Consider the following 144,179-nt stretch of genomic DNA (forward strand, 5'->3'; position numbering starts at 1 on the left):
ACACATATTAATCAAACTGTCAAAAATTAAACACAAAGAAATCATATTAAAAGCAGCAAGGCAAAAACAACAAATAACACACAAGGGAATCCCCATCAGGATAACAGCTGATCTCTCTGCAGAAACTCTACAAGCCAGAAGGGAGTGGCAGGACATACTTAAAGTGATGAAGGAGAAAAACCTGCAACCAAGATTACTCTACCCAGCAAGGATCTCATTCAGATTTGATGGAGAAATTAAAACGTTTACAGACAAGCAAAAGCTGAGAGAGTTCAGCATCACCAAACCAGCTTTACAACAAATGCTAAAGGAACTTCTCTAGGCAAGAAACACAACAGAAGGAAAAGACCTACAATAACGAACCCAAAACAATTAAGAAAATGGGAACAGGAACATACATATCGATAATTACCTTAAATGTAAATGGACTAAATGCTCCCACCAAAAGATACAGATTGGCTGAATGGATACAAAAACAAGACCCATATATATGCTGTCTACAAGAGACCCACTTCAGACCTAGAGACACATACAGACTGAAAGTAAGGGGATGGAAAAAGATATTCCATGCAAATGGAAACCAAAAGAAAGCTGGAGTAGCAATTCTCATATCAGACAAAATAGACTTTAAAATAAAGACTACTAGAAGAGACAAAGAAGGACACTACATAATGATCAAGGGATCGATCCAAGAAGAAGATGTAACAATTGTAAATATTTATGCACCCAACATAGGAGCACCTCAATACATAAGGCAAATACTAACAGCCATAAAAGGAGAAATCGACAGTAACACAATCATAGTAGGGGACTTTAACACCCCACTTTCACCAATGGACAGATCTTCCAAAATGAAAATAAATAAGGAAACACAAGCTTTAAATGATACATTAAACAAGATGGACTTAATTGATATTTATAGGACATTCCATCCAAAAACAACAGAATACACATTTTTCTCAAGTGCTCATGGAACATTCTCCAGGATAGATCATATCTTGGGTCACAAATCAAGCCTTGGTAAATTTAAGAAAATTGAAATTGTATCAAGTGTCTTTTCTGACCACAATGCTATGAGACTAGATATCAATTACAGGAAAAGAGCTGTAAAAAATACAAACACATGGAGGCTAAACAATACACTACTTAATAACGAAGTGATCACTGAAGAAATCAAAGAGGAAATTAAAAAATACCTAGAAACAAATGACAATGGAGACACGACGACCCAAAACCTATGGGATGCAGCAAAAGCAGTTCTAAGAGGGAAGTTTATAGCAATACAATCCCACCTTAAGAAACAGGAAACATCTCGAATAAACAACGTAACCTTGCACCTAAAGCAATTAGAGAAAGAAGAACAAAAACACCCCAAAGTTAGCAGAAGGAAAGAAATCATAAAGATCAGATCAGAAATAAATGAAAAAGAAATGAAGGAAACGATAGCAAAGATCAATAAAACTAAAAGCTGGTTCTTTGAGAAGATAAACAAAATTAATAAACCATTAGCCAGACTCATCAAGAAAAGAAGGGAGAAGACTCAAATCAATAGAATTAGAAATGAAAAAGGAGAAGTAACAACTGACACTGCAGAAATACAAAAGATCATGAGAGATGACTATAAGCAACTCTATGCCCATAAAATGGACAACCTGGAAGAGATGGACAAATTCTTAGAAATGCACAACCTGCCAAGACTGAATCAGGAAGAAATAGAAAATATGAACAGACCAATCACAAGCACTGAAATTGAAACAGTGATAAAAAATCTTCCAACAAACAAAAGCCCAGGACCAGATGGCTTCACAGGCGAATTCTATCAAGCATTTAGAGAAGAGCTAACACCCATCCTTCTCAAACTCTTCCAAACAATTTCAGAGGAAGGAACACTCCCAAACTCATTCTACGAGGCCACCATCACCTTGATACCAAAACCAGGCAAGGATGTCACAAAGAAAGAAAACTACAGGCCAATATCACTGATGAACATAGATGCAAAAATCCTCAACAAAATACTAGCAAACAGAATCCAACAGCACATTCAAAGGATCATACACCATGATCAAGTGGGGTTTATTCCAGGAATGCAAGGATTCTTCAATATACGCAAATCAATCAATGTGATACACCATATTAACAAGTTGAAGGAGAAAAACCATATGATCATCTCAATAGATGCTGAGAAAGCTTTCGACAAAATTCAACACCCATTTATGATAAAAACCCTGCAGAAAGTAGGCATAGAGGGAACTTTCCTCAACATAATAAAGGCCATATAGGACAAACCCACAGCCAACATTGTCCTCAATGGTGAAAAACTGAAACCATTTCCACTAAGATCAGGAACAAGACAAGGCTGCCCACTCTCACCACTCTTATTCAACCTAGTTTTGGAAGTTTTAGCCACAGCAATCAGAGAAGAAAAGGAAATAAAAGGAATCCAAATTGGAAAAGAAGAAGTAAAGCTGTCACTGTTTGCAGATGACATGATACTATACATAGAGAATCCTAAAGATGCTACCGAAAAACTACTAGAACTAATCAATGAATTTGGTAAAGTAGCAGGATACAAAATTAATGTACAGAAATCTCTGGCATTCCTGTACACTAATGATGAAAGATCTGAAAATGAAATCAAGAAAACACTCCCAGTTACCATTGCAACAAAAAGAATAAAATATCTAGGAATAAACCTACCTAAGGAGACAAAAGACCTGTATGCAGAAAATTATAAGACACTGATGAAAGAAATTAAAGATGATACAAATAGATGGAGAGATATACCATGCTCCTGGATTGGAAGAATCAATATTGTGAAAATGACTCTACTACCCAAAGCAATCTACAGATTCAATGCAATCCCTATCAAACTACCACTGGCATTTTTCACAGAACTAGAACAAAAAATTTCAAAATTTGTTTGGAAAAACAAAAGACCCCGAATAGCCAAAGCAATTTTGAGAACGAAAAACGGAGCTGGAGGAATCAGGCTCCCTGACTTCAGACTATACTACAAAGCTACAGTAATCAAGACAGTGTGGTACTGGCATAAAAACAGAAAGATAGATCAGTGGATCAGGATAGAAAGCCCAGAGATAAACCCACGCACATATGGCCAACTTATCTTTGATAAAGGAGGCAGGAATGTACAGTGGAGAAAGGACAGCCTCTTCAATAAGTGGTGCTGGGAAAACTGGACAGGAACATGTAAAAGTTTGAGATTAGATCATTCCCTAGCACCATACACAAAAATAAGCTCAAAATGGATTAAAGACTTAAATGTAAGGCCAGAAACTATCAAACTCTTAGAGGAAAACATAGGTAGAACACTCTATGACATAAATCACAGCAAGATCCTTTTGGACACACCTCCTAGAGAAATGGAAATAAAAACAAAGATAAACAAATGGGACCTAATGAAACTTCAAAGCTTTTGCACAGCAAAGGAAACCATAAACAAGACCAAAAGACAACCCTCAGAATGGGAGAAAATATTTGCAAATGAAGCAACTGACAAAGGATTAATCTCCAAAATTTATAAACAGCTCATGCAGCTCAATAGCAAAAAAACAAACAACCCAATCCAAAAATGGGCAGAAGCCTTAAATAGGCATTTCTCCAAAGAAGATATACAGACTGCCAACAAACACATGAGAGAATGCTCAACATCATTAATCATTAGAGAAATGCAAATCAAAACTACAATGAGATATCATCGCACACCAGTCAGAATGGCCATCATCAAGAGATCTAGAAACAATAAATGCTGGAGAGGGTGTGGAGAAAAGGGAACACTCTTGCACTGCTGGTGGGAATGTGAATTGGTACAGCCACTATGGAGAACAGTATGGAGGTTCCTTAAAAAACTACAAATAGAACTACCATATGACCCAGCAATCCCACTACTAGCCATATACCCTGAGAAAACCATAGTTCCAAAAGAGACATGTACCAAAATGTTCATTGCAGCTCTATTCACAATAGCCCGGAGCTGGAAACAACCTAAGTGTCCGTCATCGGATGAATGGATAAAGAAGATGTGGCACATATATACAATGGAATATTACTCAGCCATAAAAAGAAACGAAACTGAGCTATTTGTAATGAGGTGGATAGACCTAGAGTCTGTCACACAGAGTGAAGTAAGTCAGAAAGAGAAAGACAAATACCGTATGCTAACACATATATACGGAATTAAAAAAAAAAAATGTCATGAAGGACCTAGGGGCAAAACGGGAATAAAGACACAGACCTACTTGAGAATGGACTTGAGGATATGGGGAGGGGGAAGGGTAAGCTGTGACAAAGCGAAAGAGAGGCATGGACATATATACACTACCAAATGTAAGGTAGATAGATAGTGGGAAGCAGCCGCAGAGCACAGGGAGATCAGCTCGGTGCTTTGTGACCGCCTGGAGGGGTGGGATGGGGAGGGTGGGAGGGAGGGAGATGCATGAGGGAAGGGATGTGGGAACAGATGTATATGTATGACTGATTCACTTTGTTATAAAGCAGAAACTAATTTAAAAAATAAAAAATTTTTTTTAAAAAAAAGAGTTTTTTCATCATGTGCTATAGTACATTAAATATAACCATAAAATATTTTTTACCTCTCTATTGAAAGGTAGAATGGGGTGTCCCTCTTCTTGAATATGGGCTGATCCAGTGGCTTATTCAATCAACAGAATGCAAGAGAAAAGGTGTGCTTGCACTTGTGAGGTTAAGTCATAGGAAGCCTTACAGATTCCAGCCAAGTCTCATGAGATGTTTATTTTGGGTGAAGCCACTCACTATGTAAGAGTTCAACTACTTTGAGATATCCAGGTTGCTAAGACTCCAAAACTACACCGAGAAATTTCATGGAGAAAGACAGAGACAGAGAGAAAACCAGCCCCAGATTTTTCAGCCTGTGCAGCCCAACTCAAGTCCCAGATTTGTGAATGAAGATGCCATCTTGGTTGGACATTTCAGCACCAAAAGATGTGACTCAAAGAAAACTTAGCCAGAACCAAGGCCCCAGACATATGACACCAGTCAAGTTGTCTAATCTATCTCCAATCATTCAAACCACCACAGCTGAGGCCCAGTCATGATGGAGCAGAGATGAGCCATCCCCAGTATTCTTTATCTTTATTCTTAGCTCACAAAGTCCTGACTATAACAACATGGTTTCTATTGTATCTACCGCTGCGTTTTGGACTGGTTTGTTATACTGCAATAGGTATGTGGAATATATGTCTTGATCATTTCTTACAGTTCTAAAGCCACAGAACTCCTTTTACCCATATTCAGGGAGAATGCTATCTCTTGCTTATTTTCAGTCTCCCTTTGAGTCATAGAATCTGTTCAGAAGCTTCCTTGGACAAAGTCAGTAAAAGAAAACTCTTGATTACAAAACTCCATTATTACAACCAGGATAAAAGAACAGCCAAATCTGCTCACACACACCCCGTTTTTTCACCACATCATAAACAATGGGTTGGCCAAATTTTTAAGTGCTTTGACTCTGATTGAAAGTAAGCAGCTTTCCATCTTCAACCTCTTCCCCTCCAACTCAACTTAGAGTGATGCTCTAGTCAACCTCCGGACTTCCTGATGCACCTCCCATCTCTGAAATGAGAAGTGAAGAAAAAACATCTTCAGAAGACTTCTGATATCAAGACAAGGGATAGAACAAAGGCCAAAGCAGCAATATTGCCATCCAGAGGAAAAACTACTGAACCTACACTGCAATACTCAGAAGGAAAGTCAAGACATGAGAGAACTAAGTGTAAAGCACAGCTATATTGGTGGCTTCTATTTAAATAATCAAGGTCAATAAGTAGGTCTCTGGGATGATGATCCCTATACCCTGTTACTTGCACCAGAATTGGGACATAACCAGGAACAAATAGTTCAGGAAGCTAGAGTCATTGACACTGAGAGCCAACTACAGGGAACACCAAACATCCGGGGCTATTAGTTCATGTGCTTCTGTACCTAAATTTGGAAAGACTGTAAGACTTTCTGAATCTTCAGGTAATTTGCATACTATTCTAATCATAAGCAATCATGCTCCCTCTTAAGCTAAACCATACAACTTCAGAATCAGGTGTTACTTCTTATTGGTACCACTGTCCACTAAGCAAAGACAGAAATACAGAAGTAATCCTGACCCCTGCCTTTCCCTCATATTCCCCCTCCCCACTTTTCCCTCTTTCCCATATATTACTAGGTTTAATCAGTTCTGCTGCCTAGAGATCTGTTAAAGTCCTTCATTTTAATCATATTCCTTTGCCCTGATTCAGATCCTTGTCATCACTAGCCTAGGCTGCCCTCTATCTATTTCTGACCCTCCCATCTGAACTGTTGCCCTTCATATTCATCCTCAACACTACTATCAATATTATTTCTAAATTGCAAATTTGACCATCAACTGTCTAAAGACTTCAACATCTTTCCATTGCACTAATGATAAAGTCCAACTTCTAAACATGTCATAAAGGTCTCCATTTTTTGGCCTTGCTCTGCCAATTTAACTAATGTCTTTTTTTAGTAATTAAAATCTACTATCCTTGTTGTTTTACGAGTGTCAGCAGTGGCTGTTCTCACTTTTGAAAATATTTCCCGCTTTCATTCACTTAGAAAACTCCTATTCATCCTTTCAAACCCAAATGCAGTGAAACCGATTTTCTCTCTCACTCAAACCACTTTCTCCTCAAAACTGTAATTTTACCTCTGTGTAGCTCAATTGTTTGTTATACTCTAATGACAACAGATTCTTAAATATACTCTTCTTTGTATCTTAATATCCGATAATATGACTGACATTTAACAAACGCTGAACATACTTGACACTTGAATTGATTGAATTGAATTAAACTGAATCAATCACTCTCAAGAACACTAACGATTGTTAGGGTTTCCTGCATCAAGAGTACAAATCACGCTGAATTTTCATAATACTGCTAGTTTTGATTGAGGCACAGCAAACAAGTTTACAACGGATTTCCCCTGTGAAAAGAATAACTTCAGTAAAAGATAACAAATACACTCAGAAGTCCATAAAGGAGGCAGGGTGGTCTAGGGGATTCTGTTCTCATCCAAAGACTTGCTGAGATTTGATTCAGAGGGGAAAGATTGATTTTTCTAGCTTAAGTTAAACGAGGCATGGAACAAATGTCAAAAGCAGGACATAGACTTAGATTCTTCACTGTCACACCAGTAAAGTTACCATCCTTCCATCTCCTTGAGAACAAACAAGAAAGCCTGCTGTGGACCGTGAACAAAACAACAACCGTGAATTTACACAGCTCCTTAAACTTCTAAGCTGTGTACTGAGAGTGAATTAGAGGTCTCCTCCAGATAGCATTGCAAATGAGCGTTATTTTATTTTCACCAAGCCTTTCAGGTGATACATGCGACAAAATCAGCAGGGTCAGTACTCACTGTGGCAGACAAAGTAACTATTATGTATCTGTCCTAAAAGTTCCTGTGATGTTCTGGCTAGTTTTGCTTAAGGACTATTTATAATATTTATGAGAAAGGAGGACAAAAATGAACGTGATGCTTTTGTGGAGAAGGAATTCCCTGGCTGAGCAGAAAAGCCTGCCAAAGTTTTGGTGTTTCTTGTTTGTTTGAAACAAGACTGAAGGACCATATAATGCAAGATGAAGCCATTAACAGTTAAAAGGGAGAGGACACACTAAAGAGACTCAGCCAGGGCCCTGGTAAATTATCCAAAATTGTGGGCTTTCTTAGTGAGAGTCTAGGATTTGAGAAATTCATGAGGAGAAAAGGCGGAGGTCCCTGGGCACCTGAAAATGAGAATTGCTGCATTGAACTAGGCTGACTTTGGCATGGCATTTTGAAGAAGGCAGTCCTATGGAATGTAACGAATAAATAGAGCATATCAGAGCCTGAAAACCTGAGGATAGGCTCATGTGGGTGAAACGAGGTGAAGCACGGTGCTTGGTACACTATAAACCCTCAGTAACATTGGCTGGTTTTGAATGAAATGAAACCTAACCTGAATCCAGTCCCTACTCGGTAACAGCGGGGAAGATAATGGGTGCCTAGGCAACGTCTAGCAAGTTCTGGGCTCGAGGCGGCTCCCAACTGTTGCGTCACCAGGGGCCACAGAACTGAGTCGGGAAGGGAGAAGGGAGGAATCTGTGCGGAGGGTCATCCGACTGAGTCGGAACCGGACACTCTGGCAGGAAGTAGAAAGCGAAGAAAACGAAACGACCATTGGTGAATTTCAACAGCACGTCGTGAATTTCAGATAATTTTCCACTTGTTTATTAAGATGGAAAACTCGGATTCCAACGATGAAGGAGATGGAGTTTCGGCCCAACACATAAGTCAAACGGACCGATTGGTTCGGGAAGAAGATTTCTCCAGGTTCGTAAATAATCTGAGTGAAGAAGATTACGAACTTATGAGAGACAACAATCTTCTAGGCATTCCAGGTGAAAGTACGGAAGAAGAGTTGCTGAGAAGACTTCAGCTAATTAAAGAAAACGCACCACAAGACTCAGATGAAAATACAGGTATATTCTGCTTTTGGAGGGAATAGGATGGGATGAATAAGGAACTTCATAATAGGAAATAGTAACTTCATAATAGGAAATAGTAAATTATACAGAAGTGACTTACATTCATTTGGTAAGTAACTTCTCATAAAAAGAACTGGCATTTACTTGATTTTGGGTGAGCATGTCAAGGTCTGTTTGTTTGTTTTCCTGATTCACATTTGGGTTGTTTTAATTGGGAAACAGTGCAAAGTAGCCTATTTGTATTTTTCTTGGTTTTCTACCTCAACTGAAAGTCCCTCCTACTTCCTGAATTATTTTTTCTACATAGACATGTAAAAAAAGCAAACAGAAATAGTCTCCACTGGGGACAATTGTGCTCTCTTCAACACCTGGGGACATTTGACAATGGCTAGAGATATTTTTGGTTGTCACAGGGGAGGCATGGGTGTTACTAGCATCTAGTGGGCAGAGGCCAGGGATGCTGCCAAATATCCCACAATGCACAGGATAGCTCCCCAAAACAAAGAATTGTCCAGCACCAAAATGTCAATAGTGCTAAGGCTGAGAAACCCTGCTCGGACCTCAGGTCTGGTGCCTTCCCTTCCAGTGTGAAGCAGAGGATTTTGCTGTCTAATGAAGAGGATACTATAATACTTTGGCTCTTGAACATGGTCTTATAGGTACCATGCTAGGTTCAGTCTATTCATTTGATCTGACCTTCAATTTAATGTCAATTAAAAATCTTGGTAACTTTAAGAAGTATTCAAAATGCAAACACTTTTAAACCTATAAAACTTGTTTATGTTTGGGCAATAACCTTATATTTTAAAACAGCTTATCTATTATCAAAAGCACGTAAGTGAAAAGCCTAGAAGTAGTCATGTTGGAGACTAATGAAAATTAGACAATAATGTAAATTGAACTAAAATACTAGCATTGTACCTTAACTGGTGTTTACCTTGTTTAATTGCATTAGTGTTTTGACAGTGGACTGAAAAAAAAGTCTCTTGACATTCCTCTGACAGTGGTACACAGGGCTGTGTATATGATGAAATACTGAAACATAGGCTTCCTCCGGATTCCCTTTTTAAAAAATTCTCTAAGTTTATCTAGGATTAGCTCACTCTTTTTGGATGGAATCGAAACTTTTCTACCTTTACTTATAAATCTACACAGTGCAGTTTATAAAATATTAACTCTATAAATGTGAAATCAGTTGAAAACACCTGAGTATTTAAGTTCTCATTTTTTGTTTGTTTTTGAAACAAAGTTTCAGAGTGCTATTTTATGATGGTTCTAATTTTGGTAGTTCTTTTATGCACCCTCCCCATTTTTTTTTGTTAACAGACAGAGGAGACTCTTCAGATGACGTGTCTAGTGGTGACTCTCTAATAGACTGGCTTAACTGTTCTGGACAAACTGAAAATATGACAAGTGGACAAAGAGAAAACCAATCTTGGAGAGAAGAGAGCCAAATTAATCCTAAAAGTGATCAGTTCATATTCAGTTTAGAAATAAATGCTAACCTTGATAATGGGAGTCCAAATCCAGAGAATGAATATGTAGTGTCTGCAAGACTTCCCAGAAGAGAAAATATGGAAGACAGCCAAAGGCAAGTGGAAAGTCCACAATCTGAATCAATATTTACAAGACCATCTATGTCTGAACAAGATACAACTGAAACATTAATGGAATTCCCACCTACCACAAGTCAGAGAAGAGCAAGAAGTAGGAGCCCAGAGTATCGGAGAACCAGAGCAAGAATTGAAAGTTGGTCGCCTCCACGTTCACTTAGGGAAATTGTACAAAGATTGAGTCATAGTATACCCTCTCAGAATTTTGAGCAGCCTCTGCTAAGTGAGAATGCGAGATTTTCTAGAACTGAGCACCGAGAAATATTGACACAGCAAATGACTGGATTTGAGTTGCAAAATAGCGGTCTTATTGAAACTTCTAGAACAAGGAATGCCGTTCATGGAGAAAATTCTCCAGATACAACCAGCAGTGGTGAATCTTGGGGAATGAGGGAAATATATCCAACCATACCCTTCAATCTTGAAGTAGGACAAGTTCATTCTGGAGCATATTCTCAGAGAGACAGCAGAGCTAGTAGAACTCAGTTAACATCTGAGACACCAAACAACACTGTCACTTCTGAAAGTGAAGGAGGACTGAGGCATATGTATTCACATTCTGAGCGGGCAGGTGTGAGAGCTTATGTCAATACCATTAGAAATCCCGTTTGCAGAATGTTCAATACTAGCTTAAATGATACAACATCTGTTCCAATTCAGAGCACGTTAAGGCAGACAATGACAGAATTTAGTAACTCAAATAACCTTATGGACAGTGACAGTAATTTAGAGCATAGTGTCTCACCTCCAAGTCCAAACATGGAATGGCTAGAGTCACCTAATGGTAGTAGTAGTGGTACATTTGGTTCTGATTCAAATGCTAGCTATGATACCCATTCAAGTTCCACACTGAGTTGTCATTCAAGCCCCAATTGTACGTCTAGTTCCAGTTCTAGTCCTATTTCTGGTTCCAGCTCAAGTGATGAAAATTCAGGAATTAGATCACTGATGTTTGAAGGCAGTGAAGAAACAAACTTAGCAGCAGACTTATCATCAGAGACCAGGCAAGTGGGTAGACAAATTAGCCTAATAATATATGATGAAAGTGACTCTGGGTCCTCCCATGATCTGCAAACTACAGGACTCACCAAAGCACAGATTGACAGCTTGGCTGTAAGATCTTTTGGTGAAAATGATGCACTAAAAGCCTGTAGCATTTGCCTTACAGAGTACACAGAAAACAGCAAGCTTCGCATACTACCTTGCTCCCATGAATATCACATTCACTGCATTGATCGCTGGCTGTCTGAGAACTCTACGTGTCCGATTTGTCGTAGGCAAGTAGTGGATTCCAATGAGAGTGAAAATCCTGATCGATGAATTCTCAGCTATATAAAGTGTTATAGGGCTTCCCTGGTGGCGCAGGGCTTGAGAGTCAGCCTGCCGACGCAGGGGACTGACAATAAAAATTAATTTCACACCATAGCAGTTCACTGAATTTCAATAAAAACTTAGCATGTGCACTGGGTTGGGATGTTCCTGATTCCATGGGAGAAATGTCTTAATATGATATAATGAATCTAGATAGATCCTAGTAGTATTATCTCGTCATGTAAATCCCAGACATCTCTTAGCCCTGTTCAATCCTGGTTGTGCATGCAGAGAAACAGAAACCCAACCAAATATCAATAATTAAGAAGCCATTTAAGACTACATTAGAGTCATTCACATAAAGAAGTCATGTTACATTCCTAGAATGCCATAAAAAGCTTTGAAACCCTTCTCTTCCTATCTCTCTCCACAGCAGTTTATCCCACCTCCCTAACACTACCTTAACGTTTCGCCTATTCCCCACTACCAATGTATCAGTCAGTTCTAGCTAAAAACTGATGGCACACTTTAAAAGAGTGATGGAATAGCATTTAATGAAGAGACTAAAGTGTGTAAGGAATGAAGGGAAACCAAGAGATGATGAAGTGCCCTGAGGCTAGCAGCTGTGAGAAACCAGTATTATAACCACGAGGTTTGAAGGGGCATAGAGAGATAGCAGTTCCTGCAACCCAGAATGTCTTCGAGTTATAGGAGAAGCCCACCCAACAAGAGATGTAACCTTAGAAAATGGCATCCACTGCCAACCTAAAGTTTGGAAGGGGGCAGATCATGGAAATAAATACCCTTGCCTTCTTTCCTCCTGACTTCTAATCACTTATCAGTAGGTCATATTAACCCAACCCAACCTGAAGACACAGAGAGACTGGTCCATGAAGCTGATAAAGATCAGCCTCCTGGAATCACGAAGCAGGGTTAAGAAGGATGGCGAGTAGATCCGGTAAGCAAATCAGAGACCATCTACCACAACCAGCATTCCCAACTCTCTTCAAACCCAGCCTGTGTACGCTTTCTTGCCTCTTCCGCTTCCGCTTGTTCTCTATTCCACTCTATGACTCAGCTCTTTAACAACCCTCTCTATTTTCCTTTCATTTACTCAGATCTTGTATTTTTAAAAGTGATAAGATGACAAAGCCTTAGAACTTAATTACCTTTCTCTTAAACATGTCACACTTTGATTTGCTGTGATTGTAAACAACTAAGGATAAAGGGCAGTTATAGGTATGTCTTTAATTTTTGCTGCTTCAATATATTCAAGCTTCAATTTCTTTCTATATATGTTTAGTTCATATAATTAGTTTTTAAAACAGATTCTGATTTCTTATAAAGGGTTTTATGGTTTATATATGACTCTGAATCCTTGTGTGAATGACCCAAAGTAGCCAATTGCTGCTTGGAGCCTCACAAGCTGCAATATGAAAGCCTTAAAGGTAAAACTTGGCTTCAAGAAACATGTCTACATAGTTCAATTCTAATTGTCCCCAGTAAAACCCATCACCCAAAACCCCGAGTATTTGAAATCAAAATTTAGGTCATGCTTCCTTCCAACCTAAACATAGTGAAGGATTTTTCTCCTAATTCAGCCTGAAGGCTGTTTTTGGGGGGTTGTATTGGCCAGTCCAGAAAATTTTGCTTAAATTTTTCAATCCTGGTATAGGTGAGAGTACATTGTATTATAACCTAAAGCAGTAATCAGAAATTTTGTGCAATGTGCAACCTATACAAATGTAGGCAGTGTTAAGTATACACCTTCTCTAAAAAGTTAAAGTCAGCAACATCACTGACCTTTCTTTTCTCTGTGAATTGCTGGCAGCCACAGTATTTGCACATAACTACAACGTATAAATGGGGAGTGGTGGTGAAGTTTTTGAAAACATCTTTGAGGTAGCATATTTTTCACACAGAAGATATCTGCATGGCCAGAAATGAAGGCTTGGCTCAAACCTCTGAAATTTACATTAACTTCTGAAAGTTGTTTGAATACTCTGATTTTTAGGAAGTATTTTTGATATCAGATATACTTCACTTAAAGTGAGTAGAATAATTATAACAGTACTTGGCTTTCATACTATCCTAACAGATTAAAACCTTCCAAAGGATGATAATTGCTTAATTAATGCTTCAGTACATTCACATGCACCTTCTGTGGTCGACAGAATTCTAAGATGATGCCCAATGATCTTTGTAGGAGCCCCTCCCCTTGAGTATGAGACCTGTGAATGTGATGGAATATCATTCCCATTATTAGATTATGATATATAGCACAGTTGATTGGGAGATTATCCAGAGTGAGCCTGACATAATCAGGGGAGCACTTAAAAGGCACAGAGAGGACTTCTAATCCAGATAAGATGGTTTATACTCCCCTCTCCCTACTCCCCCTTTATACGCACAACTATATATCCTAGAAATAATATGAGACAACCAAAGGAGATCTCTGAAAGGTCTAGAGAAGGTGAATTGCCTAGGAACCCTCAGAATGGATGAACAGCCTCATGGCAGGGCACCTTATGACCCTCTACCAACAAAAAAATGTGATCCAGGCCCAGCATTTCCTAACTCCCAACTTAGTAACAGGAAGTGGCTCAAAGAGGCTCTTCCTCCATCACATCAAATGGAAATCCCCCAAACACAAGGCGAGCCTTGCAGAACCTGCAACGACGAACAATTGGAAGCCCTGATGACACTAAGTGACCAGGGAAAGTGCTTTCCTTCCCCACTGGGCCTGAGATCCCCCTTCACCACCCAGACACGTCAGTGGCTAAGGGTCCCAGCAAAAGTGCTCCTACCACAAAAAGCTCCCGCCTGGACAATGCTCTCCTCAGATGGGCCTGAGACTCCTCTCCCCTCCCCAGAAACATCAGGCAACTTGCTGGTACCGGCAACGGAGATCCCTCCACAGAAAGCTCTCAACCTGGTAAGCACCCTCCACTCCTTACAGTCCAGGGAGACTCTGTCACAAGTGCCTGGCCCAGGAAGGACTCTTCATCACGTGTTCCAGAGATGCCCTTCCCTCACCAGAAGCACCAAGTGCCGTATCCTGGGGAAGCTACTTCAGACCCCATAAGCAGCATGAGAAGGGACCAGAGGTAACCCCACCTGCACAAGAGAAACAGACCAAAAGAGTACCACAAAGGGTCAGAAAATTAGGTTATCATGGAACCACCGTCCATAAAAGTACAGGAAATGTGTGCCAAACCTATAAAGAGTGAATGCCTGCTAAAAATTAAAAAAAACAAAACACTTTAAATAGGGACCAAAGTATCCTAACATAATAGCCAAAATGTCCAAAAGACAATAAAATATCACTACTTATACCAAGAACCAGATACATGACAGCTTGAATAAGATGGGACAGATGATGCCAACAGAGATGAATTAGATGTTAGAATTATCTGACAAGGGTTTAAAAATGCTGATTTCAGACCTTTAAGACCTCGAACACAGAACCTAGTCACTCCATGCCAGTATCCCCACCTATAGGACTGTGAGCTAATAAAGGGATGCTGTTTTAAGCCATTACATTTGTACTAATTTCTTATGCAGCAACAGACAACTAATACAACTTCTCAGCTAGGATCCATCCTGTACCTAGAAAATGATTAGAATGAGTCCTAGACAAGTAAATGGCTTAATGTCTTGGTTCTAGGCCCACTATAACATTATATTCTACCATTTTTCCCAAAAATGGAATCCCTAATTCCTGCTACTGAAGCTGCTAGAAGACAGTATCCTTCCTGTTTGAACAACCACCAATATCGTATCGCTCTAACTTTACTTCACATCACCCTATCTCATTCTACCAGTGTATGCTGCTTATATCATAAACCCAATTTAACACTCTGACTTTGAAACTATAGAGCCACTTATTTTTCTCTCAAAGCGATTGCTGAGTATTATATTGCTCTTACAAATCATATTCCTCTCTGTCTGCCCTGACAAATCAGAAATGGAGAAGATTTGTACCTGAATCTTCTGAGCTCAACCTGATACGTTTTTTACATTACAGTATATCAGTTTAAATACACAGCATCACTGTGGTTGTGAGCATAAATATTTCCATCTTAAGAATTTTCTCTGTATTTTCTTGGTAGTTTTTAAAACATTTGTTTATTTTGGCCTAATTCCAAAAAAAAACCCTTATCTGAATAACAAATTCTTTTTGAAAGTAGTTATAGCCTGTGGATAAGTTTTTGATAGCAATATAAAGTCTATCTTTTTTGGCTAACCCTGAAAATAAGTTGTGCTCTCAATATTCCATGAAGAATTAAGTATAAAGATTCTGTTGTAAATGCAAACAAGCCTGAGCATCGAACAACATGAACATCAAAACACTGCATGTACTGGAAAGTTCACAAAGAAATGTGACGTTTCTGTTAAGTAATATTACTTGTTATCCATATGCAATACTTTGAGATCTTCAGTATCTCCTTTACTACAATTAACCAAACATTTCATGTCTTTTCATTATTTGAGAGGTGAATGTATACTCCCTTCAATGAGAAGTTCCTGGTATGAGAATTTCGAATGGAAACTGAACTGCATTTCTTTTCTGTGACTTCATTTAAGATTTGAAAATTCTTTACCATCCTAACTCAGGCTTTCTCCCTATGAAATAAGAGGCTCTCCTTTGTGTGATATTCAAAATTCTCCATTTTTAAGCATCAAGCCAGCATCTTTAACATCACTGCAAAAATGTGGAGATTTGGAAAAGCATGTTGGGGAAAATCCTTTTTCTCTCATCCACCATTCGTAGAGGACAGACACTAATTATAAGCCAACTCTGGGCTCTGGGTTCTCCATTCTCACATCACTAGTCACAACACAGTTATCTACCACCCCTGGCCTTGTCATCTTCTATTCTGGAAGTGTATTTTTTTTTCTTTAGTATGACTTGTGACTATCTAAAACATTTTTTATTTATCTTGTGCTTGTTTTCTTCCCCATTCCTATCCCAAAATAGAAGCTCCAAAAGATTTTTCTTTTTTTTTAAATTACTACTACATTTCTAAAAACTAGAACAGTTACTGGCATATACACACACACACACACACACTGCTTCAGAATTTTTGGCCACTGTGAGCATCCCAGACTTATTTTTCACCCTTTATTCTCCAAAGAAAACCTATTTTAATACTGTTACCTACCATCCTGGATTTGATGTATTTCAACCTAGATCTCTCTCACTTACTTAACATATTTGTATAGGGTTTCTTGCCTATTAAGTTATAATATCTGCCAACCCTTTTCTAAATCACTATTCCAGGCATTCAATGCTGACCAAGAATGTGCCATGCCCAATGCTGGGTGCTAGGGTTATAGTTACGAAGTACAGCACTTATCATGAAGAAATGTATTACATTTTAAAGAAGGCAGCTGAATAAACATACAGTAACACTCTATGTCAGGGATGCCCTGACACAGATTCAGATACAGGATAAAATGGAATGATCTAGGAGGAGAAATCTACACTAATAATTCAAACGTCCTTAAAGTTGGGTTATATCTGAGTTGTATCTTACAGGACTAGTAGCAATTAGCCAATGAAATGAAGTCATTAATTTTATTCTAAGCAAAATAAACACTTCATGCAACAGTAAAGATGCATTGAAAATTTAGGGCTCAGTAAACAGTAAGTATGAGTCATCATGCTCTGGGGTAGAATAGGAAGAGATGTAAGTACATTAGCAAGAAATGAAGAGATGAGGCCAAAGAGGCAACAAGTGGTATTGTGTATCAGGCTGAAGAGTTGAACTAGATCTTCTAAGCAATGCACAATCAAGACAATTTTTCTAATAGGAATAAAATTTTTCAATTTTTAGAATGGTCATACTAGCAGGGATATGAACAGATTGTCAAAATTTAGATTGTCCCACTTACGGAGTTACGGCATTAACTGGAAGAAAAAAGTATAAAGTCCTGATATAATGGTGAGACAGTTGAGATATGGATGCATATAGATTCAAGTAGTATTAAAGAAACACAATAAAATTTGGTGGCTGCTTGGATAATTTAAAGATGACCTTAAGTTTCTGGTTTAGGTGACTGAGTAGATGGTGAGAAGTTCCACTGATATAAGAAATGTAATATAACTTGTTTGTCATAGTAGAGGAATAGATGACAATTCAGCTGGAATCTCTGAGATTTGAGATGTCAGAGTGATATTTTAGTGGCAATGTTCATCTAGCTATCACGGAATATCAAGTATGCTTCTAAAATTAGGATAAAGATGCCAGACTGAAGTCAAAGAAGTATGAGGTATTGCCTGTGGAAGTGTGTTCCATGGTAGTAGTGGAGGGAGATGGATGGAATCCTTTGGAACAGGAGCAATTATAAAGTAGACAGACATAAAGAAGCTAGCAAAGATAATCAAGACAGAAAAATGAGAGGTGTAAAGATAATCATAAACACAGAGCTCATGGTCTTCATTCTTAAATATGAAGAGAAAACAAAATATCTCTAGATGTTAAGAAGAATGCAAACTCCTAGGAAAGCAAGGGTTTTGTAATTTTCACTACAATAGTCATAGCACCCAAAACACGGCCTTGCCCAAAGTAGATGTTCCATAAATATTTGTTGAGATATTTGAGATAGGCATGACATAAGAGAGAATAAGATAAATATTAAAAATAGCAAAATAAGTCCTGGGAGAAATAGGAATAATTCATGGACTAGGAAAGAACCTGAAAGGCTTAGTTTTACCATGAGCAGATGGAGACCTGCCACTATTCTAAACACATACAAATGTTGAAAGCATAAGTCTTTGGCAGGAACTGTAACAAACACACTGGCCATTATAGATCACCTGGAAACAGTCTTTACATATCTTTTTTAAAAGGCTCCTTTTTAAAAGAAAGAATAGGTAAGAGGGTGGTTAAATGCCTTTCTGTCAGGCTTTTTGTTTGGAGAAAAAGGTGTAGGTGAAGTAACTGCCCCACATAGATTCTCAGTCTACGTCTCCCTCTTGCCATCCTGAGTTACTCAGGAGTTCTGCTGGGCACATATATATCTCAGAAGCTGAAGCCCCCTCCTTGCATATTATAGTAGTGGGCTTCCCTTTCTTTCAGATTTCACCGTTATTATGATAGGTTTTTGAGAGGCAAAGGTAATGGCTACGTATGCTTACATTCACAAACATCTTGAAGCAGAGCCCATTTTCTTTTGTATTTTGAAATCCAATATAAAGGAATTTAAAAATTCAGCAAGAGGGAAAGGGTTTCAGAGTATTTGGACTTGAAAGAGTATATACCCATAACTTCATTTTTGCACGAAAATTAGCTTCTTGAAACCTTATGCAATTGCTGCCATGGTCATTGTATTAATTTTAAGTTGTAATTTTAGAGAACACTTACAAATTAGTTTAAAGGCTAGAAAGGAATTTATTGACTCACAATACAACAAAGTTTGAAAGTGCCGATACTTTCAGACACAGGTAAGTGTGGGGGCCCAAAGGATATAAATAGAAAATGTTTCTCTGACTTGGATATTCTTCCCTCTGCAGTTTGTTTTGTTTGTTTTGTTTTGTTTTGTTTTGTATTATTTTGGGGAAACCTTTCTCCAAGGGGTGGCAAGAAAAATGACCAAACGCAACTCTATTTTTGTATATTACCAATTTACTGAACCCAGGCAAAGAGACAGCCTTTATACAAAAGACTGACTCAGCTTGGGATTTCTGTTAAAACCTCAAGTTCAGGGAATTCTAACTGGCCAGGTCTTGGTCACATGCCCAGCACGAGAATATGGAGGTGGGATCTCCAAGCCAAACCAGATGGAAATGTGGACAAATTCACCAAAAGTAGCAATGAAGGTCTTGTAAGGGTTCTCTTTTGTTTTTCACACTCTTCTGGAATCAATTCTGGTGGTATATATTTTACTAGGAAATAATCAATTTCATCCAGTTTTTAGATTTTTACAGCATATTTATGTTCAGTGCATCATCCTAAATTTAATATATTTCCCTTTGTGTTATTTTTCTTTCTGTTCCTATACTTTATACCTTGGCTTTCTCCCTTTTTCCTTGATCAGAATATCAAATGACATTCGATAAACTCTATATTAAGGTTTGGTGGGACAAGTAGAACCACTAGAAGGACTTTATTATAGAGATTAAACCTTACATGATAGTGGGGCTTTGTTAAGCAGTCTATGTAAATCCACTGTCCCTGCCTCTTGGTGCCAGTCCTGAAGTCAGTAGGGCTGGATGTCAGGAATGAGAGATGATCTGAAGTTAGAAGATCAAGGATAAGCTGGAACCTTCAAAGATAAGCTATAATCCAACTAGAAAAATGAACTGAACACCATATTAAAAGGATTATACATCATGGCCAAGTGGGATTTATTTGTAAAATGCAAGGATGGTTCAACATACGATAATCAATCAATGTGATACACCACATTAACAGAATGGAGGACAGAAAAACCAGATGATCATCTCAACTGATGCAGAAAAGGCAGAAAAAATATGTTCATTGGAGTTCAAAACTCCATAGAAAGTTTAAATAACATATTTGATAAAACTGAATTTGAATTTTATAAGTTGAAAATAAGCCAGAAAAAATGATGAGATTAAATGAAAATGTGAATGATAAAGGAATAAAGGATAAAATGGAAGACCCACATTCATCTAATAATATTTTTAGAAGGTGAGATTAGAGTGAATTTAACAAGTATTTGAAGAAATAGTACTTCTCAGAGATTAAGTTAGAAATAAATCCTCCGATAAAAGAAGTGCATGGAGTCACCAGTAAAAGAAATGAAAACAAATATATGACTATATCCTGTATCGTATACCTCACCTCAGCCTGATCCTTCCTTTGTTCCACATTAAAAGAATGTGCAACACTGGCAGACTACTTATATATACAATCTGACAGTGTCTCACTGTGTTCATGATTCCAACAAATCTATCCTCCACCTCTCTCCTTACTCCAGCAGGTGAGAATATTCCTAAAGCAACCCTCTCAGTTCTCCCACAGGCTAAACCCATGGATGAATTCTTTCTCCTTTCTTCACATTCCCTCCCCATAATTTTGAGATCCAGTTTACAGAACTTCCAGAGGTCAAATCCCAGCTTGATCATGCATTCTCATATTGAATCGCCAGCCTTCCCTGCTTCCCTGCTTTTGCCCTGCAATCCGGTTCACTTGCATTGTACTCTCTAATTAAATAATAGCACATAAACTCTTGGCCTGAGGCTCTGCTTTCTGGGGAACCAAGGCTAAAATGCAGCTGGTAAACCACATCACATAATGGCAAAGAGGAAAGTCTACAAAGCAACTTGGAAGAAAGAAAGAATATCAAATAAAAAGAGCAATGAGACTAGTAGCAATCTTCTCATCAGTAACAATAGATGCCAGAAGATAACTGAAAGCACTATCCTTAAAGTACTAATGGAAAAATCACTCTTAACCTAGAATAGAACATTTAACTAACCATATTAAAAAATGAAAGAGATGACATTTTCAGACAAAGAGAGAAATTTCTACCTATAGATCTTCAATACTAAAACTTCCAAGGAATAGGTTTCTTACTGAAGGGAATTAAACTCACTGTGAAGAAGTGGGATTAAAGAACAAACTGAGCAAAGAAAGTGATATACATGTAGATAAATCCAAGAAGTTTAACTGTTAAACACTGTGTAATTGTGTGACTAATTTGGGGGCCAAGTCAAAAATAAAGTGCAATTCAATGGAATATTACTCAGCCTTAAAAAGAAACGAAATTGAGTTATTTGTAGTGAGGTGGATGGACCTAGAGTCTGTCATACAGAGTGAAGTAAGTCAGAAAGAGAAAAACAAATACCATATGCTAACACATATATATGGAATCTAAGAAAAAAAGAAAGGTCATGAAGAACCTAGTGGTAAGATGGGAATAAAGACACAGACCTACTAGAGCATGGACTTGAGGATATGGGGAGGGGGAAGGGTAAGCTGTGACAAAGTGAGAGAGTGGCATGGACATATATACACTACCAAACGTAACATAGATAGCTAGTGGGAAGTAGCCGCATAGCACAGGGAGATCAGCTAGGTGGTTTGTGACCACCTAGAGGGGTGGGATAGGGAGGGTGGGAGGGAGGGAGACGCAAGAGGGAAGAGATATGGGAACATATGTATATGTATAACTGATTCACTTTGTTATAAAGCAGAAATTAACACACCATTGTAAAGCAATTATACTCCAATATAAATGTTAAAAAAAAAGAAATTAGAAACTAAAATAATAATAATAATAAATAAGTACAATTAAAATAGAGATGATCATTACATGGAGATGATATAAAATACAATCAGAACCAATGCTTTGAAACTCATCAATTTTGCTTTCTGTAAGGGTTAGAGCTATTAAATATAAGACTGTGATCACTCAAGTAGGAATGTTAGACCTTTAATTATTAAAAATCTAGAATTAGAATAGATAAACTCCAAATCTGTTGAGGGGAAAAACATAACATTGAATGAAAAATGCAAGTTACAAAAGGAAATATATTATTTATGCAAGTTCAAATTATAAAAGAGTAGAATAGGATTTCTAACTATAAACAAATTCTTGATTTACAAAAATATGGATGCTAGAGTATAGTCAAACTTTAGACAGTGTGTAACTAAGCAGCAAGGAAAATGCCATGGACTTTGAGAGCTTTCATGTGTATCACTAATATTTTATTCTAAAACAAGGTACCAATCAAATAGGGAAAAATCACATCTTGACTCTGAGTTTTGGATATACTAGTGATTCTGTGCTGTTTTATTAAGTTTAAATAGTTATAAACAGTAAAAGTTAAAAAAAAAACTGTAATGGATCAATGTCCTTTACTAAGTCCTGAGTCTTAGATCATGCTTTCTCCTCCTCCTTGGACCAGTCCTTCTCTCTTCCTCCTTTTCCTTTTATCTCTAGTACATAACCTTGTAAATGGAACATAGTAAGTACACATTAAACATGTGTTGACATGAATAATTCACATGAATGAGCTTTGCAAACTAAAGCCATTATCATAAACATAAACTCCTCACAAAATAGCACAATTGTCTTCCAAGAAGTGAACCACTATAATAAACTCTGTTATGTGCTACAGAGTGCCTCAACATTAGTAAATGTGAAAATATGTACCATAATTAGAAAGCTATCTTGAAGAGCATTAAAAACCAAAGAAACAATTAACCAGCATCAGTATATTAGGTAAAAATTGCTTTGTTAGATGTCTTTCCAGAAAACTGCTAGACTACAGAAAATTGTAGACTGAGGAATTTTCTAAATATGATTCTGACGTGAATCCTGTAGACCTATTTTTGCAAATAAAAGTTTCTGTAGAGAAAGTGACATCATATAACACTGGTGGAACCAAAGCTTTTATGACTAAAGTGCACAATTACTGGTGCACAATTATATATAACTTTGGTGGGAGACTATTAAATATCTAGCATGCGAAGGTAATCTATTAATCTAAGAGTATAATTTTTAAGAGAGGTGAGAGTAGAAGGCCAATTTTTTTTTTTATAAATTTATTTATTTATTTATTTTTGGCTGTGTTGGGTCTTCGTTTCTGTGCGAGGGCTTTCTCTAGTTGTGGCAAGCGGGGGCCACTCTTCATCGCGGTGCGTGGGCCTCTCACTGCTGCGACCTCTCCTGTTGTGGAGCACAGGCTCCAGACGCACAGGCTCAGTAGTTGTGGCTCGCGGGCTTAGCCGCTCCGCGGCATGTGGGATCCTCCCAGACCAGGGCTCGAACCCGTGTCCCCTGCATTGGCAGGCAGATTCTCGACCACTGCGCCACCAGGGAAGCCCAGAAGGCCAATTTTTATGAGAGCATAAATGCTATCAGAATTGCACTTGCGTTACTATTATAAAGTAGGACACTCGCAGGTACAGAAAAATAGGTTTCTCAAGTGTGGAAGGTGAAAGAAAGAACAATGGAAATTTTAGCTTTTTGAACATAAAAATGTGAAATATATGCTTTAGCAATGAAAATGAAACTACAAAATAATCGTTTTTATTAAAAATATTTTCTTTCCAGTTACTAGGTCTTGCTAGAATACTTTTAACCCGATCATTTAATTCCCATTTCAATCCATTCTATACACCCGATTTGGTTATGATTTCTAAAAGTAATATGTATTCCCCCCCAAACCGCAATATTTCACACAATATGAAAAGAGAATATTAAGCTTACCGTGAGATTGAGTAAAACCTATCATTATGCAGTGTCCTCATAATGAGATTGCATAGTATAAAAAGAACAAAACAGAATTGAAATAATGTATGAACATCCATATGTTACAGTTAGTTCTACTTGGGTGACACATTATACAATAATTCCGTGAAATTAATTGGAGAGAAATATCTCAAGACTTGAAAAAAAATCCAAATTCACAGACGTTAATCTACTCTAGCATTAATTTTACTACTGTTCTTTAAAAATACTGTGAACCTTTCTTGAAAATCTATTCTAAGTCAAACTCTCTTTCATAGTCAACTATGATTTTTGTACATTTATTCTATGGACTCAAGGAGAGAACTGAATGCTGATATCAGAATGTCCCTTGAGTCCACAGATAGATTCATTGACAATTATCTATATACATAACAAAAAAACATGAGCTGATACTCACTACACGCAACACTTTTGGTATTCATACTTAGAGTGTTTCCTTCAAATTGACGTTCCATAGATTTTTGGTATGCAATTATTTATGGAAAAAAGATGAAATATTAAAATCTATAAAATCGCATAAATACACATACAGTTGATAATGTCTATAAGCAGTTAAACCAAACTTTTAATTCATATTTTATTTTTTGCATTTTTGTGAGAAAAGTATCAAACTCAAAGAAAAGTTGAAAGACCAGTATAATGAATAAATATATCAACTATTAATGTACCACAATGCCAGTTTTCTCTCTCTCTCTCACTCCCCAAACACAGACACACACACACACACACACACTCACACACACCTATGTCTCTTTTATCAAACAATCTGATATTAGCCTGAGGATATTATACTTCACCTCTAAACACTTCATTATGCCTGTAATGAGGATACAAACCCATATCACCACTACCACACATCCATCTTGGCTAAGAGATGTACATGAACACGGGAGGACCCTGAGGTATACCAAATATGGACTCAGAACCAGGCAAAGCAAGATGATTGGTCTAAGGAAACCTGGAAGAAATTCCCCATAAAAGTGATTCAAACTACCAAGTGAGCGCAACTCTCTCTGAGCCCGCCCATGTGTCTAGCCACATGTATTCTTTGTCCTCCTAATAAACACTTTACTTGTTTCACTACTTTCCATCTCTGTGGAAATTCATTTCTACACAGCACACAGGCCAGGAACTTGTCACTGGCCACTAGTCCCTGGTGGTCTAGTGGCTAGGATTTAGTGCTTTCACTGCCCCGGCCTGACTTCAATCTCTGGCCAGGAACCAAACTCCTGCTTCAAGCAGCTGCAGGCTGAGGCCACCTGAGATGAAAACAGGGGCAATGTTTACCTTGTTTAAGATCATGTCTTGTTCAAAAACAAAGTTCAACTGAGTAAATTTGAAAATCTGATTGGCCTTATTTGATGCTTTATGAATTGGGCAGCATCTCATCTAGTAAATAGAAGGGCACTTTGAGAAGTTTTACAGAGTGGAAGGTTTTTATAGAAAGGAGGGTTGGCAAGAAAGTCATTAGCAAAAGAAAAAAAAGGTTATTTGGGACCAGTACTATCTTCTCTTTGTAGAGAAGGGAAGCCTTGAGTTTATCATGCAGATTGCCTCTTCTTCTTGGTTTGGGGGAGATGGAGAGGGCCCCTGTGATAGATTACCATATTGGTGCCAACCAGAAAATTCCAGATTTCAGAATTAAGATAACATTTCTGGTGAAGGTCGAAATTGCAAGTAGGTTAGGTATTAAATATATGCGTGGTATCGTGGGCTTCAGCACAAATGAAACCATTTTGTGTCAGTGGTTTTCCTCCTTAATAGTCCCTAATGCAGAGCTAGCAGAAACACAACAAAGATTTGTGAAAAAGGAAATGAGTGCCTAACTCAATTGGTCAACTGGTGTAAAGAATGTGGCATAAGAATAAAAAGATCTAGAGAGCAGATGAAAGAAGCTTTTGTTTATATTTTTAAAAGGAATGTCTTCTGTGTTTTCAAATTACTGCAAATCTAATCAGCAATGTTGATGTGACTCTTAAAAATGATGCTTTTTGAAAGGTTAGAGAAAGGAAAAACAAGAAAAAAATAAGGATGTTTGGCATTCTGGATGTTGGCTAAATGGCAATTTCATCACTAAGAACATATTTTATTCTATTGTCATGATATATGGGTAATATATGTAAAGATATATTTATATGTCATACATAATATATATTTCCTTTTAATCACCCCTATTGGGGTACAATTTACATACAACTAATAGCACTCATGTTAAGTGTATAGCACAGTTAGATAAATTTTGACAAATATGTACAGTTGTGTAATCACTACCACAATCATGATACAGAAAATTTCCATTACCCAGAAAGCTTCCTTAGGCTCCTTTGTGGTCAATCCTCACCTTCCTAAAAAAGTGATATGATGATTTGCTTTCAGTGACTATAGTTTTCCCATTCTCAAATTTCCATAAATAGAATCTAACAGTGTGTCTTTGGTTCCTGTTTTCTTTCACTCAGCATGTTTTGAGATTCATCCATGTTATGTATATTAAGATTTCATTCCCCTTTATTGCTGATGTGAGTTACTCATTCACTTGATGATGAACATTTGAGCTATTTACAGTTTGCAGCCTTAACCTTTATGAAACCATCGGGATTTCCATTAGAATTCTTTAATTTCTTACCCAATTCAACGGTATGATTTGAAAGTTATCAGAAACCTGCACTTGTCAGAAAGTCTTTAGTATGAATCTTCCTGAAGATGAAGCATTTTTGCAAAAGCATCTATGAATGATAAAAAGACTTAAAAAGACACAGTTAAAGAGCTGGTTAAAATGCAATTGACAAAAAAAATTTGTTTACTTCTGTAACATACAAATTTGACATATTCAAATTTTAAAAATTTTATTTAATTTCATATAACATAAGAATATCTATATTAATGATATTTAGTATAATCTAAATGGATAACCTAAGAAGGTTGGAGATACATTTATCTCTAATCAATTGACAGTGCCTCCCATAACATACCAAATCATGCTAATTAGTTTAATATCTCTCTTTGAGATGACTTAGGGGTCCTCTGAAACATCCCAAAGGTATCTAGAGGTCAAAATATCTTTCATTAGGATTCTATCCTTGAGAAGTTTATCCAAAATGTTAAAAAGTTTCAAGACACTTGGTCAAATAGGATTACAGATCACTGTGAAACAATGCTTATGCATTTAAGCAAAGTTACAATGAAAGATTTTAAAAGCAAGTACAGAAAGTTATAACAGATTATTTAAAAGGTAAAGAAAATTTACAATCTTAATCAAAAGCAAATCAATATTCCAAGAAAACTTTTTTCTCTTAACAGAGAGAGAAAAAAAATTTAAGTTTTTGTACCACTTTACTTTTAATCTTAAAATTCATTTACTCAATTAAATTCATTCTAATCTTAGTGAGTCCTGACAACACATAGAATTTCTTTCTAAAGATTACTTTTTCCCCAGAAATCTACAACTTTCTATATTCATATTAACTTGCCCTTTATTTTATTTCCTCTTTAGAAATAACCAGCTTTCAGACAAAATTACTTCCTTTTTCTTTAACAAAATAAATTCCTATTCTTCATACCTTCTTTTAATGAAAACACACCTCCTATTACCCTGTATACGAAAATGTTCTCATTATTTCTAGTGGCTTTAATTACATATTTAATTAGAATTCTCAAGTCTTAAAAACCTAAATTCCTAGTGAAAATTAAGAAGTAAGCAATTATGAGCTGTTCTTTACATTAGCATTCTGTAGATTGGCAAATTTATAAATAAATGCTATTTATAATTTCTAAAAATATGTACTTTCTTATGGAAAATGTCTCAGTGTGACACCAAACATATTTATTAATAGTCTTAAATATCTTTACTTTCTCTGTAAAAGGAAGCCAATGTTTAGTAATTAATATTTCAGTATATTATTTTATTTGGAAAAGACCTCGATATTCAATGAATTCTCATCATTTAGCTTAATTTAGTTAAACTCTAAAATTTCAAGTTACTAAAACTTCCAGAAAAGCTATTTTTAAGTAGACATTCCTAAAACATAATTATTCCCAGAGTTCACCTAAAAACTCTTGTCTCATTTACCTCTATTTTATTCACTTGTTCTCAAAAATTATGTTTAGATTACCCAAGAAAATTTATGAGACATTAGACCAAGTCAGCCATTATCCCAAATTTAATATTGACTATTTTTCAGATCACATGAATCTGAAATTCATTCAACTTAGTTTCTTTCATATTTCTGAGCATTTCTGTAAGTGCTTAATTTCCTTTAAGTCAATTAAATAGAGCTCATTTACAAACTAACTTTGATAATACCATCCAAAGGAAAAGAGATATATTTATAATGTACACATGGACATACATACATTCCAGACAAACGAGATCTCACAGTTTTCCTGCCTGAGTTTAAAAAGGACTCTTCTCCCTTTTTTTCCCCCCTCAGTCTCAGGAATTGGCGATGGTATAGACAAGAGTGAGTGAGAGTACATTAGAGCCCAGGGTAGAACATTTACATTTCAAAGTCACAGGGAGAAAAATGTAAGTTCCTCCTAGTAAGATTTGTTTCCTTCTGGTCAGAATAGTGAAGAGATACTTTTAACAAGCCAGCTTTTTCATATGCAAAAACAAGTTTTAGAATGTCAAAAAGTGCCCCATCTGGGGCATTATTCTCCAGAGCCTAAAGAATACTGTGACCACATGATTTTAGAAAAATATCACCTTCTCCTTTTCATGGGTATGAGCCCGTGAAACTAAGAGCTAAGAATTTCCCAATTCTGCAAAATACACCATAGGGAATATAAGATGAAACAGAGCTCTGATTACCCCTTCTCAGTTGTTTATGGCTGGTAATCTTAAAATCTCAAACAAACAAACAAATGTAGTCTCTCAGGGTTTCAAACTCCTAAGCCCAAAAGGGAAAATCCCAACAAATGTTTAGCCACTGACAGACCCAAATGGCTAAGAGAATGAATACCCTGGTATTATCACACACAAGTTCCACTACTTACTAGAGAAATCTCAACCAGCAAAGCATGTGTCTTTTTCCCTTTACCACAGAAATCAAAAGTGCCATGGGCCAATGATGCCTGCTCAGTGGCAAGTGTTCAGGGCCATCTCTGAGACAGAGGTGTTCAAGCAGCTGCTGAGTCGTATCCATGAGCTGCCACTGGTCAGGGGCCAGTGTGCTATGGTTGAGATGCCCACTAGGGATGGTGGCCCTTTCATGGTTGCCCAAATTATTGCCAAACCAAACACAGATTCACTCACTCAATGCAGAGCAAAGCCAATCTACTGATACCAGTTGTGGTGAAGGAAAGTACAGTGTTTATTTGCAGGATGCGAAGCAAGGATAACAAGCAGCTAATGCTCAAAAGACCCAAACTCCCTGAAGACTTTTGGGCAAGTGTTTCTAAAGACAACATTAGGAGTGAGGGTCTCAGGGTGAATTATCAGTTCATGGACATTCTTTTGATTAGTTGGTGGAGAGGTGACAGGGTGATGTTTTGGGAACCTTATTCATCAGCCTTCTTGTTCCAGCCAGTCTGGGACCTACATGCTTGTGATCAGCATGTAGTCAAATCCTCCATCAGGTGGAGAGCCTTAGCGTCTACAGAAAACGCTCAAGTGTCGTGGTCCATACGTGGGTTGGAAAAGAATTTCCAGACACAAGGCAGAACGTAAAGAAGATAAAATTTATTAGAGGAAAGTGTCTCTGCCAGAACAGCAGGCTGACTTCCTAGTAGTCTGGGGGAGTCGACCCCAAACATGTGCTATTGATCAGTTTTTATAGCCAGAAAACAAAGGAATGCTCCAAGTTGAAAATTTCATTTACTGATTGGTCGAGGCACATATACTTTCCTTCTATGGGGTGGCAGTGGGACAGGGAAGATGCCTTTTCTTATTTGGGACAGGTCTCATCGCCCAGCTGGGCTCAGGAATTTCATAACCATCACAACATGGTGGGGAGGGCAATTAAGGGTCTGATAAGGGGTGTAACGCTGACACTTTTTCTGAGAGGGTTGTCCTTTGTCCTTGAAGCACCATTGTCCTTGGAGCACCACATCAAGGATATGTGTCAGACTGTTATCTATATCCCTTGAGGAGAAAGGGATAGAGACAACACTGTTTTTCAATCTCTTGTTACTTTTCTTGCTTGACTGCTTTTCCTTTGTTTCTGAATTTGGTCAGTTCTATAATCATTAACTGCTCTTTGGAAATCAAGGGAGGCCTAGGAGACTAAAGCTTTGTTCTACAAACAAGAAGCAGGGAACACTGGGAGTCTGTCACTGGGAAGGCCCCACAGGATCCTACTCAGTTTCACAATCATGAATAAAGTTGTTTCTATGAACGTTCATGTACAAATTTTGTGTGGACATATTTTTCTCATTTAAATTCCTAGGGGGTGAAATTAGGGGGTTGTATTAATGCCTAACTGTTTTCCAAAGTAGTACATCATTTCACATTTTCTTCAGGAATGTATGAGACTTCTGGTTGTTCTCCATCCTTACTAACATTTGATGCTACCAATCTTTTTAATTTTAGTCATTCTAGCAGATGTGAAGTTATTTGCATTGTGGTTTTAATTTTTCTTTGATGACTAATAATGCTGAACATTTTAAAATGTTGCTTATTTACCATTCATGTGTCTTCTTTGGTTAAGTGTCTTATTAAATTTTTGGCCCAATTTAAATTAAATTGTTTGTCTACTAAGTAGTGTTTTAGTAAAAGCTGGAGAAGAAGCCAGTTTGGCTGGATTACAGAAAACAAGGGGGAGAGTGGTAGGAATGAGGCCAAGAGAGACATGGGAGAAGGGGAGAACAGATCAAAAAGGACTTTGAGGCCTTGGTGAGAACTTTGGATTTATTGTAATTAAATTGAATTCACTGGATGATTTTGAGTCTAGAGTGGCACAATCAGGCTTAAATTTTAAGGGACCACTTTGGCAGCTCTGTGAACAGGCCAGAGGAACGGGAGTAAACACAGGATAGACTAGGAGGTTATTGCAGCAGTCAGAAAGAGAGAAACTGGTTAGTTGCAGTTCTGAATGACCTTTCCCCTCACTCTTGTTCCTAACATTCGAAACTGCATAATTTCAGATGTGGAAGACTGAGAAATTTCCTGGATTTTCTCAACAGAATATTGACTTACTCAAGGCCTTTAAGTGGAACACACTCTACTGAGGGTTGAGAGAAAGCTGACAATAGTGGCTTGCCTAGCTTAACTCCGTGGTTATGCTTGTTAGTTGTGGTTGCAATATTATGGTTGTGTGACTCTTTGGTTAGTATTCACTTTCTCCATCTTGGAATATACGTTTGATGAGGATGGAAAAATGATCTCTGCTTTGAACTGTAGCCTCAGTTTGAGCACAGTGCCTGCCAATTAGCATTTAGTCAATGGGTTTTTTTGTAGGGGAGTGAATGTGTGTATGTGTGAGGGAGAGAGAGAAGAGGGGCAGAAACAGAGAGGGGGAAGAGACAGCCATAGGGACAGGGGAACAAGTCCATATTGCAAAAGAACAGGACAATATTTTCTGTGAGTAGAATGCTCAGAGCCTGTGTACTGTGTTCTTTTCTACTTTCTCAGGTTAGATTTATCCCTTCATAAATTTTCTTTATCTTATCCAAAATGAATCTACATTTTTTTTTCCTTATAAGTATAAAGAAAAAGATTTTTTTGGGGGAAAATTTTTAATGTCTCACTACAATTCAATTACCATACATGTCTCTTTCTATTATTTGTATATCTTGAAAATATACCAGCATTATTGTCTAACACAAAGGAGGCACTAAATAAAAGTTTTTCTTTGAAACATTGGTACTATAAATTATAAGAGACAGGAGCCATGTTTTCACAGCTCTGTTTCTTGAGCACCCAGCCCAACGGTATTGTGGAGATGGAATAACAATCACCATGAGCACAGGTCACTGCTGACAAAGGGACTTGCTTTCTCTCTAAACCATTTGACTTTGTTGGTGCCCAGGGCAGGATGCTCCAAAATATGCCTCAGTGGAATATTACTTTGAATTAAAGTTACTGAAGAAATGACTGATGCAAGAGAGACACACTGACCTTCCTATCTGTCTCCATGAAAGCAGGAAATTAATATCTCATGTGACTGGTGCCCTCCCTCTACCAGGAGGTAGAAAGACATCATTAGCACCAGAGATAGGGAATGCAGGGTCAAGATGGCTGTATAAACCTTGTTACTTCTTTAACTCAAGAAGGTTGGCAGGGACATTTCTTCCTCCTCAACAGCTGACAAGACAACCAGGAGGCTGGCTAAACCCTGCTTCCCACCACAAGACTGCTGCAGCTGAGAGATCCTAGGACACATGACAAAGGCCAGCAGAAGGTAAAATGTCTTATCTCCTCAACTTCCCAGGCCTGTAAGGTCTGGTGGGCGGGAAAGTGCTTAAGAGTCTCCTTTTCTCTCTCTCTAAATTTAGATTAGCAGAAGAAAATACTTATGGAGCAAGATCCTTGTGACATAGAAAATCTGGTTTTTGGAAATGAGTCATCTCGTCTCAGTTTTTCTTAATCCTTTCCTCCCAGAGATAGTCACTGTTTTTCTTTGTCTCTGTCTCCTGAGTCATGTTTCATAAGAAGAAAGAACCATAGGGCAGAGTACAGGCATAGGCCCTATAAGCCTGCTGTTGGAGACAGCCTCACAGACTGGTGAGTTAACAGTTCTCTCCAGTCCAGTGCCTATTAAGACAAACTTTGCTGTCAGTCCTCTATATAAAAACTGGATGAGATTTTTCCTTCTGCATTTTTCGATGTCCTGAGAGTTTGGCTTTTTGTCCAGTGAGAATATTCTCTCTGGTCTCCACCATCTGGATGGTGTATTTACTGGGGTGCATCTGGTAACCAGTTGAATTGACTGGGGTTCTGAGACGCAAAGTCATAAACAGCACACTCTAGTCTTGTTGTGCCAGCTGTCAGAGGAGTTTGTCCTAAGGGGACCCAGTCCATAAGGGGCCTTTGTTGTTTCAACCTTCATTACCTTGTAAGTGTTGGAAAAGTCCCATTCCAGCAGCATATGCCTGGTGTCACAGATTAGTAGGTTTGGGATCAGAGGTGCCTCAAATTCCCAGGAGAGACCAGGGACACAGTTTGCATTATACCACCCTTACTGCCTGTGCAATGAAGGCCTTTGCTTTCTTAGATTATCCTTGGAAATGAATTTTCACATTATAGGGGCTATACCATCCGTGCCTTCTCCATCTGAAAGTATGCTTATTTCATCCATGGTAACGATTTATTCTAAGCCTGAAAAGTTACCTCTGGGTCGTTCCATAAAAAGCCTTACTGATTTGAGTCACTATTTGAAATTAATGAAAGGTCTTACTCCTCAATGGCCAGATGATGGCTCCTTTAAATTTGCTGTATTTAAAAGATTACCTTTTTGAGAGCTCTCATCATAAACAGCTGTCATATTGGTATTTATGGAAGGATCAAATTGAAACGAAAAATAATGTATAACAGCTAGCCTCAGGGAATCGTTATTAAGATGAAATAAGAGAAATTAGACTTAAAATAAAGATCCAACGTGAATTCCCCTTTTTAAGAAAAATTTTAAAAATTGCCCCATCTCCTCAGCAATTCCTTAGGCCCTCCTACAAATACTTAGGAAAAGATCAGTTGGAAGCCAATATTCAAGAGCTAATAGAAACAATTATCTTTGTCGTCCAAATCTCTACAAAACCAGAAATGCAACTTAGGAACAAGTCAAGGCCCATTTACCTTCACCAATCCTGAAACCTATTCCTCTCAAATTCTTGTAGATATTATAAAAGTTGAGGATAATTGGAGCAAAATTGTCCTGTACTTAAGAAGAAAAAGTTTTTAAAATAATAATTACCCTGAGACTTATGATAATAGAAAAATACACTCCAAAACTCACAGAAGAAAATTTACATTTTTTTCTCTGTCCCTTAAAGTTATAAATCTTACCATGTTTTTGAAATGTAAACACAGCCACATTGCCTGAGACTGAGCCCAGATTATCTCAATTGTTAGAACCTGAAACTAAAATTTAAAGAAAAAAAAGGAAAGAGGTGTTTTTTTTAAACAAAAACCACCAAAAAAACCCTCTCTTGCTCAAACTCTAAATCACAGTCTCCTTAAAATTGTTTATCAAGGGCAAGTACACTTAAAGGGCAAGAAGACTTAAAAGTCTTCTCCATAACTAATAAAAGACTGTAGCTATCTGAGTGAGTAAACTTAATTTATTCCAACAAGCAATCTAAAAATTCTCAAAAATATAACAAAAACGAATATAAATATTTTTCAAATTCACATGATCTTGGATAATTTTTGGTAAGTAAAATCTAGTTCAGGTTTAATGGTTTAATTAATACAGACATATCTTAAGAGTTATCAGCATTAAGTATAATAGCTTTATGCTATGTAGTTTTACTAAAAGTCAAATAAGCTCATGTTATCTCTTTTACAAAATTTCTCAGAAAACAGTAATAATAATAATAATTTAAGATGATGGCTAACACTACTTTAACATCTTATGAATATGTCATGAGTAATCTGAGTGATTGTTAAGAACAAATTAATTAAATAGACATAAGATAAGAATTCTTTTAGGTAAACTTTTTTTAGCAATAATTGTTTTTGCTATGTCAACTTAAATAGTTTTCTAAATGTCTTTGATAAATTGTACCCTTAGAGTTTTGCTAAGTTAAATTAAATGAATTGAATGTCTAGATCATTTCCAACTAAGACAAAATACTGAAATATTAATTGCTGCACGAGTCTAAGTTTACCTACCTTTGACCTCTTATTACACACTAAATATGTTTGGTTCTATTAGTAAACATGTCTTGTGCTTCATTAAAAGCTTGTACTATGAAGTAGAATATGTTTCTAGAAATTATGAAATGTATTTATAAGTCTGCCAAGCCACAAAATACTTACACAGTTAATAATTTTTAACTTTATCTTTACAAAAAAATTAAAGCTTCAAAGGATTAAGAATTGTAAATAATATATGTGGTTAAAGCTACTAGGAATTATAAGGAAATTAGAATATGTTTGGGGGTAAGAAAAAGTGTAAGCTATGGAGATGTTTTTGTTCATGTAAAAACTTTGTTAAGTGATTTTTGTCCTAAAGCTGGTAACTTCTAAATGGGAAAGAGAACAAGGGACAAATCAAAATGGGCAGAGAAAGTTGTGAGAGGTTTGTTAAAAAGGAATCTTTAGAAAGGAATTTTATGTGTAGTCACGTCTAAGATTGGAATGAATTTAATAAAGTGATTGAGTTTTAATATCCAAAGTAAGCTGGTAGAAAATTAAAATTTGTTTTTTCTCTCTTTTTGCAAAATTTTCTTAATTATTGGTCTGCTCTTAATGAGAAATTGTAAACAAAGACTTTTTTTTACATTTAATGTAATCTGTCTAGCAAAACAAATATTGTACTTTTTGTCTTGATGAGTCTTTGATAATTTTGAAGAAAAACTGAGTGCTTTCAATATTAAAAGAGCTAAGTCTTTTTACACTATTTAACTATCTGTATTTACATGTGAATCTTTGTCACTTTGATTAAATTGATAACTAAATATTAATTCACAGTGACATATGATCATATTTGACAAAGTGTTTTAAAACATTTTTATTTTTGAAAAAGTAGATTTTCCCCCAAGTCAAATTCTAAATGAAGTCTTATGGACCTGGAAATAATGTTCAGGTTTTCCAGAGGCCCCTTGGAACACCCTCAAAGATTTGTTTCATCTTATTAGAAAAGAGAGCTATGAAACTCATTAGGCTTATTTGGTATGTTACCTATATGGGAAGCATTGCTAAATAAATGATCATCAACTCTAGGTTATATCATAAGGGTGAATGTTATTAATATAAATGTTCTCGAAAGTATTTGAAATTCCTAAAATTGGATATGTCCTAGTATAATGTTATCAGTCATAATTCTAGTTATTATCTTAAATGTTTTGTGTCACAGAGATAAATTTTCTTGTCAATTCCATTAGAATGAATCCAATTTTTAGTAATGGCTATTTGTCTTTTATTACTTAGACAATGGTTTTACTCAGATGCTTTTACAAAAGCTTCCTGAAAATGTGTTTCATGTTCAGAGAAATTCATGGAAAAGGATCTAACAAGTATTCTAGAACACAAGTTTCTGATGAATTTCAAATCATTACACTGAACTGAGTAAGAATTTACAAAACCCTAATGGAGAAATTGACGGTTTCATAAAACTTCTAACAAAAGATCAAACAAAACAAGAATTAATTCCATGGGACTAAGTAAACTGAAGAAGATGGTTATAATATTTTATGATTTTAAAAATAAATTTATTTAGTTTATTTATTTTTGGCTGCATTGGGTCTTTGTTGCTGTGTGTGGGCTTTCTCTAGTTGCAGCGAATGGCAGCTACTCTTCGTTGTGGTGCGTGGGCTTCTCATTGCAGTGGCTTCTCTTGTTGTAGAGCATGGGCTCTAGGTGCATGGGCTTCAGTAGTTGTGGCTCGTGGGCTTTAGTAGTTGTGGCTCATGGGCTCTAGAATACAGGCTCAGTAGTTGTGGCACGTGGGCTTAGTTGCTCTGCGGCATGTGGGATCTTCCTGGACCAGGGTTTGAACCCATGTCCCCTGCACTGGCAGGCAGATTCTTAAACACTGTGCCACCAGGAAAGCCCCATTTTATGATTTTTTTTCATGTTACGCGGGCCTCTCACTGTTGTGGCCTCTCCCGTTGTGGAGCACAGGCTCCGGTCACACAGGCTCAGCAGCCATGGTTCACAGGCCCAGCCGCTCCACGGCATGTGGGATCCTCCCAGACCGGGGCATGAACCCGTGTCCTCTGCATCACAGGCAGACTCTCAACCACTGCACCACCAGGGAAGCCCTATGATTTTTAAATTTGAAACATTGCTGGTTTTATTTTTTTTAAGTTTTCTTTCTCCAAATGTAGGAAAATTTGTTTTTCTCTCTTAAGCTTAGAGCAGTTTGGTAAATTATACCCTTGTAAGCAAAATTGAATCATTTGTCTTTTTCTCCCTACCCGATTCCTCCAGAATTCAGAAGCTTTCATTGAACATTCTTGTTTTCTTGGCAATATAGTTATTTGCATAATTTCAATAGAATCTGTTCTTATAATAGCACATAATTGCAAACATTGATTATATTACTAAACTTTTGCCTAGAATGTCATATTTGAGAGAGATATACATAAACTTAGGTTTGACCAAACAGCTTTAAGAAACTAAGGTTGACTTCATGGAGCCAATAAAGCCCCTTGGTAAAATAGTGTGGTACCTTGCTTAGAGTTCGCAGCAGCCTTACTAGTTGAGTGAGGAAGGTCACTTTCTGGCAAATGCAAGAACCTCAGAATATTTGGGGGACATTGAGGAGAAGAATTCACCCAAATCTATAGATGTCAAATGATTGGCTTGGCTTCTTAGTCTCAAGGGACTATTAAAAGTTTAATCTGGAGATTCCTTATAAAAAGTTCTAGCAAAGCAGATTTAAAAGAGCCTATATGGGAGATTTCCCTCTAACCCTGGAGATATTCTGCAGAGATAGTGGTTGACCGGAGGTAAAACCTGAAGTCCTTCATGAATTTCAATCAAAATTGAACTTTAAGAAGCCAGGACTCCTCACAGTAATATTCAGGAGAGAGGGTAGAGACAAAGATGGCAGAGTAGAAGGACGTGAGCTCACCTCCTCTCATGAAACCACCCAAATCACAAGGAACTGCTGAACAACCATCAACAAAAAAGACTTGAACATACAAAAAAGACACTCTACATCCAAAGACAAAGAAGAAAGTACAACTAGATAGTAGGAGGGATGCTTTCATGATATAGTCAAATCTCATACCTGCTGGGTGGGCGACCCAGATAGTGGAAAATAATCATCATATCACAGAGGTTCTCCCACAGGAGTGAGAGCTCTGAGACCCACGTGAGCCTCCTCAGCCTGGGGACATGGCAATGAGAGGAGGAGATCCCAGAGCATTTGATCTTGAAGGCCAGTGAGACTTGAGGGCAGGAGCTCCACAGGATTGGGGGAAAGAGACTCCACTTTAGGAGGGTGCACACAAGGTTTCATGTGAACTGGGACCCAGGGCAAAGCAGTAACTCCATAAAAGCCTGGGTCAGACCTACCTGAGGGTCTTGGAGGGTCTCCTGGGGAGGAAGAAGTTGGCTGTGGCTCACTGTGGGGGCAAGGACACTGGTGGCAGAGAACCCAGGGAATATTTTTTGGTGTGAGCTCTCCTGGAGGTCACCATTTGGGCACTGAGACCTGGCCCCACCCAATAGCCTGCAGTCTCCATTCTGGGATGCCTCAGGGCAAACAACCAACAGGGTGGGAACACAGACCCTCCCATGAGCAGACAGGCTGCCTAAAGTTATTCTGATCCCACAGCCACCTCTAAACAACACTTGACACAACCCTGCCCACCACGGGGAGAAGACACAGCTCCACCCACCAGTGGGCAGGCACCAGTCCCTACCACCAGGAAGACTGCACAAGCTCCTGGACCAACCTCACCCATCAGGGGGCAGGCACCAGAAGTGAGAGGAGCCATGATCCTGCAGCCTGAGGAAAGGAGGCTACAAACACAGAAGGCAGAGAAATGTGTTCCAGATGAAGGAACATCATCAAACTCCAGAAGAACAACTAAGTGAAGTGGAGACAGGCAATCTTCCTGAAAAAGAATTCAGAGTAATGATAGTAAAGATGATACAAGTAACTGGAAAAAGAATGGAGGCACAGACCAAGAACATAGATGAAATTTTTAACAAAGAGCTAGAAGTTTTAAAAAACAAAGGGAGATAAACAATAACTGAAATGAAAAATACTCTACAAGTAATCAATAGCAGAATAAATGAGGCAGAAGAATAAATAAGTGAGCTGGTAGACAGATTGGTGAGAATCACTGCTTTGGAACCGAATAAAGAAAAAACATGAAAACAAATGAGGACAGTCTAAGAGACCTCTGGGACAACATTAAATGTGCCAACATTCACATTATAGGGGTCCCAGAAGGAGAAGAGAGAGACAGAGGGGCTGAAAAAATATTTGAAGAGATAATAGCCAAAAACTTCCCTAACATGGAAAAGGAACAGTCACTCAAGTCCAGGAAGCACAGAGAGTCAACTACAGGACAAACCCAAAGAGGAACATGCCAACACACATGAATCAAATTGACAAAAATTAAAGACAAAGAAAACATTAAAAGCAACAAGAGAAAAACAACAAATAGCATACAAGGAAACCCCAGTAAGGTTATCAGCTGATTTTTTTCAGCAGAAACTCTGCAGGCCAGAAGGGAGTGGCCCAATATATTTACAGTGATGAAAGGCAAAAACCTATGACCAAAATTATTCTACCCAGCAAGGCTCTTATTCAGACCTGACAGAGAAATCAAAAGCTTTATAGACAAACAAAAGCTAAGAGAATTCAGCACCATCAAACCAGCTTTACAACAAATGCTAAAGGAAATTCTCTAGATGAAAAAGAAAATGCCACAACTAGAAAAAAAGACAATTATGAATGGGAAAGCTCACCATTAAAGACAAACATACAGTAAAGGTAGGAAATCATCCACTCACAAATATGATATCAAAACAAGCAATCATGAGAAGAGGAGAGTACAAATGCAGGATATTGGAAATGCATTTGAAATTAAGAGGCCAGCAACTTAAAACAACTTTTCATATATATATATACACTCTGCTATATCAAAACCTCATGGGAAATGCAAACCAGAAATCGACAATAGATACACAAAGAAAAAGCAACCCAAATGCAACACTAAAGATGGTCATCAAACCACAAGGGAAGAGAACAAAAGAGGAAGGGAAGAAAAAAGAGCTACAAAAACAAACCCAAATCAATGAACAAAATGACAATAAGAACATACATATTGATAATTACATTAAAAGTAAATAGACTAAATGCTCCAACCAAAAGACATAGACTGGCTGAATAGATACAAAAGCAAGAACCATATATATGTTGCCTACTAGAAACTCACTTTAGATCTAGACACCCACACAGACTGAAAGTGAGAGGGTAAAAGAAAGGTATTCCATACAAATGGAAATCAAAGGAAAGCCAGAGTAGCAATAGTCATATCAGACAAAATAGACTCTAAAATAAAGACTGTAACAAGGACCAAGAAGGACACTGCATAATGATCAAGGAATCAATCCAAGAAGAAGATACAACAATTGTAAATATATATTCACCCAACATAGGAACGCCTCAATATATAAGGCAAATGCTAATAGCCATAAAAGGAGAAATTGACAGTAACACAGTAGTATTGGGGGATGTTAACACCCCACTTTCATCAATGGACAGATCATCCAGACAGAAAATCAATATGAAAACACAGGCCTTGAATGACACATTAGGCCAGAAGGACTTAATTGATATTTAGAGAGCATTCCATCTGAAAGCAGCAGAATACACACTCTCCTCAAGTGCACACGAAACATTCTCCAGGATAGATCACACGCTGGGCCACAAAGTGAGCCTTGGTCAATTTAAGAAAATTGAAATCATATGAAACACCTATTCCAAACACAATGCTATGAGATTAGAGATCAACTACAAGAAAAAAACTGTAAAAAACACAAATACATGGAGGCTAAACAATATGCTATAAGCAACCAATGTATCACTGAAGAAATCAAAACAAAAATTAAAAAATACCTACAAATGAAAACAAAAACATGAAGATCCAAAACCTATGGGATGCAGCAGAAGCATTTCTAAGAGGGAAGTTTATAGTGATAAAATCTTACCTCAGGAAACAAGAAAAATCTCAAATAAACAACCTAACCTTATACGTAAAGCAACTAGACAAAGGAGAACAAACAAAACCCAAATTTAGTAGAAAGAGAAATCATACAGATCAGAGCAGAAATAAATGAGAGAAAAAACAGTACGAAAGATCAATGAAACTAGAAGCTGGTTCTTTGAAGAGATAAACAAAATTGATAAACCATTAGCCAGCATCATCAAGAAAAAAATGGGGAGAGCTCAAAGCAATAAAATTGGAAATACAAAAGAGATTACAATGGACACCACAGATATACAAAAGCTCATAAGAGACTACTACAAGAAACTATATGCCTGTAAAATGCACAACCTAGAAGAAATGGACAATTTCTTCGAAAGGTACAACCTTCGAAGACTGAACCAGGAAGAAATAGAAAATATGAACAGACAAATCACAAGTCTTGAAATTGAAACTGTGATGAAGAAACTCCAACAGGGCATCCCTGGTGGCGCAGTTGTTAAGAAACCACCTGCCAAGGCAGGGGACACAGGTTCAAACCCTGGTCCAGGAAGATCCCACATATCACAGAGCAACTAAGCCCGTGGGTCACAACTACTAAGCCTGCTCTCTAGAGCCCACGAACCACAGCTGCTGAGCCTGCATGCCACAACCACTGAAGCTCACGTGCCTAGATCCCATGCTCTGCAACAAGAGAAGCCACCACAATGAGTAGCCCATGCACCACAATGAAGAGTAGCCCCCGCTTGCCACAACTAAAAAAAGAAAGCCTACATACAGCAACAAACACCCAATGCAGCCAAAAATAAAATAAATAAATAAATTTATTTTAAAAAATTATTAAAATTTATTTAAAAAAAAGAAACTCCCAACAAACAAAAGTCCAAGATCAGAGGGCTTCACAGGTGAATTCTATCAAGCCTTTAGAGAACACTAAACACCTGTTCTTCTGAAACTATTCCATAAAATTTCAGAAGAAACATTCCCAAACTCATCCTATGAGGCCATAATCACCCTGATACCAAAACCAAACAAAGGTACTACAGAAAAAGAAAAAATAAGTCAATATCACTGATGAGCATAGACTCAAAACCCATTTACAAAATACTAGCAAAGTGCATCAAACAACACATTAAAAGGCTCAGACACCATGATCAAGTGGGATTTACCCCAACGATGCAAGGATTTTTCACTATCCACATATCAATCAGTGTGATACACCACATCAATGAATACAGTAAAGTCACAGAATACAAAATTAATACACAGAAATCTCTTTCATTCCTATACACTAAAAACAAAAGATCAGAAAGAGAAATTATGGAAGGAGTCCCATTTACCATCACATCAAAAAGAATAAATACCTATGAATAAATCTACCTAAGGAGACAAAAGACCTGTACTCTGAAAACTCTAAGATGCTGATGAAAGAAATCGAAAGTGACACAAACAGATGGAGAGATATACCACGTGCTTGGATTGGAAGAATCAATACTGTCAAAATGAGTATACTACTTAAGGTAATCTACAGATTCAATGCAATCCCTATTAAATTACCAGTGGAATTTTTTTTTTTTTAGATTTTTTTCATGTGGACCATTTTTAAAGTCTTTATTGAATTTGTTACAATATTGCTTCTGTTTTATGTTTCGGTTTTTGTTTTTTTGTGTGTTTTTTTGGTTGCATGGCATGTGGGATCCCAACTCCCTGACCAGGGATCGAACCTGCATCCTCCTCATTGGAAGGTGAAGTCCCAACCACCGGACCACCAGGGAAGCCCCCACCAATGGCATTTTTCACAGAACTAGAACAGAACATTTTAAAATGTGTATAGAAACACAAACCCCCAAATAGCCAAAGCATACTATGAAAGCAAAATGGAGCTGGAGGAATCAGGCTCACTGTCTTCAGACTATATTACAAAGCTACAGTAATCAGTATGGTACTTGCACAAAAACAGAAATATAGATCAACGGAACAGAATAGAAAGCCCAGAAATAAACCCACACAACTATGGTCAATTAATCTATGACAAAGGAGGCAGGAATATACAAAGGAGAAAAGACAGTCTCTTCTATAAGTGGTGCTGGGAAAACTGGACAGCTACACGTAAAAAAATGAAATTAGAACAATTTTCTAACATCACAGACAAAAATAAACTCAAAATGCATTAAAGACCTAAATGTAAGACTGGATATTATAAAACTCTTAGAGGAAAATCCAGGCAGAACACTCTTTCACAGCAGCAATATCTTTTTGGATCCACCTCCTAGAGGAAAGAAAACAAAAACTAAAATAAACCAATGGGACCTAATCAAACTTCAAAGCTTTTGCACAGCAAAGGAAACCATAAACAAAACAAAAAGACAACCTACAGAATGGGAGAAAATACTTGCAAATGATGAGACTGACAATGGAATAATCTCCAAAGTATACAAATAGCTCATGCAGCTCAATATCAAAAAAGCAAACAACCCAATCAAAAAAATGGACAGAAGATCTAAATAGACATTTCTCCAAAGAAGACATACTGATGGGCAAAGAGCACATGAAAATCTGCTCAACATCGCTAATTATTAGAGACATGCAAATCAAAACTACAATGAGGTATCACCTCACACCAGTCAGAGTAACCATCATCAAAAAGTCTACAAAGTGTAGACTACAAAAATGTTGGAGAGGGTGTGGAGAAAAGGAGTCCTCCTACACTGTTGGTGGGAATGTAAATTGGTGCAACCACTATGGAGAATATTATGGGATTCCTTAAAAAACTAAAAATAGAACTACCATATGATCCATCAATCCTACTCTTAGGCATGTATCTGGAGAAAATTATACTTCCAAAAGATACATGCACCCCAGTGTTCAGTGCAGCACTATTCACAATAACCAGGATATGAAAGCAATTTAAATGTCCATTGACAGATGGATGGATAAAGAAGATGTGGTACATATATACAATGGAATATTACTCAGCCATAAAAATGAGTGAAGTAATGCCATTTGCAGTAACATGAATTGACGTAGAGATTATCATACTAAGTGAAGTAACTCAGAGAAAGACAAATATCATATGATATCACTTATCTGTGGAATCTGAACAAATGATACAAATGAACTTAATTACAAAAGAGAAACAAACTCACAGACTTAAAAAACAAACTTATGGTTACTAAAGGGAAAATGTATGGGGAGGGATAAATTAGGAGTTTGGATTCACATATACACACTACTATATATAAAATAGATAATCAACAAGACCCTACTGTATAGCAAAGGGAACTCTACTCAATATTCTGTAATAACCTATACAGCAAAAGAATCTGAAAATGAATGGATATATGTATATGTATAACTGAATCATTTTGCTGTACACCTGAAACTAATTCAACATTGTAAATCAACTATACTTCAATATAAAATAAAAATTAAATTAAAAAAAGAGATTAAAAAAAGAAGTGTCTTCCAATGCAAGGATCAGATCAAAGAACATGAATGGAATATTCCTACTGGGACGATTAGGAGGATAACACATCCTTGGTAGGTGCAGAGCCTGTTCACTTATCCTCTGACTTTCCTTGTTCCCTTTCTCCACTACATCCTATTAAGCAGATAAAAACTTTGAGAAAGCTGCCTCTTCCTTCACCAATGCCAAGAAGGACAAACTCAAAGAGCCATTTTCTGTCTGTCTTCCTCTGATGTTGCTTCTTCATGTTTGAGCTATTGGGAGGAGAGACAGGCAATAAATTCTCTTAATAAAAGCAAAAAATAAAAATAAAAAACAAGCCTATATGGTCAGTCATGATCCTTGCTATACTTATATAAATAAGACCAATTGTATTGAATCTAGACTTATTTTGCAAACAAATTTGTCTTAATTTGGCTATCTTTGATAGAAATGAGGGTGATTTTAGAGAGAAAAATTATCTTTCGATAGAAACCAAAATACGTATTGTGGATATTAGACTCTAGTGCTATTAATTTTCATTGAAGTTTTGTTAATTACCTGAAAACTGGACTGTATCCTGAATTTTTCTAGTTTCCTCCACTACCTGACTACAACTCTCCAAACTAGTGTTTCTAAATTTTCTCCCACCCTTTTGACTTGGAACCATTGAAACTAAAACTGCCTTTTTTTCTGAAGTCCTGCATACTGAAGGTAGATATCTTAATATAAACTTCAGAGAAATCTCCACAGCAGCTCATGTTTAGACAGTCTTCTTCGTTCCTGTTGCTATATGGACAACTCAGAAAGCTTACCTGAACATCTGATGGACATTCAAACTACAAAAGATGCTTTAACCCTGACATTTAGAGATCTTCTCAACTGTCTACCCTCAGAACTCAAAAACTGATATGAAATTTGCCTCAATTATTAACCATTGTTTTTTTGTCTCCATAGCAATGCCTCTTTTTTATTGATTTATTTATTTATTTATTTATTTTTTTAATCTTTTTGCGGTATGCGGGCCTCTCACTGCTGTGGCCTCTCCCGTTGCGGAGCACAGGCTCCGGACGCGCAGGCCCAGCGGCCATGGCTCACGGGCCCAGCCGCTCCGCGGCATATGGGATCCTCCCAGACCGGGGCACGAACCCGTATCCCCTGCATCGGCAGGCGGACTCTCAACCACTGCGCCACCAGGGAGGCCCACAATGCCTCTTTTTAAATACCTGATTGCTTGTACAGTAAGCTTAACTTCTACTTGGAAATACTGCTTTGGAAGAGAAAATTAAGGTAAAATGATCATATGGATGGACTCTAATCCAATATGACTTGTATCTTTATAAGGAGGGAATATTAGAACACAGACATGCACAGACTGAGGGGCAACAATGTGAGGACACAGCGAGAAGGTAGCCATCAAAGGAGAGAGACCTCAAAGAAACTAAACTTGATACTTTGATCTTGGACTTCTAGCCTCTAGAGCTATGAGAAAATATGTTTTTGTTGTTTAAGCCACCTCGTAGCCAGTGCGGTATTTTGTTATGGCAGCCCTAGCAAACAAATACAATCACTATTAGGGAAAAAAAAAAATCATGTGCTTTGTTATTCCAGTAGAATGATTTTAACACTGATTACTTCTTACCGTGAGATTATAAAAGACAGTGATAAACATTACTGTAGAGTATATATGAGTTGTGTCCTATGAAACAAAGGAAGTTAACAAACACCTCTCAGCTGTAGATGATGCCATGTGTTCATCTGATCAGCAAGAGGACATGAGTGGAAGGGAGAACCTTTTCTGCTTCAGACAAGCAACTTCCTGGGTTGCCCTGAGTATGACAAAGAGGGCCATTGCTTGGGGTCCAGGTCTCCAAGCAGTCACAACAGGCCTCAGGAACCCACAAGAAAATTGTGAAGGAAGAATATTACTAGCCAGGCCCATATGAATCTTTTCCTCCCATCACTGTTCTTTTGTGAAAAATTCTTCCAAATACACATTTTTGTCCCAAAATATCATGTTGGACACTCGCTACTAGGAGCAAATTTTTCTAGCATCTCTGTTGGATGAATTTTCACACTTGCAAAATCACTCAGAAAAGAGTTCATCCTCCCAACACCTCCCCTGCACCAGTGTCCCCCTAAACAGCATCTGACCACAATATGAAGGAACTTACCTCCCAGGTAAACAGGTGCTTGAATGTGATTTAATTATCTCTGCATCCTCTCCCTGGTCTCCCTGTGAAATCTAGTCACCTCTTTGCATTAAAGCATTTCTGTGAGAAGCCCTGTAAGGTGCTGGCTATTCTCAATTCTGTCCTGCTGGTTTCTCTGAAGTGCCCAGAAGCTGTCCTCTCCACACACAAACTGTTCTGACAAACTTCATTTGAATGATTTGGATTTTAATTCTCAATTTGCTTCTGTTCCTAAGCCTAAAGGCTTTTTTTTTTTTTTAACCAATTCAGAAAAAAGCATCATTAAAAAAAAGACAAGGTTGGGCTTCCCTGGTGGCGCAGTGGTTGAGAGTCTGCCTGCCGATGCAGGGGACACGGGTTCGTGCCCCGGTCCGGGAAGATCCCACATGCCGTGGAGCGGCTGGACCCGTGAGCCATGACCGCTGAGCTGGCGTGTCCGGAGCCTGTGCTCTGCAACGGGAGAGGCCACAACAGTGAGAGGCCAGCGTACCAAAAAAAAAAAAAAAAAAAAAGACAAGGCTACTCGCAGATCTAACATACTAAGCTTTAACTTAGTATGTTCTTAGGACTGATGTTTTCCAAGGAACAAACTTTCTTGTTTCCTGTGCAATAATAAAGGTTTGTTATAAAAGTTAAGTACAAAAAGTGAGAAAAAATAAAAATAGTGGTATCTTCACAGTTGAGTTTTTAACATATTTTCTGATACATGTAAAAAGAGAAAAATTGGCAAAATGAGTACCAACATTTTTAAAAATAAGAATTAAGCCTAAATCCCTGGATTTACCAATTTTATAAAATAAGAAAGTAACATTTTATAAAATACAATTTTATGAAATATGATTTTATAAAATTTGTTTAGCTAAGTAACAAATGATTTGCCCACAAAACAGATTTAGCTGGTGGAGTCCAGGGGGCACATTCTACAAAATAAATTTATTGACACTGTAAAGGGTTACTAGCATAAAATTGTGGTGGGAATAAAAAGGGCAGTGACCTTCGTCCTGAAGTTTAGGAGTGATCCCTGAATTGAGAGATATCTGAGTTGAAGTGGTCACTGGAAACAAATGGTAGAGACAAATCACAGAGAGCAGACTGTATCAATTCCAGCTTCTGGACTCAGAGAAGGAAGGAAGAGCTTCAGATTTCATTGCAGAGAATGAGGCTGAGAAACTTTAAAATCAGATGCTTTTTCCCAGATCCAGGGCGCCAGCTAATGCACAAAAATGCTTAAAGCCACATAGGTATGTCACCTTTATTTCCTAGAGAAGATGTTAGCATTTTCTAAATCCTCATCTACCGTGCCTGGCATGCATTATTTTATAGCTTTCTGGAAGTTTCATCAGCACCACTGGTATATCTGTAGTACGATGTGTCTGTGGAGAGTAGAGAATGCAGGTCCGGGCTGGGGGCAACGGACTTTTCTAGCTACCACAGTGAGTGGTGCCCCTGCAAACCTGAGTAAGGAAGACAACTTGCCTTTGGGTGGGTAGTGTTACAATCTGCATGTCTAGGGGCACAAATGTAAAGACTGACCCTGTTCTGGGAATGATTATGATTCTGACTGACCTCAAAGGGGTAATTATGAAACCCCTGGATCATCAGGATCTGGATGTTCCCTACTTTTTCCATGGTGTGATCATGACAGAAAGTGTGGCTGTAGATATCTGGGAACATTTCCAGAAATGTCCTCCTATAGGAGTTAATTATAAAGTAAATGTGTATAAAAGAGAAAATAATATTGAAACCTATCAAGGGGAGTAGATCTTAAGGGTTAATATTGTAGATGGACTACTTTGGAAACAATCTTTTTCCCTTGGAGTATTAAGAAGTCATCGCATAATTGCCATCTCTCCACATTTTGTTCTAGAGTGCCTGGTTTCTTGATATCAGTGTGAGACCTGTTTTAAATAAAAATCTATTTGTAAAAATCCAGATCTGTAATATGTTCTAAATATCATTGTAGTGTCTTTTAACTCTAGATTAAAAATCACTTCATTTTCAACAAAATATTTTGATGTAAACATCAAATGTTTTGAAAACAAAGGGGATCTGTTTTTGTTGTTTTCTCTTTTATCTAATTTTTGTATCCATTTTGTCTGGGCATATTAAATGGTAAAAATATTTATAAGATTTGCACTAGGTGAATCTTCTTAAAAAGAAAATACGGAAGGCCACAGAGTCTGGGAATATTAATATCTTTTTAATAGATTGATCCCCCTTGATTTCTTATTCTGGAGTAAAGGTACAAGTTTTTCCATGAAAATTAGACACACAAATCATCTGACACAATGTACGACAGATGGAAAATGGTTGATGGGAATTTTGCTTTAATGCACATTGTTCATTGTAATTTTGCCCAGCTTAATGAACTGTGAATTAATAATGAGGAGCAACACATTCAACGTATTATAGTAATAAAGTGCTTTTATGGACATTTTTCATGTTTCCAGACTTCCTTGGCCACCCTGAACAACTTTAACTCAAAGGATTAAAAAATAATCGCTTATTTAACTGTGTTAAAATAGTCAACTTTGAAAAGGATATTTTCCTGTATGAACTTTTTCCTAATTGATCCCATTTGGTTCTGATCAGTAAACTTACCTGAGTAAGCTGCACTATTGAAAAAAAAGTGATCTGATCGAGTCTTAGATGACATACGTGACCAGAGTCCATTGCTTTCTGATTCAACGACATAAAGGAGTAAAGGGAAAAAATTAATAATTATACAATTTTTAATTAGGAGAATAGAAAAACTAAATTTCTTGTAGAAATAAGCCCAAAGAGTCTCGTGTCAGCCCTGTTCCTCTTAAAAGACCGTGACGCTGTAATACCAATGGATAATCTGGGAGACAACCAGCTGTCATTAAGATAGATTTTACCAAGGCAAGGGCAATAGGTTGCTTATTAGCAGTGAGAAATCAGTAGTCTTTTAGAAGTGTACCCTTTGGAAAGTGTGAGCTATATAATAAATGAAAGCCTTTCATTATTCATTGTTATAAGCCAGATGTAGATTAAATGTACACTACCTTCAATTCAGATATTAAGATATCCTTCCCTCAGTAATTTTATGAGGTAACATGTAGAATGTCAACCATAGGCTAAGTCATATATTTTATAATCTTTCAAAAATTTTTTAAGCAATGTGTTAACCCTATAATGAATATAAAATGGATCCTAACTGCATGTCTTAGAAAATGTGCATTTCATAGAATTATTTAAGAATGAATCCTTAATAGCCCATCTTTTTAAGTATGTTAGCTGAACGTTATGATTGTGTGATATCATTTTAGGGCATTACCACATTTTAAGAAATAAACTAATATTCAGAAGCATAATTTTGCCAGAATGTAAAATTTAAAACCAGAAATTTGACTTGTGAAAAATCCTCACATGATTATTGGCCTGTTAAAAAATAAAGCAAACCTCACAAACCTAATGCAAGCTATTATGTGCAAAATAATGTGCTAGTTACACAGCCCTCTGGGAAGTGAATGTGAGTCCGGATGCTTCTTTCTTGGTTTATTTCATTCCTAGAGTACCTTTGTTGCAGTTTTTTCTTATGTTCCCAAAGGAAACAAGTAAGCCATCTCAAGTTTAAGCTTTGTCCTCAATAAAGTAAAAAATGTGCCAGATACCATTTGACTGGATGATAACTAAAACTGGACAAATATTTTCTCTCACTGGAGACTGACAGTGTTTTAGTTGTGCTTAAAATTTGTGATTCTCCTAAAAAAAGGGTACAAATGAAAACTTATGGTTACCAGGAGATAAGGGGGGAAGGATAAATTGGGAGATTGGGATTGACATATACACACGACTATATACAAAATAGATAATAATAACCTACTGTATAGCACGGGGAGCTCTACTCAATACTCTGTAATGGCCTCTATGGGAAAAGAATCTTTTAAAAAAGTGGACATATGTATATGTATAACTGGCTCTCTTTGCTGTACACCTGAAACTAACACAAATTTGTAACTCAACTATACTCCTCTAAAAATCTTTTAAAATAAAAAAATAGAGTACTACATGCATTTCTAAGAAATAAACATTATTTTCTTCATTCTTCTAAAATAAATAAAAATAAAATAATGTAATATGTGATTTTCAAGCTAATGAACACCTAAGAATGAAATTTGAAAATCTACATTTGGAATGTATAATTCCTTTGTTCAGAGGCAGTGACATTACAAAAGAACAAAACTTCTCAAACATTTCCCCATTTAGAGTAATGCTGACAGTGAGTGTCTGGTGGATCTCAGAGGGGCACAACTGATAATATATTTATCATGCTGCCAGTTTGCTAAGTGGTTTCATATTCACTAAGAAAGACTTGTCAATGGATACTGAAGAATAGATGTGAGGTCTCTGTGAGGTCTTTGTGCCAAGTCTCTGTGTGTTGTCTCTGGGTGAGATCTCTGTGTGAAGTCTCTGTATGCGGTCCCTTTGGAAGGTATCTCTGGGAAATCTGTTAAATCTGTGCTAGGTTTCTGTCTGAGGGTCTGTGAAGCAACATGAGGTCCCTGTGTGAGGTGTCAGTATGTGATCTCTGAGAAAGGTGTTTGCGTGAGAAGTCTCTCTTGGGAGGTGTGTCTGTGAAGTCTTTGTGTATTGTCTCTGGGTCTCTCCATTTCTTTTTTTCTTTTGGTCTCTCAATTTCTTGTCTTACTGTACCTTATGGAAGACGGAGCAGCAAGAGAAGGGCAAAGGGACTTGCTTCTTTCTGTTTTCTTGCTGTTCCATCAGCATCACCTGTCTGTGGCACCCTCCCAGCAGGAGCCAGGGGGGTCCAAGTCCAGCTTCCCCATATTCCCAGAACTCACTTCTGGGTGCCCCTGAGAGCACCCAGCAGCAGCCAGGCTCAGGTCCCAGCCCTGTCATCTCTTTCCTCTGGGTACCGACCCCTCCCACAAGTCCTGGCTCCACTCTCACTGCTCTGCCTATTCTGGAGGCTGCCTTGGGAATTGGGGCCCAGAGGTAGGGCCTGGCTCCAGGGAGAAACCAGGGGTGTGAGCAGTCCTGTGCTCACTCTGCCCCCTCCACCCCAGGTCACAGCAATTCCACGTGTTGAGGGGCCTGACAGGGATGGGGGATGGGGTCCATTTCTGTTGTCATCTGGATCAGGGGCATCAGCTAGAACAGAAATCTCCACAATGAGAAAGACACCACCTGGAGCTGTGTCCACCATGAGCCTTGCACATGGCAGGAAGCACCAAATCACTCTAGAGAAATTCTTCCTCGTCTCCCTGCTTTTCCATATGGATGGGGGTCAGGAGACAAGAAAAGCTGTGCCAGAAGCAGATCAGTGGAACACCCCTGGATTGCACCCTGCCCCATCCACTTTGCACAGGTCACCTCCACACCACCACAAATCCTGTCTGATTGCTTCTTCACCTGCCAGGCTCTGGGGTGATCAAGGACTGGGAGACAGGCAAGGCTTACTACACAATCACAGGCCAGTCCCCACCTCTCCCCTGGAGCAGTCCTTGGGCCATGTGTTTATGTGAAGGTCACCAGACTAGGAGTCACATCCCAAGTTCCCTAGTCCTGGCTTTTACACCTATTGTTAACTTATCCTTCCTAAAAGTCAAGAGGTGATGAGGTGTAAGCTTATTAAATATAGTATTAAGAGATTAACCTTCCCTGATTTGCTTTACTTCTATAAGTTTGACCTTCTGTTTTGACCTAAAGGTGGTTTCTCTAGGTCTGTGATCTTAGAGTTGGAATAGGGTAGAGACCCTGGGGTGGGGCCATGATGAGCTACTGGACCCTTAACTTTTCCTCCCCTTTAGGCCTTTAGATGGTGCTTGTATGTCAGGGGGCTGCTCTTTCAGAACTGCACATTTATGGGAATCTGGTACCACTTTGCCTCCTTCCTTCGATCCAGGGATTTTTCTACACCTACATCCCACCCTAAATTCACAGTGTTTGACCATCAGATAGTTACTACCCACAGTCACACCCCTATTCCATTCATCCAAAACTCCTTCTCTGGGGTTAACATAGAGTGGAAGGTAGGTGACCCATGAACATAGCCATTCATTTATATGGGACTGGACTCAACACAGCCCTCAGCAGCCTCCCTGATACTCCCCCCACCTACACACACAGAGCTGGAAATGCCATCCTTGTTGCTGCTCTAAAGTCTAGGAAAAACAGAGGTGGGGGAGGGTGATGCTGTACATTTTATTATGCCTAAGCTAAAAGGGGTTCATAGGGCATATCTCAATCCCAGCCTTCAGCAGAGAGAGAAGGAACTCTTAAGAGCAGATGTTGGATATTCCCTACCAAGAGATCCAGGGGCAAGATTTCTCCCGTTTCTGAACTCAGAGCCCATACTCTATTCCCCCCAAACTTCCATCCACTTGGCTCTGACACTTCCTGGAGCCTGAATTGCAATGTCCGGCCCTATCGTGTAAACCTATCCACTACAGTTGCATAAAGTTCAAAGTAGCATAGAAGAAGGAGAAAGACTGGTTGAACCAGGTCCTTGGGTGTGGGTTTCATAGGTTTTTCCCATCTCATTGTTAGAGTAATTTTGGTTTGTGTAATGACAGTATCATAAGGTGCAATGAAGGGACACGAGACAAGGAGCAAGCTTGTGATGCTACTGTCCACCTCCCTCCATGCCCCTCCCTTCTAGAAGACAAAGTGCACAGCACAGACAGCAGCCATTACACTATGCTTTTATTAGAAAAAAAAAATATGTATATATATATATATATATATATATGTATTGGGGAACATTAAATATCTTGGATGTGCTAATGAGAAAATCATTTTCTCTACATGGACTGAATTTTTACTTGGAGATATGTTTTCCTACTAAAGGGAAGACTAAAGAAGGATTTTACTGTCGACCAGGCAAGACACCTCCCCAAAGATGACAATGCCTTGGACAGTGTTGATGGCGGGCTGGGGCACCTGGACTCTTTGGCCCATACTGGCAGGTACTAACTGGAAACAAACTCTTCTTGGGGGGCAAGGATGGGAGGCACCTTAGGCCCAGCTGCTCATCGTCGAACCTTACACTTTTCAAACTATGTTGGTGTCTGACTTCCCTTTCCCTGATAGAACAACTCTGGCCCTTGGAGGTGGCTTTATGACCACAGGCTGTAGAACCCATCATTCTCCCTTGCTCTGGGTAGGAGGTAAGCCTATGGTAGCAGAAGCACCCACATACTGGGACTTGGAATTCCAGTTTGTGTTCATTTAACTTTGTGGCATGAAGTCCATGGTGAATTGCTCTTTTTTCTTCTGGGATCTGTCCAACAGCTCTCATGCGTGCCTGACCCTCAGCAGTCTCACTCTTCAAGGTTGATCTGCTTTTGACTGATCCGTGACTCTGGGCAGTGGCTGATATGGGCTTTTTTTTTTTTTTGCAGAGCATCTCGACCATTGACTTTTTTCTTGGGGAAAATCCACTTTAAAAATAGCCTCATCCTTTTTCTGAAGAGGCTTTCTGTAGGGTTATGTTTCTTCTCTGGCATGAGCTGGAGACATCTGCTCCCAATAGAGTCTGTTATTCCCCTGACCTGGGCAGGGCGGCTCATACTTCCAGCTTGAGAGGTCCCTAATTCTTTAAACCTTTCTTCATGCTCTCCTGGTTTATGCCTCCTACAGTCCTCTCTTTTGTAAGTAGGGGCAATCATCTTGCTCTGGCTCTTCCATGAGTCTTGGAGTTTTGAAGTTTTGGGCTCCTGCTGCCCTAGGTGGCTCCTTTGGGCTTCCATAAGGCCACTTGGCTCCTGGGAAGCTAACCTGTCTCTGGTGGGGACTCTCTGGGGATGGCACTGAGGCACCTGAGAAGCCAAGTTGTCTGCAGCAAGGAACCTGTGTTTGGGAAAGTCCTGAAGCTGGTTGTCTGACTGTACCTTTACTTTGGAGTTAAACTCACTAGCAACCTCCATGTTAAGGCATGGCTCACCTGGATGTTGGAAAACAGACAGTCTAGGTAGTAGGAAACTTCTACTGGCCCCTGGCACCTCTAAACTCCTCATATGTACATTTGTGGTTTGGGATTTTGTCAACACTTTGGTTTCCAAGATAACACTAGACTGTGGTTGAAGAGCAGGAGACTCCTTGGCCTCCACAGCCTCCCTGGCCTCTTCACCTCTCAAAGATGGGGATCCTAAGTTCACCTCCATCACTGTTACCCTATGGCAGGGGTCTCGTGAGGCCTGACCACCACTCTCCTCTCTTGGCTCATTCCTGACCATTGCTGAACTTGGACCTGGCTCTAGGCTGTCCCTCTTGACCCCTTCCACACTCTCACTCTTCCAGGTTCTGCCCACAAGGCTGAGTGTGAGGGACTGAGAAGGTGGCCTGTCCTCCTGTCCAGTCAGAGAAGCCTTTGAGGGTCCATGGTAGTCAGCAGATGGAATCGCTCCCAGGGCACTCTGGATTTCCTTACACACAGCTGAGGGGGCAAGGAGAGGCCTCTTCACGGTAGGAACTGACTCTTCTGTTATCACCTTCTCTCCTGAATGAGCCTGAGGAGGTTTCTCCAGGAACTCAGCACACTTGACTTTTGAGTGGGACCCAGATACACAGGTGGCTGAAGGGGAAGTGGCAAACTGTAGAATGGTGGAGGGTTGGAACTTTTTCGACTTAAAGAGATTTATGGGCTTGAGGACCTTGAGGGGTCGGGTCCACCTGTGCTTTACCCAAAACCTTTTAATATGTGCTTCCAGTACCTCTCGAGTGTCTGGATCAGGGAAGGAAACCCTACAGGAGGTGTTCATGCAGGGTTCCCAACCCTTCAAGCAGTATCTTCCACAGGCTCCAGCAGGCACTGCTTTGCACGTCTCACCAGGAGGGTCTGGACATGAGAGCTGATGAAAGTTGCCCTTGCCAGGAAGCCTCCCCAGGCAGCTGTAGGAGAGCAGATGGGGCCAGGATGGCTGGACAGGACAGGCAGGGGTGGGCACCTGCAGCCCAAGAACCCTCCTCTGCCCCCACACTGACTTCATAATGCCCCTGCTCTCCTTCACCCTAGGGCTTTAGCCACGCCCTCCCATGGCTCCCCCTTCCAGGGCTGGGGTCACATTAGAGGCTCGGGGAGGAAGGACGACCCAGGAGAGAAGGGGAAAGATTCTTTACCTTTGCAGAAGTGAAACCAGGTCGTGAGTCCCCTCCAGTTCTTCCAGGCAATCTCTGAAAGCTGGAAATCAGGAGACTGGGTCATGGTGGTGAAGGCAGAGGCCTAAGAGCCTTTCAGGAGGCTGAGTGCAATGGCCCTTTAAGGGAAATCTTTGGAGGATTAGACTCTGGAGCCCAAGTATCAGTGTCCAAGGCCACATGTCCCTGACAGTGATGGTAAGTCTCACTTGAAAAGGGTTTGTCCTTTGCAAAGTGCTTCCACGTTCATTAGGCTCTGTTAATTAGGCTCAGGCTCTGTTTCCTGAGGAATAAGCTCTGCCACTGGCATTCTCAGAGACCGTGAAGCTGGGGCCTCAGGACTAGGAGAGATGGAAGCTAACTCTCGGGTCACGCAGGGCTGAATGGCAAAGGCTTACCTTTCAAAGATCCACTTTTCTTCCTACTCCTGCTCCTCCCCTTCAGCTTTACTTGATGCTGAGAGATAAGAAAAAGTGAGGGGCTAACACCCAACTCTCACTGTCCTCTATCTAGGCAAGCTGTGTTCATGAACAACATGACTTTCTACATTTAACTAAAACTCTGTGGGGTTTTTTCCCCTTTTACTTATTTTTAAAGTGGATAACAATCTTCAGTTTTTCTTCTTTGAAGAGTGCAAAGAAGGTTTTTTTTTTTTTTTTTTTTTTTTTGGGCAGGGGGGTATTCGGGCCTCTCACTGTTGTGGCCTCTCCCATTGCGGAGCACAGGCTCCGGACGCACAGGCCCAGCGGCCATGGCTCACAGGCCCAGCCACTCCGTGGCACGTGGGATCATCGCGGACCGGGACACGAACCTGCGTCCCCTGCATTGGCAGGGGGACTCTCAACCACTGCACCACCAGGGAAGCCCAAGAAGGATTTTTTAAGTTTTAATCACCATAGATTTCTTCTGTCACTGTTCCTCTGATCAAGAAACACACACATTCTCAGACCTAAATGCCCACGTGAGCTTTGTCAGATAGGATTCTGCTTCCCAAGGCCAGACCTCTAGTCCAGCCTCTTCTCTCAGGCTCTCAGGGGCTCAGCCCCAACACAGAGGAAGGTCTCACTTGAGACACCCGCTGTGGGAAGGTGGCTGGTGAACCAGGGCTCAGGGGTCAGCCTTCCTGCAGAGATTGAACTCTTCGTAATCCAGTCCTTAACCATTAGTCACTGCATTTGGGACTTGCCCTGGAGCCCTCTACCATACCTGAACTCCTGGTCTAAGATCTTAGGCTAGAAATCCTCATGCCCACTCTAACCCCTCTCTGGCCTGGCTTTTCCCTAGAAGGATGATGTTCTATACTTTTCTGAGAGTTCCCATCTCAGGAGTCTCTCTACGTGGTTTAGAAAAGTGGAAATAAGAATAAGAAAAAAAGAGAGAATCTCTGCTGGGATTAAGCCAAAGGTTTCTTACCTTCCTGATGTTTCTATGTTTCCTAGGTGGTGCTAAGAATAGATTACTCTGGAAGCAGTGGAGTAACATTAGGAAGAGCCCCAGTCCACACAGGAATCCAAGGATGATATCAATCACCCAGGAAGTTGGGCTGGATCTCAGCCAGATGGCAACAGTGTTTTTCAAAGAAAAGAGATTCTCCATCTTCTGAACTGCATTGCTGCCCTCAGGCAACAGAGCACTGGGAGTTTGCTTGATGGCAGAACCCCAGGCCTGCATCACAGAGCTGTGGCCTTGTCACAAAGGGCTCCTGAGTGTGGGGGAGGGGCAATAAGAGAAATAGGCTGAATCACTGCCCCTCCTTCCCATCCAGACCCACAGACACCTGCACCCTCCTGGGGCTTCCAGATCCCTCCTTCCAACTACTCTCATCCTGTCAGAGAGACCTTAGCCAATTTTCTCTTCATTCCATCTGGAACCTGGCTCCTTCATCCATTAGAGAGACCTTTACTTGAGGCCCACCAACTTGATAACTCTTGAACATCTTAAGCTGACCCTGGAAGACTAGCTGTTTCACAGACATTTTTACTCAGGATTTCCTTTGTCCTCAGCTCCAACTTTCCCGCATCATGTTTGTGTCTTGTGTAAACCCAGGGATAGAACTTGAATTTCTTTTACACTTATTTAGTTTTGTGAATTTTGAATAGTGTATGTTTTGCCTCATTTTCTATCAGAGGGAACTACACACAAAAATTAAAATAATTTATTTTTCAAAATTCATAAGTATGAAAGAATTATAAATAGCTATGTAATAGGGAAGAACAAATCTGCCTCCACATGAGATCTTTTTTACTTTAATCTTTATGCTTTGTTGCCTGAGCTAACTCTGTCCATCCCTGTGATCCAGGCTGGCTCTGCACTTTTTGTAAAACAATGTTGCCTAGAGCCTGAAATATACAGGATAGACTATTTCTAAGGCTCTGACTTTTAAGAGCCCATTCATGGAGATAAAAAGTTGCAGAACAGAGAATAATAATTGTTTTCTTGGAGGTTTACAGGAATACATGACCTGACCAGGATCTGACCCATCTGGCCAGCCTCTAGAACAAAGGATCCAACACCAAGATATTTGCAACAATTAGTCATGCCCCTCCCTCACCTTGCCTTTAAGAAGGCTTTGCTGAAAGCCTTCAGGGAGTTTGGGGTTTTTCCTGGGCATGAGCCACATGTCTTCTTGCATGGCACTGTGTAAACCTTTCTCTGCTTCAAACTCTGATGTTTCAGTATTTAGCCTCACTGTGCATCAGGCACACAGACTTGCATCTGGTAACAGTTAAACCTTCAAATGATGTTTTTGTAAGTTTGTAGTGTTTATAATTCTGGAGTTAGTAAATCTTTAAACTGCACAAAAACTTTTGGGACACACTGCAAACACGCACACACACACGTACTCATTTTCCTTAGCCAATCTAGTACTTTCAAATCCAATAATCCATACTTTTCTACTTAAAAAAAATCTTTCATATGTTGTCTCAACCCAACTTCTTAGTTTGCAATGATAAGACAGTCCCCACTCTCCAGATAAATTTTGAAATATGTGGTCTTAATCCATTAGGGCTGCTATAACAATATACCATAGACTGGGTAGATTACAAACAACAGACATTTATTACCACAGTTCTGGAGGCTGGGAAGCCCAAGATCAAGTCACCAGTATGGCCACCTCGTAGTGAGAGCTCTCTTCCAGGTTCACAGCTGGAGCCTTCTCTCTGTATCCTCATATGATGGGAGGAGGCTAGAGATATCTCTGGAGTCTCTTTTATAAGGCACTAATCCCATTCATGAAAGCTCATAAGCACTTTTGCACGGCCCCGCCTCCTATCTTTAAGAGGTAGGATTTCAACATGTAAATTTTGAGAGAACATTAACATTCAGACATGTGCACTCATTCTATACCCGGAAGCTAGGAATGGGTTAGGGTGAGCCAAGGTCCTGACCCTAAAGGGCTGTAGGGTGAAGAGTAGGACTAGGGGTCAACCCTTGGGGCTGAGCCAGGTCTTGAGCAGCCTCTTCAGATATTCCTAGTGTGTTATGGATGTATTCTCTTTTCTGAGTGTGCCTTGACTTTCCTGCCCCATCCTCCCAGGCCCCTGAAGCTTCAAGTCCAGCCTGAACCATATAGAAAGGGAGCTTTGAGTCTTACACAAAATCCCCTTATGACATCCCTTAGCAGTAACACAAGATTCACTGAAGGATTCACATGGTAAATATGTCTTAATGCCCCATGAGGGCTTTAAAATAATGTGTAGGGCTTCCCTGGTGGCGCAGTGGTTGAGAGTCCGCCTGCCGATGCAGGGGACACGGGTTCGTGCCCCTATCCCGGAAGATCCCACATGCCGTGGAGCGGCTGGGCCCGCGAGCCATGGCCGCGGAGCCTGTGTGTCCGGAGCCTGTGCTCCGCAACGGGAGAGGCCACAGCAGTGAGAGGCCCGCGTACAGAAAAAAAAAAAAATAAAAAAATAATGTGTATTCTCTGCTTGTTGGTCATAATTTTATACAGTTTTAGTGGGAACGTGGGCATGTGAGGTTATTTGGCTATATTGCCATGAATGTGCACTTTCACAAACATATCTCCTACATCTACTATTTTTCCTACAGTCTTTTCCTCCCATATGATATTCTCACCTTAATTCAACCTTTTATCAAAATTTAGACTTAGGTCTGTCACCATGTGGACATGCTTTGTAACAAAATAGCTTCAACCGAGGAGGTCAGTGGAAGGCCTGGACCAGCTATCTTGGTTCCATGATAGTAAGCAAAGGATCGCAAACTACCATGTTAAGCTTAAGCACAAAGCGAAGTTGATTTAAGCATAGGTACACTCTCAGAGAGGGAGAGAGAGAAGGAGAGAGAAAGAGCAGGCTGTTTCTGAGAACAGGCTATTTCAGCGAAGTGAAGCAAGCCCAAAGCAAAGTATATCGAAGCAAAGGTACACTCTCGGGATGGGGCGGGGGGATGGGTGTACTGTTTCTGCAAATTGAAAGCAGCATTCCTATAAAGGCTTACGAGCACTTTTTTTTTTTTTTTTTAAAGAAGATGTTGGGGGTAGGAGTTTTTATTAATTAATTTATTTATTTTTGCTGTGTTGCGTCTTCATTTCTGTGTGAGGGCTTTCTCTAGTTGTGGCAAGCGGGGGCCACTCTTCATCGCGGTGCGCGGGCCTCTCACTATCGCGGCCTCTTGTTGCGGAGCACAGGCTCCAGACGCGCAGGCTCAGTAGTCGTGGCTCACGGGCCTAGTTGCTCCGCGGCATGTGGGATCCTTCCAGACCAGGGCTCGAACCCGTGTCCCCTGCATTACCAGGCAGATTCTCAAGCACTGCGCCACCAGGGAAGCCCCTTACGAGCGCTTTTAAGGAGCATTTTGCAGAGAGGCGGGGGTGAGTGACAAGGATCATTATTTGATTGACAGTCCTGAGCTATGTAACAAGTTTTCTGCTGCGCATGCTCTCATCCTTGAATCCCCAAGAAATGCCTACTGGGTGGGGGGAGGGGCAAAACCACATGTAATTTATTGTACTTATGGTATAATGAGTTTGGATTTACTATAGGGTATACGCCTGTCTGGTCTGGGCATGCAGAGCCTGGAGAAGTCCCCTTGTGTTACTGTGCCTCTCTTTATCAGGATAAGCTGCCCACCACCAGACCACAGTCTCTCCCGTTCTGGGTGGAGTCAAGGGAGAGTCCCCAGACGGCTGCGTGTGACTCAATTTCTTCTTCTTGTCTTTCTCACCACCGTCACCTCCTTGCTGCTAATGTCTGACTAACTAACTACCTAACAGGTCTGCTTTGCATTCATATTTGCTCCCTAAATTTTCTCTATTACTTTATTTTCAGTATGTTTTGTTTGGTGGGGATTTTTTTGGAAATTTAAAAATCTTATGATAACATTTACCTTGATTTCTTTAATTATTGTTCTACTGTTATTGATTTCTGCCATCTTATTTTATGCTTTATTTTCTACATTTTCTTTATTGTTTCTTTTTTTCCCTTCTTTGGCATCTTCCATTTTACAGGTCAAGGGTACTTATGTTTGTTTGACATTTGGGAATTTTTAATATTGTAATGGTTTTATACCTTGAATTATGTTAATTTTCTCCTCAATTTCTTACCCGTGGATGAAAAATGTTCCCTGCCATATCAGTAGACAAAGGATGTTGCAGTCATCAAGTCAGATGTCAAAGCAGGAACCCTCAACTGTGCACCTTGAGGGGATTCGGGATGGAGAAAAACAGGGTACTGATTCTAGAGTTAAGGTGCATATCAAAGGAATGATTTCACGGAGCCCAGATTCTTTCATCTTCTCATACATAGAAAAGTGCTACAGTCCTTAACTTGAGATGTCTAGTTTTCTTTAATTAATAGTAACCTTTTGATGTTCTGACTACCTGGTTTTGGTTGACTCCTCCCTTAGGTCTTCTGAGCAGTTCCTCAGAGTGATCTGACAGGCTGTGTTCTGGGCTTAAGTCCTCAGAAAATCTGCCAAATAAAACATAATTCTCCTTTTGGGTTGTGCATAGTTTTCAGTCAGCAGTCTTGGCAACCAATGAAGGGGCCCAGAGCAGACTTTTCTTCTTTGCCTGAACTCTATGAGGATCCAGAGTCCTGGCACCAGCAGAGGCTTCTTGGGCCTGTCCGCTTTCTCAGGGAGTCCAGACGAATTTGGGTGAGTATCTCCTGGTTCTTGGATCTCCAGTTTTGGTTGATGATCCTAAGTTTTATTCAGTGGTGTTCAACTCTTCTCTTGAGTTGTAGGTTATCCTTGAAACTTGGTTTCAAGAAGAAGTACTTGGGTCATCCTCAGTGAAAGACACTGGGAAGCTTTTTACTCAGTTTAAACACTGAGAGCTTATCCTCAGTAGAAAAACACTGGGAAGACTTCTGCTCAAGTGGGTTAGCCTCACTTAAAAGACACTGGGAAGATCTTGCTCAGTGTAGACACTGTGGTTTATCCTCAGCTGAAAGACTGGGGAGACTTTGCTCAGGTGAAAGACACTGAGTAAAAGTTGGACTGGGTAATTAGGTGGAAGACTAACCTGTCTTCCTTGAATTGGCTACTTTAATAGAGTTTGTCAAAATAAAAGTGATCTTCACAAACTGAACTCAGAATGGGGAACTTAGCTTTCAATACAAAAGAAAAGGGAACAACAGATTTCCAGCCTCCAACGGATATCCTGGCCAGGTTTATGTCCATACAAATTTTACATTTACAAGTGCTTACTTACTTGGGACTTAAAGAAAATCTTGCCCTAAAAACGACTAAGATAGGACTCTTTTATTGCATATGCAGTTAAGTTAGAAAAAGCTGGCTCGATAAAAACATCTTTTCAGAATTCTGACTTCAAAAAAACAAAAGGCTTTCTAGGGGAAACTTGCATTTCTCTTCCTGTGTCTTTGAAATGTAAGTGTTCTGATATTCTTCTGTGTGTGTGTGTGTGTGTGTGTGTGTTTTGAGAACTTGGTCACTACCATCCAAAAGTACTTATATGGTGTACATTTGGCAGCCAGTCAAATAGACTGGGATTCTGAGCAGTCTTTTGTCTGACTGTAAAACTCTCAGGGGCTTTTTGCCATCTTAACCTTCATTGTGTCAGCCTGTACAACAAAGACCATTACTTTCTTAAACTACTTTTGGGAGTAAACTTTCTGCATCTTATTTAGCCAGCATCCTTTACACTCTTTTGTGGGGAAGCCTCTTGCGTCTTATTGGTTTGAGTCACTATTAAGGTATACCTCATTTATGGCCAGATGATGGATCCTTCAAATTGGAGAAACTTCTAAATTGGTAAATTTTTAGAGAGCTCTCATTATAAACAGCTGTTTCATTGGCTCCTATGGGGGGGCGGAAATGCTGGAAATTAGTCATATAATGGTTAACCTAAAAACTCCTTTAGTTTCAAACAAACCCAAAAAATTGGTTTGGGAAACCTTATTTGTGGTCTCTGCTTCCCCTAAATGGGTCTTACAGATGCTAATAAAAACATTAGAATAATTATTGTTAATTAGGTTAAGTAACAGGGAAAAACACTGAAGGAAAAGCCTAAAAACTTTTTCCCAACAAGGTGGAAATTTTAAAGGGACTTCTCCTAAATGAATAAGAAATCTTTAGATGGTTATTTTAAAGTGGGATAAATAAAACAGACATTAATGAGGTCAATCAAAGATTGGATACAATACTACCTAAGATTGGATGGGCCAAAGGGATCTCCTACTTGTCATCAACATTAAAGGGCCAGACCCAAACAAGTCTGCCCTATTTACCCCAGTTTAAAGTACGTATATTTTATTACATGTAAATTTTATACACGTAAAATTACACTGAGATACCTGACCAACAATTACTTGGGGCAAAAGTTAGACCAATTAATCAAGTTAAAAGATTGACAAAAGTGCCTGAGTCCCTTGGTTCAACCACTCTCTGGGGACCCCAGAGTCTTTATAAAAATTGGTATGTTTAAATGGGCATTGTGTAAGATAATTACCTCTCTTTTACCTAATTATATTGTGTGGGATAGACATGTTTCACTGGGGAATTCTTCCCCTGCCTGATGTTATAAGACGGCATATGAAGGAAATATTAATTAAACATACTAAAGGAAACCAGTGGGATTACCTGAGCCTATACAATATAAAGTAAGAACTGACAGCTAATATTTAAGGGATAATAAAAATAAATAATGGAGACTTTACTCTGGGTCTAACCTGTGCACTCAGAAAGAGGGTCTTTGTTGAATGCCTTATGCAAGTTTAGAAGGTATGATCAATTAAACCATAAAGTTCTAGACTATAGAATTCTGAAATTTCAGTCTAGTTGGAAATCTTCTCACTGATACAGAAAAGCAAGTTAAAGAAAACGTAGTTGGGCAAATCAATCTTTTAATATTATTTAGGTGACAGGCCAGTTCTTTGGGGAATTAAAAGCAACTGTCTTTGTCTCGCAAATCGGTACAAATCAGAAATGTAAATACAGACCACAATGACCTGAGACTGAGCCTAATTAGCTAAATTAGGTAGAACCTGAAACCAAGGTTAAAAAAGGGGAAAAAGTGGCCTTTTAAAACTCAAACTGCTGATTAGTCAGTCAAGAAGACGGAGGAGTAGGAAGATGTGGAGTTCATATCTCCCCACAAATGCATCAAGAATACATCTACAAATGGAACAATTCTCCCAGAGCACCTGATAAACACTAGCAGAGGACCTCAGGCACCTAAAAGGACAAGAAAGATCCCCACGTAAGCAGGTAGGACGAAAGAAAGAAGAAGGGAAAAGGAAGAGCAGATGAAGTGGGACGTGACCTGTGACCCTGGGCGGGGGAGCGGAGCTGAAGGTGAGAAGAGGTTCCCCGCATCTGGGGAAGCAGCGGGGAGAGAAGCTGGGGCAGAAGGAGAAATTTGGTGGCTCAGAGAACAGTGCAGCAACCAGTCTGTGGCAGGCAGGAGAGAGTGAGGCCTACACAAGTGGTCTGGCCACAGCTCTGCATGCCCCGGCCACTGGGGACCACTGGTGCACACGGGGGCTGAGTGTTGGAATGTGGGGTTTGAAGAGCAGACCCAGGAAGGGGAATGATGTTGGCTGTGAGGAGACAGCTCAAGGGGATAGGAGTGAGGAGCTCCACAACAAGGAATGCTCCTGGAGGAAGCCCAGACCAGCAGAGAAGCAAAGTGCCACTGCTGCGTGATGCACAAAGGGCGGGGCCCCCATTGCAGCCTCTCTCCTCACGCACTGGCCCCTGCCTCCACAGGCACTAGGAAGGGCTCCTGCCAGAGTGGCTCACGGGCCCCCAGCCATCATCACCTCAGCACTCTCCTGCTTGGGTGGCCCATTTGCCCAGCTTGCCACCTTGACTCCCTCCTGCCTGACAGGCTCGTACATCCCATAGCCACCCAGCACCCTCTCACCTGGGCAGCCTGCCTGCCCTGATTGCCGCTTCTACATCCTCCTGCCTGACAAGCTCGTGTGCTCCAGCAGCCTTGGGAGCAGACGCCAGTGGGTGGCCCACATGCAGAGATGGGGCTGAAGCCACAGCTGAGTTCCAGGGAACATGCAACTAAGGAAGAAGAGCTGAAATCTCTCCTCATGGCTGTGCAAATCATGGCATTACACTTCCTCTGATGGCTTCCTAAATTCAGCACCTGGGAACATCCCAATGGACAAGTGCTCCTGCAGCTGAGACAGGTCTGGCTTTAGCAGCTGTGGGTTTTGTGGGCACATACATGCTGGGGTTTGGCCAGGCCAGAGTCTGAGCTGCCTCCGTATCTCACATAGTGGGTCCAGGTACATAATTACTGCAGTCCTGGGACCTGACCTCAGTGGATCTGGGCCAGTGGCCTGGTGAAAATGATGCCTGAGTCACCAGGGCCAGTTGCCGCCATAACCACGGTTAAGGTGGGACTGAGAGCAGTACCAACAGCAGTGTACTTTGTAAGCCTACACAATGGGCGGAAAGGAGACAAAACAGAGCATACCCACAGGTGAACACCTCCAGAGGAGGAATACTCAATGGCTTCTATCCCAGTGGGGGTGCTCCAGTCCTCCCGACCTCACACCGCAGATCAGAAACACAGCTAAGAAACAGACCCGAGGGCCTCTGCTCCAACGACTAGGGATCAGAACCCAACCCTGACAAGGCAGTGACAGCCACAGAGGAAAGGGAAACTTCTGCTGAATAAAAATCAAAATTAAGAAAATCAACAGGAAAGATCAAACTTGGAAAATGTTTGCAATATCAATATCTGGCAAAGAACTCATATACAGATTAAAGAATTTTTACACTTCAAAAATAAAAAGACAATCCAATGGGAGAAAATGGCAAAAATATATTTATGGATATGTTTTATATATATAAATGTAAAGTATATGTATCCATGAATATATGCCTATTGGCTATTTGCATGTCTTCCTTTTATTTTTAAGTGCCTAATTACATTTTATATATATATACACACACTATTACATATAAAATAGGTAACTAATAAGAACCTACTGTATAGCACAGGGAACTCTATTCAGTACTCTGTAATGACCTATATGGGAATAGAAACTAAAAAAGAGTGGATATATGTATAACAGACTCACTTTGCTGTACAGCAGAAACTAACACAACATTGTAAATCAACTATACTCCAAAAAAATTAATTAAAATATTTACATATATTGTATACAACATATATATTAACTATATATTATTTATATATATTAGAGATTGCTCCATCAAAGACGTACAAATTATAATTATGATGAGATACCACTACATACCACTATAATGTCTAAAATTTAAAAAACTGTTAATATCAAGTTTTGGTGTGGACCTAGAGAAACATGAATACATTGTTAATGGGCTTGTAGCATGAAAGCTTTAAAGTTAAATATACATTTACATATGACCAAGCAATTACCTAATAGTTCATACTTATCCAAGAGATATGAAGTCTTAGGTCACACAAATTTGTTCACAAAAATGTGTAACACCATTATTCATAATAGGTAAAACTGGATATGACCAAAATATCCAAGATTTTTTTTTAAACATCTTTATTGGAGCATAATTGCTTTACAGTGGTGTGTTAGTTTCTGCTTTATAACAAAGTGAATCAGTTATACATATACATATGTTCCCATATCTCATCCCTCTTGCGTCTCCCTCCCTCCCACCCTCCCTATCCCGCCCCTCTAGGTGGTCACAAAGCACCGAGCTGATTTTCCTGTGCTATGCGGCTGCTTCCCACTAGCTATCTATTTAACGTTTGGTAATGTATATATGTCCATGTCACTCTCTCACTTTGTCACAGCTTACCCTTCCCCCTCCCCATATCCTCAAGTCCATTCTCTAGTAGGTCTGTGTCTTTATTCCCGTCTTACCTCTAGGTTCTTCATGACCTTTTTTTTTTTTTTTCTTAGATTCCATATATATGTGTTAGCATACGGTATTTGTTTTTCTCTTTCTGACTTACTTCACTCTTATGACAGACTCTAGGTCCATCCACCTCACTACAAATACATCAGTTTTGTTTCTTTTTATGGCTGAGTAATATTCCATTGTATATATGTGCCACATCTTCTTTATCCATTCATCCGATGATGGACACTTACGTTGCTTCCATGTCCTGGCTATTGTAAATAGAGCTGCAGTGAACATTTTGGTACATGACTCTTTTTGAATTATGGTTTTCTCAGGGTATAGGCCCAGTACTGGGATTGCGGGGTCGTATGGTAGTTCTATTTTTAGTTTTTCAAGGAACCTCCATACAGTTCTCCATGGTGGCTGTATCAATTTACATCCCCACCAACAGTGCAATAGGGTTCCCTTTTCTCCACACCCTCTCCAGCATTTATATGGTACTGGCACAAAAACAGAAATATAGATCAATGGAACAGGATAGAAAGCCCAGAGATAACCCCACACACATATGGTCACCTTATCTTTGATAAAGGAGGCAAGAATATACAGTGGAGAAAAGACAGCCTCTTCAATAAGTGGTGCTGGGAAAACTGGACAGGTACATGTAAAAGTATGAAATTAGAACACTCCCTGACACCATACACAAAAATAAACTCAAAATGGATTAAAGTCCTAAATGTAAAGCCAGACACTATCAAACTCCTAGAGGAAAACATATGCAGAACACTCTATGACATAAATCACAGCAAGATCCTTTTGGACCCACCTCCTAGAGAAATAAAAACAAAAATAAACAAATGCGACCTAATGAAACTTCAAAGCTTTTGCACAGCAAAGGAAACCATAAACAAGACGAAAAGACAACCCTCAGAATGGGAGAAAATATTTGCAAATGAAGCAACTGACAAAGGATTTATCTCCCAAATTTAGAAGCAGCTCATGCAGCTCAATATCAAAGAAACAAACAACCTAATCTAAAAATGGGCAAAAGACCTAAATGGACATTTCTCCAAAGAAGATATACAGATTGCCAGCAAACACATGAAAGGATGCTCAACATCACTAATCATTAGAGAAATGCAAATCAAAACTACATTGAGGTATCACCTCACACCGGTCAGAATGGCCATCATCAGAAAATCTCCAACAAGATTTATATGGGTGAACCAGTTGTGGTCTATCCATACAATGTCATATCATACAGCAGTAGAAGGATAGAATTATGAGGAATGCAACAAGGATGAATCTCAGAAACACTATGCTGAGAAAAAAGCTAGACACACAAGAGTATGTACTTTATGTTTCTGTTTATATGACTTTCTAGAAAAGGAAAAATGAATCTGTGGCGACAGAAAACATATCAGCAGTTGCCTGTATCAAATATGGAGTAGAGAGTGACTGCAAAGAGGAAAGGGAAAACTGCAAAGGGGGGTAATAGGAAAATTGTCTACCTTGATGGAAACAGAGTTACAAAATATTTACATTTGTCAAAATTCATTAAAGTGGACATTCAAGTTAGTATGTTTTTTATATTATACCACAATATATTTCTTTTAATAAAATAATTATGAAGAGTAGGTAAGTGGGCAAAGGACCTGAACGCCAGCTTTAGCTATGTTAGAGCTGTCAAATCAAAAAAAAATCAAGTTGCCCCTAATTTAAAAACCAAGAAAATGCATAGAAGTTGAGGAAGAGAGATTTTAACTTATTTTAAGAGTGAGTTTTCTAACAATTCGAGCTTCCTAAAAATGAAACAAACTGATCTTGAGTTGGCAATTTCTTTCTCAGTGAGGACATTCAAGTACAAGATGACGATTATTTTTCAGGTATGTTGTAGAAGTGCCTTAGAGATTGAAATTTGCATTAACCAATATTTAAGATGATTCAATAACATCAGAAAATATGCTATATTTATATATGCTCTTTTATGGTAGAGTTCTGTCTATAATGTTTTCTAAAATATCCTTTGAATTAATATTTCAATAGTAGTCTCCAGTGCTGCAAATGTAGGCCAGAAAGTTAGATCTGTGCACAGTCTATTTTTTAAGAAGCTTGTAATCTGGAAGAGAAGATAGACAAAAATGTTGTAGCAAAATGCAGTAAGTTTCATAATAGAGATATCCTCATGCTCTTATATGACATGGAAGCAGTGTCACATTCTTAATATGTCATCTTTTTCTGAAATACGTCAGTATTAATTTCTAACAATGATAATAATTAATTAAGGCATGAATTATTTACGGAGAGATACTAGTTATTCCTAAAATATTTGGAGATTGTTTTATCATGAAGGTATTTCTTAGAATACCTCCAGTAAAGTTCCAAAACGTGTCTTTCAAAGCCTAAATGTGTTTGTACGATCCTGAAAACCTCAAGGAAAAATGTGAATGTTGCCGATTATCCACCATTTAAAGTTTTCTAGGCTTTGGCATTTTTCTGTAAGTATAAATAATTGACTATGAACTATGCAGAGAGTTGTTTTACCTGAATTTCTTTGAGATCCATCAGATGTGGCCATTAAAATGAGCCAATCTCCTCCATTACAACTACTCACTGTGCAGGCTTCTAGTCAAGCATTGGTGGAGATAGCGCAGCTCAATTTAAATGTAAAATTCAAGGTAATGTTACTAAACAAGTTAGTCCTATCCTTTTCCCCTTACTTTCCCTTAGAGAGTTTCTGAAGTTAGGGATTTGTAAAATGAAAGTATTAAACCAAATTTAATAGCAAAATGTCATTGATATCATTAGTGAAACCAAGCCCAGTTTCCATTTACCCCAAAGTATAAATTGCCTATCTGAGAAGCAGTTCAAATTTAAGTCATGTCAGATTGGTGGTCTTTCTGAGTTTCAGTTTGGAACTCTTATTTGAAGTCATTGTTTCATTCAAGAGCATCTCAATATCAATAGCAGGTTTTCTACTTCAGCAAAAGCCTTGATGTACATCAGTGCCATTGGGTCCAGAGGATAGCCTCTTTGTACGTTTTTTTCTCCCAGTCTCACTGCAATGTTAAAGTCACTGATATCACAGAGCACATTTCTAATCCTAACTATATGCCCTAATTTGGGCAGAAATCCACTCCTCCACTTTTATGCAATGTATTAACAACCAGAAATTTAATTGTATTTGTTGAGACTGTAATATCAACGTGAAGCATTCCTTTTTTGAAGCTCAAATTCTTAACACTTGCTTTCCCCTTTGCAAGAAATACTTACTCCTTTACTCCCTTGTCCCCTTAGGCTACCTACGTCATACTTCAGTTAAGAAGACATTTCACAAGGGATGCCTTTCCTCATCCTTCCAGGTGAGAAAGGCTCCCTGTTCCATGACTCACAGTACCCTGTCTATATTACTACAATTAGTAATTCTTCTTTAGACTGCAGGCTCTAAGAAATATGGACAATGCTTGCTTTTCCACGCCTTGTATTACCAGCACCTAATGCAGTGCCTGGGACCTAGTAGAAGTTCTATAAATATGTAATGATTGCTGAATGAATGAATGAATGAATGAATGTGTTAGTAACAAGATAAATGCATAAATCGTATTTGTAAAGCACAATACAAAGTAATTTCATTAATATTCACCCACTTATTTGTACCTTTATACCCTTCTCTTCATTTATATATCTTAGAATTACTTTTATCAGCAGGGATACAGGATTTAATGATGAAATTTTGAGGAAATGTATTAGAAATATTTGTGAGTGAGTAAGCACTATGCCATGGTGAGAGAGAGAAAAAAAATAAAAGCTATTGCTATATTCTTGACTCAAGTCATACTCAATATTATTTGTTACATATTATATTACACACACAAATGCATTCTCACTGGCATGGTATCACCTACATTATTATAATTTCCATTTCCTTCCCAATCCCTCTAAAGCCCATACCTGACCCTTAGACTTATTAAATTGCATTGTTTTAAACCACTTCTCCAATTTGTCAAGGTCATATTACGGTCATGTTGAATTTTGATCTTGACAAAGTATTAATCAGTCTTATCAACGAAAGAGAACTGTAAATGACTAAATCCACATGCTTTTCTATCATCCTAGACTTGATGAAAATATTAAATAGCCTCTGGCCCAGGATTGACCTCTACATATAAAACTTCTGTCCACTTTGGTTGAGGAGGAACTATAAATGAGTTTCATTGTTCTACCTACTTTGTTTCCAATAAGTAGGTCTCTGGTGCTGATCTATTTTTATAAATTTGTGAATGAATTCCATTTGTAATATTTTTATAATATTAATATTTAATGTCTGATTTCAAGTCGTGGATGAAAAAATGCTAACATCAATGAAAACTACCACTTGCCCAAATAGATTAATAATAGTCAGAACAGGTAAAGTAGATTTAAAACCTACTGTCATCTTTATTTACTTTCTTGAATTGTTCCCACTGTGCCACTTCCTTACTTTCTGAATATGACAGGTTCATGCATGACGTCCTCCTCTAGATGCTGTGCCATTAAGAAATCTCCCTGATTATAATAGGTGATCATCTATGATGGATAATAAATATGCTTGTGCATTTTCAATCACAAATCCACGTCTTGCACACTGAAATGATTTTACTTGTTGCTTGATCACGGGGACTTCTTCCTCTGAATAAATAAGACTTGACTTTGCCTCTTTATGCAGTCATCTGTTCACAGTTCTGCCTCTCTCCAGTAGACTGTGTCTCCTTAAAGACAAATGAATATTCATTCATCTTTGATCCCCTTTGCTTAGCATGCATAGTAATTGTTCAACAAATATTTGTTTAATAAGTTAAACACCAATATGCCGTGAAGTAGGAAAATCTGGAGATGTGAGTGGTCAAGATGGGGGGTGTGATTAAAGGACCCCTCTGAATTCTAAGAACAACATACTTAGGAGGGAATGCATGAATAATCAACGGGGCTGACTACTTGACAACTAGTATGTATTCAACTTTCAAATTCTATATTATAAGCATCCCTGAGTGTAATTTGAAATGGATAGACAGGAATTTTTATTTTATTTTTTCTAATGAGGAAGCAGTGTAGGTCTCTATTCTCATGGCCTCTGTTGCTTCCTATGAATATTTCTCCAATATCTTGACATAATCATTTTCAGGAAGCCAAGAGAGTCCAAAAGAAAATGACAAACAACAGAAATTGCTTTCATTTTCTAGTGTTTGGAAAAACATAAAAATAGGTTTAAGTTTTTCAAACATACTTAGATTTCATGAGATTTTACTTGGTTTATAATCAATATGATAAGATGCATATATATGTGTATAGAATCATCATTCATTTTAAATTGGAAATAATGTGTATCCCCATGGCTGATCTGCAAACTGTCCATAATAAGAACCAAGCTTATGTCCTCCTAAGTCTTTTGTAGCCCCATTTTAACACATTTTCTGAAAGTTATTTCACTTCAACCACTCTAGATACTTTCTAAAAAAACAATAGATGACTTTTTAAAATTTTCCTTTCAAAATGAAAATATTAAAATATGCTACAAATTGGTGCAATAATGGAAGCTACAACTTACCATGTAAGTTTGTTTGTAATTGAGCAAAATATGTTCCAATAATTTTTGCATTGTATTTGCCTTTCTCTCTGTAATTACTAACCCTTTTTCTTTCACTATGGAATGTGAATTTTGATTTCTCATCTTCAAATTTGCCTTTAAATACATTTCTACCCTTATTTTTCTTCCATCTGGAAGCTAAGTTTTCAAGAGAAAATTTGTTGCCACAAATATTGAATGTCTTCATATTAGGAATAATTCTAATGCAACTACTTTGTACTTGGAAATGTGCCACTGTGTTTAGGAAGGCTAAACACATACTTTTGGGTAAGTTCAAAAAAGATTACTCCAATGATTCAACCAAGTATATTTCACGCATATTGATAAGAAATTTCAAACTAATTGTGTGTGATAGCCATCAATTAAAGACATAAAATGAATGCCTGCTATTTTAAAACATAGTTAAGCCAAGGAAAAGCTGTGCATAACTAGCATGTTCTGTAAAGATAATTGGCTCACTAACTAAATTCTAACAGCCCATTCACATTTCTAGATTTTAATTGAAGAATGGATGGAAATAGTAAGGTGAGCTCATTGCCCAATACACATAAGCATGGGACAATTTTAATTTCTGCAGAGATGCCCATATTGTGTGAAATCTTATTAATATTGTGATGGAATACAGTGACTCATGCTGTGAAAGAAGCACACATTTGTTGTACGTGTGTTCACACACACACACACACACAGATACACACACATTTCTTTTCTCTCCTCTCTATTCTCATTTCAGTCCCATTATTCCTCTTCTTAGATAACTGGTATCATGAATTGAATATAAATACTTTGAATCCATGCTTGAGCTTTTTACTATATGCAAATGAATCCATGAAAAACACATGATTGCTTTGAGTTTTAAAAATTTGTATACATGTCATCATGCCAAATATGTAATCTTAAAAATCATTTATCATGTATATAATTAATTATTTCGAGTGAAGTATTGCATTGCATCTTAAAAATAGTTTATATATGTCTTTTGTAAGCAGCATAAACTGGAATTTTTAAATTTATTTTTATTGTCTCTGTGATCAAATGTATTGTGATTATTGATCTATTTCTCCTTTATTTTTCTATGTTTCATCCCTCCCAGTACTAACTTCGTTTAAACACATTTTTCATTCTCTTTTTATGGTCTACCTTTTTATGAATCATATATGAAGTCTTCATTTTTAGTGTCTTCTGAAAAATTTGACATATATTTCTAACTTGAAAAAGTCTAAAACTAATTATCTCATCTTCCTCCTAAGCGGTTCATGGACCCCTCAAATTTTAAATCTGATCTCCAGTATTTCAGTATATTATCTAGTGTTTTAGTTTTACTTTGTACATACCCCCATTGGCTATTATTTTTTACACTCAACCGTTATTCAGATTCATTCCAACATTACAAATTTCTTTGCTGGTCACTGTTCAGTGCACCTTCCTACTTCTTTTTATGCTTATTTTCTTTCTTACTGAAGAACATTCTTTGTACAATGGTCTCCAATCTTGCCTAAAACACATGAGAATTATGTGAGAACTTTTTAAAGCTCCCATTATTGAAACACCGCCTAGATCACTGGTTAAAAAAAAAAAAATCTCCAAGTATTGGCTTCAGGCATCAGAATATTTTTTAATGCCTTCAGACAATTCCAATAGCTGCTGCTACTGCTTTAGTCATTTTGTTGTTGTGGTTGTTACAGTTTGTGGGTGGTAATTCCTCTTTGTCTATGAATGAAAATTTCTTTACTTCTTGTTCTTGAGTAGTTTTTTAAAATGAGGTGTAGAATTTTAATTTGGACAGCTATATGTGCTCAGTACTTTGAAGATATTATTCTATTGTTTTCCAGCATCTACCTGTTTTCTGATAAGACAACAGCATCTACCTGTTTTCTGATAAGACAACAGATATTTAAAGCCAGCCCTCAAAAACAAGGCTTATTATTTCCAGGGCCCCCTTGAATTTCTTGGTCTCAACTCCTCCTCACTATTCTAATGTTGAATTTGTTTTTTCTCCTTAAATCCTGAGACTGGGGATCCCCCCCCATTTTTTGTAAGCTTGTTCATTTTCTTTTTATGTGTTGCTACATGTAAAAGCAACATATAAAAGAAAACACAAGTATAACAAACTGTGTGTTCAGATTGCAAGAAAGGATTCTCAATATCAGTTCAGCCTATCCTATTGACTGAAAGCATTTACCTTGTTTCTTTTACAAGGTAAATGAATATTATGAGTCTTACATCTAATATACAGTACTCTTCACCCTTCTTGGAACGTCTATGCTCAATAAGGACATTAGCTGATTTGTCACTAATATTGCTTTCCCTACATGTGAGTGCATTCAGAGTTCTATCCTGTCCCATATACATAGCATAATCTTATAGTTTGTATCTAACTGGCATCAGTTTTCCTTTTTTTTTTTCGATTTACTTTTAAGGTTTACTTTTAGCAGGACTGTACTGAAACACTCTTACACCTTAATAGATCTAATTGTCTGGACTTAAAATAATAGATTTCTCTATCACAGGGGCATTTGTCTGTACAGATACTGATTTCTGTTCTCTGCACATGTTTTCATGTTATATGCCCAGTGTAATATGAAGCGAGTTAATTTATTGTGTTGCATATAGTAAAGAATCCAGCAGAATAATGTTATTTAGGGTTTTTTTTTCATTATTTCTATGAATAACAACAACATCAACAATAATAGTAATAGAAAAGATAATTTCTACCTATAGCAAGTCTCAGTTTTTTCTTAAATGCAGTAGAAGGCCCTTCACACTCTATTTGTCAGCTTGGCTTCAGGTTTTCATATTGTTGGCTAGAAGACAGATAAAGGGGATTATGGACAGAACTGAGCCTGGTTTCTGCTAATCTCCAACTTGAATTCTTTCAAGGGTTGCAAAATATGATTCAAGTATTTCACAGGCCTTTATAACCTTTGTCATCTGTCTGGTATATGTGCCATCATGGGTGGATTTGGAACTGACATTTTATATCTCTGATCTCAACTGTATAAATATTTGTTTAGACTGACTATCAACATAGAACACAGACATTCTCTTCTGATGTATGGATGATAGAATAGTCCTTAACTGGGCCCCTAAGGATGGGGCAGGCACAAACTAACAGAGGGCAATGAGGCAAATTTTCAATGAACTCAGATTTTATATTTTCCTTTAGGTAAAAGAGTGGTTGCTTCTATACCAAAAAACTATTTCTTATAATTTGGGTTACATTAAAAATATCTCAGATATACAACCATTTATCGGAATCTATAATAGTGACTTGGTTTTCTCAAATACATTATATATGGAGTCCTTTAGACTGGAATTAAATTAATCATGGTTGTCATTTTTTTTTTCTATAGACTTCCCAGCTATTTTCCCCTAGGAAAACTCTCTTAAATAATCAAGAGAAATATTTTAGGCAACATTATGTAAATCATCACCCTTATTAGATGAATTAATATTCTTGAAGTTATAGCTCATTTCATGGAAATCAGATTAACCTGATGTTATGGGCATTGTCATTTATCAGTAAGTTATTTGTTAATATGCTCAGTATGTGACATAAAATATGTAACTTTAATAAGAGAATGGATCACCTCAAATAATTTAGCAAATCTTGAAAATGATAAGGATTAAAATTGTGGATGTATAAAGGACACAGAAGCTTGGAGAACTTTAAAACCATCTATTTCTCTCCTGTTTCCCTCACACAAGGAAATGAAGGCTGACACTTTAGCATGGTTTGGAAATCCTTCTAAAAATTATCTGACTTTCTCTTAGAATTAACAAGTAATTTAAAGTTTTAAGAACTGCAGAACTGATCACATGAATTACCATAATTTAGTCAAGAATATTTTTGAATATCCACCTTTTGACAAACATTGTACATATATATACCAGGTTGTAGAGATGAATAAAATCATCCTTAGTCTCAAATAACTGAATGAAAAATCCCCCAATATTAGTGAATACTGAGGAATTAAGGATGATGCTATGAGAAAATTTTTATAATGTGAAATTTATTAAGTTAAATAAAATATTGTGCTTTTGAGATTAGAATGACTTGGTTTTGTTCTAATGATACTGATGATAGACAGTGGTTGTATTTTGCAGAAGTTTTATGGGAGCAAAATAAAAACTTGATAATGTGATATAAATTTGGTCCCCCAAGGCGATTTTTATTGTTATTTCTATTGGTGTTGTTAATGAGAGAAATTTCTGTGAGCTATTAGAAAAAAAAATGTGGATATCAATATCTAATCAAAAAGAAGGACAAAATAATGGATAATTAGAGAATATATATAACCAGTAAGTTAAAAATATACTCACATGCTAAGGAAGCACAGTGGTGGAAGTTTTGCTCATCATAAAGCTTTAACAGTGAGTAGAAGGTATCTTGGTGTCTTGGGTGTGGGAAGATATGCTAACAACCAGTGATAGATCCGTTGTAAAATTTGGAACTGTTCCTTTGGTATTAAATTTCACTTAAGACCTGTGCTTCTGGACAGGATGGAGTAATAGGAACTGGATTTACTCTCCTGGCTTAAACTGCTAAAAGTAAAAAAATATATATATTAAACAATACTTTTAGACATTGAACAACAAACAGCACAAGACAACGGTTGTATAAAGCTGTTAATTATAATGATAACCCATAAAAACCAGTGGCATAATGTTTTGTGTAATACAGTTAAATGTTGGTGTTTGAACAAGTCCCTGGTCACCTGTGAAAAATAAAGGTGGATTCTCTTTTCATATTTATTAACAAAATGAATTTCATAGGGATGCAGTATTTAAATATGTTAAAATACTACAATTACTAGAAGAAAACATTTTTGTTTTATTTAATAAAAGTTAATTTTTAAAATTTTTTATATTTTTATGTGTTGCATTTATTGCTTTAAGATTATACAAATATGTTTTGATATAATTTAATACATGCAGCATCAACTAGAGTATTCAGTACACAGAGTATTCAACGGGTATAGGCTTAGTAATAGGACCAAATTAGCCCTAGACTAAATTGTTTCACTTGCAGCCTAATAAGGCTTACAAGGAAGCCTCAAAATGATCAAACTATTTCTTAACTACCTCTTTGAGCAAAGTTACAAATATTTACAAAAATACAAATACGCCCTGCAACCAGTAAAGTAAAATTCACAATATCTGACATGCAATCTAGAATTACTAGGGATGCAAAGACGAAGGAAAATATAACCCATAACAAGGAGAAAAATTAATTAATGAAAACAGACTGAAAAATGGTACAATCAGTAAACAAAGACATTCAAACAGTTATTATAACTAATTTTCATAGGTTCAAAAAGTTTAAAGGAAAGCGTCAACATCTTAAATAGACATACAGAGGATATAAAAATAACCCAAATTGAGTTCCTAGAGATGAAAAATATAGTTTCTGAGATGAAAAATAAACTGGATGGGATTAAAAGAGATGAGGCAATGCAGAAGCAAAGATTGACCTCCCTGCAAAAGCAAAAGTTTGTTATTATAATCTGTCCCACTGAGTAGTCCAAATATAAAGTCTGAAATGCAAAATGCCAGCTTGGTCATCTTTTTCCATTTCAAGTTTGCTTTACCCTTTCTGGTTTGTGCTTCCAAAAATAATTAAAGTATAAAATTATGAAAATTGTATTCAATGGTATTAAAATTAAGCATCTATCCATTTTATGGATTGCCCTGCATAATGCAAATATCTAAAATCTAAATATTATGTGTATATATACATATATGTATACATACATATATGGATATATATCTCACTAGCAGAATGAAAAGAAAATATGAAAGTACAACACAAGCTGTGGAGGAATATAGTAAAGGAAAGTAAAATGATAGTATTTTTGTTTTTAGATATAGTTGCCCTACGCAGTGGAAAAAGGATATATGGATTAGCATATTTTATCTTCTGAGAAGCATGAATCAATTTAAAAGATGAATTTAAAGAATCATTAATTTAAATACATAATCAGTCTTCAATTTTTTTGTTACTGACAACATCCCCTTTAAGATTTTCAAAATGCTGAAAGGTGGGATTCCAAGATTTTTAGTTGCTATAGAAGCAATTATTAGCAAATCCTTTCTTCTAATCTCATTACAGAAAATAGTGCCCTTTGTGCCCAGAGAACTCCCATTAGAACAGATAGCTAGTGGGAAGCAGCCACATAGCACAGGGAGATCAGCTGGGTGCTTTGTGACCGCCTAGAGGGGTGGGATAGGGAGGGTGGGAGACGCAAGAGGGAAGTGATATGGGAACATGTGTATATGTATAACTGATTAACTTTGTTATAAAGCAGAAACTAACACACCACTGTAAAGCAAGTATACTCCAATAAAGATGTTAAAAAAAAAAAAAAAGGAACTGCATTTCGGAGCAGCTCAGAACATAGGGTGTACCACTCTGGAGCTATCCTACATTTCCTGTGTCTGATTAAATATTGTTTATATATGCTATGTATTTATATCTCCATCTAAATATACATCTGTATCTCCTAAAATACTCTCTCACATATAATGAAGTCACAGTTTCCAGATAGTTGTTCTGGTAGTCATTAGACAAAATATAGTCTCATTTATTTAAAAAATGTGAAATGAGAGAAATGTATGAAAAACTTGATCCATCTTCTGACTGAATTTGTGGTATTGGTACCTTCAGAAGAGGAAATAATTAATTTATTGTAAATTATTTTATTCCTCATTTATTAGAGAGGAAATTTATAAACTGAAACTGTTAGGGCTTAAAGGGTTTTTTTCCAGAAGATAAGATCTGTGGTTCTCACCTTACACTGAGCAGTATATCACTAGTAAACAATCAGACAAATAGGTACATTATTAAGTTATTTTATTTTCACCTGGCTTTTTAATACTGTCATCTGATATACATCATATTAATTGACACTGCAATTTCTTCCTTGATTTGTATATTTTTTTCTACAAACACTTTGCATTCCAACTTCCACGTATCTGATTTACTCATCCCTGTGATGGTCTTCATCTTCAGACATCTTGCTGTCTGGGCTGTTCAACCCTGTGACAGTAAAAGCACACTCACTAGGGACTAGGAGTTTGAGAAGGACTTAGAAAATTGTTTGGAACCTGAAAAAAAGGGCTCCAGAATATGAAAACAAATCTGCAAAATGGAGATCAAAACTTGTGTAATTAATATTTTCAACTAATATTACTACAACAGCAATGTTACTCAGCTTTCATATAGTTATCTATAAATTATATTGGATATGTGACTTGGGCGCATTTTAATGCATTTGATAACATTTAGGGTAAAGCTTCTAAAAGGGCAATTGCCTAGGACTGAGGAAGGTTTAAAAATGGCCCTGCACAGAATGAACTAGAAGTGACTTCAATGGGAGGCTGAGGCAGAGATGCTGGACCCAGAGAGTGACAGAGCAGGCGTACATTGGAGAGAGCTTTCCTATATAGGAGAGCCAAGAATGTGTTACTTATTGAGGGGGGAGCATGAGGGGAGTGGACCCTATAATGAGAATCCTAGGATTGCTCCTAGATTTCTAACTTGGATAAATGACAGGACGGTACTCTTTGGTGAATACTAAAGGAACAGCAACAGCAGCAAAAGTCTAAGAATGGAACTTTAACATATCACAATGCCACCTTTAAAGTAAATTTGGCATTCTTCCCTTTTTGAATGAATGAAAATACATTAATTAAAGACATACACGGGCTTCCCTGGTGGCGCAGTGGTTGAGAGTCCGCCTGCCGATGCAAGGGACACGGGTTCGTGCCCCGGTTTGGGAAGATCCCACATGCCGCGGAGCGGCTGGGTCTGTGCGCCATGGCCGCTGAGCCTGCGCATCCGGAGCCTGTGCTCCGCAACGGGAGAGGCCACAGCAGTGAGAAGCCCGCGTACCACACACACACAAAAAAGACATACACATTCACACACCTGCTAATATCTGCTCTTCTGCAATCGTGTTTTCTGTATAGTGTCTAAATATCTCTTCCAGTTGAAGTAGTGCTTAAACACTTCAATAGGCCTCTTTTCAGCCAAAAAGAAAAACTGTCTATGACTGTTTCAACATATTTTAAATATATGTATAATCATTGCCAACTTGTCTGCTTTGCAGATTCTAGTTTCCTATACAATATTTAATATCTCCCTTTATTGAAAATGTCATTGCTCAGTATTATGATTGTTTTTCATTTTGATTATATGTCTGAATATTAGAATTATTGATTAATCTCTTTATTAATGGAATAATCTCAGCACAATGTTCAATACACTTCTTCTCTACCATTATTATATGTTATTTTAAAGATTTTCCATACAGTTACTTTAAATGGGATTTTCAGATTTTTCAGGCTTTTTGAAGTCAGTAGGATAGAGGCTCCAGTGAGTAAAAGAAAAGCTGAAGAACAACAATATGAATTAAACAAATTTAAGTAGTTAAGAAAGCACTAATCTAGTCATTGAGAAATGTATACTAATATTTACATAGTATGTATATATAAATCAATAGTTTCTAAATGAGATAATCTACTGAACAAAATATCTTAAAATATGAATGAAAAGATGTTGTAAAATCTCTATATGATTAAAGTACAAAAATTTTTATAAGCTTGGAAGATAAATAATAAGTGCATTTTTGTCTGGGAGACAAGTTGTTATCTGGGAAACCTCAAGACATTTTGTAGATTATTGAAATCACTTTACTATCAATCTTGAGCATTTCTCCTATCAACTCTATAATTAGTATTGGAAATTACCATGATGACTCTATTTCACTATCAGGAACATTGAAGAAACTATTTCAAGTACTAAACATTGGTTTTTTTTTTTTTTTTTTTTTTTTTTTTTTTTTTTTTCTTTTTGCGGTATGTGGGCCTCTCACTGCTGTGGCCTCTCCCGTTGTGGAGCACAGGCTCCGGACGCGCAGGCCCAGCGGCCATGGCTCACGGGCCCAGCCGCTCCGCGGCATGTGGGATCCTCCCAGACCGGGGCACGAACCCGTATCCCCTGCATCGGCAGGCGGACTCTCAACCACTGCGCCACCAGGGAGGCCCTAAACATTGGTTTTAACAAATAAAAAACAATTCATCTGAAGAAGATGTTACAATGAGCTGAGGAATTAAAAGATCTCAAAGTAGAGAAATTTCACTGACTGCAGTATAAACAACTTGAGGGTAGAGAGTGTCTGTTTTTCCTGTTTGCCCTCCAAATTTGGGAACAGTTTTATATGCACGGTGCAGGGTAATAAGCAAATGTTTAACAAATGAAAAGTACTGAATTCATTACCTTGTGGTACAAATTAGGATTTCTTTTGTACTGTAACTAGAAGATTTTAACTTCAGCATTATGAATTATTAATGTCTTTATCTGATTCCCAGTTCTGTGTCAACCAAACTTATTTGAGTGATAATTAGAGGACTTCATGTTTATCCTATCTTCTAGGATTTCACTTTTGCACATCTGTTAATTCATAATTTTGACATTTTTATAGCACAACCAAAGACTATAGAAACACATAGAGCAAGCACTTGCCAAAGAACTCTAAATAAAACACATCTCAGATATGAAATTAGATCCATGCTTGGTTCTACTTCTAAGTGCTTCATCTAAAGAGAGACGTGCAACACTGCTGCATGAATTAATCACCTAGGGTGACTTTTAAACCTACCAACAGCTGGCCCCTCTATCATATCTGATTTTATTCAATAGTCTAAGTGATAATTTTTGGATCAAGAACTTTATTTTACTGGTTGTAAAGGTGGGCACATGCACACGCACACAATCCCCAGTGCTTTTAAAAATTGTGGGACAGAATTAATCATAACTATTGAGTTTAAATGCCATTTATCAACTTATTAAAGTGCAAGCATGCAGGGAAAATAAGCTAAAGACAAGACTTTTGTTTTTCAATTTATTTTTTAAAAGTCTTGTAGAAATCTTTATGAAATTAACACAAAATGGTGGTACCAAAAATCTTTTTGCTTTGTTTATTCCCTAGTCTGTGGCAATGTAAAGAGTGGAAGTTAACCCGGAATTTAAGTTAAGGAAAGCTATATTGTATTAAGTTTAGCCAAAATTCTCTAACTTGCCATATTTTTTCAAATAAATAAACTTTCTATTCTCTTCCCTCTCTCCTCATCTCCCTTAAGGTATGTCAACTCTAACCCCGCCCCCCCATACACACACCTTGTTGCCTCTGATATTATCTCCTCTACTAGAGGCGCTTTTGTACTTATTGCTACACGATAGTTCAACAATAAAATGTGATAAATGCAGGCAAAGGTGTTTCAAGAAAGAAGGTAAATGTCCTTACACATTTTCAACATAGAAACAAAAAGTTTACAAAACAGCAAAATTAAAAAAAAATAGTTATAGATAAAGTTTGCAGATAATGTTGTCATCCCTCTTAAAAGAAGAGGGATAAGGCACAGAAGAAATGTAGTGTTGAGGACAATGATAATCAGCAGTTATTGAAATCTATTTATGCTGCATTCAATGGATTTAGAAGACAGAGGCTTGAGTGCTGTCGTTATTACTTGTTTGCCATTTGATGGTGGGCAAAATATTTAATTTCATTGGGTTTCTCTTTCTATGCCTCTAAAATGTGGATTCCCAGGCTAAGAAAATATTTCAAATCTTTTCTAGGTCTAAAAGTCACAGACCTTAGTGTACCCTTTCTAAAGGCCACATTTTCACAAAAGATAGCATTCTTGTAAAACACCTTTATAGAAAGAAAAAGCTATAGTTAGAAAGCCCACTCAGTGTCCAGGGTTTTCTGAAGTCGTACTGCTGTTTGTAACCAGGTGTAGGCCAGTAGGACAACACATTTGCTTTAATAACTGTCCAGATTTCTTGGAGTTAAAGATAAGTGTTTCATTATTCTAAGTGTTGACCTAAGAAATTATTGAAAATAAGAATTGTTCTAATTTACTTCTTGAATTGCCCAGTTCTTACATGGCCTGACACGAAAGGCGATTTAAAAGATTGCATTTAAGTTTGGACATATAGCCTTCATCCTGCTGTTTCATCACAGACCTCTTACAAGATAAACACGTGCAACCATTTTGAGTTTCTGAATGGGAGTGCTCCTTATAGTATTTTCCCCTTATAAATTTCTTGCCAACTTACTCCAATTTGAATGCAGGTAGAAATTTATAAATTTCTCCAAGAACTTATTTTTATTTTTATGAATCTTACTGATTTTGTGTTAATACCGAGGACTTTATCAAATTCATAGACATTTGATAGAATAAAAAGCAAAAGCATAATTCGGAAAAATCCAAAAACCTCAAATAGAAAATAAGATGCTATGTTGTTAGTAACAGAAATTAGCACAAATAGACTGAAAAACTGACCACCATTGTAAACTGAGCTTTTAACTATGGCAGTCGCCAGGAAAAGGAGGGTTACTCCTCTTTTTTTTGCCTTCTTTTAACAATCTCGAAAATTAAAGAAAGATTGAAATGACAATAAAAATAATTTATTTCCCAAACCATTTGAGAGTAGTTGCTAACACAATGCAATGTCTCCCCCAAATCCTCTAGTATTTCCTACAAACACACATCCAAATATAATCATGAAAATAAGGAAATTAACACTGACACATGACCACAGAGCTACTAATCCTCAGACCCCTTTCAAGTTTTGTCAATTATCCCCATCATGTCCTTCATAATAAAAGGATCAGCCCAGTGTCACATGTTGCATCTAGTTGTCCTCTCTCTTTAGTTTTTTAATCTGGAAAATTTACTCAGGCTTCCCTTGAATCTCATGAACTAGAAAGTTTTAAAGAATATGGATCAGTTATTTTGTAGGATTTAGCTGTTTGTATTTGTCTCATGATTATTCAGGATATGTGTAGTTGGCAGGAATAACACAGTGGTGAAGCTCTGTTCTTCTCACTGCTTCCTATCAAACAATTTTGGCAAACTTTTAACCTGTAACCTTACTGGAATATCATGTGACTCATTTGATTAAGGTGTATCACCCAGTCTTCTCCATTGTAAAGTTATTTTTTTCTCCTTCATTATTAATAATTTTTGTGGTAAGGCACTTTGTAATTATGTAAATATCCTGTTCCTCATCAAACATAATTTACTCAATTTAATTATTTAAATCAGTATGAACTCATAGACTCCTATTTTATTCAATTGACTATAATACGTTTCTGCCATTATTTATTTTGAGGCTGAGATTGTTCAAGATTTGTCCAGTGGAAACCCCTTCAGTTTGGCTTCTATATCCTTTGATGTTTCCCAATTATTCTGTGATATCTCCCTTCTTTTTTTTTAACATCTTTATTGGAGTATACTTGTTTTACAATGGTGTGTTAGTTTCTGCTTTATAACAAAGTGAATCAGTTATACATGTATCCTCATATCTCTTCCCTCTTGCATCGCTCTCCTTCCCACCGTCCCAATCCCACCCCTCTAGGTCACAAAGCACCGAACTGATCTCCCTGTGCTATGCGGCTGCTTCCCACTAGCTATCTATTTTACGTTTGCTAGTGTATATATGTCCATGCCACTCTCTCACTTTGTCACAGCTTATCCTTCCCCCTCCCCATATCCTTAAGTCCATTCTCTAGTAGGTCTGTGTCTTTATTCCCGTCTTACCCCTAGGTTCTTCATGACATTTTTGTTTTTTTAGATTCCATATATATGTGTTAGCATACGGTATTTGTCTTTCTCTTTCTGACTTACTTTGTATGACAGACTCTAGGTCCATCCACCTCACTACAAATAACTCAATTTCGCTTCTTTTTATGGCTGATCCCTTACTTCTTGAAACAATAATATGTTCTAGGGTCATCTTATATTTTCCCTGTAGCGGTTCTAGAATCAGCCATTTCTCCAAAGACCTTTAGTTCCTTCAGTTGGAGAGCTGTATTTAGAAACCAAGATCTGGACACTAGGTGTATTCATTGCTCTTGGGAAGCAGTGGTCCCAGGTACTCTCAATAGGCAGAGCTAGGGGATCTATGTACATATATACATACACACATATGAAAACACATATTCATAACCATTTACACATATTCACAAACACATTCATAAACATATGCATATAGTCTATGTTTTTTCTATAATGTCTCTATATTGAAAATCATGTGTTCACATTAACATCCTCCATTCCCTTTCAACACCCTTTCATTCTAGTTTTTGCCCTTTTCATATTTTAACTCCCTCCACAGATATTAAAATAACACTGATTACCATATTTTTAATATCCTTAATTATTTGATCAATCTTCCTGTATTTAAGTAAATTCTTGTAGCTGCCACTTTCCCATCTGCACATTTTCTCCACCTGGCACGGGTTAGGACAATCTGTACAGAGTGGTTGCCAAGGCCACTTCCTCATGTGGATGCCCTTTCACACGAATCAGACTTCAGCAGTCAACTCCAGGCTCCCTTATGCAGACATCCTCTCCCCTTTCTCAGACTCTGAGACCCAATGCCAAGTCATTTGGTTCCTTGAATGCCCACCTCCCCCATGCTGACAAAGGGTTATTTTACCTCACTTAATGGACTAATTTGTTCAAGAAGGGAAGGGATCACAACACTATAAAGCAGTTATACTCCAATAAAGATATAAAAAAAAAGGGAAGGGACAAGGAAGGGGATGAAGAAAGGGAGGTGGACAGGGATGAACAGGTATCTTTCCTTTCTAAACAATATTTGAAGAGGCCCTTCATTTAGAAGTTGCAAAGACATTATGAAGTAGCAGCTGAAGAACTGAAACAATGACATATATTTACACATCTGTATCCCTACATCTATGACACACAATGTACACCTAATTTTATAGCAACCAAAATATAATTTAACCAACTTATGATGCTTAGCCATACACTTTAATACTCAGCAACTTAAAAAAATGTGCAGTGCCATTTGGCTGTTAACTATCATCCATTTATATGAATGGATGTGTAAAACTCCTAGCCAAGAGTGCTTGGGATAGCGTCTCTACTGATCCTTACTGGATCCTCTTCTTCTTTTGTCACTCTTTTCAGTCATTTGTTGATTCTCGATTGTATCTCATTGGTGACTTGCATGACCATTGGTAATCATATCTGGGCAAATACCCCAGCTTGGTGTCTCTCAAAGGGCTGACTGAAAACCACCTGCAACAGAATCAACTGTGGTACTAGATAAAATTCAGGTCCACAGGCCCTGTTCTGATTTCCTGCTCAGAAGCTCTTTAGAGAGTAATGAGTATTTGGAAAATACCTTAGCTAATTCTCACACATTAACACTGAAACCATGGTGGAGTTTGCATGTCTACAATTCCTCAAAGTTCACGGTTTAAAACACATAGGTCTCACCAACTACAGTTCTTTTATTTTAGCTTCATCAATTCACATTTGTTATTTAACCAACTTGGAAATTGCCAGATGTGTGAATAGCCGCCAAAGTAAAATGTATCTATCTTTTGCAAAAATGTCTTCTACCAAATGTCTCTACAAAATGAAATGTAAATACCTTCTAAGATCTTGCTTGGAGGAACCTTACAGATTTTTTAAATCTTCCAGGTTTTAGGGAATAGCAAGTGCAAAGGCCCTGATGTTGGAAAAGCCACTGCAGAAAGAAAATCTGGATGTGTGTGTGAGAGAAGAGTAGTAGTAAACGAGCTTGGAGAGTAGGGCAGAAGAAATACTGAATAAAGCATGTGGGACAGGTAAAAAGTTTAATTTTTATTCTAAAGTGATGGGAACAGGTTTTGGGAAATAATGTGATATGATTCATGTTTTTTTGTGTGATTATTCTGGCTATTGTATTGGTTATAGACTATAAGGATTGGGGCAAGAGGGGAGGAAGCAAGGAGGTTGTGGAAGAGGCTGCCTATTGCATTAGATGAGGCAAGCAATGATGGCTTGGAGTAAGTAAAGACGGCAAGAGTAAGGTGAGAGGTAGGTGGATTCAGGATGTATTTTCAAGTTAGACTGGCAAGAATTTCTGATGGACTGGACACAGGAATTGTGGGAAAGTGAGAGTTCAAGGATGAATCTAACATTTTTGGCCTGAGCAACTGGATGAGTTATGGAGCCAGGAAAAACGGGAGTGCAATGGATGGATCAAAGCAAAATATTTAGTTTTATTTGCTAAGTTTGAAATGTCTATTATGCATAGATTGGAGATATTTAGTGGGAAATTGGAATTAGGAGTCTGGAGGTTAGGTGAGTGCTTAGGGCTAGAAGTACGAATTGGGGAATCATAAGTCATCTTCCCATTCAAGTAATGGGACTAGATTAAAACTCATGAGTAGTTAAGGTAGATGGAGAGTGAAGGGGGCCAGGAATGAGCCTTAGGGCATTCTTAAAGACGTTGAGGGATGGGAGGCATCACCAAGGGAGACTGCCAAGGAATGGTGAGTGAGGAGGGGAGAAATCTAGGAGAGGATGGTGTCCTGGTAGCCAGTGAAACAAAATATTCATTCTGGAAATGATGAGGTTCATTTCCCAAAGTTTCTTGAATTGATGATCATTTGAAACTTGGTATTTTAAAAAGAGCTTTAGCAAACAGAAAAGAGAATAATTTTCTATCATGAGTGATTGATTGCAGTAGCATGGGGAATGGAAAAGTTGTGAAAAGGAAATCAAGAATCTATGTAAAAGACAATTTTAAACAAAAGTATTCATTTAAAAAACAAGTACAAAATATTTAGACATTATATTTTGTCTTTGTGTCAACAGCAGCTACAGCATGCTGTAAGTGAAAGATGAAGGATTACAGTTTAATATCAAATCAGGGAAAAAGGTGAAATAGTTGAATTCTTTGTAGATTTTTAATAGATTTCAAACCTCTATTGGTTTTGAATAATGCCATATTTCACACATAATTTTCTAAATAATCATAACAATTTTAGAATCAGAATAAACCTTATATAACCTTATATAAAACTTATTTAAATGCACATATAGTTCATTTTTACGGGTAAAAGTAAGACTCTGGTCTTCTGATTACCAGTACTATTTCTTATTGCAACACACTGTTTAAATGTATAGATGATTGAAAAAAAGAGCATACCAGTGATCTCTTAAATGTTTTACAAAATATCAAGTAATTACAATTAGGGGAAATAAAGCTCATGAGGATTAAATTACAGGAAGAGTTTATAAGAGGGCAAACAAGTAGGAGATGTTTTTCCACACAGATAAATATGAGGTTTTAGTAGAAAATGACCAAAACTGCATTTATAAGGTCATGATACTAGCTAAATGAAATAAAGACAACCATCATGTAAATAACATATAATTTTGAAGGTGAATTTTGAATATGGAGACTGGTACAGATTAACATCTGATTATAATAAAAATCAGACAGGCAGGGTAACAAGGTCTTCTTCATCCAATCACAGCTTATCAGGAATAAGGGAACCTCTTGATACTTTGGTATGTGCCATTTTAGGACAATGAACTTGCTACAAAGTGAACACCTGATACAAGAAATAGTTTAGAAACATAAATATGATTCAAGAAATTCATGGATGGTGAAAGCTATGTTGGATTATTTCAAAAAGTTAGGGATGACTTGGTTAAGTAACTTCTCTTTTTAATAACAGAATAACTGTCACATAAAAGATCTCACTATGCCATTGACAAAGATAAAATCCCGGGACGCCATGGCTTCACAGTCTAATAGTCTAGAGATACAATGTCCAGTATAGTGTCCATTAGTCACAAGTGGCTATTAAATACTTGAAATGTGGGCAAGTTTGACTTAGGAACTGAAATTTTAATTTTATTGAACTTACATTTAAAAATTTAAAAACACATGTGACTAATGGCTGTAGTTTTTCACAGCACTAAGAACATTTCCATTATCATGGAAAGTTCTATTGACCAGAGCTGACCCATAACCTTTTTACTTAATTTTACATTTATTCCTCTTTGCTAAGAAAATCCTCTCTCTTACTAAAAAACAATATTAGCAAGATGGCTAGATATAAGCTCAAGAAGCAAAAATCTATTGGATTTCTATAATCCAGGAACAAAAAGAGAGCTTAAAAATTATTTAAAATGGAAAAAAAAAACTACCTAGGAATAAATCTAAATAAAAATGTGCAAGACATTTATGGAGAAAATGAAACCTTATTGAAAGATGTTAAAGAAGTCTTAAATAAATGGAGAGGTACATCTTGTTTATGGATTGAAAAGACTCATCATAATGGTGTAAGTTTTCCCCAACTTAATTTATATAGTCAATACAATTACAATAAAAATACTTAATAGAGGTTTTACAGGATTGCCAATTCTGAAATTTATGTGAATGGTCAAGAACAGCTCAGACACACCTAAAAAATCCATTCATCCCAAAATGGTCCTGGAAAACTTAATTATTCATAAGAAAACAAAGAAATTGGATAATACAGACAAGTCGATTGTAAGTGCATTAATGGCTTGAATATAAAACAAAGATACACTAGAACTTTCAGAAGAAAATATACTATATCTGGGTAGCATTAAACTAGGGAAGGACATTTTAAGTAGAACAAAAAGACACTAAGCTAAAAGATAAATTTGATTTCATTAAAATTGAGAGCCGCTATTTATCACAAGACAACATTAAAAATGTTAGAAGGTATGAAATAACTTATTTGTGTCATATATAGCTGACCAAAGATTATTTGCTTGTATTTAAAAAACAATACAAATAAGTAAGAAAAAGATAAACAGTAGAAAAATGGACAAAAGATATTCTCTGGACTTCACAGAATAGGAAACATAGGCAACTGTTAAACAAATGAAAGGATTCTCAGCCTATCAGTAATTAGAGAAATACAAATTAAAATTGTTATGGACTGAATTGTGTTCCCTAAAATTCGTATGTTGATGCCCCATCTCCCAATGTGGCTGTTTGGAGACAGGGACTTTAAAAACATAATTATGGTTGAATGAGGTCATAATGGTGGGGCCCTAACTGATATGACTGGTGTCCTTGTAAGAAGAGAAAGAGATAAGAGGGATGTATACACACAGAGAAAAGGCCATGTGAGGACATAGCAAGGAAGCAGTGGTCATCTGCAAGTCAAGGACAGAGGCCTCAGGAGGACCCAAAACTGCCAACATCTTGAGCCTGGACTTCCAGCCTCCAGAACTGTGAGAAGATAAATCTCTTGTTTTTTAAGCCACTGAATCTGAGGTATTTTGCTAGGACAACCTGAGCAGACTAATACAAGGAACAAAAGACTAGAATGGCCATTCTAACTGGTGAAGCTATAGAGCAAAAGGGCTGAAAATTGATTCCATAACTTTGGAAGACATTTTGACATGCATTTTTAAAGTTGAATATTTGAATTCCCTACAACTCAGCAATTCTACTCTTAGTATGTCTACTCTTTTACTTATGTTAAATCTTGCACATGTGTACCAGGAAACATTAAAATAAATGTTCATGGAAGTACTGTCCGTAATAGGCCCCAAACAACCCAAATATCATTAATAGAATAATAAACACATTTTCTTGTATTTATACAATAAAATATTATACAGTAGTACAAATGAATGAACACTAGTTAAAGTAAAGTGGATGAACCTTAGAAACATAATGTTGAGTAAAAAAAGCAAGCACAGAAGACTAAAGTATGATATCAATTTTATAAATCTCAATAATAAGCAAAATCAGATAAAAATTATGTGGATGTTCAACATAAAGCCAAGATCAGAGTGATTTCTTTGGTGAAAGCAGGAAGGTGGGATCAGGGTAGAGAACAGAGAGAAGACTCAGCAGTTTTGATTCTAGTTCTTAGTTTTGGTGGTGTGTTTGCAGGAGTTTTTATTATTTCTCATAACTTACATACAATTAAATATATTCTTTTGTAGATTATCTAATAATATTTAAAAAATCAAAATCCATTATATACCAAAGATAACCCCTAGACATTAATTATAGAGAGTCCACTTTGAAACAACACACATAGTTACTCATACATCTTCTGTAGTTGAAAGCTTTTAGCTATGAAATTCTTCCCCCTTCATAGGAGGACTTAATGTTCCATAATGAAGGAAAATTGTTCCTACTTTAGGACAATTTGCCTTCTTTATTTAAGTGATACTAGTCCTTTGGCTGCCTAGAAATTTTAAAAACAACTGATAACTACATCTACTGCCTGCAAGAGAATAAAGGAAAAGGAGCATAGGAGGCAATCTCATACATTACTGATAAACACATACAAAGACAATATTGGTACAAAGCTATTTCTCCATATAGCAACTCTGAATTTTATTAATACATATATATATATATATATCAAACATTAATAAAAGAATAAAATCCAATATGAGTACATTTGCTCTTTTTTTGCAATTAGTTCCAGGATTCTATTTTAGATTATTACTTCATATCTGCGAGAGTTGGGTGTGTGTTTGTGTGTTTGGTTTTATGGAAGTTGCATTGTGCTAAATTTTACATTTCTTTCTAGAATTAAATGGCTTTTGTTATCCCTTGGGAATACTGAAGATAGCAACAACAGATTACTACCTACCGGTGGAAAAGTATAAATAGCAATTTTAGCTGCTAGTGCTTCTGAAATTGCCCTTAACTTTGTCCTTCTAAAAATGCTCTAAGAATTACGTTTTGCAAATCCACAGATTTACTATCCATATTCAAGTCATTTACGTGGACAAAGAATGTAGCCTGCGGTATCAGTACAAAGGATGTTATAACCATCAAGCCATCAGCCACTGAAGCCACCCCCAATGCTGCACCCTGAGGGGATTCAGGATGGAGAAAACAGGATACTGGCCCTAGATAATTAAAGTGCATATCAAGGGAATGATTTCCATGAGACCAGATTCTTGCATCTCACCATATATAGAAAAGTGCTAAATTTATTTAATTAAGATGTCTAGTTTCTTTAATTAACAGTAATCTTTTGATGTTCCAACTACCTGGGATTTTTTTTTTTTTGCAAGAACCCCTAAATATCCTGTGCCCTCCCTTACCTCTTCGGAACAGTCCCTCAGAGCTATCTGAGAGGTTGTCTCCTGATTTAAGTCCTCAGTATGTCCTCCAAATAAAACATAATTCTCAACTTTTAGGTTGTGCATTTTTTTTCAGTCCACATTTAATTGTATGGCTCACGTAGGTACTATGCCTAGATGTAATGGGATGAGCTGTAAATTATTAAAACTAGATAAATTCTGTCAGCTCTACCACTAGCTGAGATCAGGCTTTCATCTCTGGATACTTCTGTCATAGACCATGGTAGATATGGGGTCTGTGTTGGTCTTAAAATTATTCTTAGAATTGTGGGGACTCATTCATTCTTTCAGCAAATTTTATTGCTTATATTCTATGTGTCAGTTACAGTGCTGGGTCTTGAAATACAGAAGTCAACACACGAAAATACAAGGATAAAACACATTTTCGACCATATTAACTTTTTTCATTCATTAATTCATCCCTAAATCATTCAACACGCATCTTCTTATTGAATACTGATGAGGGGTCAAATGCTAGGCTAAACACTGAGTATATAACTGCAAATGAGATGGATAGGCCCTGACTTTGATGTCACTACTATCTTTTGTCCTGCCATATAATAGCACAGCTTCATTATTCCCTTTACCCTAAGTTTTACCACAAATTGCTAATGAAAATAAAACTGTTAGTAGAGTTTCAACATGCATAGGTAAATGAGAACACAGAACTCCCCTTTCGCATGCCCCATTCTTCTCCTTCTAACTCCCTATGTGAACCCACTTTGTGCCAAGACCAAGAATTTGTGCCCCAATAAGAACCAAGCTGATTTCCTCACACTGACTGGGGCTATTACTCACATAGAAGACATGATGCTTAATTTTGATAAGCAACTAGAAGACCATGGAGACAACCTATAAAAATGATTTGTCTTGGGAGAAAATACTAAAGAGGGTTAATGTGCTGTTCCACATGTCTAACCTCCTGGGATTAAACCACAGGCACCAAGATCACCAAGTGTACTTGGCAACAATGAGCTAAAAATGAAAAAAAAAAGCATCATACTGTTATTGTATTCATTTTCCCCCAAGGCACTCTCTGATAAACACCACAACCTCTAAGGGAATTGAGAACAGCTTCCGTGTGGGGTAGGTTAGATATGCATCTTTTTCCAAGCAGTTATATCATATCCAGCTATCAGCACACCTTATTTAAGGTGATTGTAATGTATGAGATTAAATGTTCCTACCTGATTGGAAACCTTCTTGTCCTCAATTCATTAGCTATACTGGATTATTTTTCTTGGGTCAGACTTCCAGAATTCTACCAGAAATCGTTCCTTTGGGGAAACCAGGCCTTCCCAGAAACTCAGGAAACTGAAATGGAGACAGCAAGAGAGAAGGAAATTATTTGGACATATAGACCTCAATTGTTTGGTTTTAAGTAAACGTCCAAGCAAACATCTTCTAAATGGTATAATAACTTTAGGGAAATTCACGGTTTATAAGTTTGTGTACTCATAAACTGAACATATTATGATAAAAGCACAGGTTGCATGTTGTGTCTTCAACCCAAGCAAACACTTCAAAAAAGGCCCAGTTATCCTTTGTTCATTAAGACACAAAGAGAGGGCAAAAAGGGCAAGTTTCTAAGTCTTTTTCTTTAAAATTTACTTCCTTTCTTCAGTCTTCATCAAGATCTTCAGGAAATTAACTTTACTAAAGTTAATTATTCATAAAATAAACATACGAACCTGCAGAAAACTATTTCACAGAGACCTGTAATGTACAATATCCATCGCATACATGCACCATGAGCTTGTCTTTTCTAGCACTGGCATACACAAAACTCTGTGTGTGTGTGTGTGTGTGTGTGCACATGTGTGTCTTTTTTGTGTGATGGAGCCATAGGGAGAAAATAAATCTATTGGCTGCAATTCAGTGATGTAGAAAGATTTAAGGGTAAAGGAAAAGGCTACATCAAGTGAAGCAATAAAGTCATGAGGTTGTGCTTCCATAATAATAACAATAGCAGTCTTCTGTAACCAAGGGAGCAGGCCCCTCAAATTATAGTCACACCTGTTAGACCATCTGCCCATAAATTTCACACTATCATTAATGGAAAACAAATGGCACTGTCTCTCCTTCCCTTTATCCATTGGCTATTCTCATATAAACGATTTTTCTCTTCAAGGTCGTGCTCTTTCCTATCTGTTTCAAAATATTAGGATTTAGGAGGGGTGATACATAATGTGCCATGCCTTGGTACTTGTACCAGTGATGGCTCTGTAAGGAGCACTGGATTGTTAGGAGGCTATAAATTGAATTCCCCTAGAAGCAGAACCTGAGGCAATAATTTGAATGCCAACTGTGCATCTGGGAGGTGCTTCCAGAAAACTGAGAAGTGGAGTGGGAATTGAGAATGGAGCCATGGAAGGAAGCCAACAGAGGTGCATTACTGAATCAATTACTCCTGCAGGAAACTGCTGCCAGTACTTCAGGGGAGTTCTGTGAAACTCTATAGAACATGTCTCAGAGTTATCCCAAGAATGGGTGAGAAACTTGAAGTACTTATCTTCCAGTCCCCTCTGTCCTTGGTTGAAAGCTACACCCAGATACATTAACTCCTGTACATTTCTGGCCTGCCCTAAGGTGGATAATTGCAGGTGGTAGCATGAGTCTATCAGCATATACTGGAATGATGAGTGCTGGGGAGATATGAGTGGAGCATTGAAACCATCTAATACAGTGGGAGCAGGCGATATTAATTATTGGCTTGCAAGTCCAAATGGTAACCTTAAATTCCTGGGTTAATGGTTTTACTTTGAGGTATTTAAGCATGATGTATGAGTAAAAATTTCCTCTATTAAATCAAGTTGAAGATCCTAAGTCCCTAATCTTCTGGAAAACTGTGGGTATCTTTTTAACAGATTTTTGAAAAGTAACATGATTAAGATTTCAAACTGACCATTCATTCATTCATTCATTCACTCATTCAACAAACATTTATTGAACACCTAAAGTAGGCCATGGGTTAAACTAGGCACCAGTGTTACTGTTACTAAAATCATTATCGTGCCACCTAGAAGTCAATGTATTGTGACACTCAAATAAGAAAATCCATAGTTACCGTAAAAATTATTACAGAGTGCTATAGGAAGACACGGTAAGACCTTAATTCATGCTGTGGACAGTAGTATATGGGGGATATCAGTAGGGCTTCCTGTAGAAGGCAATGGAAATGGATATGTAACTGAAGGAAGGGTGAATTTTTGAGGAAAAGAGAAGATAAATTCATGTTTGCCAGAAAATGAATGGTTAAGGATCAGTCCAGAAAGGAGTTCCATTCATAATCAGTATAAGAAATGTCACTGGGGCTTCCCTGGTGGCGCAGTGGTTGAGAGTCCGCCTGCCGATGCTGGGGACACGGGTTCGTGCCCCGGTTTGGGAAGATCCCACATGCCACGGAGCGGCTGGGCCCGTGAGCCATGGCTGCTGAGCCTGCACGTCCGGAGCCTGTGCTCTGCAATGGGAGAGGCCACAACAGGGAGAGGCCCGCGTACCGCAAAAAAAAAAAAAAAAAAAGAAATGCTCACTGGAGTGTAAGAAAAGAAGACAATGGAGAGGGTGGTAGAAGCCAGACCATGAATGGTCCATGTATGTATAGTAAGTGCTATGGTGTAGTCTTTGTGTTCCCCTCCAAATTTATACGTTGAAATCTTAATTTCCGGAGGTTATAGTATTAGTAGGTGGGGCCTTTGGGAAATGATTATGGTATTAGTGCTCTTATACAAGAGACGCCCCAGAGCTCCTGAAGCTCTTCTGCCATGTGAGGTTACCATGAGAAGTCTGTGACTCAGAAGAGGGCCCTCATCTGACCATACTGCCACCCTATTCTTGCACTTGCAGCCTCCAGAACTGTGAGAAAAAAATGCCTGTTGTTTATGAGCCACCCAACCTGCACCATAATCTTACAGCAGCCCAAAAGGACAAAGAGAGTTTGGATGTGAGGTTTTACTCCAAGAAAGATGGGAATCCATTGAAGGATTTTAACTGGTAACTTAGAAGAGAGAAAAGTTTCATAACACAATCAGGTATTTTTATAAAAAAAAGTTGTTTCATTTTCAGACAGATCACTCTGGAAATACTGTGACTAGATTTTTGGAGAAGGGTGATGGCAGTCCTGGATATAGAAAGATGAGTTAGTAGTCCATTAATGTAAGTCAAACAAGAAAGTGGATATAGAAAGCGTGAATTTGTGGCTGAGCGTTCTTTTCTTTTAGCACTTGAAAAATGTTATGTCCATGCTTCTGACTCCAGAGTTTTAGACAAGAAATATGCTGTCATTGGAATTGGTGTTTCTCAATAAGTAATGCATCGTTTCTTCCTGTCCACTTTCAAGATTTTTTTTGTCTCTACTTTTCAGAAGTTTAGTTATGACGCGTCTTGGCAAGGATATCTTTGCGTTTTTCCTCTTTGGGTTTGCTCAGATTCTTGAATTTGTGTTTATGTCTTCTAAAAAATTGGGAACTTTTTAGCCATGATTTCTTTGAATACTTTGTCAGTCCTACTTGCACTCTGTTTTCATTCTGGAACTTTGATGATATGAATGTTAGTGCTTTTGTTACTGTTTACACGTTCTTGAGATCCTGTTCTTTCTCCCATCTTTACCCCTCAGTCTATTTTTCTCTGTACATGTGGTACATTGTATTGATCTCTTCTAAGTTCATGATTCTATGCTTTGTAATCTCCACTCTACTCTTGAGCAAAGTTTTTTGATTGTGGTAGTTTTCAGTTCTACTGTTCTGATTTGTTTTTATTGTTATAGCTTCTAGTTGTTTACATGTTCTATTTTTCCCATTTCTGCCAAGGAACACATAATTGCTAATTGAAGCACTTATGTGACAGCTTATTTAAAATCCTTGTCTGATCATTTCAACAGATGTTTTATCTCAGTGTTGGTGTATGTTTATTGTCTTTTCTCATTTATTCTGTGATTTCCTGGTTCTTGGTGTCATAAGTATTTTTCCATTGTATTCTAAACATTGTGAGTTATTATATGACTGTGTATCCCATTTAATTTTATTATTACTTTTTAGAAGGCAGTCATCCTATTTGAGGCGTAGTATGAGGACTGGGAGGTTACGTACAGATTTCCATTGGGCCCTAGTGACGATACCCCAGCAAAAGTGGGCACTTACACTGTCTCACTGAAGACAGATAAAGTAGAAGTTCAGCTCCTATTGGCCTTTCTGACACCTTCCCCTCAAAAGTGGGAACATTAATATCATTGTGTTGCCTTTTAGTAGGAGTGGAAGTTCATCTCCCCAGTAGATTTCTTGACACCAGGGGAGGGGAGAAGTGAAGTGTTTGCTGTCCTTCCTCCCACTTCATTGCTTCTTGTTGATGCCGGGTGTGGGTAGAGGGTCAGCTACGTGCTTGCCCCACTGACACCAAGGTAAGAGGAAGAGAACTGCCAACTAGCCCTGCTTGTGCCATCTCATTCTGTCTTACTGCCTCAGGATGGTTATGGGGATTCAGCACCCCACTGGGTCTCACTGACACCATGTGTTGGGGGTTAGTGGGGTGCCTACTCCCTCCAACCTGTAACATCCTATTCTTATTGATGTCAGAGAGAGACGGAGGCTAAGTCCCACCATTGGACCCCACGAATGTGTGAGGGCAGCCCAGTGTTAACTAGCCTGTCAGGCACCACCTTTTAAAGTCTGTTTGCTAATGGAAAGGGGTGGAGGCTCAGCTCACCACTGGACCACACTGAAACAACCCTGGTGGGGAATCAGAGCGCTGGCTCTTCTGGAGGGCAGGAGTGGGGTGGTGTGGAAGATCAAATCCTACCTTGGCCCAACTGAAACGACAGGACATAGGGGATGGGTGCAATATTCCACTGGCACTTGGCTCGAGTAGTGTGTATATTCCACTGGCACTTGGCTCGAGTAGTGTGTATATTATTGCCCAAATGGTCTTCTGTCTTTAGCAACCCCTTTCCTCATACTTTGGCTAGGGGGAACAGGGTTTTGTGTTTTTTTCGGAAGCTTTTTTGTCTGTTGTTCTGTTGGTGGTTATTGATTGGGGGTTCCTGTAATACCCTCTCCAGGATGTATGGGAAGCAACAGGAAACACAGGGGACTCATCACCATGTTATTCCTCAAGTCCCAAAGTCCCTAGTTAAGTCTGCCTTCTCATTTCCACCTTTCAGCGTCTTCCTATGTTTGTTTGTTGTTATGTTCAGGGTTTTAGTTTTAAGTGCGAGAACCTGGGAGAAATGGGCTACTTCATCTTCTTGGAAGCAGAGGTCTGGAGGCCTTTTGATGTTAAAAAGTACTGCTGACTGTAAGTTAAAATTTGATGATATACACCTTGCCCTTTAAGAATTATTCTGCTAGATGATGTGGCTTCCCAAAGTTGCTACAATTTGATTTTCATACTTCTAAAAGCCAAGTGTTTTGCTGGAGTTGAAATTTAAAGATAAGCAAGAGATGAGGCTAAGATGATCTATGTGGTAACAGATTAAAGTTGGAAACATCAATACACGTTCATGTTTAGCTTAATATTGCTTCATATTACCTTAATACACATGGTTATGTAGAGAGATACTTATAGATATGTGCCTATACATGGGTCATGTACACACATATTATCTCTTTGCTCTGTCAGCTGACAAGATCTAGAAGCAATGACATCCAAGCAGCAATTAGTACACCCCACACCCAGATCCTCCTGTCTAATACCGTTCTCCACTAAAAAGACCTAGTTATCCTTGAAGAAATAGCTGATTCTAGGACTGGGGCAGTAAATATACAAGATTTATAGACAAGACCATCTTATAGTGTCAGAAAGTTCCAAAAAAAAACATAGGATGGGGATACCTCAGAGTGGCACAAGAGCCAACTGAAAAGAGTTCACAAGGGTCAGGACTAGAGCAATTTGAGGAACAAAGTAACTAAAGTAGAATTAGATTATAACCCAAAGTATAAAATAAAAATCCATGAGTTCTTCTGATATAAATAAATAATTGGATACATAAATAAATGCAGGAGAATAGATAAATCTCCAGTGCAAAGGAATTCCAAATAGTTTATGTAGTACTCCATCTGAAGCATAACTCCCTATTCCTTAGTTGTGGGCTGAGCATATTGACTTCCTTCCAAAAAGTACAGCACGAAAATGGGAAAACAGTAATCTTACGATGGAGAAACCTGAAAAACACTACCTCAGCCTGGTGATCAAGGTCGACCTCAGCATTCATAATGCATATTGATACTTCGTACACTTGATGTGATCTTACAGAATGACCCTTCTAATCTGTGGTCTTCCTCCCCAAAACACATAATCCCAATATTATCATGAAAAATGCATCAAACAAATTCTAGTAGTGGGTATCCTACAAAAAACTAACTACTCAAAATTGTCAAGGTCATCCAAGGAAAATATATGAAGTTATCAAACCCAAGAGGAGCCTAAGGAAACATGGCAACTAAAGGTAATGTGATGTTTTGGATGAAATCCTGGAATAGAAAAAGGACATTATGGTATGCATAATAGTCCACTGCCAAATCCATTAATCCATTAGCATTTGCATTGATCTTTGTATTCCCTTTTACTACAGGAGTTAAAGTTAAAGTCCATGTGCACTACAGATAGCATTTCATTTCCTCTCATTTTCTCAAGTACTTCACAGCACTGCATTTTCTACAACCCATCTACTCCTTATGAATGATTCTTGCCAAAATTCAACCTCATTCTAGACTAGTAACTCCAACTTAAAATGTTAAAAACTATACGTACAACATGAAAGCCTCCCTCCTCCCCTAATCCCTGCATATCTTCTTTAGCCAATTCATGTGTGAAGTTTTCAAAATTGTTATCTTCATATATTGTTTCCATTTCCTCACGTCCCATTTACTCTATAAGTTACATCCATCTGACTTCTCTCACCGTAATCTCTTTGCCCACTGTCCTGAAATTTTACTTATGGAGGTCACCAGCGATCTCCATGTCAGTATAGCCAACGAATAGTTTTTTCCTATTTCTAGGCTTTTTCCTTCTTTAAAAAAGAAAAACAAAAACAAAAACCGTTTTTTTTTCTTCTATGCTTTTACACTCTCATCATCTTCTGTCTTGGTATATTTTACTGGCTTTCTGTGTTTAATCTGATTTCTAATATTCTATTAGTTTCCTTTATCTTGAGTGGAATAAACCAGTATATGAAGGATTATTCTCAACAGTTAGTTCTCATAATAACAGTACTAGTAGCAGCAGTCAATACTCTGTAATGCTTATCATGTGCCAGACACTATTCTAAGACACTGTTTAAATACATATATATAGACACACACAAATATATATGAGGTTTTCCTCCTCATAGGCCTATGAAATAAGCCTATTATTATACCCATGTTACAAATGAGAAAACTGAGGCAATGAGAGGCCAAGGTCCCATGATCAGTACATGGTGAAGCCCCGCCTGCGTTGATGCTGGAACTTTAGAGTAGACAGGATAAATAATGTCTCACAGATTGGCCTTAAAAGTGAGCAACATTCAATTAATGACTTGTTAAGTATCAGAAAAAAATGGAACATTTTAAATTGAATGGGAACTACTGAGTCATGTATCAGTAACTAAGAATGACTCTTATTGAATGAAATTATTTTTCATTATTCTTTTGAAAGAAGAATATTCTTGTGTAAGTGTTTCACACTTGTTTTTTCATTCACATATTTATTCATTTATTGGACCCACATTTCCTACACACCTTCTATGTGCCAGTGTCTGCTGCCAGCTGTTTTGCAAAATCAGAAGAAAAGGAAAGGTAATTCCTTCTCACCATTGCCTCAGCCAGTATTTCTTCTGTAATTAAAATTGAAAGCTTTCCCCAACAGGTTCTCAGAGGCTCTCCCAGAGAAACAGATTTCTCTTTTCCTGTATAATTAAGCACAAATTGTAAGGTGCAGGGCTTGGCCATAGAGGGATGGATGGTCAGAGGTGTTCCGTGCAAGGCTGGGGGACGCTTTTGTGTTTGGTTAGCTGTTAGGAAATGCTAATTTCCTTTTCTCTTGCCATTAGGCACTAATTCCCTGCTGTGCCAGAATTTTTTTGCAGGCTGGGGCCAGAAAGGTGAAGGGAGCTGTACAGCACAAATGCCACAGAATCACCTGCACCAGGAAACTGCTGCTGGGCCAGGAAGGTGATTGTTCACCCAGCATTTGTGCCAACAATGTACCTCACAACTCCTTTTCTTCTCGTCCTTGGGAGCAGGCCTAAGAGTAGGTACTAAATTCGGTCTCTGACTGTCTCAGGTCGCTAAGCGTGTACCCTACACACGAGGTTCCAATAGCAATTAAGCATCTAATCAAAATCTCCTAGCTCAGGAACAAAAGCCAAGGCTTAACTCTTTCCTGGGCTGCTGACTGCAAGGAGATCCGTGTTGCCTGCCCGTCAGAGCCACGTGTCTGCGTCCCCACATCTACTGCTCTGAAGGGGAGACAGCCCACAGCAAGCTCCCAAGCCCTACAGCACAGATACCCTGAAAGCTCGCGGAGGCCAATGTGTGTTCCTTCTGCTTCTCACAAACACAAGGCAAAACGGGCTGCACCCACATCACCCTAACACCTCTGCCTCTGCAGGTCTCATCCCAGAAACGCCCTTTCCTTTCAAAGAACCAGGTGGCCAGAACTGTGACCACAGATGACAATTTTTCTGCCATTTTATTTTAGCCCTATGCAAAGAGCCTCTAGCGTGGCCCTATGACTCTGTTCGCCTGGTGTTGACACCTTGTATGATCACCACCTCCCTCTGAGCATAGACAGGACCTGTGACTTTTTTCTAAACAATTGAGTATGGCAAAGGTGAAGGGGTTTGGCAGATGTTATAAAGGTCCCAAGTCAAAAGGGTAAATCAAAAAGGAGATTATCCTGTGTGGCCTTAATCAGGTGAAAGCTCATAAAAGAGGCACCGGGCCTTCTACAGGCCAGAGACCCTCCTTGCTGGCTGAAGCAAGCAGCCACACCGAAGCAGCCCACAGGGAGGAACTGCATTGCCTCTAGGATCTGGGGTGGCCTCCAGTGACAATCAGCAAAAAGCTGGGGACCCCAGTCTTGGAGCAACCAGGATATGAATTCTGCCAACGACCTGAATGAGCATGGAAGTGCATTCCCCCCCAGGTTGATGTCCACATGAAAATGTGGTCCACCCAACACGTTTATCAGAGCCTGGTGAGACCCCAAGCAGAGGACCCAGTGCCTGGACTCCGGACCCATAAAACCTGGGTTGTTTTAAGCCACTCATTTGTTACTCAGCAAACAGATAACTAATACAATTCCTAAGCATTCAGATCCTACATTTTTAAATGACTGGTGACTCAGCTGTATTGCAGCCATGGTCTTCATCATTAATATCTTCAAATCACCAGCCAATTAATATATTCCTTCTATGCATTGCCCCTTGGGTCCATGGTGCATAGTTTTTGAGACCATTGAGCTCTTGAGATCTTCTGTCAATCATTTCTCATTTCTTCTCAACCTTGCCTTTTTAGTCACTGAGAGCCCATATTGCAAAGAAAGATCTTAAAGTGAGTAGAAAACTACATTAAACAAAAAGATATGGATCCTATGCTTGACACACAAATATTACAAAAATATATTCTTTTTCTTTTAATCAAGCCTTCACATGCACAAAGAGAACATCATATTTTATTCCTGCTTGTCTTAAGCCTCATGAAGCCTTCAGTTCATAAACTTCTAGAAAACTTTCAAAGTTCTCAACAAATATGTTTTGTAGTTCAGATCATTTTAGAAATCAACTGCCATAGACCAATAGGATTTTTTCCCCATGGAGTTTGACAAGCTGAACCTATTTATATGGAAGAGCGGGCCAAGAAAGGCTAGGATACGTCCAAAGACTCCAAACGCCAGATATGAAGAATTATTATAAAGTGATACTTTATAGTATATTATAAAGTATGATGTTGCCACAATGATTTAAAAAATAATAAACCAACAGAATAAAAAGAGGTGCCCAACACAGGCCCATGCATGTATTGAAATCTGATATATGGAAGATGGGACATTACAAATCAGAGGGGAACAATGTTCTATATACTGAATGGTACCCCATGATAGGTTCCCAATATAGGGGTGGGGGATAAATAAAACGGAAGAAATCGTCATTTAGGAATTTAGTTAACTACCAAACAATGAAAAGAAAAAGAGGTAAAAAAAAGGTATAAGCCAGTATTTTTAAACTATAACACAGTAAACAGTTATATAAATCATGTTATTCATTGTGTTTTGCAATCCTTTATCATTTTAAAACAATCTAGGGTTAAGAGAGGCTGACTGACCTTTTAAAATATATTAATTACTGCCTATGATTCAGCTCTTAAAAATATATGCTTAATTTGTGATTGAGAAAGGGGATTCATTTTAAAAAATAGCTTTAACATGCCTTTGGCCTAACAAAAGCCAAACATGGGATGTATTTCAAAATCATAGGATTATGAAGATTGGACGCGAGCATGATGAAACAAGATTGGTCATGAATTGATAAGTACTAAAGCAAAATAATGGGCATCTAGGGATTTATGATGTATGTGTGTGTTTGACATTTTCCATAACTAAGAAAGTATTTTAAAAAAGGAAAGAAAAAGAGTGTTTGGTAAAGCATCTCAAGTAAGAAAATTAAACAATAAGTCTCCTACATACAAATGAGTTCCATTCCGAGAACGCGTTCCTTAAGTCCAAATTGTTTGCAAATCCAACAAAGTTAGCCTAGGTACCCAACTAACAACTCGGCTATATAGTACGGGACTGAAATAGGTTTATAATACTTTTCACACAAATAATACATACAAAACAAACAGAAAAAATAAAGAAAACATTTTTAATCTTACAGTACAGTACTCTGAAAAGTACAGTAGTACCAGCTACTTTACCTATGCTTTTACGCTTGCTTCTGGACAGCCTGGGCTTGAAATAAAGATACTGTACTACTGTCCTCTATACAGTTCTGTAAACTACACAAAAGCACAACCACTCGTAGAAGATGCATGCACGTGACAATTTACCCCAGACACTTGAACTTACGTGATTGGACATGAGAATGCATGTTTGCATCTTTGAAAGTTCACAACTTGAAGGTTTGTATGTAGGGGACTTACTGTACAGAACTTGTGTGCTATTATTTTAAGAAAACACACATGTATATATGTGCATATATATGTGTATATATAGGCATAATAAAATGTGCATAAAAAGTTATGTTATATATATATACACACACACACACATATATATACGCATATATACATAATTAACATAACTTTTGGGGGCAGGCAAGTCTACATTCTTACACAGTCATGTTACAGGTGAGGATCCTGATCTCTCCTGGGTGGTTATCTTCTGTTTGCCCTCCCAGGTCCCCTCTCCACCCTTCTCTGGTGAACTGGAAGGGTGAGGTTGACAGGATCCCAGCCCCTGAGACTTCTAGCTGGGTCTGGGCCATGGAGAGCATCAGAGAGATGTGAGGGAGGGAGGGAGGAGGAAAGTGAAGGCAGGGGATTTGTTTCCCTGGCTTTCTCCCTGCTAGATAGCCTCCAAGTGGGCTAACTATGACCTTTTACTGAAGGTTACTGCACCTCTCAAGAAGACCAATTCTCCAGGGGTCCTTTTTCTGCTGGGGTCCTGAAACTGATCCCTCTCTTCTTCCCTTTGGACATAGAGATTGTCTCAGCTCAGCTGCTCCTAGCCCCAGATTCCTGCACAATCCCTCCTATGGGGCTGTACTCACACCCTTGTAACAGTTTTGTGTGCCATCTGTTATCTATTAGGACCCTAATTACCACCCTCTTCATTAAACAATAGATGGTACACAGTTATTATAAATAGAGATGGGGAGATTATTATTCTCTACATTTGCAAATCTTTCCAGTATTGCAGTTATGTCCTAGGTGATTCCCAAACTGGACACAGCAGACATAGGAATAAAGGAAAAGAGAGATGTGCAATTGGGGGTTATCAGCTAGATACTTACTGGTCCACAAACCAGTTCCTTTTGCTAATAGACATGGAGGCAACTGAGAAGACAGTCCTTTCTCTGAAAAGCCCCAATTGTGAGAGCAATTCAGCTCTTCTAACTTTCCCTATATCTGAACCTAGACTCAGTGCTATAGGACTATTAGAGCACATCAAATATTGCACTATAGTTACCTGGATACATGTATTTATCTCCTCCAGTAGGCTGTGAGCAATTCAAGGAAAAGAGTCCGTCTCATTCAACTTTATATCCTTGCCATCTAGCACAGTGTCTGGCATATAACAGACACAGTAAATGTTAATTGAATGAATAAATGCCTGCTTGAATAAATGAATGCCAGTGGGGCCAGTGTGTTCCATAGCAGGGCTCTAAACAGAGGCTCTTCTCACCTTCCAGTCGCCATCTGGCTTCCAAAAGCAGCACCAAATCCAAATGTGACCTTGGTACCATGGAATAAAGAATCTTTCTCATCTGAATCACGCTGGCTACATCTGCCTGGCTACAGTCAACATAAGGTCTTGAGGCTGAGACACACCTTCATTTGTTAAAAGGGGGAGGGGAGCAGATGGCAAATGAAGGTACTAAAGCTCATTAATTCCTAATGGAGTTGTCCTCCTGGATGTAATTAGAACAACAAGAAGAGCCAAAGGAGGAGGGTTTGGGAAATAAAGTAGGCAGCTGGAAGAGGTTTATGAACGGTAAAAACCCTCAGGGAGCTTTCCATTAGAGAGAATAATAATGTCCACACTTCACAATGGCATAGTTCTCCTCAACCAGCAAAACACATCTGCATACATTATTTCAACAGCGTCTCAGGAAATGATTGTAAGACACAGAGGAGAGTTTTATTTTTCCAATTGTGTAAATTTAAAAAGTTAAACTTCTCCTCAGAGAAGTTAAGCCACCTGCCCTGAGTAACATGGCTAGAAAGTTATAGAATAAGGATGGATTTCAAACATTCTGACACTGAATTTGGTCTCCATCCATTCCATGGCTATAAATGGAGAGAGTGACCTTCAGACCAATTCTAAAAAGCATGTGACACTCCACCCAGCCCAGCTATTCCACAGCATGCTCTTTTCTTCCATGCCCACTACCAATCACTTAAAGACAACCAGTTGCCTTCTATTTTTGATTGGCAAGTGGGACACAGAAGTTCTTATGAGCCTAGAGTTTTTATTTCTTTATGTCCCCATGGAAGACCTCAAGCCAAGAGAGAAGGGAACTCTTCCTATTAGACCTGGTTAACTGACTCCATTTCTTCCCACTGTTCCCAACACAAAATAAATTTATTCAAATATGTAGTTGCATTGAAATTGAGAATTACATATTGTACTTTGATCTTATAGGAAGTGTGCAGCATAAATCTGAGATATCAGCATTAAATGCAGAGACTTTATAACTAAGGGCTTGCTAGTAAGCCTGGGTTTTCATACTCAGGTCAGTCTACCCAAAAAGAAGTACGTTACTTGAAAATTGACTCTTTGCATTAAAGTAAACTTGCCCCTTAAAGTCTTCTTCTTCCTCTCTCAAAGACACACAGCTGACTTAGTTCAGAAGCAAGCTGAAAAGAGTAAGGAAGATGTTCTATTTAACCAGCATCAATTGCTTATAACTCTCCTGTTCTCAGCATCTTTTCCCCCCAAGGAAGCATTCAGCCAACATTTTTATTGGACTGATGCCCAGATTGCTCCATTAATTCATGCAACTACCTTTGTTGGAGTGCTCCAGGCATTATTACTCATGAATCCTACAGAGCACAAATATATCTCTAGAAATACTGTCATTTGTATTACATATGACCTTAAAGCATCTTCATAAATTATACCTTCAAAGCAAACTAGAGAGCACTGAAGTCTTTTGCTATGTTAATCATCTTAGTTTCACTAGACCCATTGTCTTTTCTTTACATATGCAATGTGACTAAATTGGTTTTACTGATCTGGGTCCTTCAGATTCATCAACTTTATCTTAAAGTGTATAAGATATATGATCTTTAAATCTGTAATGGTATCTTTCTGCTCTGTGGGTTTCATTGGTTCAAACTTATCTTCCAATTATGTCTTCCTGAGATGTATTCTAGCTATGATGGGGGCTTCTAGGCTGTGGTTTGTTTCTGGTACTGTATCTATTAAGTAATCAAACCAGAAAAACAACAAAAATTGTGCTTTGGCTTCATATACATTAGACCATTTAACATGAAACCTGTCCATTTTCAGAGATTTGGGCAACAAATATAGTCACTTAATTATTAAATTAGTTAGCTTATCCTAAACAATTGTCAGTAGCCCACCATGGTAATAAGAAAGTTCTTTCTCAAAATAATTACCATTTGATTTCCAATTGCTTATAAAACGAGCACTGTTTTCTACCCCAAATTTCCATGAAATCTTTTAATAAATATTCTTGTTTCATATTAGGAGTTTAAATGAATAAAGCATTATTCACATAAAAGAAATAAGTACTTTGATCTACTACATTATTTTCAAAAGGAAAGTAGAACCACAATGTATGATGATATCCTGAACATGATCTGGGACACAAAAAAATCAGTATTATCTGTGAAACCCTGAGCAAAATTTCTCTCCTTTGCGGACAGAAAGCAACAATGTCATTCAGCTATTTACATATGGCCCAGATACTAATGAGGAACTGTTTCCTGCTTTCTGTGAAGGAAAAGTGAACTATGAATAAATATCACTGGGGTCATTATCACCTGCACACACAGGTAACTGGTGGCTTGCAACAAAAGAGTGTCAGAAGCAAAATGGATCTGTAGCAGGAAAATCTGTCTTAAGGCATGATTGGGGGTAAAAGACTAACTGTGGATAAATATTTGTGGTGCCTGGCAAAGCTCTCCAAGTTCCAAGATGACGAAAGACCTTTCACACATATATGGAACTTCCCATGAGAGTTCTAGAGCCTTTCAACCTCAGAATATATCTGGCCTATCCTCTTTTCAAAAGGTAAACTGACAGGATCTTGGAGAAATGGGAGTTGAACCTACTCTTAGAGATCTTCAGAGAAGAGGAATTTCAGCTTCCTGGCTTAACTATGTTGCTTCTATCTAGTTTATTTTACATGGCACACTTATCATGCTTAAAAATCAGCCCAAGTCCACCTGTTATTTTTCTTTAGCAGCATTCACTCATTTATTCAATAATTATATACTGAGCACCTCTTATAGTCCAGGCACAACTTTACTAGCTGGGATTCAAGAGAGAACAAAAGAGACCATAATTCTTCCTCTTGTCGTCTTTATTATTCTAGCAATAAACTGTTCAATTCCCAGTAACATCCTTATTTCTTGTATGAAATTGGGTCAACTTCTTTGACCAAAGCTAGTTTTGTTAGAATTTAATTCCTTTAACAAAAAATTCAGCGACATGAAAACCAACATTACTTTTGTACTCACAATTTGACAGCATTTGGGGCTGGTTCTTTTTTATTATTTGTCATTCTCATGTTTCCTAGAGGGGTACCCTGAACTGAAGAACAGTTTCCCACCATCCTGGAAGGATACCAGTTCAACCGCATACACATCCCTGAGGGACACAGGCGGAATGTGAAGAAAGAGGGGGCCTAGCCAGCCATATGGCCAATTCAACATTGGGGAAAAATGGAATTGCCTTTACATCAAGTTTCCTAGGGAGGATATAGGGAAAGCTTGTACAGAATTACTACTCCAGCTAATCTGTAGCTCTTGCTACTACTACCATTGTCCTTTGACCTCACGTACATTAGAATACTTGGTCCTCACAGCAACTCCATGAGGAACAGATGAGAAAACAGGCTGGCAAAGGTAAGTGACTCGTCTACAATTAACAGCTCTGACAAATGGCGGTGCTGAAATTCAAACTTATTTCAGGGGTCCGTCTCATGAAAAACCTATGATGTTAGTTATCTAATAAAACCATAGAAAGGGAGGAAAACCTAGGCAGAACACTCTATGACATAAATCACAGCAAGAACCTTTCTGACCCACCTCCTAGACAAATGGAAATAAAAACAAAAATAAACAAATGAGACCTAATGAAACTTAAAAGCTTTTGCACAGCAAAGGAAACCATAAACAAGATGAAAAGACAACCCTCAGAATGGGAGAAAATATTTGCCAATATTTGAAGCAACTGACAAAGGATTAATCTCCAAAGTTTACAAGCAGCTCATGCAGCTCAATATCAAAAAAACAACCCCATCCAAAAATGAGAAGACCTAAATAGACATTTCTCCAAAGAAGATATACAGATTGCCAACAAACACATGAAAGGATGCTCAACATCACTAATCATTAGAGAAATGCAAATCCAAACTACAATGACGTATCACCTCACACCAGTCAGAGGGGCCATCATCAAAAAATCTAGAAACAAGAAATGCTGGAGAGGGTGTGGAGAAAAGGGAATCTTCTTGCACTGTTGGTGGGAATGTAAATTGATACAGCCACTATGGAGAACAGTATGGAGATTCCTTAAAAAACGAAAAATAGAACTACCATATGGCCCAGCAATCCCACTACTGGGCATATACCCTGAGAAAACCATAATTCAAAAAGAGTCATGTGGGCTTCCCTGGTGGCGCAGTGGTTGAGAGTCTGCCTGCCGATGCAGGGGATGCAGGTTCGTGCCCTGGATCGGGAAGATTCCACATGCCGCGGAGCGGCTGGGCCTGTGAGCCATGGCCGCTGAGCCTGTGCGTCTGGAGCTTGTGCTCCGCAACGGGAGAGGCCACAACAGTGAGAGGCCCGTGTACCGAAGAAAAAAAAAAAAAAAGAGTCATGTACCACAATGTTCATTGCAGCTCATTTACAATAGCCAGGACATGGAAGTGACCTAAGTGTCCATCGACAGATGAGTGGATAAAGAAGATGTGGCACATATATACCACATATATAATGGAATATTACTCAGCCATAAAAAGAAACGAAATTGAGTTATTTGTAGTGAGGTGGATGGACCTAGAGTCTGTCATACAGAGTGAAGTAAGTCAGAAAGAGAAAAACAAATACCGTATGCTAACACATATATATGGAATCTAAAAAAAAAAAAAAAGGTTCTGAAGAACCTAGGAGCAGGACAGGAATAAAGACACAGACGTAGAGAATGGACTTGAGGACACAGGGAGGGAGAAGGGTAAGCTGGGTGAAGTGAGAGTGTGGCATGGACATATATACACTATCAAATGTCAAATAGATAGCTAGTGGGAAGCAGCCGCATAGCACAGGGAGATCAGCTCAGTGCTTTGTGACCACCTAGAGGGGTGGGGAAGGGAGGGTGGGAGGGAGACGCAAGAGGGAGGAGATATGGGGATATATGTGTACGTATAGCTGATTCACTTTGTTATAGAGCAGAAACTAGCACACCACTGTGAAGCAATTATACTCCAATAAAGTTGTTAAAAAAAACATAGAAACGAATTAAACTTTAACCATCATTATTTCATCCTATAGAATGACATAACCCAAGAGAAAAAGATAGAGGTGTTGAATATCACTCATGCATTTTCAGTTCCTTCTGTGAATCTTAGCTACTGTAATAAAAGCATTGTTTTGAGCATTGTTTTATATGCATCCTCATATAAGACCACACATGCCTGTATCGATTAAAATTTAAAAGAAACAAATATTAACTGCAGATATCTAGTTCACTTACCTTGAACAAAGTAGCTTCAGGTGCTTCCACTTTTGAAGCTGGATAAATATCAGACAGGAACGAAGTTCACTTTAGTTTGGTCCAGGAAGAAAAAAGATTCACACCTCTGAGAATAAAGAAAGAATCAGACCTTGTCAGGGCATTTGGTTCTAATTAACTAGTGACAAAATGGTTCTACACTGCAACTATGTAAAAGTGGCTGAGTTATTTGAGCTAGGAAAGGTCAAAAACAATGATTATGATCAAGATGTTGTTATTGCATATACTTTTGATTATTGGGAGTGAATCTTCCTCTCTCTTTTCCTCATTAAAATTTTATGGTTTATCAATTTAAAGTTAAGTGAACAAGATAATTTAACATTATTTTGATAATGGAGCATATTCCTTGTAAAACATAAATCCCTGGAGGCTTTCTCAATTCCCCTTCTTCTATCCCCACAAAGCTGCCTCTGTCTAGTATTGAGCCATGGCTTTGCTCAAGAAAGCAAAACAAAACACAAATTATCTAGTGGTAGCAATCTGAATGAAGACCTGGCCCAGAGGACAAAAAATGTGATTTAACATAAAATAGGATGTCATGATCTAAACTACTCATTTGGCATTTACCATAAATCCCTGAGTACCATTAGTTGTCTTTTCAGATAAATTCAATAAAAATTTATCGACTATTTTCCATGTACAAGCACTTTGCTAGATATTAAGAAAAAGGAGGTGAATAGAAGACCAGGCTCTCTTCTCTGCAATCTATCTTTGAAGAAAGGAATATATGCAAACAATCCTGAATAATTTCAGGGATAGAGAGAAAAAATAGCATACTTTTGAAGAGTAATGCTAACTTGATATGATTCTATTTTATACTTTCTGATCTATTGTAAACCCTTGGAAACCAGAAATTTGTATTTTTCAGAATCTTTGCACATGTGAGTATTTTAATCAGTAGTCCTTTTTAGTGAAGGACAGAAATTGTGTATGTTCTAAGGTACACGTGTAGCCTGATATCAGCTTCAGACACAGTTGGATCAGGCTTTTTTGTTTTTTGTTTTTTTGCTACGCGGGCCTCTCACTGTTGTGGCCTCTCCCGTTGTGGAGCACAGGCTCCGGACGCACGGGCTCAGTGGCCATGGCTCACGGGCCCAGCCGCTCCGCGGCATGTGGAATCCTCCCAGACCGGGGCACGAACCCATGTCCCCTGCATCGGCAGGCAGACTCTCAACCACTGCGCCACCAGGGAAGCCCGGATCAGGCTTTTTAAAGGGACATAAGAATTTCTTTCTCCATTCCTTGGGTCTGGTTTTCTCTATATTGGCTTCCTTCTTCAAAGATCCTCTAATAGTGGGATTAAAGATAGCCCCAGAAATACTGCACCTGGTTAGTAACCCTGGGAGAAAGACAGCTTCTCTTCCCAACAGTTTTAGTCCAAAGTCATGGAATTCATTCCTAATGGACTGTTTCATGTCGTGTGCCCATCACCACACAATTCACTGGGGCCAGAGAAATGGACTACACTGATTGGCCAGTCTGAGTCATGTGCCCACTGCTGGAGCTCTGCTGCTTCCAAAGCACATGACTGAGAGATGTAGGGAGAGACGCCCCAAAGGGAAACCTAAATGTAGTTACCATAGGAAAGGCAATGTCTCCTGGGCAAGATAAATATCATGTGCCACCACAAAAAGAACTCAGCAAATATTTGTTAATTGATGTATTGATTAGTAAGTCTGGGATAAGTGAAATGATGATAAATACAATGTGTGAAGGGAAACACAGCCAAGATCAATTGTGAAATGGAGCTACAGAGGTGGGCAGTATCCTACGAGGCCTCTTGGAAACAAATCAACAAAAAGGAGCTGACCTTGACTGTTTGCACTGTTTGAGAAGAATTAACTGAGTCTATAATCAGTAAACAATCCTGAGGGCTTGGTAAGGTGAGTTCTGCCTTCTGTGATATGAAAATTGTGTCATAGGTATCAGAAGGTGAACATGGCTAACTGTCTGTGATTGCCACAAAACAAGAAAAATAAAATGGAATAGAAATCTTAAATCAGTCCTTGAATCACAACAGATACAATTATGAAAACCAGACTATATATTAATCAGATTTTCATGTATTACTTTAAAAGACTTCCCTAAAAAGCCATGAGGAAAAGGGGCCTCTTATTTGAACTATGGAATGATCTGAATTGGCAACAATATACCAGTGCTTCAAAAGAAAGTCAATTAGTCCTATAAAAACAGTGTCTAGGGCTTCCCTGGTGGCGCAGTGGTTGGGAGTCTGCCTGCCGGTGCAGGGGACACGGGTTCGTGTCCCGGTCCGGGAAGATCCCACATGCCGCGGAGCGGCTGGGCCCGTGAGCCATGGCCGCTGAGCTTGCGCGTCCGGAGCCTGTGCTCCGCAACGGGAGAGGCCACAACAGTGAGAGGCCCGCATACTGCAAAAAAAAAAAAAAAGAAAAAGAAAGAAAACAGTGTCTATAAAATATGTGTAACCTTTGATAATTCATTATATTTGCAAGGCAGAGGAACCTTTAAAAATGCATCATTTTTTTCCTAAATGACTTAATTTTCATTATTATACTACTTTAAACAAATTTTAATGAATGCATTAAAAGCTTTGAGTAGTTCTTACTTTAACCAACCAGCAACTAGAACAAGTTTCAAGAAGACTTCAAGTCCAGCCACATGCCTCCAAGAAAAGCTACACCTACAGTATCACAGACATATGGCCTCATGTGTCCATCTTGGCATGTCAGAATTCATGTCACTTGCCCAACTCCTTGCAAAAGTCCGTTTTTACATGGTAATGATTCATTTAAGATCATTAGAAAGCCATAAGTTTTCACTTATTCATTCAGAAGCAATTTTTAGTTCCTACAAGCACTGTGCTAGGAAATAGGATACAAAAATGAATATGTCTCTTGCTCCTAAGGAACTCACAGACTGAAGACACCCAGGGGAGCCAAAATTTTCCATACAATCTCATGAGCATGGGGACAGGGGGACATGCAAGGTAAGGGGGGCTACAAACCTTATCTGTACCTGATCACACGATTTTAAAAGTTGGCCATTCCGAACTAATTTGGAGTACGTTATCTCCAAAAGTTTATATGTTCCTAATTTCTCCATCATTTCCACTCTTAGGCATTCCCTAATAGTACCAAAGGTAGAGTGTGTTTTATATGAAAAAACTGCTACAGGGCAATCATTGTCAGCGATGTACTAATATAATACCCGACCAGAGAAAGCATGCTTTGCCATGATAAATTGTTCAAACTATGAGGAGCAGTAGGGCTGAAATGAATCTAGTCGTGAACAAAAAAAGAGATTGAATGGAAACAGTTTGTATAAAAGGATACACTTGATATTTTCACTCTAGACATACAGATTAAGAGGCTGTCTATCAAGGTAAATCAATTTGCAATTTGAGACTGATTTTCTCCACCCTCAAGAAATGATTTGCAGGTATTTGTGGCTTTTCGTTTTGGTTTGACTATTATTTCATATTTTACTTGTAATTCTTCTTATGGAACACTAAGAACATTTATTTGTTCTTCGGTCAGGTTTATTGAGGTATAATTTACAGCCAGTAAAATTCACCCTTTCTAGCGTACAGTTCTAAGAGTTTTGACAAATGGATATAGTCTTACAACCTCCACCATAATGAAGAGAGAGAATAGTTCCAGCATCCTGAAAATTTTTCCCTGCCCCTTGGAAGTCAACCTGTAGCCCCCTGACAATCACTAATAAGTTTTCTGTCCCCATAGTTTGACTTTGTCCAGAAAGTCATATAAATGTAATCAACAAGTATGTAACATTTTGAGTTTGGCTTCTTTCACTTAGCACAAGGTAAGTGAGATTATCCGTGTTGTGTGTGTCAGGAAATGTGGACTGGCATATTGTCCTTTAGAGTTTCCCTTATTTTTCCAAAGCCAAAGTCAATATGCAAAGCCTGGATCTCTTGCCATTTAGTTTGTCCATGGTTAGGAAGAAACCGAGTTTTTACTATGGCTGTTTGTTTTCAGCAGAGCAGGGAAAGAAGAAACACTCTCAGGGAATAATCATAATCTGTGGTTATTATAGGCACTAAGTCATATGTTTGTAAGACCCAAACTTTTGTTAGTCAAATGACTGGGCACTAAAATTAATTCGGAGACTCAAGGCAGAGTTTAAGTGTGGTTTTCCTTATCTTTTCATTATTGCAATAGCAACGGAATACATATTTGTGACTTAATGGTACAACACATTAGTTTTCTTATCTGACCCACCTTTAACAAAGTGGAATTACTGTAGAGGCAAAGGAATCAAGAAGGTAAATCTCTTACCAGGAGTAGGAGAGAACGGATAGAGGCCCCTGTGACCTAAACCTTAGTCATTCGAGTGCCACCTTCATAATTGTGCCTCTACCCACACGTTACCCATATCATTATTTATTTAACAATTATATGGGTCACAGTTTTACTTAGATAAATTTATTTTCAACAGGACATTCTTATTCCTTACTCTTTCAAATGGAAATCCCTTGCCATAAATAAAACTATGAAAAATATCCAACAGTATAAAACTCTACCTATATGAGTCAATGTACCTCCCCAAATCATCCTGAGTTCTTGAGTATCACTGGTGGAGCCCATGTACACACCCACACATGCTTTTGGAAACACAGCAACGAGAGTAGCTGTCCCATGCTTTAAATGCTTTCTCCTTGACCATATATTCTGTGCACACCAAGGCAAAGAGTCTGCTCAGAGATAAAGCATTAAAACCTGTTTAAAATAACAAAGTACGATATGTCTTTCTACCTATGTCAGGCATTGGAAGCCTGCAACTTATTTGCCAAACAGGTTACCAGGGCTGATTTTTATGGAAAGACGGACCAGATGCACCTTCTTCCTCATCTCTTCAAAGTGGCCCTTCTGAGCAAGGCCAAGGCCAGTGTGATTCAGCAACACCCACGTTTGTTAGGGTATCTCCTTACCCTAGACTAAAAAATGGAACAGAACCTTGGCCCCAAAAGACTTAAAGAATTTATTCACCAATTCATATCTTTATGCTAGTATAATCATGTATTTGATGGTTGCTATAGAAATCTATGTAGACAATCATCACATTTTTAAAGGAAATACATTACTGAAATTTCTTCTGACCCGTGGTCACTATGCTCTTTGACAAGACAGTTGACCTTCACGATGTTAATCATCTCATCTGTTTGAAAGGGACTAAAATGTTTGCTCTGCTTCCTGTTTAATAAAGCTATCAAGAGGATTAATGAGAGAAAACCTCTAGAATACTCCAAGCTCTTTCCAAAAAGGCAGCAGTAAAACAGCAGGTGCCTCTTGTGAACATACACTGGTCTTCATGGAAACTCATCCTGAAGGACATCGGGCTTCCAGCTTATATTTAATTGGCTGATTATGTTGACACTCTTGAGCTCCTTGCCAAGTTACAGGGAAGAGTTTTCTTGGAAACCAGAGTTCCCCAACTTTCTCCAGCTATGCAGTTTAATTACATCTAGCAAAATGACAACAGAGCTCATAATTAGCCTGGAGATTAATTACTGCTGAATCAGTCCAAACACCACAGCTACCAAATTCAACACAGGTGCTTAGACGAAGAGAAAAGAGTTTTCTCAATACCCAACAGAAGGTGGATATGGAAGATGTGCTTTATGACTCTCTTCCCATGAGCTTAAACATACAACCTGTGCAAAATGCCTTGTGCCTTTACAGCCAGGATGCCCCTAAGTATTTTAAAAAGAACCAGACTCAAAAACATTTCAAATACTGATATCACATATCTTGAAATGTGCAGTGACTGGGGCATACTTTCTTTCTATGCAAATTTCTTCAACCTAGAGCTCCCTTTCCCCTTCTCCTTTTATTGAGGAGTCTAAAAAGCCTACATAATTCATCTACTGTTTCTAAACTATGAATGAAAGAGTGATATAGAGAAAATTATAAAGCAAGCGAAAAATCATGCTGTACCTCGTGTTCATCCTGTGACCTCTAAGAGTGACTATAAGCCTGTAGGGTGGGTACCACACTCCCAGAGAGTTATGAATGCATTGTCAGGTCAAAGGCTTGAAAGCCAACAACCGCCCAAGGGAACCCCCTATTTTCTCTCTGAGAATCACCAAAAGAGGAAGAAGCTACATTAGGTAGGTAGAAAAAGGAAGGAGTTGATCCCATTTAACAGATGTTATCCATTTCTTACCCCCTCTATGTACAGGTCACTTAAGGTATGTTTAAATATATGCACACCTAGAATCCAACAAAGACAAATTCAACCCCCAAGTGATTCTAACGTGCAGCCAGAGTTGAGAACAGCTGGTCTGGAGTAACCAAAAGGTCGGCCAGATGGTATAATTGCATGAGACTCAGGGAATGGACAGAACCAGGTAAAGGAGAAGGAAGGAGGCGGCCAGAAAGAATGAAGTGACGGATCAGAACTCCAGAAGCTCATGTTCCAAAGAAGCTAAAGGTGTGGGGCAACGGACGAACACTCAATTCTTAAACCGTGTAAGAAACAAGTACACCGTCCCCTAACTAGAGGCTGATGAGACTGTGTTGAAGAAGCACTTTTAATGGATTTGTAGGATGCGTCTGTTTGCTGGTTTGATTTTCTGTTGGCTTGTTTGTTTGTGTGTTTAGAGGAGTTAGGGGTTTTGCTGCAAATTTTTAAAAGTCATCCTAATATTGACTAAAAAGAAAAACCGTGTTCATACAACCCAAAGGGAAATCCATGGAAAAGAAGGAGGAAATTGACATCTAGGGAAGGCCTTGTGGAAAGATCCAAATAAGGGAAATGTATACAAAGGCACAGCCCTGATGCTTGTACCTTGCTTACACCAGGACTGAGGGGAGCCGCTGCAAAGCCATTTACTTGCACAAGGCTGGAGGAGAGATTACATGGCTGCCAGGAGAGGAATGTTGTCAGAGCGAGTTCGGAACCAGCTCAGCCATGCTCTCCAGTGCTGGGAGGCCCGACCACTGTGCACGCAGCTGCACCACCATCTGTACAGGGCTGCTTCTCAGTGCTGGGCCAAAGCCGAGCTACACCCCCGCCCCCGCCCCACGAGAGGAGGAGCAGGCAACGTTCTAGAACACAGCTCTGTCCACTGGAGGGCAGGCGTATAAGAGCCACGAGGCGACCTCCTGGGACAGCCTCTGTGTGGGGGCACACGTGCCCACGTCCACACATGGTAGGAAATGGCTCTCAGAGAGATGTGTCCCCTTCACTCTCAGTTCTTGAGGTGGCATTGCTCAGGTTGGCTTGGTGCACCTGTGATTTGAAATCCTAAGACACGTGTTCAAGACTCAAGTCTACATCTCACTTCCTGGATGACCACTGGCAAATCATTTCTGTGAGCCTTAGTGTCACCATTTTGTAAGTGGAGGTAACAGAATTTTAGAGTTCATCTAGTCTAAGCATATCATTTTACAATTGAAACTGAGAACCAGAGAATCTGAAGTGAATGCCCACCTTCAGCCAGCTAATGGATGGCTAAGCAGAATTCACACTCAAATTTCCCAGCTTAAGTTCAGTTTTCTTCCCTAAGCACTGCAATCTTCTGCCTCAATACTTCCCCTGACTCATAGGATGGGTTTAAGAAAGGATGTTAGGCGGGTAAGAGCTTCTGATTCAAGATGACGGACTGAAGACACACATCACGTCCAATGCCTCCCGAAAAGCCCACGGAACTTATGGAAAAGATTTTTAAAAGAAGGAGAAAGGGGAAGAAGAGGATGAGAAGGGAGACAAGGGTACCAGCAGTGAACTATGAACTGTGAACAAATCCTGGAAGATTGCGAGCACATTGGGATCCGATTGGTAGAGAAAATTTTTCAAAAATAAAAAAACAGTTTAAGTTAAAAAGGGTGCCTTCATCAATAAGAACATTATTAAATATATTATATTATAAATAGGATATAATATTAAATTTAATATGAATGTATTGAATATATATTTATAAATATGTAATATTAAATATATTTTAATTCATATATATATAATAGACTACTACTATGCAGCCTTTGGAATTCCCAGAAGTAGGGAAGATCTTTATATACTGACATGGAAAGATATTAATTATGTAATGTCAAATGAACAAAAGATGTCAAAACGATACAAATACAAACCGATTTTACGTGTGCATGTCGTATGTTCCTATAGTAAAAATGGCAAATGCTTACAGTGCTTGTTATGTAAATAACAAGCTATAAGCACCATTTTGTATGTAAGAAAGAGAAACATGAGAAACAGAGAGGTTAAGTAACTTGCCCAAAGTCACAAAGCTACAATTAAGTGGTGGGGCTGGGACAAATCAAGGCCATGTGGCTCCTGAGTTGATGTCTTTCCCAGCAACTCTCAGCCTGTCAGAACAGCATAGATAGCTCTGAAAGGATACACATCCAGGTATGAGTTAGGGAGGTGAGGAGTGAAGACTCCATTTTACTTTTACGCTTCCTATTGTTTAACAGTCTTCAATAAGAATGTATGTTTTTTTCACTTCGTTTTAAAACTTATTATACCGGGGCTTCCCTGGTGGCGCAGTGGTTGAGAATCTGCCTGCTAATGCAGGGGACACGGGTTCGAGACATGGTCTGGGAGGATCCCACATGCCGCGGAGCAACTAGGCCCGTGAGCCACAACTACTGAGCCTGCGCGTCTGGAGCCTGTGCTCCCCAACAGGAGAGGCCGCGATAGTGAGAGGCCCGTGCACCGTGATGAAGAGTAGCCCCCGCTTGCCACAACTAGAGAAAGCCCTCGCACAGAAACAGACCCAACACAGCAAAAATAAATCAATTAATTAATTAAAAATTTTGTTAAAAAAATTATGATACCATAAAATTGGCTCATTTTTGAGGTACACTTTTATAAATTATAGCACATGTATGGGTTCATGTAACCATCAGCACAGTCAGGATACAGAGCAGTTTCATTACACCCAAAAAAACTCCCCATTGCTCTCACTTTATAGTCACACACTCTCCTGGCCTCAAACCCCTAGCAACCACTGACCTACTCCCCATCACTATACGGATGACCCTTGAACAACATGGGTTTGCATGGCGCAGGTCCACTTATATAGGGCTTTTTTTTTCAATGGTAAATTCTACAGTACTACACGATCCAAGGTTGGTTGAATCTGCCAATGCAAAACCGTGGATGAGGAAGGCTAACTCTAAAGTCATATTCTGATTTTTGACTTGTGGGGGGTTGGCATTCCTAATTCCCATATTATTCAAGGGTCAACTGTAGTTCTGATTCCTTGAGAAAATCATGCTCTATGTAGTCTTTTGAGGTTAGCTTCTTTCACTCAGCATAGTGCCTTTGAGATTATCCAAGTTGTTATGTGCATCAAAAATTTGTTCTTTATACTGCTGAGTAGAATTCCATCACATGAATGCAGCAGTCTGTTTATTCACTTGCCCACTGAAGCCCACATTTAGGCTGTTTCTAGTTTAGGGTGATTATGAATAGAGCTACTCTAAGCATTTGTGTAGAGTTTTTATATCAACACGAATCTTCATCCCTCTTGGGCAAATACCTAGGAGTGTGCTTGCAGAGTCTTATGATAAGTATCTGTTTACCTTTATATGAAACTGTCAAGCCGTTTTCTAGTGTTGCTGTACAATTTTGCATTCTCACCAGCAATGGATGACAGTTCCTGTTGCTCTACATTCTCACCAGCATTTGGTATTTTTAATACTTTAATTTTAGCCATTCTCATAGGTGTGTAGTAAGAATATATCACTTAAATTGTTAAAAAAAAAGGAAAAGAATTGAACAACATTGGCAAGTATAAAACAAATAGGTTATCTCCTAAGCTGACGGTGGGAAGAAATACAAATAACTGTTTTGGAAAATTCCATTCATCCATTAAATATTTCTTGAGCACCCAATATATGTGTCTGCTGGTCTCCTCACAGGCATGTTTCAAAGCCTTAGGAATGTTCATGTACTTTATGAGTTTACTTTTCATTTTGTCATCCCTATTTCTATTTACTTATAATACCCACAGTTTCTGTCACACAACACAAATGTAGTTTTAAAAAAGTAGAGTTAAAAAAAGATAACATATTTAAATTAATTATTATTTATATTAAAAATATGGTATTTGGGAAAACATCGTCCTCTACAGTTACACAAGATAAAAGGAAGTCCAGATAGAGTGTACTCAGCTATAGAACTTTACCTGTTTGTTCCACCCTGAATCTATCTATGTCTTGTCATCTATCAAAAGCACCGTAACAGGTAGAAGAGTTAGTTTATTCCCTACAAATGCCTTGCGAATGCTTGGCAATGAGAAATTAATTAGAGAAGATATAAGGGCCAATTGATTTTCTGGCCGCCAACTGTCCACTTTGCGGATTATTTATGGAAGCCAGAAGATAGAAAAAAGGCAAAGACGTGTGCCTGGGCTGGAAGGCAGCAAGGGGCTGCCCAGGAATTCAATTACAGTAATCCCTGCTGGCTCAGGACTTCCTTGCATCTTTGCCATGTCCTCCTCACCAAACCTGGGCCACCTGGGCCAAGAGACTGAGTGTAATGCATTAGCGTCCCAAAGACCTCTTTCTCCTGGTTTTGTATAGATTGTCAACATCTTCAGTAGTACAGAGAGAGATGTGAGAAAGTCCATTTTGAAAATAAAAATTCATATTACGAAAAGGCTGACCGGGCTTCCCTAGTGGCACAGTCTGCCTGCCGATGCAGGGGACACTGGTTCGTGCCCCGGTCCGGGAAGATCCCACATGCCGCGGAGCGGCTAGGCCCGTGAGCCATGGTCGCTGAGCCTGTGCGTCCGGAGCCTGTGCTCTGCAACGGGAGAGGCCAGAAGAGTGAGAGGCCCGCATACCGCAAAAAAAAAAAAAAAAAAAAAAAAGGCTGACCAACATGGCCCCAGACCGAAGGAAAAAAATCAAGAAAAGAAATTATTCTCAGAAATTACATTTACCCAAGTAAAGTATATTCAGGAAAAGACCTGCATGTCTCCCCAGGGTAGTCTCGTGTTGGTCCCTGACCCCAATTCTCCTAAACCAGGGGAAATTTAACTAATCGGTTAGAAATGCTTTTCATAATTCCTTTGTGTAGGGTCCTAATCACAGAGGCCTAGAATTTTAAGTTGGTTGAATATGTGATTTTATATTTTAGTTCAGATTTCATAGATGGGACACAGAGGCTTCGAGAAGGGGGCTGACAGCAACGTCAGAGCAGAACCACGACCAGAAGGAAAAGTTGTCAGATATCCGGTCTATAACATGGGTCAAACTTATTTACTTTCCATCACTGTCCTGCCTCTTCAAGGAGAGCTATTCACATGCATTGCTTTTGGAGATTCTTGCCATCACCTATGACAAATGGTGTTTATAATGACATTTCCTTGCAGAAATGCCCCTCAAGAAAGCAGAAGGAGCAGGAAGAGGAAAATCTTCCAAATGCACGTGAAAAACTACTGCAAAGTAGTTGAGAAAAACATTTTTTCACTCAAGTAGGTTTTAAGCACAAATAGCTCATTCTTAATGAGATCCAGCTGATCCTAAACATTTTACAATTTCACTACATCATTTTCTAGCATTCCTGTCACATGGATCAAGGTGCATAATACAGCTACAAATTAAGTTCAATTCCTCAGTCAATTTTTAAAGGAGTGAAATTCAGCCACAATACTTCAGCTATCACTATTTATCCAAGAACTACTGGTATGGACTTGGCCTTCCATGTACTTTCTATGAGTAAGGATAGAAAGGACCCAAGAAAATGAAAGAGATTTCTGGAAGCAAAGGTAAGTAATGGATTTTCCATTTCCAGGGAGTTCATTCCTTAGGTATATAAGAATACATTTAAGTTATGACTGCTCAAAATCCTATCTGATTTTTGTGTTATTATCCATATTTAAGGTCTGGAGCATCTAAAAATAGTATGTCTAACTGAGGTGACCTGTCCTAGCAGAGTGATTGCCAGTGCTGGTTAAATCCTCCTGGTTCAGCTGCCTCTCCTTAAGTATCTGAATGGATACTTTTATTTCAAGACTTTATAATAATCACAACTAATAATTATTAAGCCCTAACTAGATGTCAGGTGCTCTTTTAAGCAAATAACATGTACTAATTCATTTAACTCTCAAACAAACCTCTGAGGTGAGTACTACTGTTATCCCCATTTTAAAGCTGAAGAAACAGGCAAGTGAGGCTAAGATACAGGTGGTCAAAGTCACACGGCAGATAAAAGCTGGGAAATGAACCCACGCTTGTGAAGAAACAAAACCTATTTACGAACAAATTATGTAGAGTTTATTCAAGAGTTAATTTAAGTGCACATGGGAATAGATAAGGATATGCAGTAAATTACTAAGAATTAACGTGGATGACCATGGTCTGGGTTTATTGTTAACTCCACCTCACTACAAAAGCTATGAGCAAAAATTGATTAGAAGCAGATCTTTATCCTGGACCACACCCCTGTCTTGCTGCCTGGTGCTGAGTGTCCCTTCTGCTTCCAGTAGCTCCACGTCTCACACTCAGCCATGCTGCCCTTGTTTGGATCATTCGGTGCCTGTTTTCATCGCAAGTAAATATACTGCAAAGAGTTTTAACTCCTTTCTACTACTGCACCATTTCAGTCCTTAAATCAGAGAGCTTTCTTGCCTTAACTCTAAAAATTTCTTGTCCATGACACAAATGAACATATCTACGAAACAGAGACTCACAGACAGAGAACAGACTTGTGGTTGCCAAAGGGGAGTGGAGGTAGGGGAGGGAAGTATTGAGAGTTTAGGATTAGCAGGTACAAACTAGTATATACAGAATGGATAAACAACAAGGTCCTACTGTATAGCACAGGGAACTATATTCTATATCCTGTGATAGGGACTTCCCCGGTGGCACAGTGGTTAAGAATCCGCCTGGGGGATTCAATGCAGGGGACATGGGTTCGAGCCCTGGTCCAGGAAGATCCCACATGCCGCGGGGCAACTAAGCCCGTGCACCACAACTTCTGAGCCTGTGCTCTAGAGCCCGCGAGCCAGAACTACTGAGCCTGTGTGCCTAGAGCCTGTGCTCCGCAACAAGCCACCACAATGAGAAGCCCATGCACCGCAACAAAGAGTAGCCCCTGCTCACCACAACTAGAGAAAGCCCGCACACAGCAATGAAGACTCAATGCAGCCAAAAATTAAAAAAATACTAAATAAAATAAAATTTATTTTAAAAAATCCTGTGATAAACCATAATGGAAAAGAATAGATATATGTACAACTGAGTCACTGCTGTACAGCAGAAATTAACACAACATTGTAAGTCAACTACACTTAAATAAAATTTTAAAAATTAAAGATTTCCTGTGAATTTCTATTTCTCTAGCTATTTGTTGCTATCTTCACCAGCACTGAATGTGTAATTCCTTCCACTGGCATGCCCTCTGCAAATGCCTTCTGAGAAGCTGTGGATATCCTCTGAATTGTATAGGTCGCCCTGGCTTTGATAGCACTTAGATGGGCATCTATAGGGCTGCCCATAGATCAAGAGATTTTTAAACTGGAATGTTCATATGAATCACCTGCAGATCACGTTAAAAGGCAGACTCTGACTCAGTATTCTGGGGTAAGGCCTGAGATTCTGCATTTCTAACAGGTGATTTCTTCCAGGTGACATTTATGCTGCTTCAAAGACCACACTACAAGCAAGGACCTCACAGGCTTTTCTCTTCTTTATCAGTTTCTTTTATCCCACTATTACTGCCCCAGTATCCTTCTTCCATCTCCTGCTTTAGCCGCAACAGCTGGGTTATAGTATTTTCACATGCAACAGATGTTGTCTCATCAGAGTTTTTTTTCCTGTTTCTATGGTCACCAACATGTATGTTTCTCTGCTCCCCTAAGAATATAATTGACCAAATAATCTAGAAATTTTCTCAAGGTAGTAACTCAGGGCAACTGAAAGAGTGAGGGAAAACATCACCAGTATTACCCTTAGAAATATTTAATGCATAAATGGATAGGCTTTGAAGTTACCCTCTTCTTAGCTCATATTTATTCTCTTCTAGCAGCTGAAAGTCTAACTTAGGAGGAAATGGAAAAGAGATGAGGAGGGCTTTGCCCAAGAGAGCTTTCATCAGTAAAGTACCAAAGTAATTACTGCACCTGACAAATTTCTACTCCTTGTTTTAACCCAGTTTTAATAAAAGAAAGATTCAACAGTGGTTTATATTACCTGGCATTGCCTTTAATTTCATCAGGCTCCAATATGAAGACTTGCCACGTTTACACTAAACTGCTTTTTCTCCTGAAGTTCATTTGTGAAGGCAGCTGCTGGGGCTTTAATCAGCTTTTCTTCAATCTTTCATTTCTAACACACTGTGAGTGATAATGGCTCTCCCAGGCGCCCCCCTGCAAACTAGGCAAATTCTCCTTCACGTCACTCCCAGGTAGTCAGTGGTAGAGAAAGCATCTACTAATTAAGAACTGAAAGGCCATTTCAAATGATCTGGCTATGAAGACTTAGCATTTCACATTCACGGTGGGCCACATCCAAACGTAAGGTCCTCCGACCTGCTGGACCAGATTATATTTCTCCGAGCTTAGGAACAGCAGGCAAACTCTTGGCATTTCAGAAGTTCCGTTGAAATCGAGGGTAATAACATGCTGCTCATGTTTGAGAGCACAAAGCCCTTAGAATAACCTTGTCAGTATTAAGCAGATCACAGGAGTTCAAATCTCAATCATGGAGGCCCTACTGTGTCAAGGAGCACATTGGAAAACCTTTACAATGTTTTACGCCGCCAGGATAATTCTTTTAGCATTGATACTACTTAAAAAGTTCCTTTCATGGGCTTCCCTGGTGGCGCAGTGGTTGGGAGTTCGCCTGCCGATGCAGAGGACGTGGGTTTGTGCCCCGGTCCGGGAGGATCCCACATGCCGCGGAGCGGCTGGGCCCGTGAGCCATGGCCGCTGAGCCTGCGCGTCCGGAGACTGTGCTCCGCGGCGGAGAAGCCGCGGCAGTGAGAGGCCCGTGTACTGCAAAAAAAAAAAAAAAAAAGTTCGTTTCCTATGACTTTCTCTAAAAACCTGTAGGCAGCAAGCTGTCGCATGATTTGAAGAGTGTTTAAAATTCAGTCTAGAAAAGTTCCGGTTCAAGATGGCAACATAAGAAAATCCTGAACTCACCTCCTCCCACAGACACACTGGGTCCACAGCTACATACGGAAAATTTTTCTCTTAAGAAAACCTAGGGCTTCCCTGGTGGTGCAGTTGAGAGTCCGCGTGCCGATGCGGGGGACGCGGGTTTGTGCCCCGGCCGGGGAGGATCCCACATGCCGTGGAGCGGCTGGGCCCGTGAGCCATGGCCGCTGAGCCTGCGCGTCCGGAGCCTGTGCTCCGCAACGGGAGAGGCCACAACAGTGAGAGGCCCGTGTACCGCAAAAAAAAAAAAAAAAAAAAAAGAAAGAAAGAAAACCTAAAGTCCAAGTCCGGCTGAATGACCACTACACATCTGGCAAACAAGAAGGAAACCACATGGAAACGGGCATACAATCTCGATATAAACGCCACCCCCAGCTCACCCCAGTGAGCCACAACCAGGAGAAAACTCAAAACCCGGAGCTTCTCCCCAAGAAGGAAAGAGTTTGAACCCCACATTGGACACCTCACCTTTTAGGACCTGCACCTGAGACACGAGCCCCCAAAAGCCCTAACTTGGAAAACCAACAGGGCTCACATCTTCAGACGCAGAGCTGTAGCTATCTGAGAGCCAGCTCTTAAAGCGGCCCTGTGCTCAGATGTACCCGCCCCCGGGCCCAGCTCAGAGGCAGCCAATCAAGCCCTGATTTAACGTGAAGGAGGCTCACCTGCTTATATTAGTGTTGACCTGAGGGGCAGGCATCTAATTTAACACACACCTCTAGAAGCCTGCTGGAACAGTCTCCAGGGATGGAGACTGGTGGGGCCATCTTCGCACTCTCCCTTTGCTGTGCTCCAGAGCACCAGTATCTTCTCCCAGAAGGAGCTCTTTCCATGTGCCTGGTGCCCAGATCTCTGTGGCTGCCACCTGGGGCGGGGGATACCTCTTGACCACCTGGCTCTGGAGGCAAGTGGAGCTTGCATTCCTGGTCCCCTGGGACTGTAAAAATCAGTGTCACCCAGAAAGGAGCTCATACCCCAATTTTTGCAGCTGATGCCAGAGTACACATCTCCATCACCTGGCTCTGGCAGGCAGTGGCGCTTACACTTGTGGGTCTCACACAACCAAAGGAGAAAGAATTCTTCAGCAGCTACCACCCCCGGGGCACAGCAAGAGGCAACAGACCCAGAAGCCTATCTTTCTGTGAAGAAGACCTATTAGCTTATCATCATGGCTGTGGCCTGAGGGGCAAGCTTCTAATTAAACACACATCTAGGGGTTGACTGTAATCCTGTTCAGAGGCCTTGGAGGGCAGGCACTGTCTTCATGCTCTCCCTCTGCTGCCCTCCAGAGAGCCGGTGTCTCCTGGAAGGAAGCTTTACACTTGGCTACTGCCTTGGTTTTTGTATCTGGCGCCCCAGTTTTTGCAGTTGCTGCCTAGGGGATGCCCCTTGATTGCCTGGCTCTGGTGGACAGGGGGACTTGCATTTGTGGATCCTACGGGATTGTAGCAAATCAGAGATGGTTCTTGGCAGGCTGCCAGCCCAGGGACTGAGCCGGAGGCAGACTGATGCACATACCCCAGTCATCTGTGAAGGAGGCTGCTTGGCTTATCCTGGAGCTCCAGCCTGAGGGGCAGGCTTCAAGTTCAGCACACATGTAGTGGATTACGGAGCTGCTCTCCGTAATTACGGAATGAGGAATGCAGGCTGCGGATGCCATCTTGGCACTCTCCCTCTGCCTCGTTCCAGTTCACCAGTATCTCCCAGAAAGAGCTTATATACTTGTTTGGAGCCCTGATTTTTGTGACTGCCAGGTCACCTGGCCAGCAGAGCTTACACTTATGGTCCTACAAAACATGTATCTGTGTACGTTTTCATACTTTAAAAAGCCACTGCCTGAGGATCTGGCTTCTAAACAGCCTGAATCTAGGGGCTGAGATCCTCCCATTAGGGATGCTGACAGGTCTTGGCACATTCTCAATTACTGGGAGTTATTAAAAATGTAATGGGCTGCTTGCATAAGCACAAAGGTTTGAGAGACAAAAAAGCATTGGGGCAGGGTTGAACAACAAGCTTCATCTCCTACACAAGGCCACTCCTTCAAGGCTGAGAGAGGCGATTGTCTCATCTACTGTACAGAAACCAAAACAGAGGGTCAAGAAAATGAAGAAACAGAGGTGTATGTTCCAAATGAAAGAACAAGATAAAACCTCAGGAAAAAAAAAAAAAGCCTTAATGAAATGGAGGTAATAGGAGAAGAACAACAGGATAAGCATCTCCAAATAAGGGGTGAAAGTGACAGTGGCCAGCTGATAAGAACCATCCTTCCTGACAATTTCCTCTTTATCCCCATCTGGAATGTGGGTAGTCAATGTCCTGGGAGAGAACTGGACCTGGGACAGGATTATAAGGGAGGATCCTGGGACAATGAAAAACCCCGATCAAACTTCTACTTCGTTGAGACCAGCTTGAGGTATCATCTGGTCTGCTTTCCTGGGGGCTCTCTGGCTTCCACAAAGGAGAGCCAGGTGTGTCATAAGGCGGAGTGGAGGGGAGTTTTATAACGATAAAGGAGTCACTCCAACAAGAGGATATAACATATGTAAATATATATGCACCCAACACAGAAGCACTTAAATATATAAAGCAAACATTAACAGACCTAAAGAGAGAAACAGACAGCAATACCATAGTAGGGAATTTTAAAACCCCACTTGCATCAATGGATAGATCATTCACACAGAAAATCGATAAGGGAACATCAGCCTTAAATGACACATTAGACCAAATGAACTTAACAGGTATATATAGAAAATTCCATACAAAAGCAACACAAATACACACTCTTCTCAAGTACACATGAAACATTTTCCAGGATAGAGAATATGTTAGGCCAAAAAACAAGTCTTTTTTAATTTATTTATTTTATTTTATTTTATTTATTTATTTATTTTTGGCTGTGTTGGGTCTTCGTTTCTGTGCGAGGGCTTTCTCTAGTTGCGGCGAGCAGGGCCCACTCTTCATCGCGGTGCACAGGCCTCTCACTGTCGCGGCCCCTCTTGTTGCAGAGCACAGGCTCCAGACACGCAGGCTCGGTAGTTGTGGCTCACGGGCCTAGTTGCTCCGCGGCATGTGGGATCTTCCCAGAGCAGGGCTCGAACCCGTGTCCCCTGCATTGGCAGGCAGATTCTCAACCACTGTGCCACCAGGGAAGCCCCCCAAAAGCAAGTCTTAATAAATTTAAGAGGACTGGAATCATATCAAGTACCTTTTTTCCAGGTACAATGGTATGAAACCAAAATTAATTACATGAAGGAAGCTGGAAAATTCAAAACTATGTGGCGATTAAACAACATGCTACTAAAACACCAATGGGTCGGGGCTCCGGCTCCGCCTCCCGCTTCAGCTCCAGCTCCTGCTCAGCCCAAAGAGCCTCCACCGGCCTCTGCTTTAGGAAAATCAGCCCCTCCTTAAGCTTCAGCCTGCAAGGGACCAGAAGACCATAAAGGTTTAGGAATAAAAATGAAACCCAACACCCACAGGAATAAAAGTCTCAATGTCCATCCAGTCATAAAACCCAGTGGAGGTGCTGGGGAAACTGCCCAAAGGAGACAGCATTACAGACAGAAAAGAGAAGGACAACTAAAAAATCCACCTACTGGGAAACGCTTGTAAAAATCGGCTCTTTTTAGAGTTGCGAAAACTAGCCTAGTGCTAGTGAGAGAGGAGGCCACCAGCTGAGATGTCGGGCAAGTGCTACCAGACTCCATCAGTCCACAGGTCTCTCCCCCAACACCCGCAGCAGGCAAGGTGCTTCTCCTCCCTCCTGCTTGGCCTGACTGAACCCCGTTTCTCTCAACGGTCATTTTGGGGGGTTGATTACAAAGCACACGTCATGGATTCTAGATTTTTAAACGTTAAAAACTTTCCCCTAAGAGAGAACAACAGACCTTAAAGATGATCTCTTTTCACTCTTTTGATTTAATCATATATACCTTTTGACATTTCTCAAGAAAGAGCCTACAGACCAGATGTTGTGTCAGGCCTATCTTTCCACGTAGCGTCGAATTGGATTCAATCAGCAGCCGAGTTTGTCATCCTAACAACATCCTGTGGAGTTAGAAGCTCACAATTACAAAGTGCTTCCACATCAGTGATATCGTTTGCTTCTCACAGTAAACCTTAAGGAAGGGAAGGGAGGTAATGTTACCCCCACTTTACAGATCAGTAAATTGAGACCTACTGCCACTTTGTCTGGCTTATTGGACGAGACAGCAGCTTCCTTGGAAGGCACAGAGGGACTGACTCTGAGGGGGGCGCATAGGAAAGTTTCAGGTCGTGGCAGCAACGTGTCTCTGCAAAACAGGATCCTGAAAAGGGGGTTTTCGGGTAAGGATGTGGTAATGAAATACTAGAGCGGGAAGACAAACACGACTTAGGTCACGCTGTTGCCTACGGAGAGCTCTGGGTGAATGGCTTCCTTCCCTAACTCTCTGCTTTCTCAGTCCTATCCATTCTTCAAAGCCAAACCCAAATCCCACAGATCCAGGAGCCGTTCTTGAGTATCTAGCACAGAGAAACCATAATAACGACACCTTAAGATTTCCATGTGCCTTAGCTCCTTACATCATGATAAGCTTTCGAGGTAGGCTTCGTAGTCCGTTTTACAAATGAGGAAAGTGAAGCTCAGAGGGGTTCAGTAACTTTTCAAGCTGACACAGCTAATAAGCAGCAAAGTCTGGATTTCAAACTCCATCACATCACAGCGGCCTCACCTTCCTGTACATGTATCACACCTTGTATATTGCCTGCCCACGTGTCCCTCAGTTCATCAGCCTTTTGTTGTAAGTTCTTTGAGGGCAGAGAGCAAGCCTTATACTTCTTTGTAACCACCCCCTCCCGTACTTAGCAGAGCCCCATGTACACAGTAGGTTCTCAAGAAGCATCATATGTTAAATATCTATTGGGTAGGAACAGTAGTTACGGGATTTTTTTGGTACTCTGAATGTCAGGGTCTCTGCTGTATATAATTAAAACAAGAGTGAACATGGGAAAAAAAGAACAAAACAACCAATGGGTCAAAGAAGAAATCAAGAGAGAAATTTAAAAATACCTTGAGACAAACAAAAATGGAAATATGCCAAAATTTGGGGGATGCAGTAAAAGCAGTTGTAAGAGAGAAGTTCATAACAATAAATACCTACCTCAAGAAACTTTACACTTCAAGGAAGTAGAAAAAGAAGAACAAATGAAGCTCAAAGTTAGTAGAAGTAAGGAAATCACAAAGATTACAGCAGAAACAGAGACCAAAAAGACAATACAGAAGTTCAGTGAAACTTAGAGCTGGTTCTTTGAAACGATAAACAAAATTGACAAGTCTTTAGCTAGAGTTACCAAGAAAAAAAGGGAGGACTCAAATAAATAAAACAGAAGTAGAAGAGGAAATATCACAAATGGTACAACATAAATACAAAGGATCATAAGAGACTACTATGAAAAATTATACACCAAGAAGTTGGACAACCTAGAAGAAATAAAAATTCCCAGAAATATACAACTATGAAGAGAGAATCATGATTAAGTAGAAAATAGGAACAGACCAATTACTAGTAAGAAGACTGAATCAGTAATCTAAAAGGAGGTCAACATCATTAGTCGTCAGGGAAACGCAAATCAAAACCACAATGTGATATCACTTCACACCTGTTAGGGTGGCTATTATCAACAAGCCAAGAAATAACAAGTATTGGTGAGGATGTGGAGAAAAGGGAACCCTTGTGCACTGTTGGTAAGAATATAGACTGGTGCAGCCACTGTGGAAAACATTATGGAGGTTCTGCAAAAAATTAAAACTATAACTACCATATGACCCAGTAATTCTACTTCTGGGTATTTATCCAAAGAAAACAAAAACACTAACTCAAAAATACATATGCACCCCCATATTCACTACAGCATTATTTTACAATAGCCAAGATATGGAAACAACAGAAGTGTCTATCAATGGATGAATGAATGAAGAATTTTGTATACATTATATATACACACACACACATACACACACGATGGAATATTACTCAGCCATAAAAAGAATGAAATCTTGGGCTTCCCTGGTGGTGAAGTGGTTGAGAGTCTGCCTGCCGATGCAGGGGACATGGGTTTGTGCCCCGGTCCGGGAAGATCCCACATGCCGCAGAGCGGCTGGGCCCGTGGGCCACGGCTGCTGGGCCTGTGCATCCGGAGCCTGTGGTCTGCAACGGGAGAGGCCACAACGGTGAGAGGCCCCCGTACAACAAAAAAAAAAAAAAAAAAAAAAATCTTGCCATTTGCAACAACATGGGTGGGCAGCATGATGCTAAGTGAAATAAGTCAGAAAGAGAATGACAAATACCATTTGACCTCTCTTATATGTGGACCCTAAAACAAACAAACAAAACACAAAACAAGCTCAGACACAGGAAACAGATTATTGATTGCCAGAGGCAGGGGGTGGGGTGGTAGGAGAAATGAGTGAAGGGAGTACACATTTATTTTTAAATGTTCTTACATTTAAGCAAAGAATCTGTGTTACAGGTCTATGACATAACTTCATTAAAGGAAACGGGGAAAATTTATCTGAAAATGAGTAGACATTATAAGACTGAGGACTAAAGGAACTATATGAATAAGCACTCTTCTCTTGTTAATAAAGTGGTTTCCCTCACTTCTCAATTCTGATACCCTTATACACGTGTACTGGGTTTGAGCAAGTAATCAAAGAGATGATGAATAATGGTTAAAAAAAAAAAGAAGAGACAAATTTTTTAAAAATAAAATACTGTTAATTCTGTGGAGGTTTATTAATAAAAAATAATGTTTAAAGGGGGCAATGTTGCTCATTCTGGTTCTGAATGAGTCCTCCCTCTCTATAAAAAGCAACAAACTTTGTGACTATATAGTGATTGCTCCCTGCCCCCAGGTGCCAGGGTTGGGGGCTGCAGGATTCAGGGCACTGCAGGCCTTTTCTTCTTTGTCACACAGCCTCTCTTGCATCTTCTCTTCCCTCAGTTTCCATTACCTCTCTCTTTCCTGGTTATCTTCACTTTTCTCTAACTGCTCTTTCTCAGGTCCTCTGCCGGCCCCTGGTCTGTTTCCCCAGAGCTTTGTCCTTCACTCTCCCATTGTGCAGATTCCCCAAGGGACATCTTCTAAACCCAAGACGCCCATGTCGTCCACCCTGTATGTTGAAGACCCCTACTTACATCTTCAGGCTGCCCTCTCTGCTGAGCTCCAGAACTGGACCCCAAATATATTTAATCACAGGTGTTTATAAAGTTTCTACTATGTATGACATAACTGGGTAGAGGATATCTCTACCTGTTTAGATAATTCAAATTTGACATATTAGAAACTGAACAGATCATCTTCTCTGTTTCTGAATGGCATCAACAATCACCCAAGCCAGAGAGGGAAAGAGAGAGAGAGAGAGAGAGAGAGAAGGAAGGAGAAGGAGGGAGATGGAGGGAGGGAGGAAGGGAGGAAAGAAGGAAGGAGGAAGGAGAGGAGGGAGGGAGTGAAGAAGGAAGGGGAAAGGGGGAGGGAGGGAGGGAAAGAAAAGAAGCAAGCTCAGTGCTCAACCTAGTTCGTGGTCAAGAAGTTACAAAGTTTATACTGCGGAAGTATAAGTCAGTAATTGAAATGCAATTGAGATATGGCATCCGTGATGTCTATGGAATAAAAACACTCAAAAGTACCTAATTCCAAAAATGCTAGGACATTTCTAACATAGAAGTGTATTTTATATGTTCTCATAGGACTGCTTTAAGGATTGTGGCTAACTTAAGTCTTCTATACCAGGAAGCTGACCAGATTCCCCAAGGAAATGCCTTGGACCTCCACACCCAAAGCACTGGGTTCAGAGCACTGCACACTAAAGAAATGACTCCCACCAAATGCTCATTCCTGACCAGGCAAAAAATAACTCTCCCTATTCCTGAGGTCTGATAGCAGGTGTTTCAGTGAAATGCCAAGGAATGAGCCAGGAAAGAGACACATCATATTCAAAAAAGCCTGTGCCAGCAAGGAGAGCGGGGGCAGGAGATGGCAGTAAACTGGGGACTTACAGGAACAAAGAACACAGAGACAGAGCAGGTGTGGTAGGGAGATGCTTTCCTGAGATCCGTGACCTTCCTTTGACCACACACATCAGAGAACTGTTCAGATGAGGTCAAGAAACTCAACAGTTGGTATTCAACGTACCAACTTGGCCAAATGCATCTGTCAGTGTGACCTGAATTGCCTTGGGTTTCACCTATTTGTGGGCGTAAATAGAGTTCGAGAAATGGTATCAAGCAAACATTTCCTGGTTTATAGTTCTGTCTTGTTGTAGCATTTTGGTCCCTAAGTACACACACACTGAGCATCCTCAGAGGTGTTTGCATGGGTTTCAAAAACATGTTCCATTTGTTCTTCCACTTTGGCAGCCACTGGAATGTCAGGTGTCAGCTAAGGTATCTGAGGATGGCTCTGTCACACTGACACTGCTGTGTGCCCTCCATGAAAGAGCCATATTTTCTAGTCTGCCAGGAAACCTGGAAGAGTGGTTCACACCCTGAAGATGGCAGGACAGCCCTGTGTGCCTTTCACTCTCCTTAGGGCCGTGCTCCATGTAGAAACACAGAGATGCTCCTCTTTCCTTGGGACACAAACCTAGTGCAAGGGGCTGAACAGAGGAATAATACCTTCTTGCCTCCTTCATTTCTCCATCTCTGCATCCAAGTATTTGAATCAAAATTATTCCAAAATTCAAACTATTTTGTGAAATGCTTATATGTCATGTTGGGCCTGATACTTATAAAGTGGATAAAAGGTCTCTTCTAAGAGCTTCAGGGTTGAGAGAGAGCACCAGAATGGTAAGTCAGCTATAGACGCAGCGACTACGTTTTCAAGGTTTAGTGGACAGTTCCTATTTCAAGTAGTCTGCTCCATAAATACACTTGTCTTCAGACAATGTGAAAATAAAATGACTGGAATACTGTGGAGCAAGGAGTACAGTAAGGCGCAGCAGGGTTTCATGAATTAACTATGCAGTAAGGACCTAGAGGTTTTTTTAACCATTTTTCTTTTCCTTTCCATATATGAAAATAAATTGCTAAAGAAGATGAACTTCTGGGACTTCCCTGGTGGCACAGTGTTTAAGAATCCACCTGCCAATGCAGGGTACATGGGCTCGAGCCCTGGTCCGGGAAGATCCCACATGCCACGGAGCAACTAAGCCCGTGTGTCATAACTGCTGAGCTTGTACTCTAGAGCCCGCGAGCCACAACTACTGAGTCTGCGTGCTGCAACTAATGAAGCCCGCACGCCTAGAGCCTGTGCTCTGCAACAAGAGAAGCCACCACAATGAGAAGCCTGTGTACCACAATGAAGAGTAGGCCCCACTCGCCGCAACTAAAGAAAAGCCCGCACGCAGCAATGGAGACCCAACGCAGCCAAAGATAAACGAACATTTTTTTTTAAATCAAAAATAAATGTGAAAATGTTTTCTTTTGCTATAATAGTAAAATAATGCATTTTCTCAATCTGCTGTTGTTCTTTTTAAAAAGTTGGTTTTGCTACTCTTTTTTTTTTTTTTTTTTACAAATAGAAGTTTCAAATTTTATGTAGTCTGAACAGTTGGTCTTTTGTTTTATGATTTCTTAAAAGGATTTTAAGCTTAGGAAGTCATCCTTGGTTTTAAATTCACAGATCTAATACCTTGTTGGAGCAGGCATTTGGAAAAGGATGTTGTTAAAAATATTTAACTTTTTAATATATCTGGGATTTATTTTGTTATACACTATGAAAGATGGGTCTAAATTAATTTTATTTCCCTTAAATTCCTACCCAGTTATTCCTGCACAAGTTAATGAATAGTTCTTCCTTTCTGGTGATGTCACTTTTGTTTCCTAGCCAATTCTTGTATGGAAAAAAATCAATTCTGGACTGTCTAGTGTGTGTTCTATATCTTTATATTTTTCCTTCTTTCTGTAGTGTCTTATTTTAATTATCATAGCCTTATTTTTTTTCACCATAGAGTGTTTATTTTCCATATAAAAGGGCAGAAGCTAACATGTGAGCAAAAGGGTAAAAAGCGTGGAGCTCGTGTGGGAGACCATGACAGGTGACTTGAGGCTGAGGGTGGTGAAGGCTGGTCCAGGGGGAGAATTGGAGGTTGGGATGAAGAGATGGGGTCAGATCCAGGCCCTGTCCTTCAGGCAGACCATGAGACATGTTGATGCCAAAATTTATGGGATATAGCAAAAGCAGTTTTAAAAGAGACTTCTCACAAAAAATGCTTACTGGTCTTGGAGAGTTTCCCAGAGAGGCATGGGGTGAGGGATGGTGACGACTGCTGTTCACCCTGGGGACAGAGTCAACTGGCGGCAGCCACCGTTGGCGCTCTCCCCACCATGTGGACACTGGTGCTGGTGGGCACCACTCCCTCCAGCTCAGCTTTATGCTGTACTTAAATATCTAGTGTGGCTGCCGTTCATATTCTTCATTCAAAAATTTCTTTGATAAACTTATCAATGTTTTCTTCCTGAGAACATCAGAATCCAGTCAGATTCTCCAAATTTTCTTAGAATATTTATTGGACTTTGTAAATCATTATGAGGGTTGTCATGAGTTTGTGTATTATTTATGTATGAATTTACACCCATTTTCAATCAACTTTTGATGTTTGTGACGACAGAACACAGATTAGAGTCAATGAATTAGTCTGAAATAGTAACAAAGACATTTTATCTCAGTTGCCTCCTTCACTTGAGCAATTCATAGCCAAATTAAATTTAATCCCCTTTCATTTTTGCACCTAAATGTCTGGTGGAGACGTAATGCAACAATCAAGGATCCAGTGACTGGCCTCAGGGTGCAGAATAAAAGACACAATGATCAACATTGTCAGTGAATGGATTTGGAAACACTTGAAGGGTAATTCACGTTTCAACTTTTAACTTTCATTTGAATTCGTCAGTATTTCAAATGGAAACCCATGATCCCCTTCTGCAAGAATTTTCACCTTGGGTGTTTACAATTCTTTTCTCTTATTTCCTTTGCCCTCTTCATGCTTGTGGTATCTGTACAGCAAGTTCTCCTGGCCCTAATTCTTAGTACTCTTGAAACTCTCCTGACAGCAGAAAGCAGTGATCAGACAGGTTGAATGATTCAATGGAAATTTAATCGGATCTCATTTTAGCTACGTGTAAGAAGCAACCTGCTGTGAACTAGAATTGTAATGCTGGAAGTTATCTGATTCCTACAGGCCTCTCTTCCTTCTCTGCCCTGGTCAATGACTGCTAAAGGAAGTTAAAGCATGTAAAACATGATAAACATTGATTTCTTGCCTTGGCCATTGAACTGGACATCTTGCCTTCTTGCAGGTAAAACTGAAGAGGAGTATGATAGATTCTAAATTTTATTTATAAGGGTGAAGCTTTAGATGTACTCACTTAAGTTGCTTCTTGAGGCAGTAATGTCCTATTTCCTTTACATTAGACTTCCAGCTTTGAACGCAGTTTATAAAGCAAAACAAGATGAAACAAAAACCTAGACAAAGCAACCTCTGTCAGTAGAACACTTTAACAAAGACTGATGACCTGAAGAATAGGGTTGACAAGATGCGATTGGTCAGTTCACTGCTCTGAAGGAGAGGCATCCTTTATTTGTGGCTGCCTAGGGAAGGCCAGTTACAACGCAGAAAAGCTAAGAAATGGTAGGAGAAAGTGGAGAAACAAACAGGAAAAGAGTGAAAAACTGCACATAAGAAAAATGGAAGGTATAGAAGAAACAGCAACTTTTACAGTTGATTGTGCCACAGTTCAAGAAGAGTATAGCGACCACTGTTACATTGTTGGCCCCCCGTGATCTCCCAGTATTTGCCTCTGTGTAGTCCTCTTTCTTAGAACCTGAGTTGGGAGTATGACTTATTTTAATTAACTGGAAGTGGCAGAGTCATGCTCTATCAGTTCTTGTTCCAAGCCTTAAGAAGTTCTGCTTTTGTTCTCTTCAGAGCCATGATCTGCTTTATAAGAATGCTGTTAGCCTGCTACAGCTATGTGGAGAGGCTGTCAGAAAAGCCACATAAGAGGGAGAGGCCCTGAGAGACAAGCCTGGCCATCCCAGTGTCTCAGTCAAGCCCAGGCCCCTGCTGACCTGCCAGCTGGATGAATCCACGTGAGTAGCCATCAGTAAGATCAACAGAAGGGTCACCCAGCCAAGCCCAACCCAGATTGCAGAATTATGAGCAAATAAAATGTTCATTGTTTTAAGCCACTAATTTTTGGGGTGGTTTCTTATACAGCAAAATATAGCTCCCGGCATGTTAAAATGAAGTCAGTGATCAAGACGCAGTGACTCTACTCTCTGAGACAGTATTGTGTGGACTGAAGATGCACGTCTGGGACCAAAGCAAGCTTGGTTCAAATCCTTACTTTTTCACTTTTTAGCACTTATGGCCTTGGGCAAGTTATTTAATCTTTCTGGGGCTCAGTCTTGTTATCTGTGAGTGAGAGAACTATTTCTTCTCTCACAAGATAGTTAAGAAATGAAATGAGTGAAAGTTTGGGGCACAAATTAAGTACCCACCAAATCTTATATTATTTGTTATATTCCATTTCCTTCCTGTCGTTCCCTCACCCCCTGAGGGGATAAAAGTGATCCAAACTACATTAACTCTTTAGGGTAGCCCCGTGACCTGCTAAAGGCAGTTCTGTCATAGGTCAGTTTTGCACTGCATATGTACATTTGGCAAACAATTCTTGTGTTTTTATGAAAAAGAGGTAAACTCCTAAAATACAGGTGATGGATTTTTAAAATGATAGCAGGTTTGTGGGGCACTGCTGGAGACAATGCACATTTGTGTCCATGTCCCAGACTGCCTACACCTGCTCCTCTGCAGTATCACAGCTGTTTATTAGACTAAGCTGGGGTCACCAAAGAATACTGAAGTTACATTCAGCTTATTTTATTGCAGAAGGCATGAAGGCACATGCTGTATTTCCATTTGGTTTTCACAAAAATGCATTACTATCTCAATGGTTTGTGAAGTTCACTTAGGCAAAAATTGCAGATTTCGAGGTAGTACTGCATAAACTTTGGTGTTTGTTGAGTCCTTGTCTTCATACTGGAAAGAAGCAAGTCCTATATTGAGTGACTAAATTAGGTGCAGACACCAAGAGAAAACACACACATGCACACACATGAAAGAAAGGATTAAGGAAAAAAGAAAGAAACCTACTCTGGCCTCAGTTTCCAATTTGTAAAATGAGAAAGCCAGACTAGAAGGTACTCCAAGGTCACTTCCAGCTCTGAGTTTTACCAGACATCTCAAATTCGGTGCATTTATTAGCCCTTTGTGAGATGAAAAACACAGGTTGTTCTCCAGCAAAACTTTAATTGCAGAGCTTTAATTAGAAAAAAATCAAAATACTCTTTCAGATTATGCTTTTTTAATTTTAGTTTTAATTGTGTTTTTATTGTTTCCATATTATTTTAAAAGAGAGATGAAAGCTGCAGTTTGACAAATTGCTACATCCGTCTGCTTGCCGTACAACTGCCCTAGCAAGTTAACTTAAAACAACTTTCTAAAATGTACTTTTAATGAGAAACTTAGACCCCTGAAATTTGTATAAAACATTTTTTTCCTTCAGACTTCTTATAGGGCTGTAGAGTTTCCATACCTCAGTGCCAAGAGCATGGCAGAGGAATTTTGCTCAGCTTAGTAATTACCTTGTGTTAGTCTAGCTCAAAGTTGTTTTTCTCTTAATGGCTTAAGAGAGCCATTCAAATGCTTTGATTCTAGTAATACAAGTTTTAATGGGCAAGGCAGGTGAATGCCCATGTAATGTTTAGCCTATTAAACTGGCCATATCCAAAGCTTATGCAGAGTAAATTCTTACTAGGGACTCTGAATAAGGGCAGATCAACGTGGACAAAAGCTTGAGAAAATAAGAGAGCTAAAGTAAGTCTGGGAATGTCCTTCCTCTCTCCAACTAAGATCCCGATTATAGTGGACATTTATTTTTGCCTTCTTTCATGGCGAGGGGAGAAGAGCTCCCCAAAGTCTCCCTGTGTGCTTCCAGAATGTTGATTCACCCGCAGGCTTCACAGTGGACCATGTATATGAGACCACGGTTTCTCAGACTATCTGTGGTGAAGGACCAGTTTGCTTCATCTCCCACACCCCCATCCACTGTGGACTGGTACTTGTATAAAATATAGTAAAAATGAATCACTGGAAAAATGACACACGAACTATAACATACAAAATATAAGCCTCAGTTTTTATTATTAAATTTAATGACTCTCTCAAATTGCTGTACAAGTTTCTAACCATCCTCAGTTTCTATAGTTACCTTTTTTTTTTAACATCTTTATTGGAGTATAATTGCTTTACAATGGCGTGTTAGTTTCTGCTGTATAACAAAGTGAATCAGCTATACATATACATATATCCCCATATCTCCTGCCTCTGGCATCTCCCTCCCACCCTCCCTATCCCAACCCTCTAGGTGGCCGCAAAGCACCGAGCCGATCTCCCTGTGCTATGCGGCTGTTTCCCACTAGCTATCTGTTTTACATTTGGTGGTGTATATATGTCCATGCCACTCTCTCACTTCATTCCAGCTTACCCTTCCCCCTCCCCGTGTCCTCAAGTCCATTCTCTGTGTCTTTATTCCTGTCCTGCCCCTAGGTTCTTCAGAACCATTTTTGTTTGTTTAGATTCCATATCTATGTGTTAGCATATGGTATTTGTTTTTCTGACTTACTTCACTCCGTATGACAGACTCTAGGTCCACCCACCTCACTACAAAGAACTCAATTTCGTTTATTTTTATGGCTGATTGTCTAAACTTATCTTGTTGTAGATGGTAACAAACATGTGGAAACAGGCATTGGTCCACGGACCACACTTTGAGTAGCACTGACCTAGACTAGGCCAGTAGTATTCTCTGGTTCCCAGTAATTATTTCATGGGTGTTCTTATGACCTGAGCTGGTCCCAGTCACTTGAATGTTGGGACTTTGGTTGAGAAACTGGGACAACAATTCTGTTTTTCCTGGCTGGATGCCACCTTGGGACTATAAGAGAGGTGGCTTGAGAATGAGTCAACACCAAGAAAGCAGAACCAAGAGGTAGCAAGTCAGAAACTGAATCTGCTCCTGTGTTATAGAGAAATAGAAGCCAATAAATTAAAAATTTTGCTCAAGCTAGAATTCATTAGGTTTTCTATCATCTGCAAGAGAAAGAGTCCTATGTGATATAATTTGCATGTTTCCCCCTAACTCTCAGTCACCTTGCCAGTCATCTTTCCAAAACAGAGATCTGGGAAGGCCATTCTTCTGGTTATGAAAACCTTAGCTTCCCACTCCCTTGGTCCAGAGTTCAGGCTTCTTAAACTGTCATTCAAAGTCATTCACAGTTGAGTCCCCTTCTTTCTCAGCCTCATTTTTTTGGCTACTCTCATCCTCAGACACATGCCCAATGCTTTAGTGTGACCACACATGCACTTTTATATATGTTATAGGTTTGCTCATGTTCACTTTGGCTGGATTGCACTTTCTCTTCCCACACCCTCCTCTGATTTTCTAAGAATAGGAACTTGAGAACATAAGGTGTTCATTACTTTTAAATGTTAAGCATTATGCATCACCATCATTCCTGCTGACTCAAGGGCTAATTTTGAGAGTGTTGGCAGGAGGGCAAATTGATGCACCCAGACATTTGACAAAAACTGCATTTAGACTCCAAAGCTTTCATTTCACAGGGAGTCTGATATGGTTATATTACCCAAATCTCAGAAAACAACAAACTTAGACAAAGTGTGACTTTAAGTTATTGCAAAAATGAATAAGCAAGAAATGAAAACATATGTCTGCAGCAAAATGTGTACACAGATGTTCATAGCAGCTTTATTCAAAATAGCTGAAAGTGGAAACAAACCAAATGTTCATCAGCTGATCAGTGTATAAACAAAATGTGGTATATCCATAAAATGAAATATTACTTGCCATGCAAAGAAGTGAAGTGCTGATACATGGAGCAACATGGACTAACCTTGAAAACATTATGCTAAGTGAAAGAAGCCAGATATAAAAGGCCACATATTGTATAATTCCATTTATATGAATGTCTGGAATTGACAAATCTGTAGAGAAAGTCGATTTGTGGTAAGCTAGGGCTGGGGAGAGTGATGAGATTGAAGGGTGAAGGCTAGGGGGAACAGAGTTTCTTTTCTAGAGTGATGAAAATGTTCCCAAATTGATTGTAGTGATGGATGCACAACATTGTGAATATACTAAAAGTCATTGAACTGTACACTTTTAATGGGTGAATTATATGGTATGTGAATTATGCCTCAACAACGTGTTTTTTTAAGAAAAAGAGTTTATAGGAGCTTTATTCATAGGTGCCAAAACTGGGAAGCAAGAAGATGTCTAAGGTGAATGGATAAATCAACTGTGGTACATCCAGACAACTGAATAGTATTTATTCAGCACTGAAAAAATGAGCTATTAAGCCATGAAAATACATGCAGGAACCTTAAATGCATATCACTAAGTGAAAGAAGCCAATCTGAAAAGGCTACCTACACACTGTATCATTTCAACTATATGACATTCTGGAAAAGGCAAAACACTGGAGACAGTAAAAAGATTGGTGGTTGCCAGGGGTTAGGGTGGAGGATGCAGTGAAGAGGCAGAGCACAGAGGATTTCCAGGGCAGCGAAACTACTCTGTGTGATACTACAATGGTGGAGACATGTCACTATACACTTGTCTAACTCACGTAAACTATGGGCTCTGGGTGATAATGATGTGTCCATGTAGGTATGATTGTAACAAATGTCCCACTCTGGTGCTGCATTTTTTTTTTTAATTTCCTTCCTCCCTCCCTCCCTCCTTCCCTCCCTCCCTTCTTTCCTTTCCTTTCCTTTCCTTTCCTTTCCTTCCTTTCTGCTGTGTTGGGTCTTCTTTGCTGCGTGCAGGCTTTCTCTAGTTGCAGTGAGCGGGGGCTACCCTTCGTTGCGGTGCATGGGCTTCTCATTGCAGTGGCTTCTCTTGTTGCAGAGCACGGGCTCTAGGTGTGTGGGCTCCAGTAGTTATGTCTTGCGGGCTCAGTAGTTGTGGCTCACAGGCTCTAGAGCACTCTCTCAGTAGTTGTGGTGCACAGGCTTAGCTGCTCCGTGGCATGTAGGGTCTTCTTGGTCCAGGGATCGAACCCATGTCCCCTGCATTGGCAGGCGTAACCACTGCACCACCAGGGAAGTCCTGGTGCTGGATGTTGATAGTGGGAGAGGTTGTGTGTGTGTGTGGAGGGGTGTTGGGGGGGGTCAGATGGCATATGGAAGCTCTGTGTTTTCTGCTCAGTTTTGTTGTGAACCTTAAACTGCTCTAAAAATTAAAGTCTAAAGAAAGAAGCAAAGGAGGGTGAGGAGGAAGGGGGTGAGGAACAGGAAGAGGGCCAGGGCAAGGACGGAGAGGAGGAGGAGGTGACCTCACAAGGCCCATCTCAGTTGGCACCACGTCTGAAATTTTCCCTGCCTCTCTCTCATCTCCCTCCTGGCGGAAGAATTAATTGCTCTTTCATCTGTATTTTCATTGTGTTCTTATTCCTACTTCTTTTATAGTTCATATCACTTTATTATACTTGTTTGCAGGCCTTACTTACTGAACTATGACCTGCCTGAGGGCAGAGGCAATGCCTTATTTTCTTGATATTTCTACTAGAAATACTACATGGTAGAGTTCAATGAAAGTGTGGTGTGTGTATGAACGAAGAACATCTTAAAGCGGCAGTGTTCAGTTCAGCTTTAAAGGATTCTACTCTAGAATCTGTTGTTCTTCAGGCTCTTTGGTAACCTAAAAAAAGCTCCCTCTACGTGGCTCATCCCTGGGACCGTGGCCAGGATGTGAGCGAGAGCACTGAGGACATGTGACAATCCTAGACGAACGACTTATCCCTACTGAGTCTCCTCCAATAGGCAGCGTACTATTCTAGTAGAGCTTTTGGAAAATACTCTTTCTTGGGGATAATCTAACCATGTGCAGCCTGAAATCTGGAACCAGACTTCTGTGTAGTGATGAAGGTCAACTGGGAAGATGTCATTGGGCGGAGAGGAGAAGCTCTCACTCTACTGAAAGCCACCACTGCCACCTCAGGATGGCTGCCTGAAATGCTCTGGTGAGAGCTTTATTACAAGGCTTTGGGGTTAGATATATGTAAAATGTGTGACATGTGTTCCTGGGAGGGATGACATTTTAAGCTTTTATTATTCATTTATACCTTACTGAGAATCATAT

General features: G+C 39.0%; 2 protein-coding genes and 1 long non-coding RNA gene across 5 annotated transcripts; 1 reads left to right on the forward strand and 2 right to left on the reverse strand.

The window, feature by feature from the left end:
• Nucleotides 1-8,287: 8,287 nt before the first annotated feature.
• LOC308619355 (E3 ubiquitin-protein ligase RLIM-like) lies at nt 8,288-11,961 on the forward strand (the record flags this gene model as incomplete). The annotated part of the gene is made up of 2 exons (XM_081238012.1): nt 8,288-8,531; nt 9,864-11,961. The coding sequence occupies 2 exons, from the start codon at nt 8,288-8,290 to the stop codon at nt 11,468-11,470; spliced, it is 1,851 nt and encodes a 616-aa protein (XP_081094138.1). The 3' UTR covers nt 11,471-11,961.
• Nucleotides 11,962-51,971: 40,010 nt separating this feature from the next.
• Nucleotides 51,972-65,042, reverse strand: LOC308618793 (spermatogenesis-associated protein 31A6-like; the record flags this gene model as incomplete). The annotated part of the gene is given in 5 exon segments (XM_081237063.1): nt 51,972-53,475; nt 53,477-54,973; nt 55,202-55,262; nt 55,618-55,700; nt 64,999-65,042. Coding segments are annotated over 5 exon segments (2,211 nt in total). The 3' UTR covers nt 51,972-52,949.
• Nucleotides 65,043-68,395: 3,353 nt separating this feature from the next.
• Nucleotides 68,396-110,841, reverse strand: LOC308619368. 3 transcript variants are annotated; one of them, XR_014016168.1, is made up of 5 exons: nt 93,296-93,585; nt 76,455-76,673; nt 74,847-74,935; nt 70,989-71,256; nt 68,396-68,627 (listed from the first exon to the last, which is right to left on the reverse strand). It is a non-coding gene; the product is annotated as an uncharacterized lncRNA (long non-coding RNA). The 3 variants fall into 3 exon arrangements; XR_014016166.1 differs by lacking the exons at nt 74,847-74,935; nt 93,296-93,585 and adding an exon at nt 110,748-110,841; XR_014016167.1 differs by lacking the exon at nt 74,847-74,935.
• Between the last annotated feature and the right edge of the window lie 33,338 nt (nt 110,842-144,179).

The sequence above is a fragment of the Mesoplodon bidens genome (assembly GCF_964165515.1).
Source record: "Mesoplodon bidens genome assembly, chromosome: 6".
Taxonomy (NCBI): domain Eukaryota; kingdom Metazoa; phylum Chordata; class Mammalia; order Artiodactyla; family Ziphiidae; genus Mesoplodon; species Mesoplodon bidens.